Source organism: Hippocampus zosterae, chromosome 13 (assembly GCF_025434085.1).
Source record: "Hippocampus zosterae strain Florida chromosome 13, ASM2543408v3, whole genome shotgun sequence".
Lineage (NCBI taxonomy): Eukaryota > Metazoa > Chordata > Actinopteri > Syngnathiformes > Syngnathidae > Hippocampus > Hippocampus zosterae.
In genome coordinates this window covers 2,567,884-2,705,850 of record NC_067463.1, presented here as the reverse complement: position 1 = coordinate 2,705,850, position 137,967 = coordinate 2,567,884, and the positions used below count along the sequence as shown (strand labels likewise).

At 44.9% G+C, this 137,967-nt stretch overlaps 5 protein-coding genes and 1 long non-coding RNA gene across 14 annotated transcripts; 3 read left to right on the top strand and 3 right to left on the bottom strand.

Annotated features, from left to right (window-relative positions):
• Positions 1-21,533: 21,533 nt before the first annotated feature.
• On the bottom strand, positions 21,534-48,961 carry LOC127613019 (insulin-like growth factor-binding protein 4). Of its 2 annotated transcripts, XM_052083907.1 has the most exons (5): positions 48,474-48,961; positions 48,119-48,380; positions 39,554-39,717; positions 24,764-24,889; positions 21,534-22,344 (listed from the first exon to the last, which is right to left on the bottom strand). In XM_052083907.1, exons 1-5 carry the CDS (start codon positions 48,474-48,476, stop codon positions 22,207-22,209), a joined length of 693 nt encoding a protein of 230 aa, XP_051939867.1. In that variant the 5' UTR covers positions 48,477-48,961; the 3' UTR covers positions 21,534-22,206. The 2 variants fall into 2 exon arrangements, with proteins under 2 accessions (XP_051939867.1, XP_051939866.1); XM_052083906.1 differs by having other exon boundaries at positions 48,119-48,961.
• Positions 48,962-49,730: 769 nt separating this feature from the next.
• On the top strand, positions 49,731-83,838 carry LOC127612998 (zinc finger protein Aiolos-like). 6 transcript variants are annotated; one of them, XR_007966034.1, is made up of 10 exons: positions 50,387-50,522; positions 51,043-51,120; positions 51,354-51,443; positions 66,582-66,974; positions 76,357-76,524; positions 76,922-77,038; positions 78,523-78,633; positions 80,451-80,506; positions 80,736-80,919; positions 81,299-81,448. XR_007966034.1 is itself a non-coding variant. In XM_052083877.1 (9 exons), exons 3-9 carry the CDS (start codon positions 51,069-51,071, stop codon positions 81,955-81,957), a joined length of 1,590 nt encoding a protein of 529 aa, XP_051939837.1. In that variant the 5' UTR covers positions 49,731-49,806; positions 50,453-50,522; positions 51,043-51,068; the 3' UTR covers positions 81,958-83,838. The 6 variants fall into 6 exon arrangements, 4 of the variants coding, with proteins under 4 accessions (XP_051939837.1, XP_051939840.1, XP_051939839.1 ...); XR_007966035.1 differs by having other exon boundaries at positions 80,736-80,911; positions 81,299-81,441; XM_052083877.1 differs by lacking the exons at positions 80,451-80,506; positions 80,736-80,919 and adding an exon at positions 49,731-49,806 and having other exon boundaries at positions 50,453-50,522; positions 81,299-83,838.
• Positions 83,839-85,327: 1,489 nt separating this feature from the next.
• Positions 85,328-113,033, top strand: LOC127612979 (protein AF-17-like). Of its 3 annotated transcripts, none has more exons than XM_052083844.1 (20): positions 85,328-85,868; positions 86,915-86,994; positions 87,091-87,145; positions 87,272-87,381; positions 93,807-93,910; positions 94,602-94,695; positions 94,882-94,989; positions 97,311-97,400; positions 97,884-98,031; positions 98,135-98,938; positions 101,342-101,541; positions 101,820-101,928; positions 102,112-102,178; positions 102,335-102,483; positions 107,725-107,922; positions 108,453-108,529; positions 108,723-109,084; positions 109,227-109,305; positions 110,240-110,443; positions 110,527-113,033. In XM_052083844.1, the coding sequence occupies exons 1-20, from the start codon at positions 85,760-85,762 to the stop codon at positions 110,560-110,562; spliced, it is 3,183 nt and encodes a 1,060-aa protein (XP_051939804.1). In that variant the 5' UTR covers positions 85,328-85,759; the 3' UTR covers positions 110,563-113,033. The 3 variants fall into 3 exon arrangements, with proteins under 3 accessions (XP_051939804.1, XP_051939805.1, XP_051939803.1); XM_052083845.1 differs by having other exon boundaries at positions 85,330-85,967; XM_052083843.1 differs by lacking the exon at positions 85,328-85,868 and having other exon boundaries at positions 86,045-86,994.
• Positions 103,131-104,720, bottom strand: LOC127613028 (uncharacterized). Its single transcript, XR_007966042.1, has 3 exons — positions 103,973-104,720; positions 103,818-103,891; positions 103,131-103,737 (listed from the first exon to the last, which is right to left on the bottom strand). It is a non-coding gene; the product is annotated as an uncharacterized LOC127613028 (long non-coding RNA).
• A 734-nt stretch (positions 113,034-113,767) lies between the features above and the next one.
• Positions 113,768-120,322, top strand: LOC127613027 (CDGSH iron-sulfur domain-containing protein 3, mitochondrial-like). Its single transcript, XM_052083914.1, has 3 exons — positions 113,768-114,086; positions 114,784-114,900; positions 119,367-120,322. Exons 1-3 carry the CDS (start codon positions 113,982-113,984, stop codon positions 119,544-119,546), a joined length of 402 nt encoding a protein of 133 aa, XP_051939874.1. The 5' UTR covers positions 113,768-113,981; the 3' UTR covers positions 119,547-120,322.
• Positions 120,311-130,557, bottom strand: LOC127613012 (polycomb group RING finger protein 2-like). Its single transcript, XM_052083897.1, has 9 exons — positions 130,328-130,557; positions 129,568-129,695; positions 127,616-127,712; positions 127,492-127,547; positions 127,242-127,371; positions 126,170-126,209; positions 125,959-126,057; positions 124,706-124,786; positions 120,311-121,560 (listed from the first exon to the last, which is right to left on the bottom strand). The coding sequence occupies exons 2-9, from the start codon at positions 129,683-129,685 to the stop codon at positions 121,183-121,185; spliced, it is 999 nt and encodes a 332-aa protein (XP_051939857.1). The 5' UTR covers positions 129,686-129,695; positions 130,328-130,557; the 3' UTR covers positions 120,311-121,182.
• Between the last annotated feature and the right edge of the window lie 7,410 nt (positions 130,558-137,967).

The window sequence follows — 137,967 nt, the reverse complement described above, 5'->3', positions numbered from 1 at the left end:
GTGGCCTTAGTTATAGCCATTGCGCGGTCACGGTGAGTTGCAAGGGGACTCCCAAAATAAGAGGCGATTTTTTTTCTGATCCTGACCTGGTTTACCAAGAGTTTCTCCGGTGTCCGACGAGGAACTGGGCGGGGAAGCGGGAGGGAAACTTGTCGGTGATCTGGTGCCATCGGTTTAAGTGGGTCTGCATATTTGTGGTGCTGCCGTTGTATGGCTTCTTAGTGCGACATTCCTTGCAAATTACGGAGGTTTTATCAAGCTTTCCGTCTTTCTTTTCGAAGCCGTAGTATTTCGAAACATAAGATTTGAATGTTGCGGCTGCATTAAATATAGTAGTTTCCTTGCTGCTGCGTGCGCTAACTTCCATAATGTTTCGCTCGTTGTGTACTGGACTGTATGTGACGCACGGCTACCGTCCGTATTCAACACAAAACGCAAAGCAATGATGGTGCATTCATTGCGCCTAGGAAAGGGCAGATATGTGACGTTTAACATGAATAAAACGGCGATTGAATCGGATTTTACCGATACCCATCAATGCATCGTGATGAATCGCGATTTCACCGATACCCATCAATGCATCGTGATGAATCGCGATTTCACCCGTCAATCGCGTCGTACCCAGTGAATGAGCCGATGCACTCGGATCGCGGAGGTGCGCATCGATGTATCGATTAATATCGATTATTTTCCACACCCTTAGATTAAACCGGAGACTTATCAGTTGCACCCCCCAACACTGAAAACAAAACGAAAGTAAATTAGACACTCACACACCACACCACAAAGACACATACAGGCACAGTGAAATCGCGTTGATCACACAGTCAACTCGTGTGCGGTGACTTTAATGCTTAAACTATTTTTCGGTACCTGTTGGGTGACGATGTATGCCACTGGCATTATTGCTTAATGTTTGGTGCTATTTTGTGTGGAGGGATACAGTGTTATGGGGTGTATATAAATAAAGGGGGTGGAGCTTCCCTGCAGTTTGCTTCTGGCAGTGATGATGCATTGAGGCACGTTGGGTGTTCAGCGACTCAGTGGTAGAGACCACAGAAAAATACGAAACGTCTCCAGTCTTGTGCCTAGAACATAGTGTAGTCACCAGCAATGATGCCTACACATGAACAGCGAGAGACTTCCGCAGTAGCAGGTTCAACAGGTTATGGGCCCAGGTGGGTTCCAGGCACAGCGGCGCTCCATTGGAGAGGATTACCGCCGCGATTTGACGGAGATGAGGCCCCCTATCACATCTGGGAGGCAAGGTTCCTGGCATACTTGAAAACCATCGGGCTAAAAGATGCTATCCTCGGGTGTGACGTAGCTGCGGGATCCAGCGAACAGGCCGCAACAGAAACCGAGTGGAAAAACGAACTAGCATATGCTGAACTGTGCGGCTGCTTAGATGATAAAACATTGACACTCATCCTGTATGAAGCACCAGAAGATGGTAAGAAAAGTCTGGAAATATTGAGACGCCATTTTGAGTCCGAAGAAAAGCCGAGAATTGTCGGGCTGTACACAGAGCTAACCAATATACTAATGGCTAACGGCGAGGAGCTAACGGACTATCTAGCACGTGTCGAGAAGCTAGTGCCTGCATTACAAAGAGCTAAGGAGAGCCTAAGCGATGCACTATTGGTGGCTATGGTGTTGAAAGGACTCACGGATGAATACAACACATTTTCTGTGCATGTGACTCAAACGAGGGAAGTGTTAACCTTCGCTGAATTCAAGACTAGGCTGAGAAGTTTTGAATGCACCCTCCGCTACCGAAGCAGGCCCAGACCAGATGAAGTAATGACCGCCAAGCCATTCAAGCCGAAGCCCAAAGAAAAAGACAAAAAAATATGTCTTCAATGGAGAATGCTTTATTTGTAAAAAAAAAAAAAAAAAAAAAAAGTGGGGCATAAAGCAAGAGACTGCATGAGTAAGGATTAGAAACAACACAAGCGAAGGACAAATGCTGATAAGAACAACAAAGTGGCTGCAGTTATGGACGATGCGGAAAAGGTTTTTCGTGGCAGAGACCAAGCCAAATCTTCGAGGGAAGAAGAGGAAACGGTATTGCTCCGGGTGAGTTAATGGCGACCCAATGGAGCGCAGCAATATGGACTACTCGTGGACAGCGGTGCTTCTGCCCACATCATCACCGACAAGAACACATTCACCCGATTTGATGAGAGTTTCCGGCCTAAAGATCACATCATGCAGCTGGCTGATGGGAGACGGATCACCGGAAGTGTCGAGAAGAAGGCGGACGCACAAATCAAGCTGGCCGACAGCAGTGGACGAGTAGTGAGCGTCAAGATCACAAATGCACTCCTCATCCCGGGATACCCACAGAATATCCTGTCAGTGGAAGCAGCAACTTCGAAAGGAGCAAAGTTCAACTTTGGGAAAAATGACAACAAAATGATCCTTTCAGATGGGACAATATGCAAGATGAATGTAAAGGACCAAATGTACTATCTTGACATTGTCACAGAAAATTTTGCATGCAGTGAGGACTCCTGCAATGCATCTTTAAACATGAAAACATGGCATGAGATAATGGGCCATTGTCACTATGGTGATATTGCTAAGCTTGAAGCTATAGTAGAAGGTATGAAAATCAGTGACAAAACTAGACCGAACCAGCGTGAAACCTGTATTCAAGGGAAATTCACCCAGAATAGAAACAGGAAAAGTGATGCGAGAGCTAAAGAGCCATTAGGGCTGGTACATACAGACGGGTACAAATATGCTATCACTTTTACTGATGACTTTTCTGGAGCTGTTTTTGTATACTTTCTCAGGAACAAAAACATGGCAGTTGAAGCTACAAAGCAGTTCTTGGCAAACACAGCACCATTTGGTAAAGTAAAGCGAATGAGATCGGATAATGGGACATAGTTTGTTTCAAAAGAGTATCAATCTCTGCTTCGAGATAATGTGATAAAACATGAGAGATCAGCGCCCTACTCCCCACATCAAAATGGGACAACAGAGAGGCGCACATTGTTTGAGATGGTGAGGTGTATGCTGATCGAATCAGGCTTACCCAAAGGGCTATGGCCATATGCAGCCAGAACAGCAGCAGTTATACGGAACAGGTGTTACTGCGACAGAACAGGGGAGACTCCTTATTTCCTTTTCACAGGAAAACGGACAGATATGTCAAAAATGAAAACGTTTGGTTCAGAATGCATGGTCTATGAACAAAACCAAAAAAAAGCTAGATCCAAAGGGCAAAAAGGGGATCTTTGTTGGTTTTGACTGTCATTCACCTGCTTATTTAATCTATTTTCCAGAGAAAAACGAGGTTCAGAAACACAGACGGATCCACTTCATCACAAAGACCGTGACTGAGAGTTAGACGCAGAATGAGAAGACTCAACTGGAGGACCACTATGTAGAGTGGGTAACTATGCCTAAAGCAAGTCGGTCACAGACAGAATATGCAGAAAAAGATTTTGACACAGAACTAGAGCTTAAACCTGACTGCGACACGGACCCAAACAATGATACTGAGACTCCTCGTACTTCTGGTAGAGAAAGGAAGACACCAAAATATATTTAGAGGATCATCATCATCATCATATCTTGTCGCGCCAGTACTGGATTTAGAGGAGTATGAATGTGGAGTAGAAGACAATGAGATCACAATTAATTACTGCTATAGAGCAACGGTGGGATTGCCACAAACATTCTCCGAGGCAATGGCATCGCCAAAGTCAGATAAGTGGAGAAAGGCTATGATAGATGAGATGACTTCTTTTAAAGTGAACAACACTTTCACCCTTGTGCCATTACCGGAGGGTAGACAGACAGTGGGGAAGGTGGGTGTACGCTTTAAAGGAGGATGACAAAGGCAATGAAACGTATAAAGCGAGATATGTAGCCAAAGGGTACAGTCAGAGAGAAGGACTTGACTATTCTGAGACGTTTTCGCCGACCGCTAATCTGACATCACTGCAACTACTGATGCAGCTTGCAGCACAGTATGACTTGCTCTTAAACCAAATGGACGTGAAGGCAGCATACCTACATGCACCTATGACTGCGAACTATACATGGATCAACCTGAAGGTTTTTGTGTGAAACAAAAGGATGGTGTACAACTTGTGTGTAAGTTAAACAAATCCATATATGGCCTCAAACAGTCTGGGAGGAATTGGAACATGATGCTCCAGGAGTTTTTACTTGCGAACGAGTTTGTACAGAGTCAAGCAGACCCCTGTATCTACACCAAAATGTCTGACAAAGAAAAAGTAATTTTGTTAGTGTGGGTCGATGATATCATTGTGGCTGCCAGCAATGAGAGGTGTTTATGCGAAATCAAAGAGAAACTCGAGAGTAAGTTTAGGATGAAAGACCTCGGATGCCTCACTCATTTCATTGGGATTGATTTGAAGCAAAATGTGGGCTCAATCGCATTAAACCAATCCAGATATATTGAGAAAATATTGGAGAAGTTTGGCATGTCTGAATGCAAAGCAAGAGCCACTCCAAGTGAAATCAAATGTGACCTGGCTCCAGAAGAGGGGACAAAACCGATCAGATGAAATGCAGAGCAATGCTGGGCAGCCTCATATATATCATGACCTGCACTAGGCCTGATATAAGCTGGATTGTGAGTAGACTATCTCAGTATATGTCTGATCCAAGAGAAAAGCACTTGACTGCATTAAAACATGTGTACTGGTACTTAAAAGGAACTAAGAACCAGGTACTATGTTACAAAAAGAGTGACACACAATTAGAGTTGGTAGGTTACTCCGATGCCGACTGGGCAAATGATAGAGGATAGAAAGAGCACCACAGGCTATTGCTTTAGTCTGGCACAAGGGGGTGCTATTGTTTCATGGAAGTCAAAGAAACAACAGACAGTTGCACTTTCAACTTGTGAGGCTGAATATGTTGCACTGGCGGCAACTATTCAGGAAGCACTGTATCTTACACAAGTTTTGAAAGACTTCCATCCAGGATTTCAACAATCCACGAAGATATTCGAGGACAATCAGGGAATGATACGCCTTGCGAAGAACCCAGTGTATCACCAAAGAAGCAAGCATGTGGACATTAAATAACATTTCATCAGGTCCAATGTTTTGCTGAAAAGAATTGTTTTGATGTATTGTCCAACAGATATTATGGTAGCAGACGTGTTCACTAAATCTGCTACAAGGGAAAAAATTGAAAAGTTTAGATGTATGAGGCACCATCGAGTGGGGGTGACGATGTATGCCACTGGCATTATTGCTTAATGTTTGGTGCTATTTTGTGTGGAGGGATACCGTGTTATGGGGTGTATATAAATAAAGGGGGTGGAGCTTCCCTGCAGTTCACTTCTGGCAGTGACGATGCATTGAGGCACATTGGGTGTTCAGCGACTCAGTGGTAGCGACCACAGAAAAATATGAAACGTCTCCAGTCTTGTGCCTAGAACATAGTGTAGTCACCAGCAATGATGCCTACACATGAACAGCGAGAGACTTCCGCAGTAGCAGGTTCAACAGTACCGTTAAAATGACGCCACGGAAACGACAAGCTACTGGTAACGATTGTTACCGTGAAATCCTCAGACTTACCGTAGTTCTTTTGTTTAATTGTTTTGACTGAGAAATTTCCTTGCGTCCCAAAAACACACATTATTTGGAACTGTGCATCCTGTGGGAAAATTATGCGTCTCGGACGCGGGACGCGGAGGTAACGAGATGGCCGAATCTCGAACAGTAGCTCTGAGTACTACTATTTTTATCGCTACCACAAATACTACATTAATTAATACCTTCAACTTCACAATAATAATAAATAGTTAAATCAACCATGATTTTAAACTATGTATTATCAATATTCATTATTCCAAACATGAGAAAGCATTCAACAAACAGAACTGGAATCGAGCAAAAGGACTCCAAATCCCATGGGCCAAACCCGGAAGTGAAGTGCCGACAGCACTGACTCCAGCTGTAAGGCAAATTACTTGGTTCAAACAAACATTCTAGTGCCACCGCACAAACGTGACGACTGTGCAAACATAACTAAATAAAAGACACCGCTGTTACAGAAAGGCTTTACACGCTATTTAAATTGCCGATCGGAACGAACCATGATTGAAACAAACTGTGATGCCGCTCTTTACACATTGCACTGACTGTCGCCCGTCAGTGGCAGCCCCGACCCTCTTTAAAAGTCAGATTAAGTAATCAACATGTCCTTCCGTCGAGGGAATTTAATTGATTTCTTCATTGTTTTTGTGGTCCTCGGGCCCACTTTATATCTGTGAACGAGAAATGAAGGCCCAATTTCCTCGTTATGTCAGAGGACTAGCAACTAGCCAAGGCCAAGAACTTGACTCCAAGGACTTAACTCCGAGGCTAAGGCCGAGGACCAAGGACTGCCCTTCGGTCCTTGAGGCCAAAGACTGGCTCAAGGAACACATCTCTGACACACACGCCGGACGTATACACTGAACAATACGACACTGCTGGCTCCCTGAATGTTTTGCGTCGCTACTTCCTCATGCAACTGATGATCTGATATTAATTGACACGGAGAAAAAAAATAGGTACGAGGCAACACAGCAAAGGAAACCAACATTTGAAGATTCGATTAGACGGGTTAATTGTCAACAGAATACAGGACTACAAACAGAGTTTTTTTTTTTTTACTCTGCTGTAGGAGAAATGAAATTTCTCCCCTCGATGCTCTAGTGTTATTATAAGTGAAATGCTTTGCATTCTTGTTCGCATTTTTGGAGAACTGTCCCAGGTCTGTCGTTGTAATAGTGTGTTCCCATAATATAAACAACCAAAAGCTCTCTGGATTTAGCCTACTTGTGCAAAAACCTACAAGTTTTTGCTTTAGCTGTATCCTTGTTTTTAAATTGTAGCATTTTTGGATTCGGGTCACAGGCATAACATCTTTGTGATAAGCCTCAATGCATTTATTTATAATAATAATTTTTATTATTATTCTTTATTTATTCTGAATCCTGTCAAAACACAAGCACACTTGCGCATTGGATGTACGCACAACACTCAAAAAAACTGCTATGTTCATAATCATTTATTTTTTCAGGGTGTCCAATTAATAATAATATATAATAATAACATTTTATTTATAAACGCCTTTCAAGACACCCAAGGACACTTTACAATAACAAAAAACAAAACAATACGGGTTGAGCAACGGCAGCCAAAACGCGCCGGCGTTCACTCAACCCGGAAGTCAGAAAGAAACCACAAGGGAGGGAGAGGGGGAGAAAAAAAAAAACACGCTCGAACTACCCTAATTTTGAGGATAATTTGAGTTAGGCAAAAAACTCCTGCACAAGCTTATGACAGTTACAACAGGTCACAAGACATAAACAATGAAGACGGTGAAACAAGGGAATGTATGAGGGAGGGGGTGATGGTGGGGGACGAGCTTCCGTGCATATTTTCATCAGGGGAAGGTCGAGATAGCAGATGTTGTTTTGGTAGCAGGCTGCCCAAGAATTTAAGACAGCCTCGAGTCCGTGGCTTATGTCTCTTTAGTGGCGTCGATCAGCCAAATCCGTGATTTCAGTCAATATTTGAGCACGGATTCCAGTTTCTCCAAGTTCTTGACCATCTTGCAGAGACGCTCCAAAACCGCAACAGTTTGTGGTTGAGCACAGTCTGAGTCTGACTGTTGGACATCCGCGTAACTGAATTTGGCCAAAAATATTTAACAGAAAACAAAATCCATATGTTACGAGTGCCCACAGGCCAATAATCAAATCTTTAGCCAAATGTGCAAGTAAATCAAAGACTGTCATCGCCCCTTCCCTCACAACCACACTCGGGGTACAGGTGCAGCACAAACACGAAAGTTAGGGGTCACTAACGCGATGCCTGCAGGCACCAAGTAGCCCATGAGGACCAAACCAATAGCCCACCAGTGCTAGGATTTTGATTTACTCGTAGAAATTATGATTTAAAAATGCAAACACGGGCAGTATTGTGAGACATCTTTAAGATGATCAGAGCCTGAAAATTAAATCATTAATTATTAAAAATAACACATTCTAATATTCTCCTCTGTGAGCCATCACCTTACCGTGGTGGAGGGGTTTGTGTGTCCCAATGATCCTAGGAGCTAAGTTGCCTGGGGCTTAATGCCCCTGGCAGGGTCACCCATGGCAAACAGGTCCTGGGTGAGGGACCACCATGGCAAACAAGTCCTAGGTGAGGGACCAGACAAAGCACGGCTCACAAAACTCCTTATGATGAACAAAATAAATAGAACCCAGTTTCCCTTGCCCAGACGTGGGTCACCGGGGCGCCCCTCTGGAGCCAGGCCTGGGGGTGGGGCTCGTTGGCGAGCGCCTAGTGTGGCCGGGTCTGCACCCATGGGGCCCGGCCGGGCTCAGCCCGAAGAGGCAAGGTGGGTCCCCCTTCTCATGGGCTCACCACCCATGGGAGGGGCCAAAGGGGTCGGGTGCAATGTGAGCTGGGCGGCATCCAAAGGCGGGGACCCTGGTGGTCCAATCCTCGGCTGCAGAAGCTAGCTCTTGGGACATGGAATGTCACCTTTCTTGCAGGGAAGGAGCCCGAGCTGGTGTGCGAGGTAGAAAAGTTCTGACTGGATATAGTCGGAATCGCCTCCACCCACAGCCTGGTTTCTTGTACCAGAACTCTTGAGAACTGAGAACTAGACTCCACTCTGGAGTTGCCCACGAAGAGAGGCGCAGAGCAGGTTTGGGCATACTCATTGCTCCCCGGCTCAGTGCCTTTACATTGGGGTTCACACCGGTAGACGAGACGGTTGCCTCCCTCCGCCTCCGGGTGGAAGGACGGGTCCTGACTGTTGTTTGTGCCTACGTACCCAACAGCAGCTCAGCGTACCCACCCTTTTTGGAATCCTTGGAGGGTGTGCTAGAGAGTACTCCTGCTGGGGACTCCCTTGTTCTACTGAGGGACTTCAATGCTCACGTGGGCAACGACAGTGACACCTGGAGGGGCGTGATTGGGAGGAACGGCCTCCCCAGTCAGAACTCGAGTGGTGTTTTGTGATGGGACTTCTGTGCTCGTCACGGATTGTCCATAACAAACACCTTGTTCAAACATAAGGGTGTCCATATGTGCACTTGGCACCAGGACACCCATGGCCGCAGTTCGATGATTGACTTTGTGGATGTATCATCGGATTTGCGGCCGCATGTTTTGGACACTCGGGTGAAGAGAGGGGCGGAGCTGTCAACTGATCACCACCTGGTCGTGAGTAGGCTCCGATGGTGGGGGAAGATGCTGGTCCGTTGTTAGAGGAATCTATGAGCAAAATTGTATCATGTTTAAAGTTTCATTTATTTGGGCACATCGAAGCGTTTGGGTGCATATCCAGCACCCCCAAATGCCTGCACACAAAGGCGCCGGCCATCTGGCCGGAGGGCTGTTGAAGTCCACAATTCGCACGTCAATACAGGTGAGAGACCACAGGGGAGAAGGCGAAACTCGGTCACAAAAGGGGAATGAATAATTCGGGAACAGCGGTTGAGCAAAAAAAGCCGAGTTGAGAACACCCGTCGCACCGAGACGACATTGACCATCCGCAAAGTCTACAACATGCTAATTCGATGTAGACCAGACAGAAAAGGCGCCAATGTACTGATGGTTCAAGTTTGAAAAACAGGTAACCAATCACTACCTAGGGCCGGACCGGGGGTGCGGCATGCAAATATCGGGGGCAGTGTTTTTCTTGTATTTTGCATATGTTACAATAAAATGTCGAACACGCGGAGACGGGACTTTGAGTGTGATCGCGGAGCAACTAACCGTCGTTCGCTCTCAGAGGTCCGCTTCCGCCGATATTGAAGACAAATTTCCTGTGTGCCGAGTCGTTTCTTTAACTTTGTCCGAGAAAATCTCTGACATCTGTCCTGGCAGACCCAAACGTATTGTGATGGTTTTTTGGGAGCGTCTGGCGGCAACCCCGTACTTGCTGGTAGATACCAGCAGTAAGGGATGCCGTCAAGCTGAAGAAGGAGTCCTATCATTGCCCCATTGTGGGACGAATAAAGGATATCTTAATCTTAATCTGGCCTTTATGGCCTGTGGGACCCCAGAGGCAGCTGACAGGTATCGACTGGCCAAGTGGAATGCAGCTTCAGTGGTCGCTGAGGCAAAAACTCGGCCGTGGGAGGAGTTCGGTGAGGCCATGGAAGCCGACTTCCGGACAGCTTCGAGGCAATTCTGGTCCACCATCTGGTTTGACCGTGTCCCTCAGGGAGTTTATTGGGGGGTGCTTCGTGGGTATGGGGTACCGAACCCCCTGATACGGGCTGTTCGGTCACTATACCACCAATGTCAGAGTTTGGTTCACATTGCCGGCAGTAAGTCGGAATAGTTTCCAGTGAGGGTAGGACTCCGCCAATGTTGGCCTTTGTCGCCGATTCTGTTCTTAACCTTTATGGACAGAATTTCTAAGCGCAGCCGAAGCGTTGAGGCGGTCCGTTTTGGTGAAAATCAGCACCTCCAAATCTGAAACAATGGTCCTCAGTCAGAAAAGGGTGGACTGCCCCCTCTGGGTCGGGGAGGAGATCTTGCCCCAAGTGGAGGAGTTTAAGTATCTTGGGGTCTTGTTCACGAGTGAGGGCAGGAGGGAGCGAGGATCGACGGGCGGAACGGTGCAGCGTCTGCTGTGATGCAGACTTTGTATCGGTCTGTCGTGGTAAAGAAGGAGCTGCGCCAAGGGGCGAAGCTCTCAATTTACCGGTCGATCTACGTTCCAACCCTCATCTATGGTCACGAGCTTTGGGTCGTGAATGAAAGAACGACCGGACGAAATGAGCTTTCTCCGCAGGGTGTCCGGGCTCCCCCTTAGAGATAAGTTGAGGTGGCTCGGGCATCTGATTAGGATGCCTCCTGAACGCCTCCCTGGTGAGGTGTTCCGGGCATGTCCCACTGAGAGGATACTCCGAGGACGACCCAGGACACGCTGAAGAGACTGTCACCCAGCTGGCCTGGGAACGCCTCGGGATCCCCCGGGGAGAGCTGGAAGAAGTAGCTAGGGAGAGGGAAGTCTGGGTTTCCCTGCTAAAGCTACTGCCCCCGCGACCCGGCCCCAGATAAGCGGTCGAAGATGGATGGGTGGATGGACATTCTAATATTATTAAATGTAATTTGTACAAATGTTATTTCAGACGTGTATCAATTAAGTAGCCCTTCACACAATCAGGACACATGAAGTAGCTCTCACTCTCAAAAAGGTTGGTGACCCTTGACGTAAGTAGAGGTTGGATTGGAATACAATGGCTATTTAAAAACTTATTCATGTTTTCAAACTTTATGAAAGAAAATGACAAATACAGTCCTGGAGGGGCTTTAGCAAGGCTACACAGATTCCTGAAGGGGCTATCACACCCCCTAGCGCCGGTGCAACACTGTGTCTGTCAGTATTTGTTTATCCTCCATGTTGGCAGTTAATATGGGGATGAGCTAATATGCTCCATTCCATAAAAGTGGGAAATCTGACTTTTCCAAAGTCCGACCATGAAAAGTGCACTGGAACGCCACTTAAACATGGATTTACAGTCTACAGTATATCACTGGACTAATTCTGCATTCAAGGAAGGCGTGAAGGTGGACTTTTCTGACTTACAACACATAAAGTGCACTTGAACGGCCCTTTGAACTTGGAGGTCCGAGTTGCGAAGTCGGGGGGGGGGGGGACCCCAGGTACACTAACTGTCACTCGACAATGGCAACGCCATGAAGACACAGACCGTCAGGATGCCATGATCTCCCTGCATGTAGCCATTCAGTGAAATGTATGAAATGCTTGTTGTAAGAACTTGCTGAAGGTCAAAATGTATTTTGAGGAACAAAAAAAACAACGACTTCTTGCAATCAGCCATCTTTGTTGTTTACATTTGGCTTGGAATGCTTTGAGGTCGCAACTGGTACAATCTGAGTGGAATACTTTCAATTTCCAACCTTTCTGGAATGCAGCCGTTAGCTATGAACATAGGTAGATATGACACACACCTTTTCAGCTGTGTGCTTATGCAACTCTAAGCTAGTGGGGGGAGGGGGGAAAGAGTTAGCGCATTCTATTTCTATGGATGTCAAGAAAACGGAAAACAAGGATGCCACCATACTGTGCTGTTGATGGTGGCACACAAAGTTGTACAATCAGAACAAGAAAACTGAAAATAACCTATTTATTAATAATGGAACAAAACATTGTCTCGTGAATTTGTTTGAACTCTCGTAATCTGTTTTGTTAGTACATTTGGCATTGACAAAAAACTACTGGTAAATCTCATGAAATTAATTTCAGAAATGGACAAGTTAAGACTTAATTTCAAAGTCCATGCATTGCCTTTGACGGGAATGTGACCCCTGCCGACATGGCCATCGCATCTTTTAGCCTGCTACAGCACGCAGGCTAATATAAAATATCAAGTCTTCTCTTCATATCTGTGGAAAGGATGCCCAATCCAAACCCTCACCAAGATGTAAACATTGCATCGCCCTCCAAGGAGGCGGTGCAGGACGTCACAAGAAAACTAGAGAATTTTCCCATAAAGCAGTAAACAATCTTTAATCTTATCTAGATGTTTTTAAATAAATGAGTTAAATTTAACTGTGCGTTCTTGTGAGGGGCCATTCAAGGTCGCAAATATTCGCCAACAGTTTTAACGTTTTTTTTCGTCACAATTTGGAACATCTTCAAAATACAGGTGAATGCCTGTCATCTATTTGGCATAAGACTGCGACACTAAACGAACCCAGACAAGAACATCAACATTCGCGACCTTAGAAAATACAAATTGTTTGCAGCTCAGTGGGATAGGGGCTTAAGGGTGGAGGTTGAATGGCACCTTTAATCTGCTATGCTGATTTAACATGCACACATACCTACACACACACTCAGGGCTTTACAGGCACAGCTGTGGATGAGCCTGTGACATTTTAAATCAATCAGTGGATGACCCAAAAAGCTGTTCCCGTAATGCAAATAGAACCACAGTTCTTAAGCCTCCACAGCTCCCCAAAATGGACCCACTTACTGGAACTAAGCAGACGTGAAAGTTTGCTCTGGTGCTGGGCAATAGAGATATTTTTAGAAGTTGCTGAACTCTGGATATTATGATGTATCATTCCAGGGGTTTTCCTTAGTGGCTTGCTGTGAATATAATTAATCATCCCTCACAATGCATGACAGACAGCCCAATAACCCAGAGCAAGTACACAATGTATTCAGCATGAAGTAAAATTAATTGATTTATTCAAAGAAAAAAAAAAGGAGTAAACAACTGAAGGCACTTGTAAATATATCACATGCAGTTTGACGGCTCTCATCTGGTAGAATGTTTCAAAGCAGCAAAGAGGGTACACACATTACTTTTTTGTCAATATTTATATTTGATCTTTTTATGGAACAACAGTAAAGATATGACACTGTGACGATGTAATCAGTGTACAGCTTTTATCAGTGTAATTTTACTGTAGCCTCAAACATAATTCAACACACAGCAATAAATGTGCACCCCTGGCAACAAACGTGAGTAAACGCCAAAGAGAATTTGATTAACTTATGTCCAAAGTGTGAACATTTTTGTGTGGCCACGATTACCCCGTATCACCTCCACCTTTTGTGGGGTTGGAGTTCACCACAGCTTTACAGCTCCTTCATCACGACTTCACAGAGGTAGTGGATGTAAGATGCTTTTTATCTCCTCCACCTTCCATTTGAGGAGTCACCATGCCCTTAGTGGGGTTTCCGTTTGGAGAAATCTAAGGCCAATCCACCATCTTTACCCGTAGCTTCTGGAGAAACATTTTGCCAGCCCATCCCAGTTCACCTGAACTTGTTTTGTAAGGCAGCAGCACGGTGGGCGAATGGTTACCACATCGGCCTCACAGAGCAGAGGTGCAGGGTTTGATTGCAGCTCTGGCCTTCCTGTGCGGAGTTTGCATGTTCTCTTCTGCCTGCATGGGTTTTCTCCGGGTACTCCGATTTCCTCCCACATTCCAAAAACTTGCATGGTAGGATAATGAAACACTCTAAATTGTTCCAAGGTGTAAGTGTGAGCGCAGATGGTTGTTGTGCCATGCGATTGGCTGGCAACTAGTTCGCCTACTGCCTGAAGACAGTTGGGACAGGCTCCATAAGCGGTTTGTATAATGGCTGGATGTTTCGCAAGGCGTCATTTGTCTTTGAAGAGTGTTTCGGGTTGTTATTGTGTTGGAATACTACCCTGTGGCCCAGTTTGCTAAAGGAGGGTGTCATGCTTTGCTTCAGTATGTCACAGTCCATGATGGCATTTGTGGTTCCCTCAATAAACTATAGCTCCCCAGTGCTGCTAAAATGAATGCAGCGCCAGACCATGACACTCCCAGCACTATGCTCAACTGTAGACACGCCACCTAAACGACATTTGAACCAAACTAGTACTTCTTGGGGGCGGCCCGGTGGTCGACTGGTTAGTGTGTCCGCCTCACAGTGAAAGGTGCGGCCTTCCAGTGTGGAGTTTGTGTAGTAATAGGTGTTATGCTTTTACTTTGAAAGCCCTAACAGTATGGATGCCGAGGGAAATGTCATTAGCTTAGGAAGCCTAGGAAGACGTGTGTGTGACGACTGCGAGAGCCAAGTCTAGAATAAACTATTGCTTGCTTGAAACAGACTGCATCTTATTTACCCAAAATACGACATGGTGTCAGAAGTCGGACAGCGGTAATAAGAGCACAAAGAGCAACTTTTGGAGCTAGGAGGGAAAAAAAAAGACGTCAGAAGACGGCAACAACGAGGCCGCAGCAGCGCCGCGGCAGCGCCGCGGCAGCAACAAACTCTTCAGCTTCCGACGAATGCCAACTTTCCTCCGAGCGCTACATTCTCAATACAACCACCGGAAGCATTTGACTTCTCAAAGCCTCAAAATTGGGAACTGTGGATACGCAGGTTCGAGAGATTCAGACTGGCCAGCAACCTTTATCTTAGCACAGATGCTAACCAGGTGAACACGCTAATTTACTGCATGAGGGATGAAGCAGACGACGTCCTGCGTGGGCAAGATTTAACCGACGCACAGAGACAGCAGTACACCTCGGTAAAGAACTCGCTCGAAACGTACTTTGTACCCAGAAGGAACGTGATATATGAGAGAGCTAAATTCAATCAGAGAGTGCAGCAACCAGGCGAGGCTGTTGACGTATTCATTACTGCACTGTATACCCTGGCGGAAAACTGCAAATACGGAGCACTCCACGACAAGTTAATAAGGGACCGCATCGTGGTGTGGCTGAGAGACACCAGTTTATCTGAGAGGATGCAGCTATATGCAGATTTGACGCTGGAAAAAGCAGTCAACATGGCAAGACGGTCAGAAATAATAAAAAAGAAGCAAGACAACCTCAGAGGAGGAGGTATGAGACATTGATGCAGTAACAAAAGGAAGAAAACAAAAACCATTAATACACAAGACCCCTCAACACCCAAAGCACTCATCAGCAAAGCCACAGGCATCATCATCGGATGGTCAGGCATGCTATAGATGTGTAGAGTCACCCGGTCATGCCAAAGCACAATGCCCAGCAAGAGATGTCACATGTCACACATGTGGAAAGCGAGGCCATTACAGCAAAGTTTGTAAGTCTACCAAAACAGTACATGTTGTAGAGACAGACTGTAATGAGGACACTCCCTTATTCCTTGGCTCAGTAAATGCAGCATTAGACCCATGGTTTGCTGATTTGTTGACACAGGAGCTGAAGTCTGTTATTTCGGCCCATATCTACCATGCCATTACATAGGGCTCCTCTCAGTTAGTCGAAACCAACAGACCACTATTTGGCCCAGGTCGAATGCCCCTATCTGTGTTAAGCAGATACAGTGAGTCACTATGCAAGGGGAGCGAGTGATACAGGAAGAGATTTATGTTGTCAATGACTTAAATGTAGCCTTGTTAAGCAGACCAGCAAGCGTTAACCTTAAACTAGTCTACAGAGCAGACACCATAGACAAGTCTGAAATGGAAGACTCCTACCCAAAAGTGTGTCAGGGTTTAGGAATGATGCAGCAGGCATACACTATCAAGCTCAGGCCAGGCGCCATTCCCTACTCCCTGGCCACACCAAGACGAGTCCCTATCCCTTTACTTGGAAAAGTGAAAGAGGAGCTCAAGCGAATGGAAGACATTGGTGTCGTATCCAGAGTGGAAGAGCCAACGGACTGGTGTTCGGGCATGGTTCCTGTGTCCACAAAGAATGGCCCAGTACGCATCTGCGTCGACCTCACGCCTCAACGAAGCGGTCTGCAGAGAGAGATACATACTGCCGTCAGTGGAGCAGACTATCGGCTCCCTGGCAGGAGCAAAGGTCTTCAACAAATTGGATGCCAATAGAGGATTCTGGCAAATCCCATTGTCCCCTGAATCGTCATTGTACACCACATTCATAACTCCCTTTGGCTGCTTCCACTTTAACAGATTGCCCTTTGGCATTGCGTCAACCCCAGAACATTTTCAGCGACGCATGTCCATGATCATCGAGGGGCTGCAGGGAGTCGTATGCCACATGGATGATATCCTCATATGGGGTAGAGATCAACAAGACCACGACATCAGACTACACACAGTTCTCAACAAGCTCCAGGAAGCCGGGGTCACGCTTAACCAGGAGAAGTGTGAGCTGGGAAAAAGTGAAGTCAAGTTTCTGGGTCATATTCTGTCCGCAGACGGAGTGCAGCCAGACCCAAACAAGGTAAAGGCTGTCATGTCCATGAGAGAGCTGTCCAACACAGGAGAGGTTCGTAGCTTCCTGGGAATGCTGAATCAGCTGGGAAAGTACATTCCAGGCCTGGCGGAAAAAGACAAGCCGTTGAGAGACCTTCTCTCAAAGAAGAATCAGTGGGTCTGGGGATGTGCACAACAGAGAGCGTTTGATCAGCTGAAAAATGATCTCACATCACCACCAGTACTGACACTTTACGACCCCAACAAAGAGCTGAAGCTGTCGGCGGATGCCTCGTCATACGGACTCGAAGCAGTCCTTCTACAGAAGGAGGAAGTGCAGTGGAAACCAGTCGCGTACGCATCACGTGCAATGACCGAGACAGAACAGAGGTATGCCCAGGTGGAGAAGGAAGCGCTAGGAGTGACTTGGGGATGCGAGCGTTTCCGGGATTTGCTTATTGGGAGACATTTTGCCATAGAGACCGACCACAAGCCACTTGTCAGCCTGCTAGGTCACTAGGCACTTCCCGAGCTTCCTCCCAGAATCCAGTGATTCCGACTAAGACTCATGAGGTACAGTTACATTATCTCACACACCCCTGGCAAAAAACTGTTTACAGCCGACACACTCTCACGCTCACCTGTCTGCAAAAACTCAAGCCTGAAACCGGCAGACAATGACTTAATGGAAGAGACAAACATCTACGTGGATGAAATCATCGTTAGCATGCCAGCCAGCTCAACGTACATGGCACAACTGAGAGAACATCTGCGGGAAGACAGCGTTTGCTCAGAAGTCATGACATACTGTCAAAAAAAAATGGCCTGACAGCGGCAAGCTGACAGCTCCAGTGATAGAGCCTTGCTTACAGTACACGATGGACTACTGCTCAGAGGCTCCAGACTAGTTATTCCCACAGCAATACACAATTATGTCCTCGCCGTAATACATGAGGGACACCCGGGAGTGACCAAGTGCCGGGAGCAGGCCAGAGAGGCGGTATGGTGGCCAGAATTGAGCAGCCAACTAAACGAGCTGGTGAGAAATTGCAACACATGCATCAAAGAGCGTGCCAAACCTGTGGAGCCGTTGATAGCCGGTGAACTCCCACAGAGACTGTGGCAAAAAGTTCTGATCTATTCTCACTCAACCACGAGATCTACCTGCTAGTAGTGGACTATTATTCTAGGTTTGTAGAGATTGCCAAACTAACTCCCACTCTATCTCAGAATATTATTGTGCATCTCAAATCGATGTTTGCTAGGCACGGAGTGCCTGAAATCTTTGTTTCAGACAAAGCCCCTCAATACTCCAGTCGAGAGTTCAAGGACTTTGCTGCAGAACTATGTGTTCACCCACACTACTAGCAGCCGTGGGTTTGCTCGGAGTAACGGGCAGAGCGTCACGTGCAGACTGTGAAACAGCTGCTAAAGAAGGCTCAGGATCCGTATCTGGCTCTGTTGGCGTATAGAGCTACACCGATCGCAAACGGGTACAGTCCTGCGAAACTCCTCATGGGCAGAAGACTGCGCACCCCAATACCCCTACATCCTTCTCTTCTCGACCCAGAGCTTCTGGACGGCACTGTCGTTGCAGAAAAAGAAAGGGAGAAGAGAGGTAAAGACACTGCAAGTTTCAACGACAGACACCGTGTGAGAGATCTGAGTCAACTCACTCCAGGACAACCAGTGTGGATCACTGATGCAAACTCTCAAGGAACAGTGGTTTCCTCCCACTCAGCTCTCCACGACGTTCATACGTCGTGGAGAGCCCTTCAGGCACCCTCAGGAGGAATAGACACCATCTTGTTCCTTTTCCAGAGACTGTTCGACACACACCTCACACACCGACACCCAGCACTGCACCACAACCAAGTGAGCCTACAGTGGGTTCTCCAGAACGCCCCACATCACATCCAGCACCGCCCAAGGGACACACAACCATCCGTCACACACCTGTCCTTGCACACACACAGGGTCATACCACTCGGTGTGGCAAAGTGGTGCGAGAACCTCACAGACTGGACTTGTGAACTGTGGGGTGGGAAAAAAATGATTGTGAAATAAAAGGTGAAACGGAAGGATTGTTGAATATCCAAAGTTGTGGAAAAGTAGGTTTGTTGAATATCCAGAATTCTGTTAACAATATTTGCTTCCACAGATATGTCTGTTCAGTGTTCTAGAAAGGGAGATGTGGTAATAGCTGTTATGCTTTTACTTTGAAAGCCCTAACAGTATGGACGCCGGGGGAAATGTCGTTAGCTTAGGAAGCCTAGGAAGATGTGTGTGCGACAACTGCTCGAGCCAAGTCTAGAATAAACTATTGCTTGCTTGAAAACGACTGCATCTTATTTACCCACATTACGACAGTTTGCATGTTCCTCCCGTGCCTGCGTGGGTTTTCTCCGGATCCTCCGGTTTCCTCTCATATTCCAAAAACATGCATAGCAGGTTAATGGAACACACCAAAATTGTCCCTAGGTGTGATTGTGAGCGCAAATGGTTGTTTGCCTATGTGTGCACGGCGATTGGCTGGCAACCAGTTCAAGGTGTTGTCCCCTGCCTACTGTCCGAAGACAGCTGGGATAGGCTCCAGCACAACCTGCGACCTTTGTGAGGATAAACGGATCAGAAAATGATGGATGGATTGGTCTTAACAAAAACTAACAAAATAACTCAAACAAAAACTTTGAAAACATTTTTTTTTTGGCGAAAAAAACGCTTCTTACACAACAAAAAGTAACGGAAACTTCATCTTACATTTATAAAGCAAACTAAACCAAACTACAATTAGAGCCAAACTGTCCTTTGCAGAACAATTTGATACCATGTGTGATGTCTGGTCTGAGGACTGATCGGGTGATACTTGTACATCTATTTTCCAAAGACAACCTCTGGATATGATGCATGTAACTTCTTTGCTGGAGTGGAAGTATCCTATCCATTTTTTTGTGTTGTATTTATTCCAGAATGCCTAGCAACATGAGGTGATTTATAAATTTATTCATGCCCAATGAACATTAAAAAAAAAAAAAAAAAAAAGACTGGAAATTTGAAACCACTGAATCGTCTTGGCCACCGTTTTGCAGCTCCACCTCATAATGTTGGCAATCTTCTCATTGTCGAGGCGAGCAGTGCCTGCACTTTTTCACCATCCGAGCTACTTCTAAAATTACCAAATCCAAATTATCTACCCACTTTATTTTTTTATTTACGTGTTTGTTTAAAAATATAGTGTATTTAGAATTCTTTATATGTACAACATATATTTGTGTGTCAACTGATTTCCAAACTGAAATCTTGTTTCTGAGGATCCAAGTAATGACAACATCAGCAATGTGGTTTCTAAATGGGTTTAATCAATGCTTTACAATGTTTACATTTTTAATCAAATAAACAGTAACCGTGTAACTACCGGTAATAATTTCATCGGATGCAAAAAAAAACTGGAATGAATCAGATTGTTGATCACTTCAGTGTTTGAATATAGCTGTCCTGTTGTGGACAAGAAACTCAAGAGCTCTTCATCCTTGGACTGATTTTTATGCATGCAAACATGATGCCATTTTCTTCATCTTTTTTTTTTTTGTTAGGAAATGTGGTTACAGTTCAATACAGCAAAGTTAGAGATCAAGAGACATACAGTTTAAATACAGAGTTTATTTCGTTAGAATGCCTCAGAGAATACAGGCCAAGACAATCTGTTCGCGTTCTGAAACACAAGGCAATTGAATAGATAAATGTTTTTGACTCTCCAGCAGCTAACAAATAGTCGCCGTCGCCGTGCGGCTCCGCTTTCAATGTCAACATCATTCTTAGTAGTCTTTAGGAAACTGGACTTTTTTTGGTCTATCGTATTTTAAAGCTGCTGTGTCGATTCTCTCTGTCGAACCAACTTCTTTTTGTCAGTTTCTTGTGGTGAGTCCCCTGCTGATGCTTTCACAAGATTTATTTGAATGGCCAATGTTGGGGGTTTCTTTTTATAGTTGTACAGATCATGAGAGGAAAAAAGGATATAAAGATAAAATGTTCTACTTTGTGTGGATTTTCAGTTGTGGAGTTTCAGTTTACTTGTAGACTTAATTAGGGTTGAGACATAAAAGACAGAGGAAATAAAGCATCATTATTGTACATAAATTCCAGAAATGTATCAGACTGTTGTTTATGCTGTTTTGTACAGAAGGAGGGAATGCATTCACTATTTCTGTGAATGTAAATTTCACATTTTGGCACTTTTCCCCCACTTCTGGGTAAAGTTAAATTGAACTCCTGCGTTGTGCTCTCTTGTCATTTCCGTGATGTTGGCTTACAAATGGGCATGCATATGTGGAATAATTAAAAAAAAACCTTTCCTTTCAAAATGAATGACTATCTTCTTCCATCACTGCGCTGCTGGACAACATTTATTCTTGGACTTTAATCAAACTTGCCTTGGAGTGCTCTTGACCGTACTTTGAAAAATATTTCCACTCACAGATGATAAACTGATTTAATCATTGATGTAAGGATGATAATAATGATGATCATTTCTTGCCCAAAATTTTTTTCATACAACTATACTTACTCTGCTTATGTTTCTGTGCAGATTTTCCACAAACGGCCAATATCTCATAGGTGTAGCACATTAAATAATTGCCCGAAAGTCTTCTGAGTCCCAATCAATCATAGTCCAAAAAATATAGATTGTGTATGGGTTGGTGCAATCACTGCATGCCACCAGCCAAGTGTTATATCAAACAGTCTGAAGAAAGTATATGGATTAATAATATATCAAAGCACTTGCCAGCGTCATTTAGCATTTTAGCTGCAGCTCGTGAAATAAGATAATTTTATCAACATTTCCCAGATTTTATTTTTTCACTTCTTTCAGCCCAATATTCCATAACCTTGTGACCAGTGCGCTATAGACAAGTCGTTGGCAAAAAAGTGGGTAGAGTGCAGCGGTAAAACAGAGAAAACAATCTCTTCTGTGCTCTCACACATTGTAGCAAAAGTTTAGTGGTATGCTTTTTCAAAGTGTTCTTACTCTGCACATTTGCGTGGCTGTAAAAATTGAATCATTGGGTTGTTCAAGGAAGAAGAGCATGGCCTTTCTCATTTTGCACTAACTATCTTCTGCTGTTAACTGGATGAATGAGCTGGACATGTATAACATGGTTGCCTTCCGGATCTTAATCTCTTGAACACTTGAGAAAATGAAACATTTCCCGTGTGTGCTTTTTTGTTTTTTGTTTTTTTACTGCCACATGTTTTACCACATACAGTATCAATTGACGACATGTTGTACTTTCACATTGTCAAAACAATACATGACAAGCGCCCAGAAGACTCGCATACATCCAGAAACAAAGCTCAGACATCAAAGAACTCATTTCAATTTCAAACTCCTTTTGTTGCATGAGCTCATGTACCGTAGGTCTCAAATGAAGTGAGACTGTGGGGAATCTTCTTTCGTAGATCAGCTCTTAAGCACCAGTTGAACTAAGTTGCTCGGTAACTCTCATTGAATCCTTTGCTTTTCAATCCCTCAGAGTAGCAGTCGGTGACTGGTGGCAGTCCAGGTCCCCTCGCAACTCGAGCGGGCCCGGCAGTCTCACGCCAGTCTTGTGATCCACGCACCAGCACTTTCCTCGCAGACCGTCACGTGCTGGATGGCACTGTGGGCAGAAATTGGATTCAACCTTCTTAAACATTTCCTATGGCTGATATGATTAAATGTAATGTGAAATGTACAATAAGATTCCTGTTTGGTCTCCATTTAGTCACGTAAAAAATGCAACAGACTAAACTGCAGTTTTGTAAGTTCATTCCATAAACCAGGGGTGGGTAACTTAAATGCTAGAGGGGGCCACAATTTTTCATCAGTGTTCCTGGGGGGACCATAGGAGCATGTCCTTCTGATTGAGATACATGACAAAAATTCCATTTTAAAATATGGACAAAATATGTGCATAAGTGCAAAAATATATTTCATAATACAATCCTCAGTGCATGTAAAGATCCAGCCTTCAACAATAAATGTTTGAAAAAAAATCACAAAAATGTGATTGTTGTGGACAATCAACACGGAACAGCATCATTGTGCATTTTTTTCCACAAACATCAACTCAAAATTTTAAAGTACTATGTTTGTCCTGAATGTCATTTGAAATCTGGAAAAAAAAAAAAAAAAAAAAAAAAAAAAAAGATAACTTGCTTTGGAGTATAAGACCGGGTGCAAGTGCAACTAAGTCATGTCTGCCATCTAGTGGTAAATTGTAATATCACAACTTAAAACAATAACGCGGGACCACACAATGTACTATCTTGGAGAACGCAACTGATAAAAACCATTGCTCTGTCAAAAAGTAATACTTTGGGCCTGATAGAAGCAACAAGGAGCATTGGGTTTGTTTGTTTTTTTTGTTTTTTAACACTGGGTCTCCTTGCGCAATCGATCACTCAAAATAAATATGAAAAAAATGAAATTGCAAATAAGCATGAGACAAGTCTTTCAAAGTTAAACACTAATCGCAGGCTGACATGATGACCTGTTGATAAATGCCGTTTTTTGCTGGGACAACAATGTTTACTGATATAAATTCTTTAATTTCGATCACTTAATGATTAAAATGTCTTGATGAGTAACTGAATCTTAAAGAAATCGTTTCTACAGGACGTTACACCAAAGATAAAATATTTGAAAAAGATCTTGGACAGCATATTTAGCAGGCCATTATAAGGCTAATTAACAACACAGCAACTTTTCCCTCATGACATTGGTTTTACTTCCCAGTGTGTACATAGTTTCTAACTGTAAACAGATTTCTCTGAACTTCTGCAGACAGGGACACAATCTGCTATGTTCCAAAATAATTGGGATAGGAGATGATCCTACAAATGTAGAAACGGATAAGAGCCTATGTCAAATATTAGTTTAGCAACAGAAACAAAGCAGGACTGACAAAGTACAACTCAGGACGCTGGTAAACAAAGAACCAGGAAAATGCGGAACAAACCAAAATCGCTTGCAAAAGGTAAGGAATAAGAAAACATGAATTGCTGTCAAACTTAAAGGACAAGGAAATTCAACACGCGACAATAACCACAAGAACTTAATACATGAAAAAAATACTATAAACAAACGTGGCGAGAAGCTATGAGGCAAAATGTCAAGAACATCTGTAAAATTAAGCACTTGGAGGCAGAGTCATGAGCAAGGCTAATAATCCGACAGCTAGTTGTAGGTGAAGCATAACTTTTTAAAAGCAGTAGGTACTGAGGCTAGATTCGTATCAGGTGTGGCTTGTGAGGGAACGCCCACTCTCTAGCTAGAGACTGAGGAAACAAGAGAGGATCATGACACAATTAGTATATGGCAGTCTGGTGGGGACTTGTGCCTTCTCAGCTTTTCTTTGATTGCATACAAATCTCTAGTCACTCTCTCTCTCTCTCTCTCTCTCTCTCTCTCTCTCTCTCTCTCTCCCACTCTCTCATTGCCTGTATTGTTGCGCTTATAAGGATTGTGACAGAATCTTGGCAAAGCAGAAATACATCAAAGAAGCTATGTCCGAAAGCTATAAAGCAATCTTATCTCCAGTCTGTCTCTCTCTCTCTATCTTTCTCTCTCTCTCTCTCTCTCTCTCTCTCTCTCTCTCTCTCTCTCTCTCTCTCTCTCTCTCTCTCTCTCTCACCCCCTCCCTCCCTGCCTGTGCTGATAAGAATTGTTGCAGAATCTTGGCAAAGCAGAAATACTTAAAAGAAGCTATTTTCAAAAGCTACAAAGTTATAGCATGTTGCAATGATTCATGAGCCATTGAGTAGAATGCATTTCATATGCACGGTTCACCTCTTGATTTCTGAAAAGGAAAATAAATCATATTTCGCGTGAGCTAAAAAAATGAATGAATTCATGAAGACCATGGTGATCTCAAAGGAGTGTCGACTTGGACACATTTTTCTTGATTTTGTACTCATAAGGCAATATTTAATCTGCTGCAGGCATGTTTTTTATTCTGGCTCCGAAACTGCTGATGTAGTTCCAAAGGAACTACTTGATGTATAACAGCCAGGAATTGTGTGCTTCATGTCACAGACCTGTTTGGCGTGGAAATCTCCATTCTTGTCACAGTTTGGAATGGGAATTGTGAAGAGATCATCATGGGTGCGGGAATTGGATGCCAATCTGTCCAGTGCTCTCTGGAGCTCAGCACGACATGGAGCCTGAGGGGTGACACCATTGTCAGTGAACATTGAACTTGGCAATATGTACCAAACAATTGTGCTCATTCTCATCCATATGTATGGCTGTTGTTTCATAAAGTATGTCAGCGACAAGCCAATGGAAAAAAACATAATTATTCTGCATATTAAGCCAAAATGCAATGAAGTTCCCCATTAAAAAAAAACCCTGTCTTATTAAATTAATTGAAAAACTGCACACCAGCAGTCACACATTTATTCACTTCTAAGTTAGAAGTTGGTTAGAAGTTCCAACCAAATTGGAGTTTTACTAATTTCTTGTTGTTCTGTACTGTTTAAGTAGTCAATTCGTAAATAAACAAATCACCAATGTCTAAATTAATGTCATTTAATGTTTTTTGTTGTGTGTTAGTTGCTTTTTTTTGACAGCACCAACAGTCACTCTTGCACAATATTGATTATGCAAATAATGTTCTCAGCATGCATGGTAACATATTCATAATAATTGTATTCAACAGAGCCATACTTGAACCGAACTTGCCTCCCATGAGCAAATTTGTGCTCAAATATTTTCACACACAGTGACACAGGCATCAGATTTACACATCTGCACCTCATACACTATCCATCCATCTTCTACCGCTTATTTGAGGTCGGGTCGTGGGAGCAGCAGCTTTAGCAGGAAAGCCCAGACTTCCCTCTCCCCAGCCACTTCTTCTAGCTCTTCCCGGGGGATCCCAAGGCGTTCCCAGGCCACCTGCGTGACATAGTCTCTCCAGCGTGTCCTGTGTCGTCCTCGGAGGGAGAGCCCGGACACCCTGCGTGGAAAACTAATTTCGACCGCTTGTATCCGGGATCTCGTTCTTTCCGTCACGACCCATAGCTCGTGACCATATGAGGGTTGGAACGTAGATCGACCGGTAAATTGAGAGCTTCGCACTTTGGCTCAGCTCCTTCTTTACCACGACAGACCGATACAACGTCCGCATCACAGCAGACGCTGCACCGATCCGCCTGTCGATCTCTCGATCTCTCGCTCCCTCCTGCCCTCACTCGTGAACAAGACCCTAAGATACTTAAACTCCACTTGGGGCAAGATCTCCTCCCCGACCCGAAGGTGGTACTCCACCTTTTCCGACTGAGGACCATGGTTTCAGACTTCATACACTACTATTATAGATACATAAATAGATACATACATTTACGTTTGGACTTCAACCTTAATATTTGTAAGTTATTGTTGATTCTCCTGGGTATGACGTTAAACTGCATCCAACTTGTCCTCCAGGTTGGGGGTTGGGCGTGAGGTTAACAACCTCACCCTGTAAAACAAAACATGTTACAGAAACGACGAGAAGAAGCCATTCCGGTAAACCACGGCGAAGAAGAGACGGCACATCCTTGGATGTATCTATGACGGGGCCGGCTGAAATCCAGCAAGAAGCCCAACCCCTGATTACCCCAATCTTTGGAACCAAAACCAACACCAGAGTAGGCACCTGGAATGTGCGCACAATGTTCCAGTCTGGTCGCATGGACCAGGTGCTGAAGAATATGAGGGACATCTTAGGCGTTAGTGAAATGAGGTGGACGGGGCAAGGGCGCCTCATGGTTAATTGAGCAACTTTTCTGTACTCTGGGAAGCAAGACCACCATTCCCATGGAGTCGCCATCATCCTCTCCAGTAGTGCAGCAAAAGCATTGATTGGATGGAAGCCGGTGAATGAACGGATTATTACAGCAAGGCTCTACACCAGATGTGCCAAAGTAACCATCGTACAAGTCTATGCCCCAACCGAAGCTGCCTCAGCGGACGATAAAGACACCTTCTACAACCAGCCCCAGACTGTGCTTGAGGAGATTCCCAGACATGACATCAAAATGCTGATTGGAGACTTCAACGCAAAATGATAATAATGGATAATGGATAATGACAGAAGGGGCCTGAATGCCACAGTTGGACCACATGGGTCTGCGAGCTCCACGAACGACAACGGGGAGAGACTGTTGATGCTAACCAGTACCAACGGCCTCAGCATTGGCAACACCTTTTTTGAGCACAAGCGGACCCACAAAGTAACCTGGTTTTCACCTGGTGGCGGGCCCCGGAACAAACTGGACTACATCTGCATCAACACAAGGTGGTGCTCATCATTGCTCGACGTTCGCTCCTACAGAGGTGCAGATGTGGGTTCAGACCACTTCCTTGTGGTGAGTAAAACCAAGCTGAAGGTGAAGAAGGTGCATCCCAAGAGACCTTACGCGGTGGACAAGCTAAAGAATAAAAACATCTCAGAAAGCTTCTGTGAGGAGTTGAATAGGAAGCTCAAGGTATCACACCACCTTGCAAACATTGAGGAGCAGTGGAGTATGTTCTCTTGTGCCATTACTGAAACTGCAGAAGCAGTTATAGGCAGAAAGACGGATACCAACAAAGAGAGATGGATAACAGACAACATCTGGAAGTTGATTGGTGAAAGGAAAGTGGCTAAGATAAAAAGAGAACAAAAGAGGAGGCTCCGGAGCTGGAGGATGGAAGACGAGGAGTACAGACGCTTGGACAGGGCAGTGAAGAAGAGTTGCAGGAAGGATAAAAGACCGTGGCTAGAAGAGAAAGCAAGAGAGGCACAGGAAGCAGCAGAGAACAACGGCATGACGACCCTATACAAGATCGTGCGGAAGCTAACCAACTCCAGGAGCAGCTCTAGCGTGCCAATCAGGAGCAAGGATGGCAAGACACTCCTAAGCGACGAGGAGCAAGAAGCAAGATGGCTGGAACACTTCAGGGAGGTTCTCAACCAACCAATGCCTCCCGTGCTCTTCAATTTCGATCAAGAGACACCAGCTCCAGCTCTAAATATTACATCGAAAGAGATATCCGAGACTGAGGTTGCCAGAGCAATCAAGGGCCTTAAGAACAACAAGGCACCGGGACTCGATGATATAGCTGCCGAGCTGTTGAAATATGGCCAAGATGCTGTTGTGGAGAGCCTTACCCACCTGTTCAACCTGATTTGGCATGCTGAAGAGGTTCCTGCCGACTGGAGACGTGGGGTCATTGTCACGCTCCCTAAGAAGGGAAACCTCGCAGACTGCAATAACTGCCCGGGGCATTACACTGCTGTCAATCCCCAGCAAGGTATTCTGCAGTGTTCTGCTACATCGCCTTCAAGATGAAGTGGACAACATCTTGAGGGAACAGCAAGCCAGTTTCAGGAAGGGAAGGTCTTGCGCCAAAAGATCTTTACCCTTCGAAACATCATAGAGCAGTGCCAAGAACTTCAGATACCACTCATAATCAACTATATCGATTTCAAGAAAGCCTTCGACAGCATCCACCGGGAGTCACTGTGGCAGATTGTCCAGCTGTATGATGTACCCCTCAAGTACATCAACATCTTCAGGTCATTGTACCACAACTCAACCTGTTGTGTCAAAACCAAAAGTGGCACAACTGATGATTTTGACATTGTCACTGGTGTAAGACAGGGTTGCATTCTGTCACCCCTACTCTTCATCATCATAATTGACTTTGTGATGAGGAAGTCCATCACAGGAGCAAAAGTTGGTATCAAGTGGGGAGGGAGCAGACTAGCTGACCTGGAATTTGCAGATGATTTGGCTCTGTTAAGTCACACCCAGCCCGCACTCCAGGAGTTGACCAACAATCTGTATGAGCACGGAGTTAAGGTCGGTTTACGAATTAGCCAGGAAAAGACCACGGCCATGGCCGTCGGACAGCACCAACACCTTCACCCACTCACTCTACACCAACATGACATAGAGTACATTGACAGCTTCACATATCTTGGGAGTAACATCTCAAATACGGGTGGTGTGGAGAAAGACGTCAACAGTAGACTTGGTAAAGTTGCGGGAGTGTTTCAAACCTCCGAAACATCTGGTCATCGAAAGCCATCACTACGACCACCACCTCTATATGTCAGTGGTTATCTCAACAGCGATATACGCCTGTGAGACATGGATGAAGACAGCCAACATTACCAACAAGTTAGATGTCTTCCATCGGCGTTGCCTGAGATCCATCCTGAGGATCACATGGAGAGACCACATCACCAACGAGGAGGTGATGAAGAAGGCAGGAGTGGCTGAACTGTCAGACATTGTCTCTGAAAGGAGAAGGAAAATGATCGGCCACGTACTCCGACTGCCAAGAGAGAGACCGGCAAGTGTGGCCATGGACTGGATGCCAGAGGGAGGAAAGAGGAAGAGAGGTAGGCCAAAGAAGACGTGGAGACAGACTGCCAAAGAAGACCTCAGTGAGATGGGTGTCAGCTGGCATGGAGCAAGAAGGGTCGCCAGTGACCGGAACAAATGAAGGAAACTCGTCGCCCAATGTTCCAAATAGGAACGGGCGGAACTAACTAACTAACTAACTAACTAACTAACTAACTAACTAACTAACTAACTAACTAACTAACTAACTAACTAACTAACTAACTAACTAACTAACTAACTAACTAACTAACTAATTGTTGATTTTGGGAAAGTATTTTATGATGAGGTTTTGGTCAAACAAATATATTTCTGACCGATATTTTCAATACATTAACTATGCTGCATATCCTGTTCAAGGTCGGTGTGAGTTGGAACCTATCCTATCAAGAAAGGCGGACAACGCCATCGACTGACTAGTCGCCAGCAGATTCATACCATCACTGAGAGGGAATTTAACACACGCTGCTTGCATGGATGTCAGGTCAGTGACAATGTTTACGTTAATCCTGACGAGTTCCTTTTGAAATAGATTTTTCCCCCTTTCTCTGTTACGTATCAGTTATGTAAGGCATTTATCATTTGTTTGTTCCAAGCTTTTATGAATATGTACACGCTGTTCAGAAATTGTCACTGCCAGACGGAAAGCCTCGGATGTCCAAATTCAGTCAATATAATAATTTTTTTTTGCTCATTCTGTTTTTATTTTTTTCCATCCATCCATCCATCTTCTACCGCTTATCCGGGGCCGGGTCGCGGGGTCAACAGCTTTAGCAGGGAAGCCCAGACTTCCCTCTCCCTAGCTACTTCTTCCAGCTCTCCCCGGGGGATCCCGAGGCGTTCCCAGGCCAGCTGGGTGACATAGTCTCTCCAGCGTGTCCTGGGTCTTCCTCGGGGTCTCCTCCCGGTGGGACATGCCCGGAACACCTCACCAGGGAGGCGTTCAGGAGGCATCCGAATCAGATGCCCAAGCCACCTCATCTGGCTCCTCTCGATGTGGAGGAGAAGCGGCTCGACTCGGAGCCCCTCCCGGATGACCGAGCTTCTCACCTTATCTCTAAGGGAGAGCCCGGACACCCTGCGGAGAAAACTCATTTCGGCCGCTTGTATCCGGGATCTCGTTCTTTCGGTCACGACCCATAGCTCGTGACCATAGATGAGGGTTGGAACGTAGATCGACCGGTAAATTGAGAGCTTCGCACTTTGGCTCAGCTCCTTCTTCACCACGACAGACCGATACAACGTCCGCATCACAGCAGACGCTGCACCGATCCGCCTGTCGATCTCTCGCTCCCTCCTGCCCTCACTCGTGAACAAGACCCCAAGATACTTAAACTCCTCCACTTGGGGCAAGATCTCCCCCCCAACCCGGAGGGGGCCCTCCACCCTTTTCCGACTGAGGACCATGGTTTCAGATTTGGAGGTGCTGATTTTCATCCCAACCGCTTCACACTCGGCTGCGAAACGCTCCAGTGAGAGTTGGAGAGCCCTGTTTGAAAGAGCCAACAGTACCACATCATCTGCAAAACGGACCCCCTCAACGCTTCGGCTGCGCCTAGAGATTCTGTCCATAAAGGTTATGAACAGAATCGGTGACAAAGGGCCTTGGCGGAGTCCTACCCTCACTGGTAACGATTCCGACTTACTGCCGGCGATGCGAACCAAACTCTGATATTGGTGGTATAGTGACCGAACAGGGGGTATCAGGGGGTTCGGTACTCCATACCCACGAAGCACCCCCCACAGAACTCCCCGAGGGACACGGTCAAACGGCTTCTCCAAGTCCACAAAACACATGTAGACTGGTTGGGCGAATTCCCACATACCCTCGAGAACCCTGCTAAGGGTATAGAGCTGGTCCACTGTTCCACGGCCGGGACGAAAACCACACTGCTCCTCCTCAATCTGAGACTCGACTTCCTGACGGACCCTCCTCTCCAGCACCCCTGAATAGACCTTACCAGGGAGGCTGAGGAGTGTGATCCCTCTGTAGTTGGAACACACCCTCCGGTCCCCCTTTTTAAAAAGAGGAACTACCACCCCGGTCTGCCAATCCAGAGGCACTCTCCCCGTTGACCACGCGATGTTGCAGAGGCGTGTCAACCAGGACAGCCCCACAACATCCAGAACCTTGAGGAACTCCGGGCGGATCTCATCCACCCCTGGGGCCTTGCCACCGAGGAGCTTTTTAACCACATCGGTGACTTCAACCACAGAGATAGGAGAGCCCACCTCAGAGTCCCCAGGCTCTGCTTCCTCCAAGGAAGGCGTGTTGGTGGAGTTGAGGAGGTCTTCGAAGTACTCTGCCCACCGGTTCACAACGTCCCGGTCGAAGTCAGCAGCGCCCCATCCCCACTGTACACAGTGTTAGTGGTGCACTGCTTCCCCCTCCTGAGACGTCGGATGGTAGACCAGAATTTCCCCGAAGCTGTCCGGAAGTCGGCTTCCATGGCCTCACCGAACTCTTCCCATGCTCAGGTTTTTGCCTAGGCGACCACCAAAGCTGCGTTCCGCTTGGCCAGTCGATACTCTTCAGCTGTCTCTGGGGTCCCACAGGCCATAAAGGCTCGATAGGACTCTTCTTCAGCTTGACGGCATCCCTTACTGCTGGTGTCCACCAGCGAGTACGAGGGTTGCCGCCACGACAGGCACCAACCACCTTACGGCCACAACTCAGATTGGCCGCCTCAACAATAGAGGCACGGAACATGGTCCACTCGGACTCAATGTCCCCCGTCCCCCCCGGAACATGGGAAAAGCTCTGTCGGAGGTGGGAGTTGAAACTCCTTCTGACAGGGGATTCCGCCAGACGCTCCCAACAAACCCTCACAATACGTTTGGGTCTGCCAGGACGGACCGGCATCTTCCCCCACCATCGGAGCCTACTCACCACCAGGTGGTGATCAGTTGACAGCTCCGCCCCTCTCTTCACCCGAGTGTCCAGAACATGCAGCGGCAAATCCGATGACACGACCACAAGGTCGTTCATCGAACTACGGCCTAGGGTGTCCTGGTGCCAAGTGCACATGTGGACACCCTTATGTTTGAACAAGGTGTTCGTTATGGACAGTCCGTGACGAGCACAGAAGTCCAATAACAAAACACCACTCGAGTTCTGATCAGGGGGGCCGTTCCTCCCAATCACGCCCCTCCAGGTCTCACTGTCATTGCCTACATGAGCATTGAAGTCCCCCAGTAGAACAAGGGAGTCCCCAGTAGGAGTACTCTCCAGCACACCCTCCAAAGACTCCAAAAAGGGTGGGTATGCTGAGCTGCTGTTTGGTTCATATGCACAAACAACAGTCAAGACCCGTCCCCCCACCCGCAGGCGGAGGGATGCAACCCTCTCGTCCACCGGTGTGAACCCCAATGTACAGGCACTGAGCCGGGGGGCAATGAGCATGCCCACACCTGCTCTGCGCCTCTCACCGTGAGCAACTCCAGAGTGAAAGAGAGTCCAGCCCCTCTCGAGAGGACTGGTACCGGAACCTAGGCTGTGTGTGGAGGCAAGTCCGACTATATCCAGTCGGAACTTCTCTGCCTCACACACCAGTTCGGGCTCCTTCCCTGCCAGAGAGGTGACATTCCATGTCCCAAGAGCTAGCTTCTGCAGCCGAGGATCGGACCGCCAGGGTCCCCGCCTTTGGCTGCCGCCCAGCTCGCATTGCACCCGACCCCTTTGATCCCTCCCACGGGTGGTGCGACCATGAGAAGGGGGAACCACGTTGCCTCTTCGGGCTGAGCCCCATAGGTGTAGGCCCAGCCACCAGGCGCTCGCCAACGAGCCCCACCTCCAGGCCTGGCTCCAGAGGGGGGCCCCGGTGACCCGCGTCCGGGCAAGGGAAACTGAGTACCATCGATTTTATTTTTCATAAGGGGCTTTGTGAGCCGTGCTTTGTCTGGTCCCTCACCTAGGACCTGTTTGCCATGCGTGACCCTGCCAGGGGCTCCTAGCTCCTAGGATCATTGGGACACACAAACCCCTCCACCACGGTAAGGTGACGGCTCACGGAGAGGTTTTTTTATTTTTTATTTTTAAAAATTGTTTACCAATCTAAAATGTTGAAAACTGCTTGTTCTCTTTGAAGTGAGTCTCACCAAACATGCCATTTTTGGGGTTTTCCTGAAAAGCGGTTATTTTGGAGGAGTAACGATTCCACTCAATGCCAGTGAAAACGCATCGTGTCTTGAGTTTTTGTTTAAACGTAGAATATGCATTTTAGGGCTGGTTGTATGCTTGTTGGCGGCCCGGTAGCCCAGTGGTTAGCACGTCGGCTTCACAGTGCAGAGGTGCCGGGTTCGATTCCAGCTCCGGCCTCCCTGTGTGGAGTTTGCATGTTCTCCCCGGGCCTGCGTGGGTTTTCTCCGGGTGCTCCGGTTTCCTCCCACATTCCAAAAACATGCGTGGCAGGCTGATTGAACACTCTAAATTGTCCCTAGGTGTGAGTGTGAGTGCGAATGGTTGTTTGTTTCTGTGTGCCCTGCGATTGGCTGGCAACCGATTCAGGGTGCCCCCCGCCTACTGCCCGAAGACAGTTGGGATAGGCTCCAGCACCCTAGTGAGGATCAAGCGGCTCGGAAGATGAATGAATGTATGCTTGTTTGTTTGTTTTTTGTCATTAACAACTCCTAATTAATGTGGTTTAAAAAGTTTGGGACACATGTTCACGATGAAAAATAATTAATTTTATGACTCAAAATTATCTGTCATTCATTGAAAGACTTTTTGACACTTTTTTAAGCTAAGAATGCTGAAGTCATGTACAATTTATAACCTGATTCATGTACTTTGGATGAATGGAAGATATTTCATAAACCATCTGCTGGAGTTGCAGCCGCTTCTATGAGCTTTTCACAGCTTTTTACACTCGCCTGCTGCTATTCGTGGCATAGTGGGACCGGGCTGGCCTGCAAATGGTGAAAATCCATGTGGAATTGAAGCCCAATGATATGAATTGCATTTACAACCCCCCATCAAATTCTTCCGGAAATGATGATAAACATAAAATATATATTTTACATGGAAACATGGGGCTAAATGAGGAATGAAATCCTGGAGAAGAAAACATTTTAAACAAAAGCAATCACGAAAAATTCAATTTGGCGATTGACGAACCGCAAGTGTACACTGACTGTGCCACTTCAATTCACCGACAGAGCGTCACTCCCTTGCAAAAAAAAACGTAAATAAAAACAGAATGCAATGATTTGCTAATTTTCAACCTAGAGTAAGTTGTATACACCACAAAGACAAGATATTAAATGTTGAAACTGAATAACGTTTTGGGTTTTTTTCCTGCAAATATTTTCAAAATATGTTCCAAAAAAGCTCAAACAGGGGGAAAAAGACAAGTTAACTTGAGGAATGCTAAATAAAAAAACCAAAACAAAACAAAACAAGAAAAGGCCTGTATAGAACATTCTACACATGAACAGGAAATATGTGAGTAGAATGAGTGTGTATAAACGGAGCATCTCCGAAAGGCTCAGCCATTCACAAGTAAGGATAGGGAAAGGTTCAAAGGTTTTTGAACAACTGGAAGAGCAAATACTGTATTCTGACAGTTTAAGAACAATGTTTGTCAACGTACATAAGTGAAAATCTTCAGGATTTCATCATCTATGGTCCATAACATCACCAAAAGATTCAGAGAATGTCACGTTACGCACGAAGCAGGGAAAGGGAACTGCTTCGTAAGTAACGGAGAAAACGAAAGTAAGCGGATCCCCGAAATAGCAGACACTGACAAGGACTCTGTCAAAACAATAATATTTATTATAAACAAAAATCCCGCCTAATAAACAACAGGGCGGCTCGGTAGTCCAGTGGTTAGCACGTCGGCTTCACAGTGCACAGGCCTCCCTGTGTGGAGTTTGCATGTTCTCCCCGGGCCTGCGTGGGTTTTCTCCGGGTGCTCCGGTTTCCTCCCACATTCCAAAAATATGCATGGCAGGCTGATTGAACACTCTAAATTGTCCCTAGGTGTGAGTGTGAGTGCGAATGGTTGTTCGTCTCTGTGTGCCCTGCGATTGGCTGGCAACCGATTCAGGGTGTCCCCCGCCTACTACCCGGAGACAGCTGGGATAGGCTCCAGCACCCCCCGCGACCCTAGTGAGGATCAAGTTAGGAAGATGAATGAATAAACAACAGAAAACACTGGTCAAAACGAGCACCAGGAAATAAGGAACGCGACAACAGAAAGCACTGGTAAACACGAGCACCAGGAAATAAGGAAATGCGACAACAGAAAACACTTGCAAAACAATGGCAAGGAAAGTATGTTTAGAGTATTACTACGCGTACGTTAAGATAATGAGTCCCGTGGGACGACGATCTCATAACCAACCGCGAAATGGTAGCGAACAATAAGTTTTGGAATATAGGCAACAGCAGTGGCATGGCATGGCATGTAATACTCCGGCAATGGGTCAACCGCCGGAGCGCCTAGATATAGCAGGTGCAATCACTGGCAAATAGGCAGCAGGTGTGCAGCCGGCAGAAGTGAACGCGTGCCACCTGCTGCCGAATACGGAACATGACAGAGAATCTGTAAAACTCTCTGCACGTAAGTGGCAACGGTGCATGCCCATGACCTGTAATCCCTGAGATGGCACTGCATAATTTTTTTTTGTGTCATTATGTCAAGTTTATTGCCAGGCTGGGCTCAGGAACCCTTCAGAAAACCATTGCCAGTTAACAGTTTGGTGCTACATTTACAAAGGCAAGTTATAATTCTATCATGCAAAGCAAAGCCATATGTAAGATAAGATAAGATTTCATTTATTAGTCTCGCAATGGAGAAATTCCCAATTCACAGCAGCAAAATTATGAAAGGAAGAAGAACTACAACAAAATATAGGAGCTGCTGGAAAGGCAGCCACTCTCCCGGCGCCATCTTGAAGTCAAAATGAAAATATAACACAACACAACACAACACAACACAACACATAAGACACAGACAGTCGTGCAATCTTAATCACTTTTCCTGAATACACTTTGTTGTTTGAAGAAGTTATAGATGAAAGAGGAGAGGATCAAAGTGTCCTTTCACCAGTGGATCAGAGACGTCATGCTGAAAATGTGCACACGTCTGCTACAAGCTAGGTTTGAAAGCAAACAAGAAGCTGAAGCGTCCATTGACGAAAAGAGATTGGCTCACATCTCCTGTCCCACATAATTCACTTCAACTCCAAGCCGCGACTCCCAGCTCCACAGCTGCATCGGCGCTCTGCGCTGACGCTCCTTTCTTCGCATCGTCGGCTCCTCAAGCCTTGCATCCTTCCAGTCGCAGACCGTCCAACAGCACCACCGATCTCTCCGCTGAACAAAGCGGGGCTGTGTAAAATGCTGCTTATTACAAGTGCAAAAAAACACAAGCGCCCCTGAGCTGTCCAGCAATGACAGTCAAATGGCACCGACATTCCTCCCAATCAAAAACAGTGCTGGTATATCCATGCTGCTGAGAAGGCGCAACCATCAAGCACCGTGTCTCCTCCTTGATGAATGTCGTGGCCAAAAAATGCTGAACAATCCACATCCGGTCCACACGACGCAACAACAAACACAAAGTGACAAAAACAAAAAAAACAAAAAAAACAAAAAAAACAACAACAACAACAAAAGCAAGGTTCATGAGAGCACTTGACGGCTGCCTACTCAGGCACCATCTCGGACTTCACCATATATGGACATATATCAACAACATCCAGAAATTCTGCTGGCTTCCCTGGGCCTGAGCTCATCGAAGGTGGACCAATGCAAAGTGGAAAAGCGTTCTGTGGTCTGACGAGTCCACATTTCTAATTGTTTTTGGAAATTATGGACGTTGTGTCCTCTAGGCCAAAAAGGAAAACAACCATCCAGATTGTTACGGATGCAAAGTTCAAAAGCCAGCATCTGTGATGGTATGGGGCTATGTTAGTGCAATGTCATGGCTAATTACACATCTGCGAAGGCACCATTATTTCTTAAAAGGTGTACAGTATATAGGTTTTGGAGCAACATATGTTGACATCCAAGTAACGACTTTTTCAGGGACAATAGTGCTCATTTCAGCAAGATGATGCTGCACAACTTGTTACAACAGCACGGTAAAAGACTGGGTAAGAAGCGGTGTTGACACGGCACACATTTGCATCGGTGCTGCACCGATGTATTTTGTTGCCATATATCTTACACCGGTGTAAATTTCATGGAGCGTTTGCACGTATAAAGCTGCTTACTAATGAGACACGTGTTAACCCCGGTGCAGCCCCACTTACGTTCACACGGCAGTTTCTGCACCTGTGCAATACGAGAATAATAAGTAATAATAGTAATAAAATAAATAAATAAAACGTAAATAAAACATGCGCATGCGTAACGTGTACTTCCTTTTCCCCGCCTTGTTTGTGACATATCGAAAAACCATGGTGTATACTTCTCCAGAGAAATCAACGCTGTGGTCTATCAGACACCGTAAAAGGATGAGAGAGAGAAAGGTAAGTGCAAAATACCCAGGATGCAAGTTATGCAATACCCGTATGTAATCAACTCTTCTTACGCGTAGCGAGTCTACCCCTGTAGCGTTCACACGTCCTATTTTATATCGGTGCTGCCCTGCAAACTAGCATTTACTCCGGAGCAAATTTTTAAACCACCTCCCGAGCAGGGTTGAATTTGCTCCAGTTTAAGCTGTTTTCAGGGGCTACACCGGTATAACTTTGTACGTGTGAACGCTCTACCGGGGGCAGCACCAGTGCTACACCGGAGTAAAAGTTGCTGTGTGAACACCCCTTTCAATCCTGTCTCCCATTGAAAGTGTCAGACACATTATGAAGCGCAATATAGGAATACAGAGACTTCGGACTGTTGAGCAATTGAAGTTGTACATCAAGAGGAGAATGGGAAAGAATTCCACCTCCAAGCATCAACAATTCAAATGAAGAATCCTCAGTTCCCAAATGCTGAGTGTGTGAGTGTTGTTAATAGGAAATATGATGTAAAACATTGGTAAACATGCCCATATGCAAGCTTTTTTGGAACATCAAATTCAAAATGAGTCAATATTTGTGTGTCACAAAAACAATATACTGTATATTACCAGTTTTAACATTAAATATGGGCGGCCCGGTAGTCTAGTGGTTAGCACGTCGACTTCACAGTGCAGAGGTTCAATTCCAGCTCCAGCCTCCCTGTGTGGAGTTTGCATGTTCTCCCCGGGTCTGCGTGGGTTTTCTCCAGGGACTCCGGTTTCCTCCCACATTCAAAAAACATGCATGGCAGGCTGATTGTTCCCTCTAAATTGTTCCTAGGTGTGAGTGGGCGTGGATGGTTGTTCGTCTCTGTGTGCCCTGCGATTGGCTGGCAACCAATTCAGGTTGTCCCCTGCCTACTGCCCGAAGACAGCTGGGAAAGGCTCTAGCACCCCCCGCGACCCTAGAGAGGATAAAGCGGTTCGGAAGAAGAATGGATGGATGAACATTAAATATCTTGTCTTTGTAGTGTATTCAACTGACTATAGGAAGAAAGCAGTTTGCAAATCATTGTATTCCATTTTACACATTTTACACAACGTCCCACCTTCACTGGGAATAGGGTTGGGTGAGGAAATTCAAACTGGTAACTATTATTTAATGGCGGGTCGAGGTCTGGGATCATATATACCCGTAAATTCTATGCTTTTCTCTCTCCTAAATCACATATTGTACTACTTCTTTAGCAACCAGCAATGTCCTTTCTTGCTGTTCTCTGAGAAAATATAAAGCCTGATTGTGCGAGTGCAGGTGTTAGCATAACTTGAAAAATGTTTGTTCACATGACAACAGCTTTTGTCTCTCATGCACATGTTGTCGTATCAGCCTTTGTCAGAACTTGATGACGCTTCGATGAAGGCTCAAGTGACTGCCAGAGTCACAGCTGAAACTGTCAACATGGTAAAAGATTTTTTTCCTGACTGGAATAAGACCATTGTCTGAAAAAAGAAACCTTAAACCTATTTTAACTAATAGGACAAGATGAATGTCATACCGCAAAATGTTGGCCTATCATATGACTTCATTCTGATGCTTCCTTTCGTCAATACTAAGGTCTTCGATGCACATTCATGCGTACGATATGTTATTTAAAATCACTCTCTACCTGGGGCTAGAGGACAACATGAATTATTGTCTCTCTTTACACAAAATGCTATCAGCACACATTGTTAGACAGGTTCCATTCTTAACTAACATGGAAAGACACGTGTTACTGTCTGTTTCTTGTTGTCTTTCGTGACTTATCAAATCAATTTGACATGCCTCACCTATCAATATTGGTGTTTTCATTTCTGGGTGTAAAGGAGGAATTATTATGCAGCAGTACCTTTAGCAACATTCGACCTCTAATCTCATTCAGTACAGTTTGGGAATCCCTGCTCGAGAGATGAGTGTGTTACTCTTTGGATATAATAAAATGATGCTTTTGCTCACCAGCGCTGCCTTGGCTTCCTCCCTCGCCGTGTTGCTTCTCTGATTTGTGGATTTTGGTGGGTGTCGGGCCAGGGTCTTCTGTATACAGCGTTTGTCTTGTGGACTGCAACGGATATTGCTGTTGTTTGGGTGCTCCAGGATGATTTCATCCTGCCGTTCCATCACTAAAGGCAGCAATAAATCAGACAAATCAATCAATCAGACATACACTTTGTCAAAGTTACTTTCCTCCTGTTATAATACAGTACATGCGGTCCTATGCTCACTGCCTCCTGCTTCATAATAACTCCAGCCATGTCACGATTTATTAAGTAATTTATATGACAGCACCCCTATTGCGGCGTATACCACATTAACCTCTGTATGCCGAGTTCTGTGGCCCTTCAGGCAGCCAGCTGCTTCCTGAGGAAATGTCCCCTCCCTCTTCATCCTACATCCCTCCAGATGGAGGTTGTTAAAGCGTATTTGCACTAGCATTTGTCATACTGTAAGTGGACACTGCTGTGTGTGTGTGTGCGTGTGCGTGTGCGTGTGCGTGTGTGTGCGTGTGCGTGTGTGTGCGGGTGTGTGTGTGTGTGTGTGTGTGTGTGTGTGTGTGTGTGTGTGTGTGTGCGTGCGTGCGTGTGCACCTCACTGTGCACGCATCCACACTCATTTCACCTGTGGCTTGTGAGACTTGGCAGTGTTTTGTTCTTCCAGCTTATTACCTGTGGCGTTTTATAGACTGGCGCTGGAATCAAAGCAGGCTAAACTATAAAAGCTGTAGATTTGCGCTTTGCTTGTTATACAAGGTCCCCGCCTGCAGGCATCCAATTAAACACTGTTGGCAAAGAGAAAGACAGAGAGGGCAGTTCTGTTCTCTGCTAACCCGTTGTATAGTGATTTTGCTTTGGATTTTTTTCCTTTTTTTTTTTTAATTTATGCCATCTTTGTTTCGACACGCTGTGGAAATATTAGAAAAGTGCAGTGTTGCTTTTTGACTCTTGATGGCAAAAACAATGAATGTGTTTCTATTAACATGCCTGCAAAACATGGACAGAGTACATATGTACTTTTGCAAAATATGCGGTAATTTGCATTAATGCAAATGTTTCAGTCAGCTCGCCGTGGTCCTGTGGTGTAAAAGTTACGCGATTTTCTAAACTGTCTCTCTTGGCGAGTCTGAGGAATTGTGTCATTTCTGTATTTTTACCATCGCTGCTTTTAATCTTCGCTCATCAGCACTTCCTATCGCAAGCGCCAGCATTGTTTCAGTGGTTTCCTTCATCCAAAGTTGTGAATTCTTCTCTTTTTTTTCTGTTTGTATACTTGCGATTGCATGCACTCTTACTGCACAGAGCAGTGTGATTTGGGAGTCGGTCAAAAGCGAGATGTGTAGTTTGTTGCTTCAATTGCTTGTGCGATAGCAAAAACGTTTTTAATTAGGATATTGTTATCTTCTATTTTGTTGCTACTCTGGGGTGCATCATTGTGTTTTTTCCTCATTATGAATGAAATTGCATCATGATTGTGTTGTTATATTTGATACTTATTTGCCACAATTTTAATTTTAAAATACATATACTCTATATTTTCGCATTATGTTATACTACCGGTACATTCTTTCACGAGCTAAATGAGTATTACCGGTACTGTATTCTGATTAGAATAAACTAATTAGCATTTGTACCACATTTGAATGGACAATTAAATTAAATTTACTTCAACATACTTAGAAATGGCGACCAGTTTCATTTCTTGAGCAGATCCAAATCCAACCTTCAACGCAATCTGTTCGGCCCAAATAATTAACCCGCCCTTGGGTTTATTCAGATTCAGATTCAGAAAACGTAATTTATCCCAGTGGGGCAATTACAGTAAAGTAACTAAAATCAGTCTGCTCAAAAGTCAAGTCAAGTCAAGTCAACAGTATTTATAGAGCACTTTCAAACAGCCATCGCTGCATACAAAGTGCTGTACATGCTTTAACATACACAATAAACAGTTGTCACGTTTCGGTTTTGCGGTCTGGCCAGCAGGTGGCATGAGCGGTCTTCCTAGCGCACCTGCTGGCAATCGGTAATCTGTAGATGCACTATTTAAGGACTCCACCGTCCTACACCTGTTGTGGGAGTATTATTTATGGCATTGCTATCCTCACTGTTCGTTGACTTAGTGGCTTTTGACCTCGTCGTGATTTCGCGTATAGTTTTCGGTACCAAGTTTTGTGTAAGTACTGTTTTACTGGCTTTTTGTGCGTGTACAAGGTGTTACATTGTTTTTCGTTCATAGTTTGCGGGCTTTACTTTCCTTTCTTGCTCTTTTGTGCAAGCACCTTTTGTTATTCGTTTGGATTTACCTCCTGGTCCGCATTGTGGACCAGCGCTTTATGTTCTCGCCTTATTTTCGGTGCGATTAAGACATTAAATTGTCTTTACTTCGGAGACCTTGTTTCTGTCTACGTTTTTTGGATCCCCCCCAAACTCGGTTTATCCGAGTCCTTACCAACAGTAAGACGAATCGGTAATAAAGGCGGTAGAAAGCACCAAGCAGTAAAAACAAGAACAAATCTAAGTCATGCTGAGTCGAACGCCAAAGAATACAAGTGAGTTTTGAGGAGGGCTTTAAAGATGGGCAGCGAGGAGGCTTGCCGAATGTTCAGTGGGAGGTCATTCCAGAGAGAGGGACCAGCAACAGAAAAGGCTCGATCCCCTCTGAGCCTCAGTTTAGTTCTTGGTACTTCTAACAAAGACTGGTCCACAGAAGCAAGTGGGTTAGGAAAACAACCCAGCTGATTTTACTGTCTAGTCATAAAGAAGGACTTCGATTCCCCAATTAACCCAGAAATAAATGTTTCTCTTCTTATCACATTGAAATGTTCAGTTTCGGGGCTTTTTCAGGAACCCAATGACACCTAAGCTAATACCATCAAATTTAGACAAAGGGTTGTACTAAATCTAAGGTTGAACTCAAGTTGACCCAAGATGAGGTCAAATCAGTCAAAATCTTTTCAGCACGTTCACAATTTTTATCTTGTGGAGCAACACACAACCAGTAACAGAAGAGATTCCCTTAGTCCGATCCACTGATTGATTTGACATTTCTCATAAAAGTCCATCAAACTGTTCTACAAAAAAATACATTGCTCACTTAAAATAAGTGTACCATGAAGTGTTTGATTGATTGTTATACATCAAAAGACAAGGCAAGGTCAAGATGTGTTTTCTTTCAGCGCTGCAGCAGACACTTTCCTCACATCTGACCAAATGACTCTACTGTTATTTAAAACTAAATGACCCAGAATGGCCGCGGTAGCCTGGGTCAAAGGTCAGCCCTCTGAGAATGTTACTCATCAGCGCTCTTTGTGATGTCCACCTCAAATCCCTCAGAGCAAGTCAATAAAGCAACCAGACACCCTAAACGCAAGGCTCTGTAAAGGTGGACTGAAAGAAACATATTTCACTATTTCTTGGTGCAGGTTTGAAAACTCCACTGCTGAACCCAGAGCCAGCACAGAAATCAGAACAGTGACCCGCTACACGATCATTGAACAGGTTTAACATGATTCCAGCTTTAAGTAATCTTAACGTCACATTTTTACATTTGTTTTATAGCTCTGAATGTCTCGAATGGATAGATTTATGATTGGCACTAGAGCTGCCTTTGCCATGGTTGAAATATGGTGTGGTTTGCTTTGGATCACGAGGCTTTTTTTTTCACGGCACTTCTCTTTTTTCTGTTCCTTTCAGTGTGGTCCAACTTAATCTTGGTTTCATCTTCAAAGAACCTCATTCCAGAATTGTGAGTGTTATATGTTTGAAGCCCACTGCATTTATAGGAAAATGTTTCTTAATTTTGGTCTTCTCTGTCAACTTCAATTACTTTTGCAGGTTTTGAGGATTATGTAAAACGATAGCTGAAACTCCTCAATAGGATTTTTTCGTTAAACCCCAAATCAAAGGTGAAAGGCTTCACTTTAGTTGCACTGTCAAGTTTGTCAAAATACATTGTCGTGAAAGAAAATCTGGCGACATTTATGGAAATTACATTAGTTCTTAGACGGTCTACAGTCCACATAAAGAAACAACATGAATCAAGCAAAACCTAATTCTTAGGGGGAAAAAAAGACCAATATATGACTCATGGGAGGATAAAAATAATATACTAATTGCATGTTGGGGTCGCTGATGGTGTAGTGGTACTCACGCCGGACTTGTGTGCGAGTAACGTGAGAGCGGTTCCCACTCAGTGATCGCGTGAAGGGTTGTTTGTCTCTCTGTTCCCTGCAACTGACTGGTGACAAGTTCAGAGTGTAGTCTGCCTTCTGCCCAAAGTCAGCTGGGATAAGATCCAGCAAATCTCCTGTTCAGGATAAGCGGTGTTGAAAATGGACGGATGTGGCACGTACACAGATTATTCAGCACAAGCAACGATTCTTTTTGTTGTTGTTAAATATTTGGCAGAGAGTTCAAAAGCCATACAGACTTTCTTTAAGGAAACAGGAACGCCCTTTTCAGAGTCAACAGCAAATGTCGCCAAAACAGCAATCAATAATATAGCCGGATCCAAATCTAAAGGAATTGTAACAACAACACTCTTCAATAAAATCAATGTGTGGTGTAACATTACCCGCAAAGCAGGGAGTTCCCTTAATTTGCTCAAGCTAAAACCAAATAGGAAACCAAAAGAAATTTCCAAAAGGAAAAAAAAACTGTTGCTAGTGCTACATTGCCACATGCTGCTCTAACCACTCACCAGTGTTCCCGTCAATGCCAAAACAGATCCCTGGGTGTATTCTGTGTTTTTAAGTCAGAAATACACCAAGAGCTGGACAGGGATTTGTGTGTTAGACGGTTCATTTTATCCACAAGAAGCAATACCGTACATCTGAAGAGATTTAAAGGAGTCATATTGTATAGGATTCTTTTGAACTTCAAATGTCTTTTTGAGATTCTTCAAATAAAATAACTGAGCAAGGATCACAGAACTTGAAACTGAATGTAAAACGATGAATTCATCTTGGATCTCTGGCTGCGTTGTACCATTAGTTAAAAACAATTCAGTGGCCTTGACGTCCAATATTCTTTAAGAGATTTTGTAACGTCAATTAGCCAAATACAAATACAGAATAAAAAGTCTTCCAGATGGATCATCATCCAATAAACGTGTTCCCCCCTGGACCGTAGTTTAAAAAAAGATATATATCCTGCCCCGTCGTATCCCGGTGAAAACGATTTCCACTTTTGTACCGCTCCCATTTTGGAAAAAACAGCAGCTATAACTGCATTCGACTCATTGATTGAAAATTTTGTCGCCCCTTTTCTCCTCATGAACTCTCCAAGTTTTTAATTACTAGATGCTTCCTGCTCACATCTCATCCCAAGAAGTTTTTATCCTTTGCATTCCGGTGATTAAAGGTAAAGTTCACTCCCATCCCACGGGAATGCTGTGGGATTACCAAATAAATGTCACCATCAACTGTAGACAAATGTGAGTGTTTTCCTACGTTTAATCTCGTCTGATATTCACACTTTCCTCTGCGTTCTAAAAGAAATCTTATGATTCTTTGAGAAGAAAAGAAAATAATGTGAAGTTGTTGTTTTTTTTTTCAGAAATGGATGTTAATGGGTGGATAGATGGAAAAATGGATCTATGCTTCCAGCCAGGGGTCGCGGGCATGCTGGAGCCTCTCCCAGCCGTCTTCGGGTGGTAGGCGGGGGACACCCTCAACCGGTTGCCAACCAATCGCAGGGCACACAGAAATGAACAACCATTTGCTCTCACACTCACACCGTGGGACAATTTAGAGTGTTCAATCAGCCTGCTATGCATATTTTTGGGACATGGGAGGAAACCGGAATACCTGTAGCCGGAGAAAACCCATGCCGGCATGGGAAGAACATGCGAACTCCACACAGGAAGGCTGGAGCCTGGAATCGAACCCCAAACCTCTGCACTGTGACACAGACGTGCTATTTGGTGCAAGCTAATAATCACCAAGAGATTCACTGTCTTTCAGAAAGTCAGTGTTGGATTATTTGTGCATCTCTTGGCTGCAGCACGACGAAGGGTCCCGTGTGCAGGAAAGGACTGCAAGTAGCTGTTCATATTTACTCCTGCAGAATAGCCACAAATGTACTGCTGTACAAATGCACTGCAGCACCCCGAGTAAGCAAATACACAATACTAAGGTACGTCGGAGAGGCATTTATGAAATCCCCAATTAGTACCAAGTCAGTAGACATGTTGAACAACACAATTTCTAAAACATAAGATGGGTTAAGAGAAATGCAGGGCTGAACTTCACAGACCTTCGATTAATCTTTTTATCCCTTACATCCATATCCATGTATGTAATGTTTTTCAAAAAAGGAAGAATTTGTGTGTCGCACTGGTGAAGACTTAATCGGAATGTCGGCCCTGATGCCAACGCACACAAATTGACTTATTCTGAGTATTAGGGTAGGCAGGCTTTCAAAGAAGGGGGCGTTACCACAAAATCTGCCTTAACCTTGACAGATGATAGCAGAACTTGGAATTTGGCTTCACTGGAAACATGGTGGAAATAATACATTGATGGCTTACAATACAGGGTTGATCCTGGCTTGCTGTTGAGACCTGCTGCTCACAGGTCTCACAAATTCCTTCCAAGTGAATTCTCTTGGATTGAAAAAACCCTTTTGTCTTTTTATCCAGAGTGTTCATTGGTTACTGTGAGTCAGTAGAATTCACCTCCTTGTTTAATAACATAAATCTATTCTGACTCGAGTATCTATCCACCTCTCTCCCATGCTCATTTGTACTGGCTCCACACCGCGATGAAAATATCAATCATTCTTGTGCTGTGGATCTGAGTTGCTGCCCAGCAGAAAATTGATTTACCGTGCAGTGGGCACATCGCCTTCACTTTGTTTTGATCCCGAGGGTAATAAGAAGCGAACAGAACTAAGTGGTCAGATTTCAGCACATCAAAAGACTTTTGAACTCAGCAAGTGAACCCTTGGCCTTTTTAACAAGTTCAAACCTCCTCGTGGGTAATTTTCAGTTCAGTCGCTGTTGAAGAAACTCTGAATCTGGTCAGCGCTAGAAGAGCCCTCCTATTTATTTTTTTTTACTTCATGCTCCAAACAACTTTCCTCGTCTTTCTGATTCCATTTAGTCACGCTATGTGCTGGCCTAACCTATGCTGGCCCTGCACGGAGAGCAGAAGGCTCTCATTTCAGCTCTGGCAGAGTGAGTGCTGATGAGCTCATCCTCCTGCAGGAGCTGGACGTGGTGGGCGATGCATTCGAAGGCTTGTTAGGGAGTTGTGGGGTGGGGGGGGTGAGTGTGTGTGTGGGAGGGGCGGGGCAATGGAAACAGATGCTGCACTGGAGATGAGTGTCCTGGGAGTTTTCTAATGACGGATCCAAGTCTTTGTTGTTCTGGCTGGAGCCGAAAGCCCGTGCATTTACCAGTTTATTCAAGAAACACGGGACCAGTATGTGGCTAGATTGGATCAAATAAAAGAACCACCTCTGTGACACTTAATAACAATTGCCTCACACAGTCACAGAAATCAACAGCACTCTATTTGTTTGCAATAGAAGAAGACAAAAAAAAGTTGATAGTATTACATCAGTAGGGAGAAGTTAAAGTCCATTGTACTGGAACGGGATATGCAGATAAGGCATCCCAAATTGTTGGATTAAAAACAGACCTAAAAGTATCCAATAGGAAAACAGCAAAGACAAATATACGAAATCTGTCCCAGGGTGTGAGAACAAGACATCAGGGACAGATACAAATTCAGACCTTTTGCAGCAGTAGGATGAGAAATAAAAGAGCACCAAGTCAATTACTGATTGCAGAGAGCTCTATTAGCCCCAGACTAGCCACACTCCATTACAGTCTTTTGATACCACAGCTTTTATTTCCTCCTCGCAGTATACACACACACGCACACACACACACACACACACACACACACGCACGCACGCACGCGCGCGCACACGCACACACACGCATACACAGGCATCGACTCACACATTCCCACAACCACCACAATGATTTTTACTGCCTGCACAATCTCAGGATCTGAGACATTGACATGATTTAGTTAATGCACACACACACACATACATCAACATATACACACACGCATACACACACACAAAACACACACCTTTCAATATCACTTAAATAAATAAATATTTTGAAAACTCTAACTTGTAGGTCAAAAGGTCACACGGACCGCACGCTCAAGCAGCAGATGTCTCCAGCACGAGCTCGCCGCGCGTCCACGCCTACACCAGCTATCACCACAGCACTCTCCTTTGGATCCTCCTGCAGGGCCCCTTTCGCAGCAAGTGGTTGCAAGACAACAGGAGAACTGTGTGAATGCCCCCAACAGGCCGTGCAGAAGGAGCTGCTGTGTGGGCCATAGCTAAGATCAGTGTAAACAAGACGTCTCAAACCACTCCCAGGTAACCTCAATATCCAGCAGTGGGTCCACAAAGTGCCAGCCCAGGCACAGACATTCCTTGTCAGTGACTAACTTGAGATCATCGCTCTTGAAACGAAAAGATAACTTGTGAAGAAGCTCACCTGAGTTGTCCTCCACCTCCCTCTCATCGGTGCACATGCCCTGGCCGTGCATGAGCGAGTGTAGTGGTCGCTCGATACCCTGTGGCGGGTAGCAGCGCAGCCCAGTACCACATCGCGGCGAGTAGACACCACAGTGTGCCCCTTTCGGCAGGGCACACGTGGGGCAGCAGCCGCAGCCAGGCTCGCGCACCGTCTCGTCACAGTTTTCCGGCAGTTGACAGCTGGCTAGCCTCTCCTCGGAACACACTGGGCAGCGGATGGCCTGCTCGGACATGCACAGTGCCACTAGCATCAAAGTGGCAAAAGCCCACAGGCCCCAGTAGGATGGATCCACCGCCACACCTCCCTCACGCACCATGGCAGCCTGATGGCAGTCCTACGCACCAGACACTTTACGTTCCTGAGTGGTGTTCAGGTTGAGGTCACTTTTCGAATTCTCAACAGCAGATTGGAGCCCAACGAGGTCTTTGATATTTTCGGCTACGGACACAATGCCTCGTCTGTAATGCTTCTCTGTCCCAATGGTTCAGTGGAACAGCATTGAAATAGAAGCTTGCTCTTGATCTGCTCAGCTGGCGGGTGGAGTGATGATAATAACTAGGTTTTGTGATGTCAAAACGAATATCCACCAGCGTGCTCAGGTGAGCCCGTTCTTCAAGTTATCTCTCCAAAACCCTTCTTGCTACTTTCTGCCGAAACACCCAAAAATCAGGCTTACAAGTGTCCAGCGGTAAAATCATCAAAAGGCAATGTTTTGAATAACAACCGCAGTCTGTCGTCTTGCTGGCGTGCAGTGCAAAGAACTGGCGCCTGAGAATGGCTCAACTTGAGTGGCTCTCTTTGGACTTTATACTGGTCTATGGACACGCCTCTTTTTACATGTCAGAGAGAAGCTGAAAGGCTCAGCAGAGAAAAGCCAGGCTGAAGCTTTCTCTCTCTCTCTCTCTCTCTCTCTCTCTCTCTCTCTCTCTCTCTCTCTCTCTCTCTCTCTCTCTCTTTCTCTCTCTCTCTTTCTCTCTCTGTCTTCTCCTCACAAACACAATCTTACTCCCTCTCCCTTGTTCTTCTCTAAACCTTGACTGCACAAAGAAGGAAATGGCCGAATTCTGCCCCGCTTATTTGCAATTGCAACTCTCATTTCCTTAAAATGTTTTTCGACCGAGAACAAACATGTTGTATTAACCCCTAATTTACCTGCAAGACCATGACAACAGCAAACGTGTGTGTGCTCATGTTTGTTTCCTTTGCCATGCCCCTCATCACGTGTTCTGATGTGTGTTCCCTTGCAAAGTTCTGAAGGGAAATGGACAGTGTTACTCCTCCTAACACCACGCTGCTCCACTGGCCCCAGCCTTCAACCCTCAGCCCCCGCCACACCCAAGGCAGTGTAAGATATACTGAAACACAGACGAACCGGTTATTAAGTGGATTCTCTGATCTGGTTCTGCGCAATAATGTGTGTTTCTTGTTAGTCCTTCAACCTTCGCTTCAAGGTTTTGAACAAGATTTGGATAATTTGCGTCATAACGCCCGCCCCCCCTCTGTTCCGTTCCATTGGCTCTTTTTTACCATGGAAACCTTGCATGGGTTGTACTGCCTTTGTGTGTGTGTGTATGCATTTTTTTTCCTCAAGCGGGTGGCTGGTTGCCAAGGTGGCCAATGGGCACCCGCCAAGCCTTACAACTCAGGTGGGTGCTTCACTGTGTTTTGTTCAATCTGATGCGCCAGGCACTTCATGTACACTTGCTTAGTTCAACTAATAAATATTGCCTGCCACTTATTTTTCGAAATAATGCTTGTCTTGAGCCAAATGTGCTTTTCACCTTGAATATATCAGCCCCAAACCTGCCTGTGTGCTTTAGTTTTACATTGTTTTGTAGTTTTCATAATTGATTTCTAATTGATAATTTACCATAAAACGACTGTCTCTCAGTGGTAGTCAAATGTAAAATGTTTCCCCAATTGAATATCTTGATGTAGCTTCCATATTGTGGAGATTGGTGAAAGTTTATTTTAGCCATAAGATGGCGTACTTGATCCTTGAAATAAAAGGACCGCATGGTTAGATTTGATATCATTATCAGAGAAAGAATTATTTGATATCATGATCAGTATTATTTCATTCAGTCATAAACATCATGCTTCAATATAAAGCTTTAAATGTTCAGATTCAAGTTATAGAAAAAGTCATTTGGTCCTCGAAAGACTGGCAACTGGTGCATTTCGAATTTGCATCATCGTTGTTGCTCCACCTTGTTTGAAATTAGGTCTGTTCCTTTAAGTGATCTCTCCAAAACCCTTCTTGGTGACTTTGCTTGTATTCCTTATTCACAGAATCTGGTGTCACGTGAAATCTTGCAGAGTGAGCAGATCTTCAAGTGCAAAGCACAAAACGGGTAATCAGGTAAGTTTATTTTTGGATGAATTGGATTTATTAATGTGTTAAACAAAAAAAAAAGTAAAATTAAGATTTTTCATGATTATACAAATAAATTGTCACCATGCATCTGAGCCTTTGGTTTAGCAAAGTATTTTTGCCTGTACATTTATGGTGTCTCACAATGCAAAGTATTAGTGACAATTGTAAGGTTAGTGAATACAACGTTTTTCTTTTGATTTTGTATTTTTAATCATGGATGTAAATCAGGTTGAAATGAAATTTACAAGATAAATGTTAGTTTTCATAAGTAGGAGGGTGGAATAATTATTTATTTTTTGCAAATGTTGGTGTGTTGGAGTGGAAAGTTATTTTACACTTGTGCAAACATGGCAGGAAATACACGTGCAATGAACATCTCTCACATCAGGCTAAATGTAATGAAAGGGTCGAGTAATCAACCGTGAACTTGTGCAATTCTGGTTATGCTTAAAATAAACCTCTGTTCATGCTTTCTTACCACCTTTCTATCCCTTGTCTAACCAAGAGACTCCTTTTATACTGAACACCATCATGAACACACACAAGAATCCTGTATTTGTACCCACAATTGGAAATGGGATTGGTGAGTGTCTTGTTCCATCTCTATGGTACCGTTAGAATCCTGCTACGACACATGACATTTTAAATTTTTGTAATGAATTTACAAATGGGACAGAGGGTGATAACAGCTTGTCATTTGTAATTGCACAGCACCTATTTCTGAGGCAATTTGACGAATCACATCATGGGGATTATTATTTTGAACACAACAAAAATTACAGCAAAACTTCTTAAGATGCTTTACTTCTTTCCCAGACGATTTCATTGCTAATGCAAATGTGAAGCCACTGGAGGAGGAAGAAAGGGATATCTCATTTGCAGGGAATGGAATGCAGTGCACCAAAGGTGGGCTATATCATCTCATATGTTTTTTGTAGACAAACACTTTATACAATTAGGTGATGCCTGTATCTTCTTTGCTTCAATTAATTCACTTTGTTAGCATCTGCACTTGCACACATCATAACGCCACATCTAGTTTGGTTTGATCCATGATTTGCTCTGCTCTGGAGCACTGGTTCTCAATTGTTGCAACGCTGAGACCAGCCTCTTCCTATTATTACAAAGTTGTGACTCATTTCATAAAAGTTAAGAACACACCCTGCAATTGGCTGGCAACCAGTTCAGGGTTTAAAAGTCACCTGCTTCCCGAAGACAGCTGGGATAGGCTGCAGCACACCCGCGAAAGTCGTGAGGATTAAGCGGTTCAGATAATGGGTGGATGGATGAAAATTGCGTCTGAAAATACATGTACTGTATGTTACAGTTTTAATTGCAGTTTCAAATGAGTTTGACATATTGCTAGCTAAAGCTAAGCTGCACTGTATTTGTTTTTCAGAATAGCTAGTGACTCGTACGACAATTTCCTGATTGAGCCAATATTCTATGTTCTACGTAGGACCTTGGTCCACCTCAAAACTGTTCTAGGGCATCATCGCTTCATTTGTTTCCCTTGTTTTTTTTATTTTGTGTGTTTTTTTTTTTGTTAAGAGTACAAAATGGGAAGATTTTGTACAGTTCCTGGAAAATTCTACCCCTGGTCTGTAGTTGCTTTCACATAATTTTTTTTCGAGGCTGGGCTTTTTTTCAGAACCTTTTTCAACCTGGTTCTAGAACGCAGGCTAAAGAGGGCCATGACGTCACTGCCGTCTGATTGGCCAACAGATGTAGTGTTTCTTTAAGCGATGTGATAAGAAACACCATCTCAAACTCACTCCCATTTTCTGGTGATGAAACACTGCCAACCGCCACCACGTCAATAGCTTACAGTTATAAACAGTACACATATTGTGTTTTACAACAATACTTAACCATTTTTACCATTTCATATGCTCCTGTGGATAAAATAGTGAAGCTTGTGGTAAATATTCTTCCTAGCCGTGGATACCTCGCCGGGTCCATTCAAGTGAATGAAAGTGAGTGCTGTCATTTGCTCCATTTTGTCACGTTGTGCCCGAAGCGATAAAATGATCGCTTCGTGCACAACAAGATAATGAGGTGGATCCCCGAAATAGCAGACAGAGAAAAGATGGTCCGAGAACAAATGAGTTTTAATACAAACACAAAATACCCGTCCGGGAGCAACAAACCGAAAACGCTGGTCAAAATCAGGACCAGGAATAAAAGGAAGTAACAGAAAACGCTTGCGAGAAAATGGCAAGGAATATAGTTGGTAACAATTAGGAATTGACAATAGTGGATTAAACGACGCGCAATCACAGTCACAAGGCTACACGGCAACGAATAGATTTGGGCAATAATCGAGAGAGTTGGCACGGCGTTGAATACTCCGGCAGTATGTCAACTGTCCGAGCACAAAGATAAAGCCTGTGTAATCAGTCCTAGATGGGTGACAGGTGTGTCGGCGGTAGGCAGGAAAAGCCTGCCCCCTGCTGGCAAACACGGGACGTGACAGTACCCCCCCCCCTCAACGGACGCCTCCCGGCGGCCTACCCGGCTTGGTCGGATGAGCTGCGTGGAAGTCGCGCAGAAGGGACGGATCAAGGATCCAGGAGCGGGGCACCCATTGCCGATCCTCAGGCCCGTAGCCCTCCCAGTCGACCAGATACTGGAACCCCTTACCCCTGCGCCGAGAGTCCAGGATGGTACGAACCGTGTACACCGGGTCACCGTCGACGACCCGCGGAGGGGGGGGCGGAGTGGAAGGCGGAGCCAAGGGACTGGAAACCACTGGTTTGAGCAGGGAAACGTGGAACACGGGGTGAACCTTCATGGCGGGCGGCAGCCGGAGCCTGACCGTGACGGGGCTGACGATGGACTCGACCACGAACGGTCCAGTGAATCGGGGCCCCAGTTTCGCGGACGTGCCGGCCAGGCGGAGATCCCTCGTAGCCAGCCACACCTCCTGCCCCACCACGTAAGTAGGTGCCGGGCGCCGACGACGGTCTGCGATCTGCTGGTTCCGGGTCGCCGTGCGGGCCAATGCAGCTCGGGCCTCTTTCCATACGCGGTGGGCTCGCTTGAGGTGATGCTGCACAGACGGGACCTCCACCTGTCCTTCCTGGGACGGGAACAGCGGCGGTTGATACCCGTAGGCCGACATGAAGGGGGACCTACCAGTGGCTGAAGAGACGAGGGTGTTGTGTGCGTACTCCACCCACGGTAGATGGTCGACCCAGGAGGAGGGACTGCGCAGGCATACACAGCGGAGGGCCGCCCCCAGATCCTGGTTGGCACGCTCGGCTTGTCCGTTGGACTGGGGGTGATATCCCGAGGTCAGACTGACCGTGGCCCCGAGGGATCGGCAGAACCGCTTCCATACGCGGGACACGAACTGGGGCCCCCGGTCCGAGACGATGTCCATCGGGATCCCATGGAGACGGAAGACGTGTTGGACTAGGAGGTCGGCGGTCTCCAGTGCAGACGGCAACTTAGACAGCGGAACAAAATGAGCCGCCTTAGAGAACCGGTCCACGATGGTGAGGACGACCGACCGCCCCCGGGATGGAGGAAGGCCCGTGACGAAATCCAGGGCGATGTGTGACCAAGGTCGAGGAGGGATGGGCAATGGCTGGAGCAGTCCTGCCGGAGGCCTATGTGAGACCTTGCCGCAGGCGCAGGCGGAGCAGGCATTGATATAGTCCACCACATCCTTCCGAAGCTCCGGCCACCAGAACCGCTGGGTGACGAGATGCACAGTCCGGTTCACCCCAGGATGGCAGGCCACCTTGGACCCGTGCCCCCACTGCAACACCTCCGAGCGCAGAGGTGGGGGTACAAACAACTTCCCTGCGGGGCATCCAGCCGGGACCTGGACACCATCCAGGGCTTCCTGGACCTTCTGTTCGATCTCCCATCTCAACGCCCCCACGATGCACCGGGTCGGGAGGATGGTCTCTGGTGACCGGTCCCTCTCCACGGGGTCGTGGAGACGGGAAAGGGCATCGGGCTTGGTGTTCTTAGAGCCAGGAGAGTATGTGAGGATGAAATTAAACCGGGTTAAGAATAGTGCCCAACGGGCCTGACGGGGGTTGAGTCTTTTAGCAGAGCGGAGATATTCCAAGTTCTTGTGGTCGGTGTAGACCGTGAACGGTTCCTTAGTCCCCTCGAGCCAGTGGCGCCATTCCTGTAGGGCGACGATTACAGCTAGCAGTTCACGATTGCCCACGTCGTAGTTGGACTCTGCTGTACTGAGTCGACGAGAGAAAAAGGCGCAGGGGTGCAATTTCTGGTCGACCGGGGAACGCTGGGACAGAACAGCCCCGACCCCTGAATCCGAGGCGTCCACCTCTACAACGAACGGGAAGTCCGGGTTAGGATGGTGCAACACCGGGGGACTTGTGAATGCGGCCTTTAAGCTAGAAAATGCCGACTCAGCAGCCGAATCCCATTTGAATGGGATTTTTGTGGACGTCAGACGGGTCAACGGGAGTACCTTTTGGCTGTAGCCGCGAATAAAACGACGGTAGAAGTTAGCGAACCCCAAGAAGCGTTGCAACTCCTTCCGGTTAGTCGGTGTTGGCCAGTTCGTCACCGCCTCCGTCTTGGTGGGGTCTGCTCTCAGCTTGCCCTGCTCAATAATAAACCCCAGAAAGGAGATGACAGGTACATGGAATTCACACTTCTCTGCCTTGACGAAGAGCCTGTTCTCTAATAAACGCTGCAATACCAGTCTGACGTGTCGCTTGTGTTCATGAATTGATTGGGAAAAAATTAAAATATCGTCGAGATAGACGAAACAGAAAATGTTCAGCATGTCTCTCAACACGTCGTTGATGAGATTCTGAAAGACGGCGGGAGCATTTGTCAGCCCGAAGGGCATAACCAGATATTCAAAATGGCCGAGCGGGGTCTTAAAAGCAGTCTTCCACTCGTCACCTTTCCGGATGCGAACCAGGTGGTAGGCACTGCGTAAATCCAATTTTGAAAAGATCGTGGCTGACTGTAAAGGGGCGAAGGCGGAGTCTAGCAACGGTAGCGGATACTTATTTTTTACCGTGATGTCGTTCAGACCTCGATAGTCCACACACGGTCGCAGGGATTTGTCCTTCTTTTCAACAAAGAAAAACCCCGCACCTAACGGCGATCGCGATGGTCTAATTAGACCTGCAGCGAGCGAGCTGTTGATGTATTCCGTGAGTGCCTCGCGCTCGGGTTTAGACACCTGATACAGCCGTGAGGTTGGCAACGGAGCGCCCGCCTGCAGGTCTATGGCGCAATCGTAGGGTCGGTGCGGGGGCAAGGAGCGTGCGCGATCCTCGCTGAACACCTGTCGCAAGTCATGATAGCAGTCTGGCACTCCGTCAAGGCAGATAGTTTCGGGGATGTCGTCACCGGCACGTTCGTGCTGCCCTACGGCTGATCCTAGACAACGCTCATAACAGTTTCGGCTCCAACTCTCTATTGCCGGACGCTCCCAGGAAATTACGGGGTTGTGAGTCCTGAGCCAGGGCAAGCCGAGAATAACCGGAGCGTTACGACACTGCATTAAATAGAACCGTAAATGCTCAACATGGTTACCGGATAATTTTAGTTTTAGTGGTTCTGTTCTTTGCGTCACGACCCCCAGGAGGCGTCCATCGAGATCACAAACCCGCCTTTTATCGGCCAACTTCTCGACATAACAGCCCAGGTCAGCGGCGAAGTCGGTATCCATAAAACAACCATCAGCCCCCGAGTCTATCAGAGCCCTAACCCGCCGCGACCGGGACCCCTCACATATCTCGCCCTCGAGTTCCAGTCTCCCGGTGTGTCCCGGCCGGGAGTCAGTTCGCCAAGGCGTGGGGGACTCTGCGCGGGGTCGGGACTCACAGTTTTTGGAGGGCGAGGATGGGGAATGTTCCGGTCGGCTGGGAGCAGCATGAGGTCCCCGTTGACAGCTGTCAGACCGAGCCCGATCGTTGAATCGGCGCCGTCTCTGCTCCGGTCCAACGTTTTCGCCACCCAGCTGCATCGGCTCCTCCCCGCAGTACGTGGCACACCGGGACGGAGAACGATCACCTCCCCGCTCCCGGTTTCTCTCTCTCAGGCGGTTGTCCAGTCGCAGGGAGAGCTCGATTAACTCCTCCAGGTTGGAGCTGTGGTCGCGAGTCGCCAGCTCATCCTTGAGCTCGGTGTTTAATCCACGACGAAACAGTCCGCACAGCGCCCGGTCGCCGTAGCCACTCTGGGCGGCCAGAATCTGGAACTCGATGGAGTAGTCCGCAACCGATCGCCTCCCCTGGTGGAGTTCAAGTAGCCGGCCCTCAGCCTCTCTGCCCCGCACGGGATGGTGGAACACCCGGCGAAACGCCGCCACGAAGCCGTGGAATGAAGACCGGAGGCTCGGCTTCGCGTCGCTTGTCGCCATCGCCCATGACGCCGCCGGACCTGTCAACAGGCTCATAATATATGCCACCTTCGCGGCGTCAGTAGCATAGAGGGAGGGTTGCTGGTCGAAAACGAGCGAGCACTGGTGGAGGAAGTACCCACACTGCCCGTGCTCACCCCCGTAACGTGGGGGGTGTGGAAGCGAAGGCTCCCTCATCATTGTGGGAAATGATGCGGGTGCCTCAGGGGTGGCAGGACGAATCGCGGAGGGAGGTGCTCTCCGTTCCTCCACCCGTACAAGACGGGGTTCGAAATCATCGAACCTGTGAGCCAGCATGGCAACCGCGCGGCTGATTTCCGCAATGGCTTGGCCCTGCTGACTCAACTGTTGCTCTCGGCAGGGCAGAGCGGAAAAAATCTTTTCTAAGTCTGCGGGATCCATGGTGGCCGGAGTATTCTGTCACGTTGTGCCCGAAGCGATAAAATGATCGCTTCGTGCACAACAAGATAATGAGGTGGATCCCCGAAATAGCAGACAGAGAAAAGATGGTCCGAGAACAAATGAGTTTTAATACAAACACAAAATACCCGTCCGGGAGCAACAAACCGAAAACGCTGGTCAAAATCAGGACCAGGAATAAAAGGAAGTAACAGAAAACGCTTGCGAGAAAATGGCAAGGAATATAGTTGGTAACAATTAGGAATTGACAATAGTGGATTAAACGACGCGCAATCACAGTCACAAGGCTACACGGTAACGAATAGATTTGGGCAATAATCGAGAGAGTTGGCACGGCGTTGAATACTCCGGCAGTATGTCAACTGTCCGAGCACAAAGATAAAGCCTGTGTAATCAGTCCTAGATGGGTGACAGGTGTGTCGGCGGTAGGCAGGAAAAGCCTGCCCCCTGCTGGCAAACACGGGACGTGACACATTTGGGTCTGCCGGGTCAGACCGGCATCTTCCCTTGCTATTGGAGCCAACGCGCACCACATGATGGTGATTGCTGACAGCTCTGTTCCTCTATTCACCCGAGCATCAAGACATGTGGCTGTGAGTTCGATGACACGATCACAAAGTCAATCATCAAACTGCGGCCTGTAGGGTGTCCTATGTGGATGCCCTTATGACTGTACATGCTGTTTCTGAGCACCGAAGCCCAATAACAGAACATCGCTCAGCTGTTGGTAGGTGGGGTTCCTTCCCAATCAAGCCCTTCCAGGTGTCACTCTAATTCACATGAGCAATGAAGTCACCCGGCAGAATGAGAGATCGCCAAGTTGGAGTGATCTCCAGCACCTCCACTAACAACTCCAAAAAGGGTGCGTATTCTGAATAGATGTTCCGTGCATAGGATCCAACAACAGTCAGGATTCGTGCCCCAAAGCCAGAGGGATGCTCCCCTTTCATCCACCAGGGTAAACACCAGTGTACTGGCATGGAGCCAGGGGAAATATGAGCATACCACCACTGCATCTCACCGTGGGCAACTTCAGAATGTAATGGACTGCAACCTCTCTTGAAGATATCTTGTAGGAACTTCCCTGCCAAAGAGGTGACATTTCACCTCCCTAAAGCCAACTTATGTTGCCCGGGATAGGACCGCCAAGTCACTTCGGCAGCCACCCGGTTCTCAATGCACCCGCTTGGCCCCTCCCACAGGGAGTGACTCAATGGGACTCACGTTGCCTCTTTGGGTTGTGCCTGGCCGGGACCCATTGGTGGAGGCCCAGCCACCAGGCACTCGCTATCGAACACCACCACAAGGCCTGTCTCCAGAGGCGAGGCCCATTCGTCATGGTGTGTCTTCAAGCAGTTCTTCGTTTGGTCCCTCATCGAGGACCTTTTTTGCCATGTGTGACCCTGCCAGGGCCATAAAGACCCAAACAACTTAGATTCTAGGCTCATTAGCATCCACCACGATAAGGTGAAAGTTTAGAGAAGTATTCTGAATAAAATGTTTGTCATTCCTAAATGATAATGGTAAAGATAAAAGGCTACACTTGAGTGACATTATTATTATTATTATGTTGTTGTTGTCCCTCCTCCGTGAGCCATCACCTTACTGTGGTGGAGGGGTTTGTGTGTCCCAATGATCCTAGGAGCTAAGTTGTCTGGGGCTTTATGCCCCTGGTAGGGTCACCCATGGCAAACAGGTTCTAGGTGAGGGACCAGACAAAGCAGGGCTCAAAGACCCCTTATGATGATTGAAATTAATGGATCTAGGTTTCCCTTGCCCGGACGCAAGTCACCGGGGCCCTCTTCTGGAGCCAGGCCTGGAGGTGGGGTTCGTTGGCAAGCGCCTGGTGGCCGGGCCTGCACCTGTGAGGCCCGGGCGGGCTCAGCCCGAAGAGGCAACTTGGGTCCCCCTTCTCATGGGCTCACCACCCATGGGAGGGACCAAAGGGGTCGGGTGCAATGTGAGCTGGGCAGCACCCAAAAGCGGGGACCCTGGACTCCCTTGTTCTACTGGGGGACTTCAATGCTCACGTGGGCAATGACAGTGAGACCTGGAGGGGCGTGATTGGGAGGAACAGCCCCCCCGATCAGAACTCGAGTGGTGTTTTGTTATTGGACTTCTGGGCTCGTCACGGATTGTCCATAACCACACACCTTGTTCAAACATAAGGGTGTCCATATGTGCACTTGGCCACCATGATTGACTCTGTGGTTGTATCATCGGATTTGCGGCTGCATGTTTTGGACACTCTGGTGAAGAGAGGGGCGGAGCTGTCAACTGATCACCACCTGGTGGTGAGTAGGCTCCGATGGTGGGGGAAGATGCTGGTCCGTCCTGGCAGACCCAAACGTATTGTGAGGGTTTGTTGGGAGCGTCTGGTGGAATCCCCTGTCTGAAGTAGTTTCAACTCCCACTTCCGGCAGAGCTTTTGTCACGGGGGATGCAGGGGACATTGAGTCCGAATGGACCATGTTCTGTGCCTCTACTGCTGAAGCGGCCAATCTGAGTTGTGGACGTAAGGTGGTCGGTGCCTGTCGTGGCGGCAACCCCCATACTCGCTGGTGGACACCAGCATTAAGGGGATGCCGTCAAGCTGAAGAAGGAGTCCTATCGGCATTTATGGCCTGTGGGACCCCAGAGGTAGCTGACGAGTATCGACTGGCAAAGCGGAACGCAGCTTCGATGATCACGAGGCAAAAACCCGGGCATGGGAAGAGTTCGGTGAGGCCATGGAAGCCGACTTCCGGACAGCTTCGAGGAAATTCTGGTCCACCATTCGACGTCTCAGGAGGGGGAAGCAGTGCACTGTGTACAGTGGGGCTGGGGCGCTGCTGACTTCGACTCGGGACGTTGTGAACCGGTGGGCAGAGTACTTCGAAGACCTCCTCAACTCCACCAACACGTCTTCCTTGGAGGAAGCAGAGCCTGGGGACTCTGAGGTGGGCTCTCCTATCTCTGTGGCTGAAGTCACCGATGTGGTTAAAAAGCTCCTTGGTGGCAAGGCCCCAGGGGTGGATGAGATCCGCCCGGAGTTCCTCAAGGCTCTGGATGTTGTGGGGCTGTCCTAGTTGACACGCCTCTGCAACATCGTGTGGTCATTGGGGAGAGTGCCTTTGGATTGGCAGACCGGGGTGGTGGTCCCTCTTTTTAAAAAGGGGGACCAGAGGGTGTGTTCCAACTACAGAGGGATCACACTCCTCAGCCTCCCTGGTAAGGTCTATTCAGGGGTGCTAGAGAGGAAGGTCCGTCAGGAAGTCGAGCCTCAGATTGAGGAGGAGCAGTGTCGTTTTCGTCCCGGCCGTGGAACTGTGGACCAGCTCTAAACCCTTAGCAGGGTCCTTGAGGGTACGTGGAAACTCGCCCAACCAGTCTACATGTGTTTTGTGGACTTGGAGAAGGCGTTTGTGGGAGGTGCTTCGGGAGTATGGGGTACCGAGCCCCCTGATACGGGCTGTTCGGTCCCAATACTGCCGATGTCAGAGTTTGGTTCGCATTGCCGGCAGTAAGTCGGAATCGTTTCCAGTGAGGGTTAGACTCCGCCAAGGCTGCCTTTTGTCGCCGATTCTGTTCATCACCTTTATGGACAGAATTTCTCGGCGCAGCCGAAGCATTGAGGGGGTCCGTTTTGGTGGCCTCAGTATTGCATCTCTGCTTTTTGCAGATGATGTGGTACTGTTGGCTCCTTCAAGCAGGGCTCTCCAACTCTCACTGAAACGTTTCGCAGCTAAGTGTGAAGCGGTTGGGATGAAGATCAGCACCTCCATATCTGAAACCATGGTCCTCAGTCGGAAAAGGGTGGAGTGCCCTCTCTGGGTCGCGGAGGAGATCTTGCCCCAAGTGGAGGAGTTTAAATATCTTCAGAATCAGAATCATCTTTATTGGCAAAGTATGTAGAACACACAAGGAATTTGTCTCCGGCATAACACGCTGCACTAGTATCATTGTAAACAACAAAATCATTTAACCTTAAATGAACCATTTTAGAGAAACCAGTAGTTTTGTCGTACCATTTTGTGGTGCAAGAAGAGTGACTATGTCAGTGACTGTTTAAGGAGTTAATGGCTAGAAGGAAGAAGCTGTTTAAGTGTCTACTGGATTTGGTGCGCATGGATCTGTAGCGTCTGCCTGAGGGGAGTGGCTGAAAAAGGTGGTGGGCAGGGTGCGGGGGATCCAGGAGGATTTTCCGTGCCCTTGTCTTGATTCTTGCAGTGTGCAAGTCCTCAAGAGTGGGTAGGGCGGTGCCAACGATTTTTTCTGCCGTCCTAACTGTCCGTTGAAGTCGGATTTTGTCCTTTTTTGTGGCGGCCCCAAACCAAACCGTGATGGAAGAATACAGGATTGATTCGATGACTGCCGTGTAGAACTGTCGTAGCACCTCCTGTGGCAGGCCATGCTTCCTCAGCAGCCTCAGGAAGTACATCCGCTGCCGGGCCCTTTTTAGGATGGAGATGGTGTTGACTTCCCACTTCATGTCCTGGGAGACTGTGATTCCCAGGAACTTGAAGGTCTCGACGGTTGACACAGGGCAGTTGGATAGTGTGGGGGGCAACTGAGGAGAAGAATGTTTCCTGAAGTCCACGATCATCTCTACAGTCTTGAGCGTGTTCAGCCCGAGGTTGTGTCGGCCGCACCAGAGCTCCAGCTGCTCCACTTGTTGGCGGTACGCAGACTCGTCGCCGTCTTTGATGAGACCGATGACCGTGGTGTCGTCTGCAAACTTTATGATTTTGACAGCTGGATCTGTTGAGGTGCAATCGTTTGTGTATAGAGAGAAGAGCAGTGGCGAGAGGACACATCCCTGTGGGGCTCCAGTGCTGGTGGTGCGTATTGATAATGTTGTTGCTCCCTGTCTCAACTGTTGTGTCCGTCCCATCAGGAAGCTGAGGATCCACTGGCAGATCGTAGGGGACACACCGAGGTGGAGTAGTTTGGGGGTGAGGAGTTCCGGGATGATGGTGTTGAACGCAGAGCTGAAATCCACAAACAGAATCCTTGCGTAGGTCCCTGTGCTGTCGAGGTGCTTGAGGATGTAGTGCAGACCTATGTTGACTGCGTCTTCCACAGACCTGTTTGCCCGGCAGGCAAACTGGAGAGGGTGCAGCAGGGGTCCAGTGACGTTCTTTAGGTGGTTCAGCACAAGGCGTTCAAAGGACTTCATAACCACATGTGACGGGTCACGGCACCAATGTGACGGGGGTCACCACTATGATGGTCTCAAGCTCCACGTCGCTGCCGCCTCAAGAATACCAGACACTAGGATGTGGCTTTTCTTTTCTTTTTATTGTCTGCAACACAGTATGCCAAGATAGGTGAAGTCACGGGGCTTTTCAGTCGAGTAAATAACCTGTGACTTCCCTGGTAGCTCTACCTGAACTAAACATCATCCATAAGAAACTAAAAGCATAACAAACGAAATATACAACATAGGTGATCGTATATTAACTATTTACAAAGAAAAGGACAAAAAAACACATTCACTGGTATCTACATGACGCCACTGAACGCATCACACGCAGCAGAACGGCTGCACAATGCACAGTAATGGCGGCCGCGACGAACCGCGCGGGTACACGCCAGCCACATTAATAGTCAAATGAAAAACAACACGAAAAACTATGTAGAGTACAATGAAAAGGAAAGAAGCATTACCTGCAACACAGTATGCCAAGATAGGTGAAGTCACGGGGCTTTTCAGTCGAGTAAATAACTGCGCAACAAAGAAAACCCACCTGTTAACTCAATGGATAAAAACTTTCATTCGATAAAACTTAAATTAAATGACGACACAAAAAGCAATGTGGACTCGGAACAAATCCGGGAACTAATTAAATACACCGCGCCGTAGAAAAAGGGAGAACAAAGTGAAATATTGTAATTAAACTAGAATGAATCCGGACCGTCAATGAAACCCGACTTACCCTGTGACTTCCCTGGTAGCTCTACCTGAACTACGGCGGGAGGCTGGTGCCATACCGTGCGCTGTTGCGTCACTTCCGTCATAATTTAATAACCGCAATATATCACTCCGTTACACACAGACGTCAGGGCGACAGGCCTATAGTCGTTCAGTTCCGATGTTGCCGATTTCTTGGGAACTGGAATGATGGTAGACTGTTTGAAGCAGGTTGGGACCTCACACAGCTCCAGGGATCTGTTGAAGATTTGTGTGAAGACCGGAGCCAGCTGGTCAGCGCAGACTTTCAGGCAGGACGGGGACACTTTGTCGGGCCCCGGAGCTTTCTTGATCTTTTGCTGCTTGAAGAGCCGTCTCACGTCCTGTTCGTGGATCTGTAGTGGAGAAAAAGAGGGTGGGGGGGTAGGTAGAGTGGTTTCTGGTAGAGGTGGGTGTGTGTGGGAAATGGGGGTGTCCTTTTCAAATCGGCAGAAAAACATGTTTAGTTCATTAGCAAGACCCTTATTGTTCACTGTTTGGGGGGATGGCATTCTATAGTTAGTGATTGCTTTCAGGCCATTCCATACAGATGCAGAGTCGTTAGCAGAGAACTGGTTTTTCAGCCTCTCTGCATAGCTTCTCTTTGCGATGTTAATTTCCTTTGTCAATTGGTTTCGGGCATGTTTATACAGTGCCCGATCTCCACTTCTAAATGCGGCCTCTTTCTCTTTCCTGAGTTGCCTGAGTTTGGGAGTAAACCATGGCTTGTTATTGCTGAAGGAGCGGAAGGACTTCGTTGGTACACACATGTCCTCACAGAAACTGATGTATGATGTTACAGTGTCTGTGTATTCATCCAGTGTGCCCATTGAAGTTTCAAAGACGCCCCAATCAGTGCAGTCTAAGCATTCTTGTAGAGCTAGCTTTGCCTCATCTGTCCATTTTTTCACAGTCTTAACAACCGGTTTAACACATTTGAGTTTCTGTCTGTATGTAGGTATTAAGTGGATTAAATTGTGGTCAGAAAGACCCAATGCTGCACGGGCGACCGATCGGTATGCATTTTTGATTGTTGTATAGCAGTGGTCTAGAATGTTGCCTTCTCTGGTGAAACAGTCGATGTGCTGCTTATATCTGGGAAGTTCACGGTTAAGATGTGCTCTATTAAAATCGCCCAAAATGATCAGGGGTGACTCTGGGTATTTTAGTTCAAGTTTGTTTACTTGTTCGGCTAGCGTTTCTATCGCCGTGTTAGCTTGTGGCGCAATGTAAACACCGACTAGTAAAAAGGAGGTGAACTCACGTGGCGAGTAGAATGGCTTGCAGTTTAAAGACAGCGACTCCAGGTCCGAGCTGCAGTGTGCGTCGAGCTTCGTGACATCAGTGCACCATTCTTCGTTGATATAGAAGCAAATCCCACCACCTTTCGATTTCCCTGATAGCTCAGTGTCGCGGTCGGCTCGGAGAAGGCGGAAGCCGGGTAGATGTAGCGTGGGATCTGGATGGCGGTCACTGAGCCAGGTTTCAGTGAAGCAGAGTGCAGCAGAACGTGCAAATGTTTTGTTGGTCTTTGTGAGGAGAAGAAGTTCATCCATCTTGTTTGGCAGAGATCGTAGATTAGTAAGATGGATCGATGGGAGCGGGGTTCGAAATCCGCGCTGCCGGAGCTTGACGAGCACGCCGGCTCGCTTCCCCCTCCTCTGACAGCGTTTCCATGCTCCGTACAGCGCAGCCGCTCCGCTCGCGATTAGCTCCGAAAAACCTTGTGGATTTTCGTGTGCTGGTGAAAAAAGACCGAGGGTAGACTCCCCAATGCGCAGCAACTTTTCCCTCGTGTAAGTAAGCCGCTCAGGGTCGCCAAAAACAAACGAAAATGACAAAAACAGGGATAATACTAGGGAGCGTGTGACCGAGGCTGCCATACCTGTCGGCGCCTGATGACGTCTTGGGGTCTTGTTCACGAGTGAGGGCAGGAGGGAGCGAGAGATCGACAGGCGGATCGGTGCGGCGTCTGCTGTGATGCGTCTGCTGTGATGCGGACGTTGTATCGCTGAGCGAAAGGGCGAAGCTCTCAATTTACCGGTCGATCTACAGTATGTCCCAACCCTCATCTATGGTCATGAGCTATGGGTCGTGACCGAAAGAACGAGATACCGGATACAAGCGGCCAAAATGAGTTTTCTCCGCAGGGTGTCCGGGCTCTCCCTTAGAGATAAGGTGAGAAGCTCGGTCATCCGGGAGGGGCTCAGAGTAGAGCTGCTTCTCCTCCACATCGAGAGGAGCCAGATGAGGTGGCTCGGGCATCTAATTAGGATGCCTCGTGGACGCCTCCCCGGTGAGGTGTTCCGGGCATGTCCCACTGGCAGGAGACCCCGGGGACGACCCAGGACACGCTGGAGAGACGATGTCACCCAGCTGGCCTGGGAACGCTTCGGAATCCGCCAGGAAGAGTTAGAAGTAGTGCCTGGGGAGAGGGAAGTCTGGGCTTCCCTCCTAGAGCTGCTGCCCCCGCGACCCGACCCCAGATGAGCGGTGGGAAAAAAAAGGATGGTTGGATGGATGTTATTGTCCAAATGCTATTATAATTGTGCAAATGTTTGTATGTCTTCATTTTTTTTCAAATTTATCTGATGTTTCATTTGCCTGCTTCACTTGACTCTTACAAGATTCTCCAAAGCCCTGCTCTGCAGTACATCTGCATCGTACGTGTGGTTTAATGTGCTTCAAGCCAGTACACTAAATCAGGTCTCTGTATGTGCAAAGTTTCCATTGCACCTCTGAACATTTCCCACCGTGCGAGGGGACGCTTGTCAGCTCATTGTTTGTCGCTGCCGAGACCACGGTGTGGTTTTTGGATGGACCTGAAATCACTGGTGGTTGGTTGACACGCAAGTTCTTAAAGAGAGGTCATGCAAATGACGCCTGAGGACATGTCAGTGTTTCAGCATGTGGGCAGAACCTGCATAAAGAATGATTTAACAACATAAGGTTTATTTACTTGCTGGTTTCAGTGTTTCTTCAGGAAAAAAAGAACACCCACAAGGAATGGAATTCCCTGTAGAATTTTTCACCTATCCTGTTTCTAAGTTATGTGTATCCACGGAAGATGCCTTCCCCCAATCCTCAGCACACATCTCCTAACTTGTTGTGATCTGCCCAAGTTCTTCCTTTAGCCACGGAGACATGCTAGAATTTAAACTAAAAGTAACAACTACAAATGTACACATTCTGTAACCATTGATTGTGCATTTTGTAAATCTTTTTTGATCAAATCGTATCTTATAATCATAGAGAGTAAATATAACCTCAAAAATTATACATTGGGTATTCATTGTCCCTTCTTTGTTTTATCCTTACGTAGGTATGATTAAGGTCGAGGATGAAGAGACTGGTAACAATGAGGCATATCTCGACACTGAGAAAGCAAAAGATGTTTTGCCAAAGGAGGAAAAAGAGGGTGTTACTGAGGAAGGAATGGAGGAAGGAGATGATGGTGACAGGACAGAGGACGATGATGAAAATGATGAAGAAAGAGATTCTGCGGCTGAACCGGAGGACTTGTCGATGATGGATTATTCACTTTACGACAGTGCAGCTCTGCAGGATGCCTCAGCAGGGCCCGCTTCAGAGAGAACTTACATGGCAGGAGCCATGACTCCCCACATGCAGTCAATGGGGAAGCTTAACTGCGACATCTGCGGCTTGTCCTGCGTCAGCATCAACGTACTGCTGGTGCACAAACGCACCCACACGGGTAAGCACAGGAACCCGATCAACACCTCACATCATACATCAACCCTTGTGCAATCATCACTCTGTTGACACCTTCAGTAGATAGCGTTTTGTGCAAAGTGGGTCAAAAAGTTGGTTTGCACCCAACTTTTGTTTTAACGTGGGAAATATCTACTCTTCCACTACATCATAGAATACTGTAATTTCGACCATGAACGTGCTTTCAAGTCCTACATTAACAAACTCAGGATCATGGCTGATCTATCCTTTTTGCTAATAAATATTTACAATAAATAAATATGGATTTATTACAATAAACAAATACAGTTTCATGATGCTGGTTGACATATAAATTGCCCCTATTTAAGAATGAATGTTCTCAAAGTGATGTTAAATGAATTGTGAGTTGCCATCATAAAATTTTACATGAGAAGCATTTCAATGTCATAAAAGCAGAAAGAGAAACTGTCGTCTTCTTTGACCCTGAATAAAGTAAAACTTCTCAACCTTTGAGGGTGCCTGACAGGCAAATGTAGAGGAAGCAGGAAAGGGTGTGTTACAGCTGTGGTACCCGTCACCTAGCGGCGTTTTATAGGTCTTGCAAGGGGGTGAAAAATTAGATACAATTAACTTTCCTTTATTTGGTCAAATCAAATTAGCCTTCAAAACAAAATCCACATATAAGTCAAACAAAGACGAAAAGGTCTAGAGTGAAAGCAAAGCTTTAGTGTCGACCCTTGATACATAATATCAAACGATCAGACTATCATGATGTGGTACATGCATACGCACACATGTTGCATATATGTGTACATAGACACACATATACCCACCCATTTATTGTACTGTACATATACTGTACAAATGCACATATCTGCAATTATTACTCGTCATATATATTTTCATAGATGCGTACATATACCGACAGTTGTCCATACATAGACCAATAATGTGTCCATAATTTAGTAATGATTACATAATGACACAACCTTTTTATAACTATTGCTCTCCTTGCCTTCATTCATGCTTTTGAAAACTTGTAATTGTGTTACACAATTTCAATACACAATCAAGATTGACTTCTTCAACTGAGATACCCCTCTGTTTCGTATTTGCTCTGGCTTTTGTTTTTCGAAACATAGATGTTCAGTTCATAGTACCTAATTCTGTGTTGGAAGAGCCTCTGTACAAAATAAGCATGTTATTACAGTATGTGTTTTCAACATAAACTGAGCGGCGTTAAAGTCCGCCAGATCATAATATTTCCAAGTATGTAATTTATGAATAAATTATTGGTAGGCGCACGATAACTTTGTCTCCCATCTTCGTCCAGTGGTTAGCACGTGGACTTCACAGTGCAGAGTTCAATGCCAGCTCCGGCCTCCCTGTGTGGAGTTTGCATGTTCTCCCCGGGCCTGCGTGGGTTTTGTCAGTGTACTCCGGTTTCCTCCCACATGCCAGAAACATGAATGGCAGGCCGATTGAACTCTCTAAATTGTCCCTCGGTGTGAGTGTGATTGTGGGTGTGGATCAGGGGTGCCCAAACTTTTTGGACCGAAGATATACTTTTCGATCAACTAACCTCCCGGGAGCGTGTGCGCACACACACACACGCACACACACGCACACACACACACACACACACACACACCCACACACACGCACATGCACACGCATATGCACGCCATGATGAGAAACAGCCTGAAACTGAGGCATGCAATGCACTTTTGCAGCCTGTTAACGATCGTAGCTCACACGTACCGTTTTAAAGTGCTTCCCTGGGCCCTCCTAAATTCCTATTCTTTGCCCGTGCCCACGGTGAATTCTACACGAAGCAAACTCCGAATGAGAATAATGACGATAAAAGATAGAGCGCAATAGCTCTGATCACAAGCTGCAATTGCAGACTGCTGAGGGCTAACAACTTAAGAATAAGATATCCTTTATTTGTCCCACACTTCCGGGTGACGTAATCACGTGCCACCGTAAATTTAAGATTTACCTGCTTTATTTTATTTTTATTTTATTTTTTTATTTTTTGTGAAAATGATACTGATAGGATGATGAGAGTGCAGCGTACATTAACACAAAAAAATATGACTAACATGTCCAAAGACACACAAATGGTTGTTTTTTTCTCCTCGACACTCCTCGGATCTACTTGGGACCTGTCTTAGCTCTACCGGTAGATCAGGATCAACGTAATGGGCACCCCTGGTGTGGATGGTTGTTTGTCTCTGTGTGCCCTGCAATTGGCTGGCACACAGAGACAAACACAGAGATTGGGTGTCCCCCGCCTACTGCCCGAAGACAGCTGCGACCTCCAGGACCCCCCGCGACCCTAGTGAGGGTAAAGCGGTTCGGAATATGGATGGATGGAGATATATTTGTGTGTGTGTGTGTATATATATATATATATATATATATCATATAAATATGATCCCGATCCTGATCATGAAGGATCCCTCGAAGGGTGCAGCCCCATCCAACTATCGGCCAATAACCTGTCTCTCCACAACATGGAAGCTCATGTCAGGCATCATTGCGGCTGAGATAAGTGGACACATGGATCAATACATGAACGAAGCGCAGAAGGGCATTGGTAGAGATACCAGAGGAGCCAAACATCAGCTCCTGGTTGACAGAACAGTCGCACAAGACTGCAGGTCCCGACGTACCAACTTGTGCACAGCTTGGATTGATTACAAGAAAGCCTATGACTCGATGCCACATACATGGACCACTGAATGCTTGGAGTTGTATAAGGTGAACAGAACCCTAAGAGCCTTCGTTGCGAACTCGATGAGGATGTGGAAAACCACACTTGAAGCCAATGGCAAGCCACTTACCCAAGTGTCCATCAAATGTGGCATATACCAAGGTGATGCACTCTCCCCACTGCTGTTCTGCATAGGACTGAACCCCCTAAGCCAAGTAATCACCAAGACAGGCTATGGATACCGCCTCAGAAATGGAGCTACAATCAGTCACCTCCTCTACATGGATGACATAAAGCTGTATGCTAAGAGCGAAAGGGACATAGACTCCCTGATCCACACAACCAGGATCTACAGCAGCGACATCGGGATGTCATTCGGGCTTGAGAAATGTAGTCGGATGGTGACTAAGAGAGGAAAGGTAGTCCGCACTGAAGGGGTCTCACTCCCTGAAGGAACAATAGTAGACATTGAGGACAGCTACAAGTACCTTGGTATACCACAAGCCAATGGCAACCTCGAACTGGCAACAAGGAAAGCGGCTACGGCCAAATACCTCCAGCGAGTGAGGCAAGTCCTAAGAAGCCAGCTCAATGGCAAGAATAAGACCCGGGCAATAAACAGCTATGCCCTGCCAGTGATCAGATACCCTGCAGGAAAAATAAGGTGGCCAAAGGAAGAGATTCAGACCACGGACGTTAAGACCCGAAAGCTCCTAACCATGCATGGAGGGTTCCATCCCAGATCCAGCACCCTGAGACTGTACGCAAGCCGAAAGGAAGGAGGCCGGGGACTAGTGAGTGTGAGAGCCACTGTCCAGGATGAAACATCCAAGCTCCATGAATACATCAAGGAGAAGGCTCCAACGGATGACGTACTCAGAGAATGTCTCAGACAATGGGGAACAGAAGATGAGGCGCTGGAAGAGGGACCATCATGGGAGGACAAGCCCCTACACGGGATGTACCACCGGACCATAACTGAAGTGGCTGATCTCAAGAAGTCCTATCAGTGGCTAGAGAGGGCTGGCCTGAAGGACAGCACAGAGGCACTCATCCTGGGGGCTCAAGAGCAGGCCCTGATCATTTGAGGCATTTAGGCCCAGATATACCACACCAGACAAGACCCAAGGTGCAGGTTGTGCAAAGAGGCACCTGAGACGATCCAACACATAACTGCAGGGTGTAAGATGCTGGCAGGGAAAGCCTACATCATCCATGTCCAAAGTCCGGCCCGCGGGCCAAATCCGGGCCGCGGTCGAATTTCGTCCGGCCCTCGGCCCCTGTCATAAAATCAGTGCCGTCTGGCCCGCAGGTTGGGCGCAATGGAACACATGTTGCATTGACTGAGGTCTCGTAGACTGGTGAGTGATGTTTCATAGAGTACTGCTTCCCTCTAGTGGCTAAATGAGTAATAGCATTCACTAAATGAGTAATAGCATTTAGACACTAGAGGTCATCACTCACGAGTTAACAAGACATCACTCCGTGTTTATATTGACTGATAGGTCATATTTCAAATGATCCTTGCAGTTGTGGATGTGTGTATTGCTTGTTCATTTCCCTGTTGTTCGAGTCAAAGGTTTTGTGACTATTGAAAAGTCATGGTGATACATTTTATGTTTCAAATCGATCAATTTGCAGGAGACATCTGTTTAAGAAAAAGGAGACTTCTGTTTAAGAAAAAGTCAAGTGAATAAGCAGTTGCATGTGATATACCTGTTTCAAATGAACCAAAAGAAATTCTTAAGATTGTTGAAATTAAAATAAAAATGGAAATGTGAAACAGACTGGCTTACTAAAATTTGTTGAACAATATTGTTGTTCAATGTAAAGAATGTCAGCCAAGGTCGGCCCCCCGACATTTTACCACATAAAATCTGGCCCCCTTGGCAAAAAGTTTGGACACCCCTGGCCTACATGGAACGCCATAACCAGGTGGCTGGCATAGTCTACCGAAACATCTGTGCGGAGTATGGACTGGAAACCCCAAGGTGAAAATGGGAAACACCTCCGAAGGTGGTGGAGAATGACAGAGCGAAGATCCTGTGGGACTACCAGATCCAGACTGACAAGATGGTAATGGCGAACCAACCAGATATCGTGATCATAGATAAAGGGCAGAGGAAAGCCACTGTAGTGGATGTAGCGGTCCCAAGTGATGGAAACATCAGGAAGAAGGAACATGAGAAACTCGAGAAATACCAAGGGCTCAGAGAGGAGCTGGAGAGAGCCTGGAAGGTAAAGGTGACAGTCGTGCCTGTGGTGGTCGGAGCACTCGTGGCAGTGACCCCCAAACTAGATGAGTGGTTGCAACAGATCCCGGGAACAACATCGGACATCTCAGTCGAGAAATGTGCAGTGCTGGGAGTATATATATATATATATATATACTCCCAGCACTGCACATTTGACAGCTCTAATATATATATATATATATATATTAGAGCTGTCAAACGATTAAAATATTTAATCTAATTAAAAATGCAACTGTCATAATTAACTCAAATGGACTAAAAAATTAATCGTGATTACTCACACATTTTTATCGTTTCTGAATTTCCTTTGACATTTTTTGTCCTATTTTCCCCCATTTTAATGCTCTCATCAACTTGGAATCATGAATCAGTTTTCTATGTGCCAAATGCAAATATTTACTGAAATAACAATTTCAATTTTCAATTTTACATGAACATTTTTCACTTGGAGCAGTCTTTCACACATAATCACTCACACAATATTACTGTCCATCAACAACAGTGAAAAAAAATATTTTGTCACAACAGCTGCTTTAACAGCTTTTTTAATGAAATCAAAACAGAGCAATATAACATTATAAAGTGCACATCTAAGGTAAACTAGTACTCAGCCTATAGTGCATTTAAACCATGGTTGCATACTTCGTTTTTCTCAAGTTTGCTTTAAGATATCCTTTATTCGTCCCACACTGGGGAAATTTACTTTGAACACAGCAGTCTGTTTCTGTATGTTTGTTGGAGAATAACGAGACCCCGGACACAAGTGTTCGTTATGTGCCGCAGTATTCAAAACTGCCGGCCGTACAAACAAGCGCAAGCACTTCCCCCGTGCTGCTAGGGCAAACCATTCTGAAAGAGGGGGGTTTCACTCCCCTAACAAAGTCAGGCTATGTTGATTATGTTGGTACTTCTTGCGCGGAAGTCTCTACGGTTTTTGTGTCTACCTCATTTCGGATGACTACACTCCGATGACAACACTGGAGATGTTTTATTTTCGCTAGGTCGCTACCACTGCACCGTTGAACTTTCGTTGTCATGTCACCGCTGTGCCGCTATATTCGAAACTGCCGGCTTTACAAACAAGCATACACGCTTCCCACGTGCTGCAGGGTCAAATCATTCTGAAGGGGGGGGGGGTTCACTCCCCCTAACACAGTCAGGCTATGTTGATTGTGTTGGTCCTTCTTGCGCGGAAGTCTCTCTACGGTTTTGTGTAGACCTCATTTCGAATGACTACACTTGGTTCGATGACAACACTGGAGACATTTTACTTTCGCTAGGTCGCTTCCACTGTAGCGCACTGTCACTGTGAGACAAACACAGAGAAGCTCCACCCGCTCTATTTATATGGACACAGAACACTATAACCTTCCACACAAAATAGTTCCAAACAAGTAACAATCGCGTCAGTGGCATACATCATATACCTGTATGATACAGAGAGAGAGAGAAGAACAGATAACTTTGGTCTTGTCAGTGGAGCAATATGGCAACTTTTTAAAAGTAAACTTTCCATTCATAAACTCTTTAAGTATCCGTTTTCGGTGTCTCGCTGCCGTGGCTGGCAAAACGGACATACAATACAATACAATACAATACATGCTGATTTCTATAGCGCTTTCACAACAGCGGCAGCTGTAACAAAGCGCTTTACAAAACAGTTAACATAAAGTAAAATAATACGTGGACTTCTGCAGCACGCTTGTTGTTTTGTTTCTGGTGTATTTATAGAGCAACGTAACATCCGCGTGTGACGTGTGCCGCGTTAATGTTGCGAGAAAAATTTTAATCCCGTTAAAATTCATTTAAATTAATGCCAATAAAAACGCGCTAAACTGACAGGTCTAATATATATATTATTATATATATTATCTAATATATATACTTTCAAAGATGGTGGGCTATTGATAGGGTTTTTTTGCAAGTCATAACTTTTTGCACTCAACCACTTGTCCATACTACCTCCTCCACTGTCCCATGACCCCACTGTTCTCACCAACTACTACAACAGCAGTCTCTCCTTCTGTCTTAACCAACTCGCCCCATCAAAACCAAATCTGTCTCCTTCGCTCGCTCAGCCCCCTGGTACACCCCAGAACTCCGCAAACTTAAAACCCGAAAACGCCAGCTCGAAAGACTCTATAAAAAATCTGGTTTAACTGTTCATCTCCTCGCCTACACTGATCACCTTCAGTTATACAAGACCGCACTCAACTCCAGCCGTTCCACCTACTACTCCAACCTTATCCACACCGACTCCAACAACCAAAAGGCTATCTTCTCCAACATCAACAAACTCCTCAAACCCAGCGACAATATTTCAACCTCTTTCACCATTGTCAAATGCAATTCATTCCTATCCCACTTTCAATCCAAAATCGACATCCTCTACAATTCACTCACCACCTCACCTGTCCCCCCTCCCTTCCTACCAGCATCCATCACTCCAACTACTTCACCTCTCTCTGAATTCACACCTATCTCCATAGCCGAACTCACCAATGTCATTTCAACAATGAATTCCTCCACCTGCACACTGGATCCCATCCCATCTTCCTTCGTCAAGCACTGCTTTCCCACCATCTCCCACCTCGTCATGAACATTGTCAACTCCTCCCTCAACTTTGCCTATGTCCCCTCCTCACTCAAACTGGCTGCCGTAACCCCCATCATCAAAAAACCCGGACTCAACCCTGACATCATGAGCAACTTTTGACCCATCTCCAACCTCCCCTTTCTGTCCAAAGTCATAGAACGTGCCGTCACAACTCAAATTAAAACCTACCTAAACAACAACCAACTTTTTGAACAATTTCAATCTGGATTCCGCACACAACACAGCACTGAAACAGCCCTCCTTAAAATCACCAATGACCTCCTCCTCGCCTCTGACTCCGGCCTACTCTCCATCCTCATCCTTCTTGACCTTACAGCTGCCTTTGACACCATCAACCATTCCATCCTACTCTCTCGCCTACAATCCCTAAACATCACCGATAAAGTCCTTACCTGGCTACACTCATATCTCACAGACAAGAAACAATTCATACACATAAACAACTGCTCTTCCTACACTGCCCCACTGTCCCAAGGTGTCCCCCAGGGTTCTGTGCTTGGTCCTCTTCTCTTCATTCTCTATCTTTTACCCCTCGGCCAAATCATATGTCATCAAGGTCTCCAGTTCCACTGCTACGCTGATGATGTCCAATTGTACATATCCACCAAATCATTTATCCCAACAACCCACTCCATCCTGTCTAACTGTCTTTCAGATGTCAAATCCTGGTTGTAAGCAAACTTTCTCACTCTTAACTGTACTAAATCATAACTGCTTATAATCGGTCCTCTGTCCCTCACCCAAACAACCACCAACTTTACCCTCACTATAGATAACTTCACCCTGTCCCCCTCCTCTCACTGTCGCAACCTCCGTGTCCTTTTTGATAATAACCTCTCTTTCGATCAACACATCACCCAAACCACCAAAACTGCTTTCTTCCACCTCAAAAACATTTCTCGTCTCCGCCCATCACTTTCTTTCAACGCTGCTCAAACCCTCATCCACGCCTTCATCACCTCCCACCTTGACTACTGCAATAGCATTCTCTATGGTACAACCACCAAACTCCTCAATAAACTACAGTACATCCAGAATGCCACCGCCCGCCTACTCACCCACACCTGCACTCGTGATCACATCACCCCCACACCCACTCCACTGACTCCCCGTTCCCCAGCGTATTCAATTTAAACTGCTCCTACTCACCTATAAAGCCCATTCACAATCAGGCCCCCTCCTATCTTTCCGACCTTCTTTACCAATACACTCCTTCCCGCAATCTCCGCTCCTCAAACACAAACCTCCTCACCATCCCCGTGACCAAGCTCAAAACCTGGGGGGACCGAGCCTTCTCTGTCGCCACCCCCACCCTCTGGAACGCTCCAACACAACACATCCGTAACTGTACTGACCTCCAATCCTTCAAATCATCCCTAAAAACTCACCTGTTTCGCTATGCTTTTAATACCTTTTAATCTCTTTTACCCATTTTTCTTTTGTTCATCTAATTGTGCTTTTGTAAATTATGTATGCTTGTTTTAAATTTTAAATTTTTAAATTTTTATCCTGTGTTTTAGGCTCTTGTAAAGTGTCTTTGAGTGTGATGAAAAGTGCTTTCAAATAAAATGTATTATTATTATTATTATAAACAGTCATAAAAGGAAGACGTGAAGTGTTGCCATCTGGCCAGAAGAAGTTTGGTTAATGAAAAACATCAGAAGGCTTCACTTAAGTATGTTCCAAACAAATCACCTGTGTGTGGTATTCAACAGAGGTCCACAGTCGTTTAAATGTATGCAGTTAAAATTAAAAAAAAGAAATATACACACAAAAATTCCGGAAAATATTTAATGGCTTTCATCCCTCCCAGGTGAGAGACCATTCCACTGTGCTCAGTGTGGAGCTTCCTTTACTCAGAAAGGAAATCTGCTTCGCCACATCAAACTCCACTCTGGGGAGAAGCCTTTCAAATGTCCCATGTGCAGCTATGCTTGCCGCCGACGTGACGCCCTGAGCGGGCACCTGCGCACCCATTCTGGTACCAGCCAGCCACATACACACTCAGTTGAGAGACTGCTGTGCACTGACACTGTATGCACCTGTGTCTTGCCTTGTGTTAAAACTGCACGCATGATTTGTGCTGCGGATGCACAGCTTTTCCAGTAAAAACCCGCTTTGCATAATTACACACATCACACATGACTGTAAGTCATTCACCTCTGAAAACTATCACTTCCACTTCATGTGCTTCACCTTCTGGTATGTTGCGCATCATCAGCTTTCAGGAAATGTTTGGTTTCTGCAAATATACTCGCCATTGTTTAGTCATCCATTTTCTATACCGTTTGTATCCTGTTCCGGTTTGGGTTTGAGTGCTGTTTATGTTGGGAGGAAAAAAAAACCCTTATCCCTGAGTTTAAATGTCCTGCCCACAGTAGAGAAGCCCTTCAAGTGCAACCTCTGCAGTCGCAGTTACAAGCAGCGCAGCTCCCTCGAAGAGCACAGAGAGAGGTGCCATGTGTACGTTCACTCTAAAGCACCTGCTGAGAAAGGTGAGAAGCTATTGTGCATTTATAGTCCATCTCAATAGATATCCTCCTCCATCCAAAGGTACTTCACGTCACTGTAGACCAGAGGTCCCCAACCCCTGGGCCGCGGACCGGTACCTGTCCATGGGTCATTCGGTACCGGGCCGCACAGAGACAGTGCACATAACATACATTACTTCCGTTTTATTCATTTCGGAATCTGAAAGATTTTTTTATTTTTGAAAATTTACCGGATCGTCTCTTACATCCGTGTACAATATGTTACTCTTGACGCAGGTGAAGGCGTGCTTCTCAGTCACGTGATCGGTTACCTCAAAAATGAAACCCAGTAGCTAGCAAAATGAGTAAAAAACAAAGGTCTTTGGAAAGTTTCTTTGGGAAGGGGGAAAGGCCCAGCCAGGAGACAAAGGAGGAGCCTAAGACTTTCAAGAAAAAAAGGGTACATTTAATAGACAGTGACAGGAGTCCTACTTAAAATACAGATTGATCACAACGGGAGATTCCCACGCACCAAGCCCAATCTGCAGACAATGCGGCGATGGTGAGTCATATTTTTCATGCACGTTGTATTTGCGGTCTATCTTATTTTGAAAGCACGAGTAAACATTACCATAGCGACCAGAGTGTGTTGCGGCCACATAGGACGTTCTTTGTGTTGTGATTCGTGTTTATTATTATGTTTCGGAAAATACCAGACTTTTTATGCCGGTCATATCATATTATTTTGTTTTTATTGATCAGGCCTTTAAAGGCCGGTCCCTGAAAATATTGTCTGACATTAAACTGGTGCATGAGACAAAAAAGGTTGGGGACCCGTGCTGTAGACAACACACTCGCAGTGCCGCCAGCTGAGTCAAACAATAACTACACCTAGCATAAAGCTCTTATTGATTATGCTGTATATCTTGTTTTTACAGGCTGGTAAATGATTTCATTTTATAGCTGATAACCCTTCATTACAGCAAAATAGGTTATGTATTCTGTGGTGTGGTGACCTGCTGCTTAAGAGACCACTTCCCCTCCCTGCAGTCGCACAGGGGAGCTAGTTATGTAGGGCAAATGTTTCATGCAGCTCCCGCAAACCAACAAAATGCCTTTGCATTCTAATAGGAGCACACAGCACCATGCAGACAGTTTTGTGCCTACTGTGGTCACCAAATGTCGTACGTTTACGCCTGATAGTGTATTAGTGGTGAGGAAGTACATCCTCATCCTGCGTTGGTAAAGCTTGCATGCACCATGAAGTAAGGTCAAAATAACTTTTGATCTTACATCAATATCTTGTACTTCCTTTGCCTCAAGCTGCTGAGGTGTGATTCGCTCGATTTTTACATCCAAGGTAGGCAGGAAAGTGGATATTTGTACACAACGTTTCATTATTTTATTTCATTTTTATTTACAACTTTATATACAACTGTATTCATTTCCTGCTTTTAGTTCTTACTCTATTCTATCACTAAGCTTCTTGCTCTGATTCTGTGAGGCAGACGCGAGTCACCCATCAAGGATTCAGATGGGCACCGAGCGTGCTCTGCTACTTGACAGGCTCGCCACAAATGTAGCCAAACGCAAGAGTTCCATGCCGCAGAAGTTTACAGGTAAGTACCCTCTTCACAACTAACAAACAATACAATTTTTGCAGTGAGATGCTTTCCACACCGACTGACTTTAAAAAAATGGATATGACACATTTCCATTTAATGTCAGTTCATAGTAGCTAATTCTGTGTTGGAAGAGCCTCTGAACAAAATAAGCATGTTATTACAGTATTTGTTTTCAACATAAACTGAGCAGCGTTAAAGTCCGCCAGATCATAATATTTTCAAGTATGTGATTTATGAATAAATTATTGGTAGGCGCACGATAACTTTGTCTCCCATCTTCATCCAGTGGTTAGCACGTGGACTTCACAGTGCAGAGGTACCGGGTTCAATGCCAGCTCCGGCTTCCCTGTGTGGAGTTTGCATGTTCTCCCCGGGCCTGCGTGGGTTTTCTCAGTGTACTCTGGTTTCCTCCCACATTCCGGAAACATGCTTGGCAGGCCAATTGAACTCTCTAAATTTTCCCTCGGTGTGAGTGTGAGTGTGGGTGTGGATCAGGGGTGCCCAAACGTTTTGGACCGAAGATCTACTTTTCGATCAACTAACCTCCCGGGATCCCGGCACGCACACACACACAAACACACACACACACACACACACACACACACGCACACACGCACGCACGCACGCACGCACGCACACACACACACACACGTATGCACGCCATGATGAGAAACAGCCTGAAACTGAGGCATGCGATGGACTTTTGCAGCCTGTTAACGATCGTAGCTCACACGTACCGTTTTAAAGTGCTTCCCTGGGCCCTCCTAAATTCCTATTCTTTGCCCGTGCCCACGGTGAATTCTACACGAAGCAAACTCCGAATGAGAATAATGACGATAAAAGATAGAGCGCAACAGCTCTGATCGCAAGCTGCAATTACAGACTACTGAGCGCTAACAACTTAAGAATAATATATCCTTTATTTGTCCCACACTTCCGGTGACATAATCACGTGCCACCGTAAATTCAAGATTTACCTGCTTTATTTTATTTTTAATTTCTTTTTTTTCTTTTTTGTGAAAATGAGACTGATAGGATGATTAGAGTGCAGCGTACATTAACACAAAAAAAAATATTACTAACATGTACAAAGACACACAAATGGTTGTTTGTTTGCTTTTTCTCCTCGACACTCCTCGGATCTACTTGGGACCAGTCTTAGCTCTACCGGTAGATCAGGATCGACGTAATGGGCACCCCTGGTGTGGATGGTTGTTTGTCTCTGTGTGCCCTGCAATTGGCTGGCAACCGATTCAGGGTGTGCCCCGCCTACTGCCCGAAGACAGCTGCGACCTCCAGCACCCCCCGCGACCCTAGTGAGGATAATCACAACTAACAAACAATACAATTTTTGTAGTGAGATGCTTTCCACACCGACTGACGTTTAAAGAATGGATATGGCACATTTCCATTTAATGTCTACCTGCCAACCGGTTTCTTTAAATTAGTTTCAACACTTAACGCTACGCTATGAGGTTCTCTTTTTAAAATCTACTGTCATGTGATATTTGTGCTTTTATGTGTGCCTTTACGCTACACTCTTGGACATGGGTAATGAGCTACATCGAGTGGTCCAATCGTTAAATCAATCAAAAGTTGGACTGGACCACATTAATGAAATTCAATTTTAATTATGTTTCATTATTTATTTTATTATTGTATGATTTCCCCTTTCAGTTCCTAACAGCCACGTGCTTTGGCCATAAAATGTCGTTTTTAGTGAGCTGTTACAGCATTTAATTTTTTATTATTTTTTTGTCTGAGCTACTTGTTTGTTTGCCTGTCTGTTGCCGGCCTCCGTGTCTTGCCAGAAGCCCCACAGAGTTGTCTCAGCTTCCCTCAATTCTCAGCACCGACTGTGTCATAGGTGGGTACCGGTAACCATCTACAGATGAGTGTAAATCAGTGCAAAGGGAAAAAGTTAATGAATGTGTTGACTTACTAGCTTGGTATATTTCGATTTCATGGACCACATGAGTTATTCATGAAAATAAAATGATCACAGTTTCAGTAAATGGCTGACCTGGAAAGCTTGCATGTTTATACTCACACAACCCTTTTGGGTTGCTTGCTCTCCTTTGTTGCACGAAACACAGGATTGCACAATCGAGTTTAAAGCTGCCTGCATGCATGGGAGTTTTGGCCACAACACCTCCAAATGTCTTCATCGGGTTGACAAATGAAGTGCGATCTTTCAATATGACAACCACAGGGGGAAAAGCAAAGTAATGACTTCAACCGCAGGGAGAGAAAAAGGCGGGAGGCAAGAAACGTGAGCAGGTGCCTCTCTGTCTGTAGCACAGCTGCAATTGAGGCCCTTGTCTGAGTTGTCTGTTTCCTATCAGCTCTATATCCTCTCTCTGCCTCCAAGCACAACTGCTTCCTCTGGATTCTTAAATATTTTGACCTGCGAACCTTGTGTGCCCTCTTTTCTGTGTGAGGTCCTCTTTTGTTGAGCTGACGCTGGGTATCTTTCCGATCTGCTCAAACCTCATGTGGACCCTTGAGGATTTCCTATTTATTTATTTATTTTTCAGCCATGTCTGCTTGCAGTTCTGCTCTCAGCATGTACTTCTTTGGTCCAAGTATGGCATGATGTGAAACAAATGCCTCCCCCTCCCTGACTTGAACATGCTTTGTTTTTGTTGTGCTGATCTAGGTGATAATGGTGTCTGTCTGGACCTGAGCTTGAACAGGAACACAGTTCACCAACAGGACCCTCCTTTAGGCTCCCCGGGGCCTGGGGTGCACTGCCAGCAGCCATTAATACGTTCAGGCCATGACAGTGACCCGGCTCACTCCCAAAGGCCATACCCTGTTCTGTTAAACCGCAATAACATCAGTCCTGTTGGCCTCACCAACGGCCACAAGACAATCATGCCCCTGCCAGGTCTACCTCACCCCCCCCAGCAACCTCCTGTCATGGATGCGTTCAACCCTGATGGCTTCCAGGGATCTCCCATCATGTATAGCTTAGGCCACTTGCTGGGTGGTCTGAACCATCAGAACGGGATCCCACACTCTCAGCCCGTTCCCTTGTCACCCTTGGAAGCTTTGCAGGTGGTGCGGTCTGACGGAGAAGCTGGGGGGATGCCTGGGGCCTTGTACTCCTGCAGCCACTGCAAGGTGATATTTCTTGACTACGTTATGTTTACTATCCACATGGGCTGCCACGGCTTCCGCAACCCGCTTGAGTGCAATGTGTGTGGCCATTGCAGTCGAGACCGTTACGAGTTCTCGTCACACATAGTCCGCGGGGAGCACCGATTGGAAATGAAATACCTACCATCCCATTCGGGGCCCACATTACACACATAATTGGGTGACAAATGACGATGCAGATTTACTTTTCAATGTAGCTAGTGGAACTCTATGTTCATTTCTAGTTCCAACAGTTCACAACTATGTGGTGTGTTTTGAGTGTATATCATAAAGTAGGAGGTAGATTTCAGAAATGTATTAGTGTTAGGTTGGTGTTATACATTGTGCTGTATACCAGGCTATTGCTACTGTTCATTTTGAACATTCAAATGTTATCCAAAACAGCTAAATATATTCTGCTGATGTTTTTTTCTTTGCTAAGAGATTAGAATAAAAATCATTTTTGTCACATGAATGCCTCCTCCTTGTTGTATTCATCAGCCAACATTTGCCATGTACAAACTAAAGGAAAAAATATTGAAGGGCATGTCTCATTTTTGTATGCTGTGGTTAGAGAGACAAGCAGTTCACCTCAGATGATGTGTTTTGTTCACTCCTGAAACACATTCGCTGTGTAATATCAGTAGATTTCATTAACTTTGACATTAGTGAATGTGATTTTACTTATGAGTTTACTCTTTTTTCAGAATTTGTGTTTTCTTATGTTTAATGGAAGTAGTCCTACTTTCACGGCATCACTTTGAGGCATGTTGAGAGATGATTACTGGTATGTTGGTGATTTTGATGTTGCTAAATGTTATGTAAGTACTGACAGTTTCACCTCAATGCCTTAAAGAAGAGGGTGTTGGCTTCATCCAGCTGCCACCGCACTATCTATCCATCAGTGGCAGTTCCCTTTTCTCACTTTTGGTTTGAAGAGAAGTAACACTTGTGAGGGAAACCACAGTTTCATGTCCAAATGTGAGATTAGATATTATCTCATAAATTTTAACTCAATGCTTATCTTTTTCCGGTCATAACGGGTTGGTGACACAAGTTTTTACTTGAAAAATAAAGTAAATGATGAAATTAAAATGCATTTTATATATATGGAGAGAGAGGGGGGGGGGGGGGGAGATTATTTATAAGTTATGAACCGTCACCTGAACGTGATGGAGGGGGTTTGTGTGTCCCAATGATCCTAGGAGCTAAGTTATCTGTGTCACGTTTGCAAGGTGGTGGTGGACCCCAAAAAGCAGGCAGCAGGGAGGAGCAGGGTGAACTTGACAATTTGTATTTATAAAACACAGAACACTAAATCCTAAACAAACAAAGTCCAAAGTATCAGACAAAAACCATAAGTGAAGCTCAAAACTGGTGATGGGACGAGCGACACTTGTGCGTCAGCACAGTGCCGAGAGCTCAAGAGTGAAACCCCGTATTGGTGCATGTATTGCTTTAAGAAAGAATCACGTGACCAATACAGGAACTAAATCGTTTCAATGTGCTGCGCCAAAGTGTGTTTACAAGGACACAAACTGTATCAACATGTCGTGGGTTTGTTGGCTGGGATTTTACGAAATTATGGATCGTTCTCAGAAGTTTTCCCCAGTGTGGAATAATTTTGATCTTGGTAAATATATTTCCCCTTTGAGCATTGTTTACTGTTATATACTTTCTTTTTTTTACGGTGGCGCATTGCACCCACTTTATCAGTTTATCAAGTGAATGACCTGTTATACATATGATAGTCAGTTAAAGAGCCTTGCACTTGCTTTATTCATCTTATCTTATAATTGCGAGATCCTCCATAATTGAAGTCCAACGCTGCCAGTCTGAAGCAAACACACCCAGAAACCAAGACCCTTTACAATATTGTAAATGGAACCAGCAAACATATCCAGATCAACTTTCATTTAAAACTCTCTGCTCACTATCGTAATTTGAAATATGAGAAAGAGTATTTTCTGAGGCTGGAGAGCTGGTGTAAGAGGAGAAATCGCCTAGGAGCAAAGACACTCCAAAAACTTTTGTTACTCAATAAAAATTCATGAACTAGTCTTTTATTTCACACGATTCAACAAAAATGTTCGACACAAGTTAAAAATCTGAATTGCAACTCAAATTTGCTATATTTTACATACAAACTCAGTTTAGCATTTACACGAACAAGGAATTTCTTTACCTGCAATGATTTTATAACTACTGCAGGGGTCACTATTGGGTCACCAACACAGTGTCAATACAGTGCTGACGCAGTTTGTGAAGTGGGTCAATACACTCTTTCAGGTATCATCGTCCCATCACTACTCAAAACTATCAATAACAGAAACATGACCAAAAACGTGACCTAAACATGACAAACAAACATGACAGCAGCAAAGAGCAACAATGACCCAACCATGAGTAGTCGGCTGGGAGTCCTTTTAAAGCCACTAATTACCTAACGACCAACAGGTGTGCAGCTGCATGGAAAAGCCCCACAGCTCCAGCTGTTGGTCACAAACCGAAACATGACACTCTGGGGCTTTTATGCCCCTGGCAAGGTCGGCCCTGCGAACAGGTCCAAAGTGAGGGACATGACAAAGCATGGCTCAAATACCTCTAATGATGAGTAAAATTATTGATCCATATTTTCCCTTCCCTGGCCACGGGTCACCGAGGTCCCCTTGTGGAGCCAGGTCTGGAGGTGTGCCTCATTGCCAAGCGTCTGGTGGCCAGACCTGCACCCATGGGGAACAGCCTGAAAAGCCAACAAAGGGCCCTCCTCCCATGGGCTCAACACCTGTGGGAGCCCAAAGGGGCCAGGTGTCCTGTGAGTGGCGCAACGGCAAATGGCAGGGACCTTGGTGGGCCGATTCCCCGGCGACAGAAGCTACCTCGAGGGACATGGAATGTCACCTCTCTGGCACGGGAGGAGCACGAGCTCTGTAAGAGGTAGAGAGGTTCCGACGAGATACAGTATATTCTGGCTCACCTCCATGCACAATTTTGGCTCTGGTACCAGTCCTCTCAAGAGGGGTTAGATACTGTTATGGCGTTATTAAAACGTGGATTAGACAAATCAATACCTACTGAAGGCCCAGGTCCAAAACTCACCCACCACTGGCCTGGATGGACGGATGGATATTCCAGTCATATATTTCCCATTTTTTACAGAATGCTTTGAATTGGAAATTTCTCCATTGTGAGACTAATAAAGGCTTTCTTTCTTTTCTTATCTTAAAGTACAGACCCCAGTTAAGACAAAAAATAATTTGGATTAGCACTCACTTTTGAACAATAATCACATAATTGCTAGGTATTCACCATCTACATTTTTATGTCTGAATTAATTTTTATGATCAACATTAGTAATCACTGAAAATCAAAGATGACGGCGATGAGAGTCCCTATCTGGAAATGACTACAAAACGAAACTAATTTGGGATGGGATGGGAACCTTTTTCATCGACATCAACATGATTATTAGCTGGTTGTTCTTTGGAGATCCTGCGGATGGCGCCCTTGAAGCGTGATTCAGAAAGTACCCCATCCAGGGGTTTTAATGCCGCCGTCCACGTTTCGATGTTGTGATCAAAAATTAGCTTGTACAGTTAAAAGCGTCAGACAGTGATAATAAATTGTAGTAAAACTGCGGTTGTTGAGGGGGAAATGCGAAACATAGACGTGAGGGTAAAAATAATAACAACGTGCTACTGCTACTGCTACCTTTGACATTTCTCCCGACCCGGAGGATTCGATGTGAGCATGCGCACTGCATCGCCTCTATGGGGACTGGGAGGACATCACGGAAAAAACGTAGCAGCGGCACCACCACAAACCTTACGCCGAGATTGCGCCAGTACCGAGCACGACTAAGCGGCCCACGACCATGCCCAATGCGGCGCTAGAGAGCGGAACGACCCCTTAACAGGCCTAAAGCGAGGTCTGCGCCGCCGCCGGGAGGGGGAAATACATTTCTTCATATGGAAGCAGCATGCGGGAAATGGTTGGTGGTTGCTGCGTGTGTTCCGACGAGCGAGGCTGGGCTGAGAATCCGCTCGTTTACTGTGATGGACATGGCTGCAACGTCGCCGTACATCAAGGTAACGTTAGCCGCTGTTAGCGTGGAAGTAGCGGACAGCTGTGACGGCCGAGCCGGCGACAGGAGGCGGGCCGTTGATCGGTCGCTGGCTGGAGCCTACGTGCGTACTTGTGTGTGCGTGTTTGCGTGGGTGTGCGCGCGCGCGCGTGTGTTTGCGCGTGTTTGTCTGTGGGGCGGGGTGGGGGTGAGGGGGGGTGCTATTTGTTGTCTCCTTGCAGCACACAGGGCCAATCAAAGTGACAGTGAGCCTGCATGCAGCCTTGATGGCATACTGTGAGTGTGTGCGGGCGTGTGCATGACCCTTTCCGGCCCTGTCGTGCACGACAAATGAGACTGGGGAAGCAAATAGCAGGCCACTCTCCCGTGGCCTTGTGTCCACATTTCACTTCTTGGGCATTATGAAAACCTTTCTTCGAGGTAAAGATGATGTGCTGTTCAAGTGTAGTAAAGTGCTGCAAAAGCCAGGCTCAAGACTTCCTTTTTTGCCATACTTAGCCATATACAATTGAGAAATGTGTGCCTCACAGTTCAACGGTTTAGTTTTGAAATTATGGCTCTGGCTTTTCTGTGTGCATGTTGTCCTCATGGCTGCATGGTTTTCTGCAGATACTTTGGCTTGTTCCCACATCCCAGAAACATGGCTAATTGAAGACCAAATTGTAAAAGCTTGTGTTTGCCCATTATGTAGCCTTTGACTGCCTGATGATCAGTCCAGAGTTTTGCGCAAAGTCAGCTAAAAGACCCTAATTTAAAAAGAGATGGATGGATATTTAAATTCATAATGCATGTTACCATTTTTTACACTTCTGACAACTTGCTATTTAACTGGTTGAGGCAGATGATCACCCCATGTTTCAATCGAGGATGATCATGTTAAGTCATGTGGTTCTTTGGACAATTTGCCTGTACTTGTGAGGTTCTGTTGGCTCTCTTTAATGTCCGCTGACTGGTTTTACATCAGCTTATACAAGGAGTATCTTGAGATTACATTTATTGTGAATTGTTTGAATATTAATGAAATTAAATTCAATTACATTTGTGTCTCAGCATGCTATGGCATCGTCCAGGTACCCACTGGCCCGTGGTTCTGTCGTAAGTGTGAATCACAGGAGAGAGCAGCGAGAGTGGTGAGTCTATCAACGCACAACATGAGAAGTGTTTCACTTTTCATGCGGAGATCAAAATAACTAAACTAAACTGAGCTCCTTTGTGTCCTTCCATAGAGGTGTGAGTTATGCCCACATAAAGATGGCGCTCTCAAGAGGACAGACAGCGGAGGTAGATATGGGACTTGGTTAGAACTCCCCTCGTGTTGGTGTCGGTCCCTTTTTTGGCCCTATTAAATGCAAATTTTGATAAGAAAACAAACTTTTCATGCTCGCAATCTTCTGTCGTCACCATCAGGTTGGGCTCATGTTGTTTGTGCTCTCTACATACCTGAAGTGCAGTTCGCCAACGTCCTCACCATGGAACCCATCATGCTGCAGTTTGTTCCACATGAGCGATACATGAAGGTATTGAAACGTGTTAAGTCCTTAAAAAGAGGGTCCCAATTTTTAGTGCAGCATTCACAGCCTTTTGTTAGATATCTGCAATTTTTAGCCTGTTTGCAAGAATGCTGAACAAAATGTCTTGGTGAACAACCCAACTTCTCCACAAATGCTTGGGAGACAAGTGGATTTAATAAAGTATAGCTTGGTTCGCAATAGTGTGGTCGTCTCTCACCATGAAGGTTGCAAGTTTGATCCTAAACTCCCCGTAAAAAACACATTGCTCTTCCTAAATCCAAGATTGAGCTTCGTGACGGATCCCCCTCTCCAGAACCCCTCAAAGGGAGACTGAGGAGTGTGACCCTCCTGTAGCTGAAGCACCCCTAGGATAAGTGTAACCCTACAAATTAAGTAATTAACTCATTCGCTGCTAGCCCAGATAAAGTGGGTCTTTGATATACATAGCTAGCGATGGCAAAGAATGAGTTACCACCCCAGTTTGCCCGTCCTGGTCCCATACTCAACTGTATTTATAGAGCACTTTCGTGCGTTCAAACATGGCCACCAAACACTCACTGTCAGACCACACCGCGAGGCCTGACCCCATAGGTGTTGACTCATGTCTGGGTGTGGCTCAGAATGCAGGTTTGTTAACCAAAGGGCCTGTCCCATCCAGATTAGGGACAGACCGATTAATCGGGCACCTGCTGAAAAATACTCTTTCACATGGTTCAGATGACAATAGTGAGCAGAGAATTTGAAATGAAAGTTGATGCAGATGCGGATATGTTTTCTGGTTCAATTTCCAAGATTGTAAAGGGTCTTGGTGTGTTTGCTTCTGACAAGCAGCGTTGGACTTCAATGATAGAGGATCTCACAATTATAAGATAAAATGAACAAAGCCACTGTAAGGCTCTTTCACTGACTATCATATGTATAATAGGTCATTCACTTGATAAACTGATAAAGTGGGTGCAATGCGCCACCGTAAAAAAAACAAATGTATATAACAGTAAACAATGCTCAAAGGAGAAAAAGATTTACCAAGATCAAAATTATTCCACACTGGGGAAAACGTCTTAGAACGATAAATAATTTTGCAAAACTCCAGCCAACAAACCCTCGACATGTTGAGACAGTTTGTGTCCTTATAAACACACTTTGGCGCGGCACATTCAAACGATTCAGTTCCTGTATTGGTCACGTGATTCTTTCTTAAAACAGTACACACACCGATACGGGGTTTCACTCTTGAGCTCTCGGCACTGTGCTCACGCACCAGTTTCGCTCGTCCCATCACTACTTGCAACATCCCGGACGAGAGAGCGCATGGATTGTTGTCGGGTCTGCCAGGCGCCGTAGGCGGCGGTGGAAATGTAAACAAAAGCGGGTCTGTCAAGCTAATGGCTAATATGGCTAACCACTCAGACCTCTGCTGCCGAGCCTCTCTACCTCAGACGCCAGACACAGAACACACAAAACTGGTGATCTCAAACGATAGCTTGCAGGAAATCACTATGTTCGGAACTGTTGCATTTTATGAATCATGGAAACCCAGCTACGCTCTTAGAGTTCCCACGCTTAAGCGTGACTACATGAAACAAAGTGCAGCACAAAGTGAAGTTTCATGGGCAGCATATGATGTCCGGAAATGCGCAGATGATAGTCGGGGTAGGTTCTTCAGAAAATGGATGGTTGGATATCAAACGCTCTGGCACGGCACTGTGTAGTTACTGTCATAATAGTAATTAAAACATGTTTGGAATACAAGCTGCCACGGCGTGTTGAAATGTAGCTATGGTGAGTGCTAATTTGAATCATTAGTTTTTATTTTGGTCCTTTAAAATGTCTTCACAAGAAAAAGACTATGAGCACTGACGTGTTTAGAGTCTTGCTCGTTAGTTTAAAAATAGATGTGTGCATTGTTGAAATGTCACAACTAAGTAAATCATTTTGATTGATTTATTTTTGAAGCATTAATATATTATACATGTACAGTAAAACACTCCTGCGTGCAGTCCTGCCATAATGCTAACGTTTTAACGTTAGCATTATGGCATTTTAACCTAACGTTTTAAAATTAGGAATGTTAAATTTAATTGTTTTGGAAGTTCATTTCTATAGGTTGACAGCTCTGTGAATGTGATGCGGTTCAAAATTTTGGTTCAATTAACTTTAGTGTAGGTGGAACCAAGCCAAAAAGTTGGGCGCACCAGTGCAAAGGGTTAGTCACGAGCCCTGTATCCTTAAATAGAATTGATAAGGTCATCCTATGGACCTGTCATTCAAAACAAAGCAAATCTTATTTTTGACAAGCAATGCTTAATTAAGTGAGCAACGCAAGTTGTGCAAAGAATTCACCTGGATGCCACTGTTTTATACACAACCTAATGTTCCAGTTTGTTAAAATGTGTTAAATATGACATACATTCAACTACTGGTAACACTAACACACATATGACAAGTATTCATGTCCTTGTAAATTTATTAAACATCTGTACACACACAAACACACACAGTTAACTCTCGTGCAGCCCGGTCCTTCTTCCCCACGAATAGTGAAAATCTGTTGATAATTGACGCTCTGAAATGCATTGGGGCTGGGTGGACCTATTATATGTATTATATAGATTTTTACCTCTCCGTGAGCCGTCACCTTACCGTGGTAGAGGGGTTTGTGTGTCCCAATGATCCTAGGAGCTAAGTTGTCTGGGGCTTTATGCCCCTGGCAGGGTCACCCATGGCAAACAGGTCCTAGGTGAGGGACCAGACAAAGCACGGCTCACAAAGCCCCTTAATGACAAATAAAATCGATGGTATCCAGTTTCCCTTGCCCGGACGCGGGTCACCGGGGCCCCCCTCTGGAGCCAGGCCTGGAGGTGGGGCTCGTTGGCGAGCGCCTGGTGGCCGGGCCTACACCCATGGGGCCCGGCCGGGCTCAGCCCGAAGAGGCAACGTGGGTCCCCCTTCTCATGGTCTCACCACCCGTGGGAGGGGTCAAAGGGGTCGGGTGCAATGCGAGCTGGGCGGCAGCCAAAGGCGGGGACCCTGGCGGTCCGATCCTCGGCTGCAGAAGCTAGCTCTTGGGACATGGAATGTCACCTCTCTGGCAGGGAAGGAGCCCGAACTGGTGTGTGAGGCAGAGAAGTTCCGATTGGATATAGTCGGACTTGCCTCCACACACAGCCTAGGTTCTGGTACCAGTCCTCTCGAGAGGGGTTGGACTCTCTTTCACTCTGGAGTTGCTCACGGTGAGAGGCGCAGGGCAGGTGTGGGCATACTTATTGCCCCCCGGCTCAGTGCCTGTACATTGGGGTTCACACCGGTGGACGAGAGGGTTGCATCCCTCCGCCTGCGGGTGGGGGGACGGGTCCTGACTGTTGTTTGTGCATATGCACCAAACAGCAGCTCAGCATACCCACCCTTTTTGGAGTCCTTGGAGGGTGTGCTGGAGAGTACTCCTGCTGGGGACTCCCTTGTTCTACTGGGGGACTTCAATGCTCACGTGGGCAATGACAGTGAGACCTGGAGGGGCGTGATTGGGAGGAACGGCCCCCCCGATCAGAACTCGAGTGGTGTTTTGTTATTGGACTTCTGTGCTCGTCACGGACTGTCCATAACGAACACCTTGTTCAAACATAAGGGTGTCCACGTGTGCACTTGGCACCAGGACACCCTAGGCCGTAGTTCGATGATCGACCTTGTGGTCGTGTCATCGGATTTGCGGCCGCATATTCTGGACACTCGGGTGAAGAGAGGGGCGGAGCTGTCAACTGATCACCACCTGTTGGTGAGTAGGCTCCGATGGTGGGGGAAGATGCCGGTCCGTCCTGGCAGACCCAAACGTATTGTGAGGGTTTGTTGGGAGCGTCTGGCGGAATCCCCTGTCAGAAGGAGTTTCAACTCCCACCTCCGACAGAGCTTTTCCCATGTTCCGGGGGAGACGGGGGACATTGAGTCCGAGTGGACCATGTTCCGTGCCTCTATTGTTGAGGCGGCCAATCTGAGTTGTGGCCGTAAGGTGGTTGGTGCCTGTCGTGGCGGCAACCCTCGTACTCGCTGGTGGACACCAGCAGTAAGGGATGCCGTCAAGCTGAAGAAGGAGTCCTATCGAGCCTTTATGGCCTGTGGGACCCCAGAGGCAGCTGACGGGTACCGACTGGCCAAGCGGAACGCAGCTTCGGTGGTTGCCGAGGCAAAAACCCGAGCATGGGAAGAGTTCGGTGAGGCCATGGAAGCCGACTTCCGGACGGCTTCGAGGAAATTCTGGTCCACCATCCGACGTCTCAGGAGGGGGAAGCAGTGCACCAGGAACACTGTGTACAGTGGGGATGGGGCGCTGCTGGAACAGTGGACCAGCTCTACACCCTTAGCAGGGTTCTCGAGGGTATGTGGGAATTCGCCCAACCAGTCTACATGTGTTTTGTGGACTTGGAGAAGGCGTTTGACCGTGTCCCTCGGGGAGTTCTGTGGGGGGTGCTTCGTGGGTATGGAGTACCGAACCCATACCCACATTGGAGATAATATTTGCTGCATAGCTGGTATGGACAAAATAATATACCACATGGTAAAGGCCACAATCCCAAAATTAGATTGCTGTAATGTACAGAAAGAAGGAAGCTGTATTCACTATCACAGTTGAATGTGGGCAGATTCATTTCACCTAAACAGAGTAGGTTCTTGATTTAACTGATTTTGGATTTACCCGTATGAAATTTTCAGAATTTTGCGTGAATGGGATGTCCGAGCGCTATCTTAATTTCTAAAGTCAAGAATAAAATATTTGACTTCATTATTTGCAGATACGCAGGTCCTCCCACATTCCCCCCCAAAAAACCTGACAAAAATGAACCATCTGCAAGGCTGAATTATTACGATCACCACAAGTGCCGGCACTGGAGGACAATAGGTTGCTTGTGGCTAAATGTTCGTTTTGTAAATATTTGGGAGTTGATTTGCATAATATTTTTTCCACAACACACTTTGTCTCCTGCTGACCTTTTGCAACAAAACATTGAAGATGTATGTGATTATGATCAAATTGTCTTTACAATTTCAAGCGCTTGGCCCAGTTTGCAGGAGGAAAAAGGATCTGCATCATGATTATGCACACCTTGATATACATCTACATTTTTTTTAAAGGCCCCAGGGGAACTCCTGCTATCATAATCTTTAAAGTCTTCTTTTAGATTATTCTGACAATTAGTTATACTGCTGTGGTTTCTGTCTTTTGACACATTGAACTATTTCGGTGGTGGGTTTTTTGATCGCTGGTAAAGGAATTAAAAGCATAGTGCCCATCTCCATCCAAACTAGCTCATTCAAACATTGCACTCTTCAGAGAAATCAAAACAGATGCTGACACTGGCTCTGCTTTTGCATGTAAATCTGCACGAAGGAGTGTTGGAGGACCGGTTTCATATTACCGTGTCAGCTATAATAAATGGGTTTCTCCTGTCTGCGCCATTCAGCCATAGATTTGCATTCTGCATTCCTCAACAGCATTAGGATGGATGGTGAAAACTTGAGGAGCCACTCTTCCTTTTACATGGCTGCTGTGGCAAAGTCTCCAGCCTTCTTCCGTTTCAAAGTCGCTGTCCTTTGAGGGTAACTTAACCCTCTCCGCCCTCCCCCTTTACACAGCCTGTTCAAGGCGGGAATACTGAACCATTTTTTAAGCCTCCCCACTTTTGTACTAAACACAGGGACCAAATGAGGGGGGCCGAATGTTAAACCGACACTGGAAGTATTCAACCGCACTGAATCAACCGCGTAATGATGTGGTCATTTTTATGACAGTCTCACTGAATCTCTAATGCGTAAAAAGTGGGGTTGTGCTGGGTCGAGCAAGACTGAGAGACTGGGGGACAAAAGCTGCAACAGAGGCAGAGGCTAAAAGGTAAAGGGCCTGCCATTCCTTTGTTCTGCACCTGTTTCTCGGCCTCATTCACCCGACCAGTGTGCCCCACTCACTGCGGGCAAAACAGAGTGGGAAGTCCACACAGTAAACCCAGAAAGAACACATATCCTAAAGATACTTAGCATCACATTTCAGATTTCCATCACTCCTACCTCATATCTTAGCATTATTAGTCGTTGGGTACAGTACCAACAAAAAGGTTTTCACTAAAGGGGATTCACAATCAAATAGAAAAATAAATGTTTTATGTGTGAATGCCATGTGGATTTTTCACAGTTTCAAAGGCAATCATTTGATGGTTCACAGTCGCGCACAACAAACTGGGAAAGCTTTGCAAAGCCACATGTGCTCTATTGACAAGCATTTGGAGCTGGAAGAGGCCTTTCAGCTTCTGTTTGACCTCACCCTATTAGCACTGGTGCGATACATGCAAATATTCTGCACATAAAAAGTGTTCCTTCACTGTCGAATGCTTGAATGGATTGTAAAAGGTCTCATTGGTCGGCTCTCCGTATCATCCTTTGCCCAGACATGTTACATCTGTGAGGACCATGGCAGAGAGAGCAAGGCAGCATGCGGCGCGTGCATGGCCTGCAACAGACAGGGTTGCAGACAAGCTTTCCATGTCACCTGGTAGGTGGTCATGAGCATGCGTGTATGTGTGGCTCCAAAAATGTTTCATATTCATTTTCACGTTAATGCACACAGACACCTCATACGATGCCGCGTCACAACCAGTTTCTTCAAAACACTGTTACGCTTATGTTGCAGCAACTGGTTCGCAATAATGCTCCAATGATAAATGCTTTAGCTCACCTGTGTCAAACCTAAGGCCCGGGAGCCAGATCCGGCCCGTGACATCATTTAGTGTGGCCCACAAAGACAAATCATGTGTGTCAACAACAGTTGTTTCAGCTGCTTTAACTCGTTGGTCACAAAATCTAGCCAATGTTTTCCTGGAAAAGAAGGGTTGATTCAACACTCTTCTGATCAGAAGAATATCCCTGATACCCATTTTTCAAGCGATTTCACCGATTTTTTTTTAATTAATTTTTTATTTTTTGCAGCAGCAGCAATGAAGGGTGGATGTCTTTTTTTTAACTCATGTTATCATTCTTCCATTATGTCACAACTTCCCTGAAACGCTACAAAGCATCAGTATATTAACGACAACTTGTAAGATCCAGAATTACTATTAAGTCCGTCTATGTAGGTTCATCTCTTGTCAATGTATGTTCTGGGACAATGCGTGTATGTTCTGGTGTGGACTTAAACATAGCTGCCTGTCTCTTCACATTTGTGGCCTACTGGATAATGCCGTTAGCGCTCAGATGGCAGGCCTGCTGTGTGAGGAGGAGGGCCCTGAAGCTGACAATGTCAAATATTGTGGCTACTGCAAGCATCACTACAATAAAATGGTATGAGGTCTGGCCTTTATAACTACCTCCTTACTTTGTACACCAGTGCTATATAGCGTGTAATTCAAATACAAAAACTGTACAAGTATTGCAGTAGATAGTTTTGGTGAAATATATGAAAAGCAAATGTGACACGAATGGGTCGTGTCCAATGTCTTAAATTCCATAATGTTTACTTATTTACAGCAGAAGAAACGACGTTACAGTGAAAACGCAAACAGTGCCTTCAGTCATTCCCGGGGGCGCTCTTCCTCTCCGTCACAGGACAAACACCACCACCACCGACAGAGGAAGGTAAACACGTGACTAATGTATTAATTTGATATCCAAATTAAATTGGCCAGCTTTTGTTTACTATTGTTTCCTAACTGAGAAGTAGGGCTGCCAAGATGAGTCCACTGGCCCCCGATCGACGACATCAACCACCATATCCTTCGGCGGCTAATTTAATGGTCATTTATTTCTTTTGAGTCATCCGCAGTGTCAACAAAAGCACTGTGACTAGTGTCGTGGGTAACTGACTCCAAAAGATAGGGCATATATCTCCCAAAATATTTAATGCCTTTCATGGCCGCACGGCGGTAATAAACGAGCATCTAAAGGCCGCATGTGTCTGATGCCCGATTTCATTTCTGCCATGGGGACAGTCATGTCTGGAAGTTAGCATTAGCACACACAGGTGTGTTTGATGTAACATAAGTAATTAAAATAACAGATTTTTAAAACACACAAAGATAAAACACATATAACCTAATTCATTCCAATGCTGTATACTACGTGAGATTGGAAAAAAATTGTCCTAATCTTTAATGGATTATTTTTATTTTCGCTTCGGGCGTATACCTCATTTTGCCTTTGTGGATAAACATGATGCGTTTAAATTACACATGCTAACATTTAAAAATAACACTCGGAAACAATTAGAAATCAAATTCTGCTGAGTTAGATTTTTGTGCTGATTAAAACTGAAACTGGCGTGCTGATTCCAAAAATTGCAGTCAGTTGTTGTTATTGTTTTTTAATAGGACCTCAAGTGTTTTTTCCCCACAGCTTACCCTCTAGTAAAGCAAAATTACACTGATTGGCTGGAGTAAGACTCTATTAAGAAGAAGTGATTACCGTTGGACTCACTCACAGCTACGTGGCAACTTGTTTGTGCAGTCACAATTGAAAAAGTGCAGTGAGAGGTGTGTGCAGCTCCCAATAGGTCAGTACTATCAATATCTGCAAACAGAAAGTTAGCAAAGTAGGTATTAAGAGGATCTGTGCTGGCTTTTGTCTTTATCATGTAACCGTGGGCAACAGTCGTAATTTCTGCTTTGTGTTATTCTGAGGGGTTGACTTGTCAAAGCTTGTAAGTATTCAATCTATCCATTTTCCGAACCGCTTGATCCTCACTAGCGTCGCGGGGGGTGCTGGAGCCTATCCCAGCCGTCTTCGGGCAGTAGGCGGGGGACACCCTGAATCAGTTGCCAGCCAATCGCAGGGCACACAGAGACGAACAACCACCCACGCTCACACTCATACCTAGGGACAATTTAGAGCGTCCAATCAGCCTGCCATGCATGTTTTTTGGAATGTGGGAGGAAACCGGAGCACCCGGAGAAAAGTCTTATTCTCTTAAACTCTTATTCGGAACTGTGCATCCCGCGGGAAAATTATGCGTCTAGCACGCGGGACGCACAGGTAACAAGAAGTGCCTTTTCCTTTTTCCTCATCTGATTTCACTGTGTTCTCCATTTAAAAAAATGCTTGAATCTTGAGAACAGTAAAATACTGTAGCTTTACAAGCATTTTTTTGTATTCATAGATAGTATCCTCTTTCATCTCAAACTGCTTCAAACAACAAAGCGTGTGATGGAAAAGTGGTTAGAACTGCATGACTGTCCGTGTTTTATGTTATGTGTTGTTTATTATTTTACCTTATGTTAACTGTTTTGTTAAGCGCTTTGTTACAGCTGCCGCTGTTGTGAAAGCGCTATATAAATCAGCATGTATTGTATTGTATAGTATCTAAATATTCGGAGTGCAGCTATGCATACTCTATAGATTATTACTACTGTATTTTCTACACACTGTAAGGCGCTTTGGACAATCAGGCGCACCTTCAGTGAATGGCCTATTTTACTGTTTTTCATATACTGTATAGGGTGCACCACATTACAAGACGCATAGAATAGAAATTACAATAGTGACTATGGTTGCGCTATGTATCCACTAGATGGAGCTACGCTAAAGGAATACAATATAATACGGCTTTATTTATATTGCGCTTTCACAACCACTGCAGCTGTAACAAAACACTTTACAGAACATTTAAAATACTATGTAGAAGAAATCAGAAAATTGATCTATATGTAAGGTGCATCGGATTATAAGGCGCACTGTCGTCTTTTGAGAAAATGTAATGCTTCTAGGTGCGCCTTAGGGTGCGGAAAATACGGTCCTACTAAACAGTTGCAGCTGGAAATATTAAAGCCCCGTACCAGAATTGATATAAGCATGTCAGGAATGCTGGTATAAGCTGTAAAGATGAATCCAAGTTGAAGGTGCTGTATCTTAAAACTACTCCTTTCTGAGAAGTCTTGTCCGATTCCTGTTTTATGTTTTTTCAGAGTCACAAGGACAAGATTCGTCAGAAAGAGCGCCACAAGAAGGCCTCTGACAGCCTGGTCCCTTCAGTGATGTCCAACAGTGTAGACATGGTATGAAGAGCAGAGCGAAAGAAGAGTTGTTGGATACAGTTCAACATGGGTAGACCGATTATCGGCCCGGCTGATTATCAGAATGCCTTTTAAAAAAAAAATCTGATGGACGAGAAGACCTCAGTTTAAAACCGATGACTTATTGACGTTTCCAGTTAACTGCACAAGAAGTGCTGCTGACCCCTGAGATCTCTCAACAACTTTTTAAGACATACTGAGGACCCTGGGAGCTCCCGAGACTGTTAGAATTGTCAACCAAAAATGTGTGTTGTCTAAGATAATATGCTGAAAAAGATTTCAACAAAATTATTTATTTATTTGCAGCATTGTTTTCTTTTTTTCTGAAAATAAATATCGGCTCCAAATATCTGTAATCTGCCTCCTTGACTAATATTAATCAGTATTGGTCCCAAAAAAACATATTGGTCTGTCTCCAGAGTAAACTTTACATTTCAAATAATTTGTCTGTGTGTGTTGGGACAGCTCCCCTCCAGTCACCACAGTTCCAAAGACAATGAGGGGAAATCCAAGAAGCTGATTTCGCACAGCCATGGTCACCACAGTAAGAAAAGGGGAAGCACCGGCAAGAGTGGTTCCTCTAGTTCCTGTTCGTCAAGTCCGTTCAATCCAGGTATTACACCGACACATTAGCAGGCGCAAGAAAAAAAAACTTCTGGCGTCCGGAAGCTTGAAGAGGAGGATTTTGTTTGATGGGCTTTGTCTTGTTCATGAAGGTGCAATCCTGTCTTCAACTCAAGATTCCCATCAGTTCTCCTCATCATCCCGTCTGGAGCGCGACCACGAGCGTGGAGGCGGTGAACACGGCGGCGAGGATCGCAAAGAGCGTCACAGGAGGCCAGCCGTCCAGGGAGCCCAAGAGGACGGCGATAAGCCAGAACACAAAGATGAGGATGAGGAGGAAGACGAGGATCGCATTTATCATGAGCCGCCGGCGTTGACCCCTGCTGAAGGCCCTCTCGCAGGGTCGCAGGGTCACGATCGGTCAGATGGGAACTCGAGCCCTTTTGAGAACAAGGTCACAATTTCAACTTTTGGATCCATCATGCGCATTACCTCCACGTCAGTGCTGGGTAGTAGCAGTAAGATCCGCAAGATGTCCTCTTCAGGAGACTACAAACCTTCCAAGTCTCTGTGCAAGTTGTCTCAACTGAGCACACCACCGATCCCAGAAGAAGGAGAGCTGGAGGGCAAAATTACCCCGCCGTCTCTGTCCCAAGAGAGAAGGCACCGTGACAACAAAAAGAGCCGCCATGGTCCAGGCCGACCCCGTGGAAGCAAGAACCGAGAGAGGAAAGAGGACACGCATCATCATTATCATCATCACCACAACCACAACAGTGCACCTCCTCCTCCACTACCACCAGTCTTCACCTCCTCACTCTACCCGAGCCCAATGTCAGTTTCACACCTCGCCTTCCCCTCCTCACTGCCCACCACCACCACTTCCTCTTCTTCATTCTCATGCTCCTCAGCTAGCAGTTTTTCCACAAGCCGTGGCAACTCGATGCTTGGCTCGGGTGAGTGGGTGTGTGTGGTAGCTCTCAAGTTTCCGGTGTGTAGCGAAAAGTGCATGCACTTCAGCATATTTGTTTGCAACTTGACAGAAAATGCATGGCGAAAGCCGCAATAGCAATTTATCTCAAGAATAACAAAAACAAAAAACTATTCGGTCTGATCAGTGTTTGTTTGGTCTTTCAATGGTTTGTATTTGTTGTGTCTACATCAGGGATCCCCAACTAGTCGATTGCGATCGACTGGTAGCCCGCGGACTGGACCCAAGTCAATTTTGAGGGGTACAGGGGGTAATGGGAGGGGGCGAAAAAGATTTATATGTCTGTATATGTGTTATTCCTATTATATATTTTTGTGATAGTGTATACTGCACCCTAAGCATCCTTATCAGTTTCATTTTCACAAAAAAAGTATTCCAAAAATAAAAAACAGGTCACCTTGAACCTACGCTGGCACATGGCCTCTATAACCGGAAGTTTTAGCGGTCAGCAGTCTGCAATTACAGCTTGCGATCACATCTTTTGCGATATATCTTTTTTTATTATTGTCATTGTTGTTATTATTCTCATTCAGTTTGTTTCATCTGCAATTCAATGAGGGCACTGGCAAAGAATGGGAATCTGGAGTGCCAATAGAAGCATTTTAAAACGGTACACATGAGCTACGATCGTGATATTCACGCATTTAACACGCTGCAAAATGTGTCCCCTGCCTCTGCGTCCGGTCTCCACTAAGCTAGGCAGTGATTTCCTTTTCACAAACTCTTGTATCTACTTTTTCAGTTTCGTTCATAGCTGTTGCTCATCGTGGCGTGTGTGTGTGCATGCGTATGAGCGTCTATACGTGCACATGCAGTAACGGAACAATCGTGAAAGGTTGATTGGCTTGAAGAGTAGATCTTAGGTCAAAAAAGGTTGGGCACCCCTGTACTACATAGACTAGGTACTCTACATTAAAAAACAATTACTTAACTATACTGACTTAGGGTCCAGGGTGAGGCAAATAAGATAAACAATGTAAAATTACAAAAATATGCACACAATGTCCGCCACGCCCCCTCACCCCCACATAAAAAAGGGACACAAGGAGGCATCTTTACAATTATCTCCAAATCTGTGACTGTTATGTAATGTTGACAGTACATGAGAATTTCTTTCTGAGTCATAAAACCAGCTAATAGTGTTGATTTATACATTAGCATTAGCTGTACTGAACTGTCTATGAAGTGTTGCTCTTGCAGTGGTTACAAACATTTCATTTGCACGACATGAGCTGAAGCTATTGAGTTATAATTTCAGAGCATCATTATAAAATGCCTTTGTCAGCTAGTTTGTCCACAAATGCGCACTATTGGTGCAACATGGTCAGACATCTTCACTCTAGCTACACGTGCATACTTTCATGTTTGCTTGTCGAACAACACGCAGCGCTTTTTATGAATGTCTTCATCATCTGGCATTTGTTTTGTCGCAGAATGTCTCACTTGTTTGATCTTATTACAGACTATGATATAATAACACTGGTCAACAGCAAATTTGAATCGGAGAGGACTTTATGTGTCCCTAAATGTATTTTTGATGCTGATTTAAAAAACGTCTTGACTTTTTTGTTAGCATTTTTTAAAGATATTTTCATCCATCCATCTATCCATTCAACCATTTTCTATTCCGCTTATTATCACAAGGGTCGCGGGCATGGTGGAGTCTCTCCCAGCTGTCTTCGGGCAGTAGGCGGGAGACACCCTGAACCGGTTGCCAGGAAATTGCAGGGCGCACACAGATGACCCACCATCCACACTCACACTCACACCTAGGGACAATTTAGAGGAAACCAGTAACCTACGGGGGCATGTTTTTGGAATTTGGGAGGAAACCAGAGTACCCGGAGAAACCTCACGCAGGCACAGGGACATGCAAACTGCACACGGGAAGGCCGGGGCCTGGAATCGAACGCTTGCACCTCTGCACTGTGAGGCGGACGTGCTAACTAGTCGACCACTGTGTGGTCCAGATATTTTCATTTTTTTATTTTTAAGTTTGACCGATAAACTCTTTTGTAACATGTATTTCGCCCTGCGTTGTAATTCATAGCTATGACTTTTTTTTAAATTCCAATTGTTGCTAAACTTAACCCTTGATTAATAAATATTACTATGTTCCACATTATATTTTTGTTATGGTCCTATTATTATTATGAAAACATGATGTGCAGAGAAAAAAACCCCAACAGATTTGGCATCAGTGAAGAAAATACAAATCAGTGTCAAAATTATTTGTCCGTTAAAAAAAAACAATAAAAATGTGTTGACCGGTGTTGTATACTGTCAAATCTGGAAAATGAAATTTTGTTTATCTACAGACACATACAGCACATTAACAAAAAAAAATCCTTCTGTCTTTCTCACTCAGGTATTTATTCCAGCCTTAAGAACCCTCTGTCACTGGGTGGGGGCATCTGCAGCACCTCCGTCTCCCTGGGTGGAGGGGTGTGTAGCACCTCCTTGTCCCTGGCTGGGGGCATGTGTAGTAGCTCTCTCTCAACAGGACTCCTCCCTTCCCACGCTCTCTCAGGCTCTCTTGCATCAAGCAACGGTGTTTCAAACCCACAGGTACAGTATTTCCAGGACATTCATCCAGATATTACTCTTATTGTTATTATTGGATGCCATACAATGAGAATAATCGTATTACTTGGGGGAGCAATTAAAAATAGGGCGCGGGGGGCGGGCAGTAGAAGTGATTGAGTTTTCCAACCTCATTAAAAAACAGCACGTTTCTCTTAATATGTCACGCATTTATGAAACATATTTTACCCTTCATGTTTAACTTCATGGCTTTTGTATCTCCGCACTTATATTCTTATACTTTTTAAAATGAATTTCAACAGGTGCATCAGGGTTCGAGCGGCTCCTACAATGCAACACCAGCACAATCTTTCATCACTGGTCTCTCCACACTGCCACCACTACTGAGTCAAGCCCCAACCTCACTACCAGGTATGAGGTCGACGTAACGGCCTTCAAATGTCCTTTCGTTTCACAAATCAGATCTATTTTCTATTGCCATTCAATTGTTTGGATACCCTCGATAACGACACAAACGGAGAAAATGACAACCAGACTCAAAATTTATTAATATTACCAATACTATAAATGTTGACATCTTGTTCACTTTCATAGAGTCAGACCTTGATGACTGTCGCTTCCCATGTCAGGGACACTCGCCAAGGGAAAGTCTTTCCTCACAGTACGTCTTTTGTTTTTACCAAGCTTTTATCTCCTTGGAAATTGTATTCAAATAATAAGAGAAGGCATATGTGTTAGCTGGAAATCGGCAGCAGGTTAACGATCCCAAGTAACAAAGGAAACACTTTCACCCTCTTGCTGTCTCCATCACACACAGGTCTCCTATGAGCTCCCTCCCTCTTCTTTTTGACCAGAGAGATAGTTTAGGTGCAGGAGTTCAAGCATGTCCTGAGAACATCCCCGAGGCAAGCTCCCACATTGAACTGCTGTTGGAGAAACACAGCAACGGAGAGATCGGTGTCAACAGTGAGTGGAGTGACCTCATTCTTTGCCCCCTATTCAGAGAAGCATGACCGTGTGCCAGTGCAAAATACTTATTAGGAGAAAAAGGGTTTGTTTTTCAAAGGAGTTGATAACACCTCACCAATACATTTACAATCCTGATTTCACTTGAAATCCTCGGGCCAGTTATTCAAAAAATGTCATCTGAATCAAAAAAAGATCCAAACATGTAAGGTCCATTTTTGAAGATCCAGAATCCGGTAAACATTTGTTTATGGCAGTTTATCAAAAAAGCGTTGGACTGGATCACCCTGATACAGACACACTGTTTTCAACATTACCAAATCCCAATTACCGGTGCTTTAATGGTTTCACTTGTCTGGTTTGTTTGTTTGTTTGTTTATTTGGGCGGGGGGGGGGGCAAACCGGCAAAAATAACTAACATCAAATTCTATTTATTATTTCGTTTATGAACACTTATCAGAACCACAACAAATCACAAATTTACATAAACAAATACATTGTGGATATTTTTGAATATGTCTTAAGGAAAACACTAAATGTCCAAGAGTTAACAGAACAAATAATGTTTTTTCTTTGAAAATATGATGTTGGTCAGAGATGTGTTCCTCGAGCCGGTCCGTGGTCCTCGGCCTTGGAGTCAAGACCTTGGTCCTTGGCCTTGGGAGTCAAGTCCTTGGCCTTGGACTTGGATTGCCGGTTCTCGGACATAATGAGGGATTAGAGCCTTGAATCCCTTGTATAAGGACCGCAATAATCACGAAGGAATCTAATAAATTCCATTGAAGGAAACCTATATTGATGGACTAACTCCGGCGCTTTAAGAGGGGCGGGTCTGCCACTGACAGATAACAGTTAGCGCAACGTATATGTAGCCGGGTCTTTGGAAAGACTGGACTGGACACAAATTCTTTTTAGGTGGGCTTTATTCCCGACTGAACAATTAAAAATTGTTCAGCATTAAGATGAAAGACTGAGATGTTAACTGAATTTTAAAAGAGTTCGAAAAGGGATCTAAGAGATCAAAGAACATAATTTTTCAGATTACAGACAATTACGCCCCAATAGACAACAGCAGTGGCTTGCTTAATAGGGAAACAGAAATAAAAATACATTATTTCCAAGCCACAATAATTCTTAGTGCAGAACAAATAATCATTACAACCCAATGTTTTGAGATGCATCCACACTTACTCGATATGTTCCGGTGTGTTGGGTGTGTACAAAGCACGTGGACAAACACAAATGATCTCCCCTCTAAAGAACAGATAACACAGTTCATATAATTTCACAGTCAAAAAAACATATTTACATCTTAAAACATTGCGAACACTTACGCTGTACAGCTGTTCACACGACTCACTAGTGGTAGATTTCAAACTCCAAACCAAACCACTCCAGATATTGTGCTCTACAAATACCATTCAACTAATTACTCATCTGTCCAAAATTAACACCTAACATGCGTCATGGTAAACTAGTTACCAATTACCTGAATATCGCCAGGGTTACGAGGACGATCATGGGTGTATCAAGTTGGGACAAGCAGTGGGCACAGTTCAGCGACTACCCTCCTTTACGTGCATGTCACCCTTTCTGGTCTGATTCTCACACGCTGCATATGTTCCCGCGTGTATTGATCTAGTGTGGCTCTTAAAGTGACAATGCTACATTTGTTAAACAAGGAAGCCTTCACTACAAGCATCTAAGTAATGTTCACCTGGTTACATACTGTATAAAGAGCGGCATCACAGTTAGTTTCAATCACGGTTTGTTGCGTTCGCGATCGGCAGTTTAAATAGTGTGTAAAGCCTTTCTGTAACAGTGGTGTCTTTTATTTAGTTATTAGTTATTTTTGCACAGTCGTCACTTTTGTGCGGTCGCACTAGAATGTTTGTTTGAACCGAGTAATTTGCGTTACAGCTGGAGTCAATAATGTCGGCAGTTCACTTCCGGGTTTGGCCGTTGGGATTTGGAGTCCTTCTGCTTGATTCCAGTTATGTTTGCTGAATGCTTTCTAATGTTTGGAATAATGAATATTGATAATACATAGTTTAAAATCATGGTTGATTTAATTATTTATTATTATTATTGTGAAGTTGAAGGTATTAATTATTAATTCCGCCATCTCGTTGCCTCTGCGTCCCGCGTCCGAGACGCATAATTTTCCCACAGGACGCACAGTGTCAAACAATGTGCGTTTTTGGGACGCAAGGAAATTTCTCAGTCAAAACAAACAAACAAACAAACAAACTACGGCAAGCCTGAGGATTTCACAAACAATCGTTACAGGTAGCGTGTCGTTTCCGTGGCGTAATTTTCACGGTACCGAAAAATAGTTGAATTATAAAAGTCACCGCACTTGAATTGACTGTGTGATCCACGCGATTTCACTGCGCCTGTATGTGTGTTTGTGATGTGGTATGGTGTGTGAGTGTCTTTCTTCTATTTTACTTTTGTTTTGTTTTCGGTGTTGGGGGACACACAACAGATGACGTATGTGCGCATGCGGGTTGTTATTTTAGTCCGCAAACTGAGGAATCGCGCGGATGAAAGTTTGAGATGGCGGCAAAAAAACTCACCAATGTCTACTAATTACGATGTTTAAGAAATTGGAATGCTTGTCCGATTTTCCGTAAGAATCGCCCAAAGGGCGAATCACTGAACTCACCTGTGACGTATGCACAGAACGCGAGAGCGAAATAGGACGCGAGGCACGATTACGAGGCAAATTGGTCATTAGATTTGTAGGCTAATCGCTGTGAAAAATATTATGAAACAGTATTGGTTATTCTATAATTTACCGGTTATAGCATGGTAACTTCATGAATAAAACATTCGTCACAAGTTGTAGTAATGCTAATGTTAACTGTTGTTAGAACTCATGATGACGTGTATTAAATTCTTTCGTCAAATTGATCGTAGATTACACATGCAGCGTCTTGGGAAGAGGTGTCAAGCCGCATCAATACTTACCTGTATTAATGATTACCAGTCAATTAATCTTTGCAGTGTGAGATTGGAAAAAAATACTCTGATGATGCCACATGAGTACACCAGTATTTGATCCATTTATTTTTTGGAATAAACCGGGAGTACACAGTTGCTGATGTAATGTTCATTGTTAATGCAACGTTTTCAAACATTGGCCCTTGAAACATTATATTTTTTAGTTTCGGAATTCTTGATTATCAATATCAGTCAAAATAGAAAAATGGGTTCCCATGATGAACGTTTACGGAACCCAACATTTGTTATTGTGGTTTCCCATTGGGTAAGCCGACGGAACCGAAAAACGGTTACCATGAATTTCCGAAATCCTCAGGCCTGCTCCTGAATTATTAAAATTTTGGCAGCATTTGTTTATCATTGTATTTATATGTTGTTGTTTGTGTTATTAGCATATGCAATTGAATAAGTAGACCCTTTAAGAATCAAAATTTGGGAAAATCCATAATGGCACTCATACTTTTCTGATCAGCGAGTCCCTGGGACTCGCTGCCGGTAAACTGTAAAATTGTCACTGAGAAATTACCGCTTTTTCTGCAGTCAGTGATTGACTTCTATGCAAAGTCATTTCTCACTTGTGTTCTGTGCCATGTCATGCCTGTTGAGTGTGGATTTACTTCATATTAAGAAAGTACTGCACTAAAGCATTAATTCATAAATGTATACCATATGATTTTTTTTTCTCAGTATAAATAACACGAACCTGACTGTTCGACTCTTTGAGTAAAAACACTTCATTCAAGCTTTAGGGAGTGCAAAGGGTTATGATGGAGGGGTGTTGCAAATCATGAAGACCTGCCAAGTGGTATGATAGCATTGTTTTATACATGTCCTCGGCTTGGCCTCAGTTTCAAAATCAGTCCTTGGTCCTTGGCCTTGGCCTTGGCCTCGGAGGCAAGTCCTTGGCCTTGGCCTTGCCCCGGAAAATTTTCCAAGTCCTTGGCCTTGGCCTCGGAGTCAAGTCCTTGGCCTTGGCCTTGGCCTCGGGTTGCCGGTCCTTGGACACAACACTGGTGTAGGTGTCCCCACTGGGGTGCAATATTATGCAAATTTATGGAGTATACACTAGGGGAAACCACTGTTTTGATCAGAGTAAAAGACAACATTGTTTTGATCAGAGAAGAAGACAACAGCATCCTCAGACACTGAGACAGACCCAACACAGCAGACGCTATCAAGGACATGTGAATACTTTATTATTTACACATTTAATAGCACTCTGCTTAGTTTGTAAGGTGTAGGCAGGGATTACATTTAGATTTTATATGAATGTGTAAATGGTTTAAAAATTCTTTATGAATTTCATTTAATCTTAAAATGCATTACTATATTTTTCAATACCAATTACTTGTTCAAGTTTTGTGCCTTTGTACAATCAGTGGAGTCAGTTACAATGCCATCCATCCATCCATCCATCCATCCATCCATCCATCCATCCATCCATCCATCTTCTACCGCTTATCCGGGGCCGGGTCGCGGGGGCAACAGCTTTAGCAGGGAAGCCCAGACTTCCCTCTCCCTAGCTACTTCTTCCAGCTCTCCCCGGGGGATCCCGAGGCGTTCCCAGGCCAGCTGGGTGACATATTCTCTCCAGCGTGTCCTGGGTCTTCCTCGGGGTCTCCTCCCGGTCGGACATGCCCAGAACACCTCACCAGGGAGGCGTTCAGGAGGCATCCGAATAAGATTACAATGCATATATGTGAATGATAAAAGTAAATTGCACATTTGTCTAAGGAAATCTAAGGAGCTTCATGAAATGTTTTATAAAATATCTGTTTATTAAATTTCAACATTTTCGTAATGTTCTAACAAAGGAAAGACATTATTTTGGTTATTTATAGCAGAGTATGGTATAATTTTAGTGGTCCGGCCCACTTTACATCTACCGAGGCCGTATGTGGCCCACAATGTGAAATGAGTTTGACACCCCTGATCTATGGGTTTCCACATTGCAAGAGTCAGCAGTCCCATTCAAAGTTTCCGGTAAATTTCTTGGTAATTTGAAATACTGTATTGTTTATAAAGACGGGGGTTTTAAATTATTATTTTTTTCCTGATTCATCAATTAATCGACAAAATAATGTACAGATTAATCAATAAATAAAATAACCATTAGCTGCAACCCTATAATGGACCATGTCTACCGACTGAGTGACATCTGAGTCCAGTTAGTGTCAAATAATGTAGGAAGCACATGATTTCTCCATGATATGAATTGTTTTCTGTCTCTGCCAGTCGTAGACATGCTCCAGTCACTTCACTCGCTGCAGCAGGAGAACCAGCGGCTCCAGGACCAGATTCTCAGTCTGACAGCCAAAAGGGAGAGGCTGCAGTTGCTCAACACAGAGCTGGCCGTACCTTTCCCTCATGCTCATTCTTTGCACGGCTCTTTGCACACCGCTGCCCGGATGAACTTCCTGTCCTCAAGTCAAGGTCAGATTTGTAGATTTGTCATTTACTCTCTTTAACGTGACACATTATGTAGGTTCCCCATCTGCTCTTCATGTGTGCATCTCTTGCTTTGTTCTCCTCCCTCATTGGCTTACCTCTGTCTGCATCATGTGCATGGATCATTTTTAAACATGTGCACGATTCTCTCTCTCTCTCTCTCTCTCTCTCTCTCTCTCTCTCTCTCTCTCTAAATTGGTCTTGTGTGTCTCATGATTTGAGAGGTCCCGGTTTCAAATCTCAGCTCTCCTCTGCCCGAGTACTGTGGCTCCCTCCCATATTCTAGAAACATGCATGTTAAGCTAATTAAAGACCCAGCATAGTTCATCAGTGTGAATGACAGTCTGAATGGCTGACTGCCCTGCATCTGGCTGCTGACCAGCCCAGTGTGCCCTGCCTCTTGCTCAAAATAGGCTGGGATAGGCTCCAGCTCACCTTTGACGCTGATAAGGACAAACGCTATCAAAAATGAATGGGTGGATTAATGGCCTTTGACTCTGCCTCTCTTTTCTCAGACCCTCTAATGACCAATAAGAATCCCCTGTCGAAGAGCAGTTTCCATAATGACAATTCCTTTGTTACCTCCTCTGAGGTGAGAACCTGTTCTTTCTCCAAATTAATTAACAAATGCAGTCATTGTCCTTTCCGGCTTGGGTGTTCATGATGAAGGCAGCTGGTGGCGACTTTGCGCTGCTGCACTGTATACACATCAAGATAAAACAGCTCAAGCGAGCTCAGCGAGGAAAAGCTAAATTCACTTTTCGTTTCTGTTTCTATCTTCCCAGGATCTCCACTCTGGTAGTCCGTCCCGCAGTAGCTCTTCCCTCTCCTTCCAGAGTACTCCTCCTCCTCAACAAAGCCCCGCCTCCTTGAGTCAATCTATGATGAATGGCCGAGGTTCATGTGACAGTTTGGGACAAATCAGTCAGGCTGGCACCTCCACCCAGCCTGTGGCAGGGGGGCTACTCGCATCTCTTGCAGGAAGTCCTCAGCTGATGAATGGGGCGCTCAGCGCTTTAAACGGCGTGATACATTCTCCTGTCCAGAGTGCCGCTCAATCGACACTCCCTGCTCTGTGCCCCCAGCCGCCTCTACTCAACCACCAAACGATGGCACAGAGCTTTCAGCTTCCGAAGAGTACAAGCCCGTACGTAACCAAAACGTCTGATTATCCAAGCAAAGTTGTTGTCGTGCACATATCACCTCAGTAATCCAGATTTTACTATCTTTAGTTAGTAACGTCAAAGTATAACTAATCAACAGGTTTTGTTTTATTGTCCATCTTTCAGATCTTCTCTCCTGTCAGAGCAGCAGAAACAGATCATTCTGGAGCAGCAGCAGTTCCTCACGTCACAGAACTTCACTCCTGTAATGTCTTTTTTTTTTTAACTATTCATCCATCCATTATCCTAATCGCTTTATTCTCATGGGGGTTGTCGGTGTTCTGGAGCCTATCCCAGCTGTCATTAGGTGCTAGGCAGGGTACATCCTGAACCGATTGCCAGTCAATCGCAGGGCACACAGAGACGAACAACCATCCACACTCACACTCACACTTAGGGACAATTTTTAGTGTTCAATAAGCCTGTCCTGCATGTTTTTGGAATGTGGGAGGAAACCGAAAACTCGCGCACTTTGGTGAGCCTCATCGAGCACCTAATTGTCCATAACAAGTGTGATTCCTCCCAAACCTAATGGAAACCTATTTAATATCCAATAATTGATCCAGAGAATGAATATACTATTATCAAAAGGCAGCTGTCGTATTTTAGGCTGATCCAACATGTATACTCGGAACGTATGCTGTTGTAGACTGTTTGGTAAACATTATTGATTTAACTAACCAAGTCTGACAAGAAGTTGGACACATTTCCACTTCTGTATTATTCTTTGACTCTCAAACATGTAACGTGGCCATTCACCTTGTCCCGTCGTCCTTTCTAAGAGCCACATCATTTTACTATTGGGCCACATACTGCATGTTTCACATGCAAATCATTTTCTAAACTAGCAGAAGCACAGAAGTGGAAGACATCACAAAGTTGAGGGTGTGAGTCATTCATGCTTGTGTGTGTGGGCAGGAGTTTTAAGCAAAAGTAGAGGTTTTCGAGCAGCCAGCTTCTTGCTCAGAAGCTTTGATTCTCTGGGATGCAGAGAAATTGCCATTCAAAATAGGTGGTTTCATATTGGCTACTCAAGGAAGGTTGCTTGTCTGAATGATGTTGATGAGCCTGCAAGAATTGCCGTTGGGTCAGTTCTTAATGAACTCAAACTTTCCCCATGATGATCTGGCTGCCTTAAGGAACAGAGGGCAGTAGTTTGCCAGATGCTTCAGCAGCAGAGGGAGATGCAGCGCCTCACACTGGCAGGAGCCCTTTCATCCACGCCAAACTCCCCCATTTTGGCCCACTCTCCCAACCTGCTGTCCTCAGCGACTGCCTGCACCCTGCAGGGCAACCAGGGGGGAAACCTCTTTGGCCGACAAGAGAGCACCCTTCACAAGCCTGTGAGTCATCCTGCAAGTGTTTCCGTCACTGTTGCTTTTTTTTTCACGAGGTGTTAAAGTTTCTTACCTGTGTCGTTTTTCAGGCTACAGGAGAGAAGGGTGGAGACAAGAATGGATGAAATCCCCGCACCATCTCAAGTGAAGATATAGATCAGATAAAAGTCTCTGAGGAATAACTGAGGTCACCTCACGTGACACAAGGACGTCATTTCTACTCTGTCGTCATTAAATGAATGTACAACAGGATGGACTTGAAGGTGAGGACTTTGTGTAGGGAAGTTGATTTATCAGGCGTTCTTTAATGTTTTTTTTTTTTTTATACGGGCAGCTTTTCAGAGATCATTACTACGGTGGTCTAATCTTCAATTGCACTAATTTTGTTCACTAGACCAGTGGACAGTCCTGACAGGTGTGGTCTAGGGTTTTGGTTTGAAGCACTGACTCTTAATGAATCCTTTCCATAGATTTTTTTTTCCACTCAGACTTTTGCGAATTGATGACTTTAATTTCATCCACACGTAACCACCTCGCACATTTGTCTTCCTGTAAATGTTGTCTTCCGTTTGTGTTCACCGCACCCGCATTTCTTCCAGGCACTTGCTTTATTCTTACAGTAAATGGTCAATTTAATATTTTCTACCCCGCGAGTGACTTGCGGTAGCGATTTCTGACGGGACAAGCCAAACGTCACAACAACAATGACAACATGTGGTCAGTGGCATTCAATGCTAAGCTCGTTATTACCTCAAATTTTCTCCCATCATTTTCTGCGCTGATGTGTGGCTTCAATTTTGTGCTAACTCGTTTTACTACCTATACTGGATATAAATAGCCACCTGATATCTTCACATCAACAATGATGAAGTTATTTACTGATGTGTCAATATTCAAAATAGCAAATAGTTGCTCCCCACCGCTGTCTTTAAGTTGCATCTATTCAAAACCAGAGAAGTTTATATCTTTCTAGTTGCTGTCGAGATTAAGATGAAGAAACCAAAACATTTGGAAGTTGTTAGTGAGAATTTGTTTTTCCAGATTAAGAGTGCACTTTGCATCTTAGTTTTTTGAGCTATTTAGTCTTTTTTTTATGTGAATTGGCACTCCGTTTTTAATTTTTTTTTAAATATACGGTGTATATTTCAGTTCAACATATTCTTACTGTGCATACCTGCTAACTGGCTGTTTTTTTAGCAATACTGGATAGATAATGCCTTAACGATGCTAAACATAGAGCGAAAAGGTTGTGCCCAAAGTCTCAAACGCACTCCTTTTTTGGTCTTTTTTTAGGGATAAAAGGCACTCATTCTGAACTCATTTATACATTTTATAAGTAGCTGGTTTCAACAAATGAAATGTGTGAATAACCTGTCAGCGATAACTATGCTGTCATTTTTTTACTGTAATTTTTGTGTTCAGATACAATGTTCTTTAGTTGTTTGTGCTTCAGTGGATGTGAGAGAAAATGGGAATCTTACAATGAAGCCTGCACAGTGGTGTCCTAGCAAAGGACGTAAACAACAATATAATGAAAATGCTGTCAAAATAGTGTGTTCTTTGTGATGTTAACTGCTCGGAGGATGTTGGAATTAGACGCATTGGAGCCTTCTTGGCTAACAACGCTCCAGTTTGTGGCAGTGATGGAAAGCTTCTTTCCCTGTTACATTTTGCCATGTGGTGCTTCCATCCAGTAGCTCACAAATTCATGATTTACCATCATTGGAAGGGATTTTTTTTCTTCTATTTTTTTGTGTTCTCTTTTGTGTAGCAATATTGTCAGGGGTCTGGTTTTCTCACCTCTTCGATTTTGAATATCGTCTGCCCCATGTAACATCTTGAGTGCTAGTTAGTGTCGTCTGTAGATGTCAGAAAGCAACGTAAAACAACTCAATAGGAGGTGATCAAATACTGTAGCAATGACAGAATGGGAATGTTTATTATGTTCATTTAAAACAAAATACTATGAGCCAACATTTCCTTCTTAAAAGTGGGGCATCTACAATTTACCAAGTACAATATGTTCTGAGATGACAATGTCCAAGGAAGGGAGAGGTGCAAATGTTTTTCTTTTCTTTCCCATGTTGCACTGGGGTGCTTTAAGCCCAATTTGTTCCAATGATTTTTGTTTGATAATGAGTTGTACATTTTTTGTGTAAGACAAATGTTCTATAAAGCTTTGAAGGGGGGCTAACCAAAATAATCCATGTTATGAATGTCGTACTATGTATCTTCAGTGTAACAACATTTGAGCACCCTTCTCACAATGAGGTTTAATGGAGAGCAAGTGACTTGTTGGAATCAGAAATGCATAAGATGCAGCGGTTTCTCAAATATATTATGAAATGCAAAGTTACAACTATGCATGATTTTAAATGCGTAGTTCCCTTACAAATAAAAAAAATGTAATGAGCACCGAATGGCAAGCATATTGTCATTGTACAGTGTAATTGCCTGAAGGAAGTGATCAAAAAGGAATTTGACAATATTCAGATTAGTATCCCTGTAAAGTATTTTGATAATTTTGTGTGTAAAATTAAAACGATGGAAGAATTCGGTTTTCTTGTCAATAAATGTATTTTGCTGATGTGTTTTACATGTTCTCTTCAATGAGTTTTCTGTTGCAGGTGAAATATTGCGATGTATGCATTTGCTGACACAACATATTATCATAATCATGTGCTTATCACTTGAGCATGGTGTCGGTTTATATTATATATAAATTATACTTTTCCAATGACTGTGACTCCAAGGTGTTCTATCGTCGAGTGACGTCAAGTCCGGTAAACTCGGGGTCCTTTGTTTCCGACTCCCCCAACCCGGACCTCTCAGTGCAAAAGGGGTGTTCCAGTGCACTTTTCCTAGTCGGAAATGGGGAAAAATCCGATCTTCCATTATCCTCGAATGCACCAATAGCTTCCGCTTCCTGTTTCTGGCACCAGACCATCAACCGATCAAATGAGTGTATGTTTCACGACTGCAGTTGTTTCGTCGTGACTATTACCTTGTTGACCTGCCACTCAAACTGTATCGATGTCAAGTCCGGTAAACTCGGGGTCCTTTGTTTCCGACTCCTCCAACCCGGACCTCTCAGTGCAAAAGGGGTGTTCCAGTGCTCTTTTCCTAGTCGGAAATGGGGGAAAATCCGATCTTCCATTATCCTCGAATGCACCAATAGCTTCCGCTTCCTGTTTCTGGCACGAGACCATCAACCAATCAAATGAGTGTATGTTTCACGACTGCAGTTGTTTCGTCGCGCCTATTACCTTGTTGACCTGCCACTCAAACTGTATCGGCCTTCTGATTGGCTTGATGTTTGACGCTTGATTTATCAAGGTATTCTTACCAAAGCGCCGCAACCTTCCTTCCATCTAGATCAAGATGAAACAACTTATGTAAAGTTAGGGCACTACTGTATTTTTATGATATCGCTTTATTGAACGGCTCTGACAGAGAAGCAGCCATTGTCATTTACTGTTCTGGTAATGGTGTGTTGTGTTGAGTGGAGTGAGCGAGAGGATACGATTATTAACTCCAGCAGTGGATGAACATGACAATTGGAAAACTGAACAACCTGGTGGCCAAATTAGACCACAGATGTATTTCTTCAATTTTGAAACAAGCTCTGATGACGACTATGGTTTCAAAGGTAAACTGAACCCTTTACGGCAGTGATTACCAACCAGTGTGCATGGGCACATTTAGAGCTGTTGGAACTTATCAAATTTCACTTGATTGGTGAGAAAATTATTAATAACAAAGAATGTATATTGGACCCTCTATCCATGCCAGCAAGTAGTGACAGAAATAGCAAATAAACGATCTTCTGTTAGATGGCAAACATTTTTAAATTGACATAGTTATCCTCTTTTTGTGACAATTCTGTTTGGTGGTATGACGTGCAATTTTTCGAATTTAACGTGTGCCTTGGCTCAAAGGTTGGGAGTCACTACTTTACTGTGTGTACTAATTACGTTTTATTTACTGTTGTGCAAATACCGAATTGTACATGACGCATTCCTACTTCTGATGTGGTTTCGAGCTGCGTTAATTCCAGTTTTACTTCGAATCTTTAATGGTTGCGTGGTACTGTCGTCACCTTCGAAACAACAACTATAGTGTGTTTGGTTGGACTGACGAATGTGCGTAGTGAGTACAAAAGAACAATGCTGTAAATATTTAATTCGATGAAGTAGTCATGTTTTTCAGTCCAAAGACCAGTGGTATAGGCGACGCCTCACTTGTGACTTTGAAGGCAATCCGAATAGCAGGACCAATAATAGATGTATCCGTACAAAAGTTTTTTTAAATGTAATTAAAAGAAGTGTATGTGCAACTGTCATCAGGTCCATCTCTCCACAATTCCGCCTAAACCGGTCATCCCCTCCAAGAAGCCTTTCAAAGTGGATCTTGTTGGTGGAAAGCGTTACTCTTGGTGCACCTGTGGACACAGCAAGAAGCAGGTAAATGCTATATGTAACTAGAACGGGGATGGGCAACTACGGCCCGCGGGCCAGATCCGGCCCGTTGGGCTTTTTAATCCTGCCCGCCGAAGATTGGTTCAGAATACAGTACAAGGTTTGATGTGAATTCCCGCAATTTATTTCGTTTATACTTGAAATGACTGGCGTTCAACACCAAGCGGCGTCGTGACTTTATTTTGCAGTGCCTGTACCCCGAAAGAATGAGAGAGAGGGTATGGCAAGCCATTTGAGCATTTATTCCAAATCCCTGATATCAAACATGAGTGTCTTACACTAGTTCGATCTCTTTCAGCACTAGTTACAGAACGGTTGCATTATATGGTGCCCTATTAATTTTATTCAGTATAGTATACATATATAAAAGTGGAAAGATACTGTAGAGCTGTACCATTACTCTTGATCTCTGTGTACATAATAAATAAACATCACCTACAGATACATTGACTGGTAAGAATTGCTTGATTCCTTCTGTATACTATAGATATTACGCAAATGGCGGTAAATAATTGTGAAAGCTCAGAATCAGGTTTTAAAGGGTTAATTTTTTGCTGGGTGGAGCTCTTATCATGGACCCAATAGGAGGTGTTCACTTCTGGCACTGTCCTGCCTCCTGATTAGCATTTAGCGTAACTAGTGTGACCAGTGAGCCATTAGTGTTTCACATGTTGTACAAGTGAACATTTTGCCATCACTAGTTAACTAGTTAAATCAAACGACTACTTAACTAGGGTGGGGGGCTGTAGGGTGACATCCACTAGTTCCACTAGTGCGACATTTTGACTTCACTAGTTCGGCTAGTGAAGTCAAAATGTCACACTAGTGGAACTAGTGGATATTTGGGGCATCACTGGTGAGCAAGTAACATTTTTGGACTCACTAGTTGGATATCAAGGCTTTAACGGTCTTAAACTAGTGCACTATCAATGTTTTATCCTCCACTAGTTAACTAGTGGATATTTCAGCTCCCACTAGTTAACTAGTGCCGGAAATCATAGGCCACTAGTTAACATGTTAGAACAATCCATGTTTCACTAGCTAACATGTTAACACTTTTTAAACCTTACTAGTAAACTAGTAAGACTTTGAACCTCACTAGTTTGGTCTAGTTGGGCCACTAGGGCATAAAAAAGCTGACTAGCTGGGAAGTTCCCTCTGCTTGTGTGCTTCCAGGTGTCACTAGTTAGAATTTTGTCAGCACTAGTTGGACAAAAGTGGCACTAGTTGCCAAAGATGAGTGGCTAGTGAAGATTTCTGTGCAACTAGTTTGACAAAGTGTGTCACTAGTGTGTCTGAGTGTCGAACATGTGCTGAAAGATATCGAACTAGTGTAACACACTCATGTTTGATATCAGGGATTTGGAATAAATGCTCAAATGGCTTGCCATAAAGAGGGAGAGAGAGAGAGCACTCTAGAGAGTGAGCCATTTCCAATTCAGTAATCGCTCTACTTCTACTGGTTAGATCGCAAGCCATCTGCAGCAATGTCAAAGAAAAGTCGACAGTGAGTGCCGGGTGTTTAAGAAGGAAGGCCTAAAATTTTTTTTACCGAAGTCCGATCCAAGACTGTATGTCGTCTCATATGCCAAGAAACTGTTGCGGTTTTAAAAGAAACATCAGCCGTCACTTTTCTACTAAACATGCTAATTACGCAAGCAACCTTTCAGCACAAGAAGGTACAGCCACCGCTGACAGGTTGCCAGCAAGTTTGCAGGCTCAACAAAACACCTTTACTCGATCAACTTCCATCCAAGAAGCAAGCACGATGACAAGTTTTTTTACTGACATTCAAACTAGCAAGAACCAGCAAGCGGTCATACAGGGGCATAAATTACCTTGGAGAACGCTCACCAACGTTACCACAGATGGATCACCGAATCTAACAGGAAAAAATATTGGGATGCTGAAGAGAGTTCAGGACAGGGTGAAAGAGGACAACCTTGAGCAGGAGGTAATTTTCCTACACTGCATAATTCACCACGAAGCACTGTGTAAATCAGTGCTACAGCTTGACCACGTAGTGAAGCCAGTTGTGAAACTTGTCAATTTTATTCGAGCAAGGGGACTTCACCATCGTCAATGTATTCAATTCCTTGAAGAAGCTGACGCTGATTGCACGGACTTATTGTCCGATTCTAATATCCGCTGGTTAAGTTGGGGAAAGTATGTCGGCTTTGTGATTTTGCTTTTACTGTGGACATACTGACACATATGAACGAACTGAATATGAAGCTCCAAGGGAAAAAACAGTTTGTGCATGAAATACAAGCAAACGTCAAAGCCTTCAAAAGCAAGCTGATTTTATTTTCGAAGCAAATGTCAGCCGAGTCATTTGCTCATTTCCCCACACTGGCTACGTTAAAGGAGGCCCCACAACATGTGAAAAAATACAGTAAATCACTGGATGGACCTGCATGAGGAATTCTGCCGTCGCTTTTGTGATTTTGGAAAAATTGACAGGGCACTTCAGCTGGTGTCATGTCCCTTCTCACAAGACCCGGACAGTGCCACAGGAGTTGCAGTTGGAACTGATAGATCTCCAATGTGACATGATGTTAAAGGACAAGTTACACTTCCTGAAACTGGATGAGTTTTATGCTTCCTTAAGTGCAGCCAAATTTCCAAACATCCAGACTATGGCTCGGAGAATGCCAGTGTTGTTTGGCTCGACATGTGTGTGAACAGACTTGTAGTGTGATGAACACCAACAAAGGATGAGTGATGAACACCTCAGATCTGTTCTGAGAATTGCGACAACATGATTCCAACCAGACTGCTCCCATTAAAAAGTATGTCAATACTTTAATGCTTTTGTTCTGTTTATGTTTAATATGTTCTGATATGGGCGGCCCGGTAGTCCAGTAGTTAGCACGTCGGCTTCACAGTGCAGAGGTACCGGGTTTGATTCCAGCTCCGGCCTCCTTGTGTGGAGTTTGCATGTTCTGCCCGGGCCTGCGTGGGTTTTCTCCGGGTGCTCCGGTTTCCTCCCACATTCCAAAAACATGCGTGGCAGGCTGATTGAACACTCTAAATTGTCCCTAGGTGTGAGTGTCAGCGTGGATGGTTGTTCGTCTATGTGTGCCCTGCGATTGGCTGGCAACCGATTCAGGGTGTCCCCCGCCTACTGCCCGGAGACGGCTGGGATGGGCTCCAGCACCCCCCGCGACCCTAGTGAGGATCAAGCGGTACGGAAGATGAATGAATGAATGAATGTTCTGATATGTTAATAAATCTATCTTGTGCTGGCCCATCGATCAAATTTTAAAAGTCAATGTGGCCCCTGAGCCAAAAGGTTTGCCCACCCCTGAACTAGAATATATGTTCTCTGCGCTTTGTATTGTATAATTAAATTGGGTTACAATTAAACACGTGTACAATTAGGGCATACTTTTTCAATACCACTTATGTTGTTTATGGCTCATGGGGGAAGCCAAGGTAATAAAATGAAAACCTTTGCATAATATAATGCAGAGTTTTGTTTGCATTCGAGAGATATTGCTTTAATTTATTGTGTTGTAGTTGACATTGTGTACAGTGGTGCAAAAAAAGTATTTCGTCAGCCACCAAGTGTGCAAGTTCTCCCGCTTAAAATAATGCGAGAGGCCTGTAATTTTCTTCATAGGTATACCTCAACTATGGGAAATAAAATGCGGGAAAACATCCAGAAAATCACTGTCTCATTTTAAAATAATTTATTTGCACATTATGGTGGAAAATAAGTATTTTGTCAATAACAATAGTTTATATCAATATAATGTACCCTTTAGTGACTTCTATATGCATAATTCACCACCAACTACAAACGTGTGAATGCCAGGTTTTCATATGCTAGACTAGAGAGTTCACGATAATTTGGTAACGGGGTAGAAATAATTGCAGTCCCTTTAAGGACCGCCATGTTAGTCTGTTTGTTTCTATGGAAACTGACTTTCGTCTGGTCTCATTTTGCGCGGGACTTTTTTTTTGGGCATTGCTAATAAAAAACGACACACTCAGAGTGCGAACGTGAGAAATTGTCGCTTAGAGTTTCTACAATTTCCACAACCATTTGTTGGCAATGACCCAGATCAAAGTTTTCTTTTAAGATTTCACACACTGTTGCTAGTATTTTGGCCCATGCAGCTCTCCTTGAGAGCAGTGACATTTTGGGGCTGTCACTGGACTTTCAACTCCAACCAAAGATTTTCGATGGGGTTGAGATCTGGAGATGGTTTGAATTTTAGTGTGTGTGTGTGTCTAAAAAATTGGCTGTTAAGAAACTGCATTTTGTATTTGCTTGGGTTGTCTCTGTGTGTTATTAAAATTGGTTTGATTAGCTGAAGTCTTTGTGTGAGGATAAATATGCAAGTGAAGACAGAAATCAGGAAGGGGGCAAGTATTTTTTCACAGTACCTGTATGGGTTTGAAAGTGCATTGTACACATTGTGTATTTTCTGTGAATCTTTCAGCCTTTCTGCGATGGAACACACAAGACCAAAGCCCAGGGCCTGTCGCCACTACGCTTTGTCCCGGAGAAAGACACCACAGTTTGGCTGTGTGGCTGCAAATACACAAACAACCGTCCATACTGCGATGGCACGCACAAGCAGGACTTCATCATATCTGCCCCACTGCATGAACCAAGCTAATAGTTAAAACGCATCTTGCTATTAAAGTGCCTTTTTGGCCAAACTGAAATGTCCAATTTCACTGGACATTTAGAACAACGGTTATAAATGCATATTTACATTTATATAAATGTCAATGGTTTCCATTTAAATCTCCTACATTGGCAAACCTCTAGACCAAGTGGTTCTTAACCTTATTAGAGGTGCCGAACCCAACCAGTTCATATGCACATTAATCGAACCCTTCATTACTGAAAAATAAAAATTCATGTTCTTTCAATTTTGCCGGTGCGAGACTAGAGTTGCTCAACTTGGCATGACAAATCATGTAAATAGGATGCTGAGTCCCATCACGTTCCGTGATGCATGTGAATCCATGTGGTACATATTTGTACGACCAATTTTTTTTTTTGCTCAACATAGTTACCATGAAAACATTCTAAAAATAAATCATACAACATAACATGTGACTGTCGTGATAGTGACTAATGAACAACCTAAATTTCCCGCAGCACTGATTGTAATTTGATCCATCTGCAGCCAGCGATGGCCAAGTGGGTGTGTCATAACAAATTGACATGTTGAGTCCGGTGTGTCTGAACCTCCATGACAGAGGTTCCTGTTGAACCCCCGAGACCGATTCATCGAACCGCCGGGCTTCGATCGAACGCAGTTTAAGAACCACTGGTCAAGACAGTTTGTGAGTGTTAGTTAACAGTTAAGTGAATGGTTTCTTCGTCAAAGCTTATCTTTGGGATGTAGATAAATTAAGCATAATAAATATCTTAAAACTGCCAGCATTGAACTTTATTTCACAGTATGTTTCACAACTTCCTGACCTCAGGAAATGATTAATTAGACACCGTTCCAAATAACCTAGTAAACATTTTATTGACCTAAAACATGCACAAATCGCTGTTTTTATTTTTAAAGCATTGTTTTGTTGTTGGAACGGAAGCAAAAGGAATGTTGAATTTTATGAAACAAAATACATGGCCATGTATTCAAATCCCTTTCGAGTTCTTCTGGCATGGGACAAAATTACAGTCTGACACACACGCAGACACTCGCGCTCACAGGAGAGCAAGCGATTGCGGGAGTGCTTAAAAAGTGAAAGCTACTCATGGTGGCAAATACTTTGTGGCCAGACTCAAGGAAAGTGCATCAACAGTTTTTGTCATGAACATGTTACCTCACGGGTTCTTGCTTATACTGGACACTTATACAGCAGTTATTGAATGACAAGGCAAGAATTACTTCTTTTTTTTACCTTTATATCCAAATGGTGCAGCAATTTTCACTTCTATCTTCTTCAAGTTTTACAGAAGCCAAATGAATGTACAAATTGAACGGTGGAAATGAAACAACCACTGCATATACAATACAAAATGATTACAATGTCTTGTATAAAAGATACGTTTATACATATGTACGCACACATGTCCACACTTGATACATACTGTACAGTCCTTATGTGTGCTCTGTTCTAGTCTAATTCACACACCCACATGTATCTATTTGGCTGCACACTTTGAGTCTCATGGTGAAAGATGAAAACTCCCTCTTTATCCCAAAAGAAAGAAGGCTCCAGTTTGTATTTTCGCTCTTGAGAGGGGAGCAATCCAAATACTGTCCTCCCTTGTGTCATGCGCAGACATTAGGTTGTAGGAGGCATCCCGCTTTTTTCTCCTACCCTGGCCTCCTCTTTGCTGGCAGCAGAGTTTGTCCCGTTAACGGTCACCTTTCGAGTGGCTCCCTGTTTGGAGGAGAGAGCGTGTCGCTGAGTGTTGTTGGACACAGTGGTACCATTGGAGTTCTGGATGGCAGGAGAGAGGGTGTGAGGCGCGGGGCTGGATTGCGTGGAGGTTCGGGGTATCTGAGCCGACGTGGGACTGTGGACTTTGTCGCTTTGTGAATCGCTCTCTGAGGTCGGGCTGGTGTTGACGCCATCAGAGTGGCCCTGGACGGCAGACTGGGATGGCCATCTACGCTTCCTTGTGGGTTTGACCAGGTATTGCAGGGGAATGGGTCCAGTCTGCACACAAGTACACAACATATATTTGCGGCATTCACTTTGAACTAAGCGGTCCAATCTCAGATGTCAGAGGCTGAACAATGGTGCGCAGAGCACTGTTGCTGGAGGGGTGGGATGATCCATAGAATACTGTGGACGCAAATTTCTGCCTTTGGCTACACCGTATATTGTGCTGGATGCCTATCACTTGCTCGATTGACAATATAGAAAGGGTTTATTCCCATGGATGTCATGTATTCTTGGCCGGACAAAGGCCTCTTATTTATTCATCAACAGGGCCGCCACCCACTCTCCCACCACTTCGCCTGCCACCGTGTCAGAGCAGCTCAGCTCAAATTTATAGAGCGCTTTTCAACAACCATTGCTGCGTTGAAAGAGCCGTACATGGAGTAAAAATTAGTCATACAGTAACGGTCACTTAAAAATAAACAAAAACAGGAAACACCACAAAACACTAAATACAAATTATCATGCCGAGTCAAAAGCCATACAGTTAAAAGGGTTTTTTAAGTATTAAAAATGGGCAGAGAGGGGGCTTGCCTAACATTTAGGCATGGCTGCAAAGACAGGGACGAGCAATGGAAAAAGAAAATGCTCTCTCAGCAGGTTGGGCAAGACCATTGAAAAACAAATAAAGGCCTCCTTAAAAAAAAAAAACTAAAACATACAGGGAGGCAAGAATTGGAGATCATGTGCTCCTTACGAGCAACAGTCAGGAGGCGAGCAGCAACATTTTGAACCAACTGGATACACTTGAGATTGGACAGGCTGACTCCAAAATAAAGTGCATTATAGTAACCTGACCCAGTTGTAACAAAGGCAAGGATGACTGGTGTTGAGAAAGAAGAGACCATCTGCTTAAGGAAAAAAAAGATGGATTTAAGAGTCGCACCAGTTTGCCAGTTCAATATTAAATCAAACGTTTGAGACTGTTGGCTTGAGATAAGGTGCCACGGGAGCCCAAGTAAGCAGAGTGGGATGTTGGACTCCTTGGACCAAACAAAAGCACTTATCTTTTTGTTTCATTGAAATTCAATGCCATGCATGCCTTGATTTCCTCCAGACGGGAAAAAAGTGGGCTTAATGAGAATGCATCCTTTTTGCACAGCGGGACACAGATCAGACAATTATCCACATGGCCGTGGAAGGAAATACAATTTTCTTAGATTGAACCCAGGGGCAGAAGACACAATGAAAACAGCAGAGGCCCAGAATTGAACCTTGTGGGACACCATAGGACAGTGACGCAGCACGGGACTCAGAGCAACCAAGAATAACACAAAATGGTCTGTCAGCCAAATAGGATCCAAACCACTCAGGAGCATTACCACTAATCCCCACCCGGTGCTGCAAACGAGCCAACAATATGCTGCAGTCCACTGTATCAAATCCAACAAAACAAGACACACACATCCCAGGTGTCATTAGCCAAAAATATTTATTCATTCATTCATTTTCCAAACCGCTTTATCCTCACTAGGGTCGCGGGGGGTGCTGGAGCCTATCCCAGCCGTCTTAGGGCAGTAGGCGGGGGACACCCTGAACTGGTTGCCAGCCAATTGCAGGGCACACAGGAACGAACAACCATACGCACTCACACTCACACGAGGGACAATTAGGAGTGTTCAATCAGCCTGCCATGCATGTCTTTAGAATGTGGGAGGAAACCGGAGTACCCGGAGAAAACCCACGCAGGCTTGGGGAGAACATGCAAACTCCACACAGGAAAGCCGGAGCTGGAATTGGTGCCAACCACTCGACTACTGGGCCGCCTTCGCCAAGAACATGATATAAAAAATTCATAACAGTGCTGTTATGCATTCTCTTAAAACTTGACTTAAAACAAGACCTCCATGAAAGATTTCCACTGTGTGTGCACCACTTTTTCATTTAAAAGGTCCCACGACCCGGCCCTGGATAAGCGGTTTAAGATGGGTGGATGGGAGAACCTCCCTAAAGAAATGAGAGGAATAGAGTCATACGGGGAGCAGGATGGCTTAATCTGGTATCCTCCAAAATCTTCAAGAAGACAACTTCAAAGGATTTTAACGCCACCGAACGAGGGACCTGAATCACGACACCCATAATTGAAAATGGATAGAAAAATAAACACATTGTACCAACAAGTATAAGTCATTTAATTAGAATATAATTTGGGGGCAGATAAATAGTGGATTTACTCAACATTTTGCTTCTAATTTTACTGCCACACTGGTGGCCTTCATGTACATTACCACTCCTTCAATCATTGTACACAAGTGCAAGTGAACAGCTACAACATAATTTCACACTGCCAAATTCATTGTAAAATAACAAGCAAGCAATGCACACCTGTCCATGAAAGTGATTGTGAAAGTTATTTGGAGCCTTGAATGTAAGTTGGTTTGAAAAAATGGCTACAATTTCAGGACTGAAAAGTCAACCGAGAATTGTCAAAGTGTGCCATTTCACTTTTTTTTTTTTTTTGGCTGATGGTAAATTTGATTTGATTTACTGACGAAATGTCATAATATCCAGACCACCTTGTGTTCGACCTTTCCAAACCTTAATTTTAAATAGGCTTTTAGTTTTTCAATGCCAGTTGATGCACATATACAGTGCTGTGAAAAGTATTTGCCCTTCTGTCAAATGGGTTAACCTGTAACCTGGTAACATGACAGACCGTCCGCTGTAGTAACTGCTGTCCCTGAAAGGGTCATGTTCAATATCATCAAACAAATGTTAATTTCAGACAAAAGTCAACCAAATAAAATGCAGTTCGGTCATGATTGTATTTAGGAAGGGGAAAAAAATATTCAAAGCTCCCTGACCCTGCTTGGATAAAGTATTGATGTGAAAGACTCCTCGCCAGGTATTGAAAATGTTTGATTTCAGTTGTTGCTGCTGAGTGGCCCAAAAGTACTTTTTCACACAGGGCCAGGTAGGTTTTTTCCCCCCTGAAGAATTTAAAAACTGAATTTGATGTTCATTTGGGTTATCTCTGTCTGATATTTACAGTGGGTTGATGATGCTCTTCAACATTGAAGTTCAAAAACTATGCAAAAGAAGAAAAAGAAAAAAAATTGACAAGAGAGCAAATACTTTTTCACAGCAGAGTAACTCAGCTGATAAAATACAAATCAAGATGAAGACTCCCCTCACTCACCCGTCTCCACTCGTAGAAGTAGGCAATATCCATTAGCGTGTAGTAGTCTTTCAGAGGTTCGTCCCCATACAACACTTCCACCTATAAGCACACACGCAAGTTGTACAACTCACTACAATAAAGCAACTACGGCTACATTTTGAGGCACCTACTCCATTTCGCCTTGCTCTATGAAGTTTGACACTTACCATTTGTTAGAGGAAATACATTGTAGTTGTTGTTATGTAGATTTCAATTTTGATTGAAAAAAATGTTTGAATGAACAGCTCCATGAAAAAGTACTGAATTGGAAGAACGGTGCTCAAGAGCTTTGCAATTATATGTTCTATGCAGTTCGCTAGTCTAAACACGGGATTGTGAGCAATATTGCAATTGTGGCATTTATGGAATACGAGTTAAGCATCAAAGTCCGTCTGTTTTTAGCCATCTCGGGGAGGTGGCCGCTTTGCCACTTACTGTCAACTGAAAATGTCATGACAGTTGCTCGTAGCTCAGGTAACAACCAATCACGGCTCACCTGTTTTTTGAAGCTGAGTTGACAGCAAGTGGTCACCCCCTGAGATGGCTCAAATCGGGTTGATTTGGCTGCTTAACTCTACAAGCATAAGATTAATCCGAATGCTGTCTTTAGACTAATGGAGGCACGTCCAACATTTGGGGCTTGACTTTCCGCTTTAGGCTGGCCCATGCACATTTCCTATGAACTTGATAGTTCATAGGATGGAAGGGTTATAGACGATAGATGTCAAACTCTGGCTCTGCAGCAGTCTGATCATGACCCTGATCAGTTGTATCAGGTGTGTTACAGCGGGGAGAGATGGAGAACATGCAGGATAGTGGTCCTAAGTCATTTCTCAAATCATTGCAGCAAGCTGATATCAGCAGAGCTTACTGGACAACAGAGATGAGAAGAAACTTTGTGATCCACTTATCGCCACATCCATACAGCAAGGAAGCGCTTATGGGTTGTTTAGCAAGAGTGAAAATGATCCTGTCAGGACTTTTGCTTTAGTTGATCAGGCATTGCTTTAAATGTGCATGTACGCTAGAATTGACAATGACAAGCAGATTCCTGGTGTAGGCAGGCCACTATATGTTTTTCAAGGTCACTTAAAAAGGAGATTGCCCTCGAGTCAAGATCAGACCCGTTTTCAGAATTCAGCTTTTCATTTTTGATCAGTTTTATGCTGAGTGGTTGGCAAGGCACATTCGCAGCACGGGATGAAGTGATTGGATGTTATGTGTGTGATTACCTTGTAGTTGCTGGGTATATCCATTTTACTTCTGAGGAACTTTGCTAAGTGCATGACGGACATGGCTGCTGGGCACTGCAGGAAGCGTTTACCGTTGGACTGAGAACAAAGCACAAATCCAGAGTGAGGACTCCCCACCCCAAAAAAAACAACAACATGAAAACAGGATGTAGGCTCTGCTCTCTCTCCCTAAAGTGAAAGCAGGTTTTACCTTGTCTCCATCCATCTCTGCACGCTGCTTCTCATTAGTTCTGTAGGCAAATTCAGAAAATCAGAGCGTATCGGATCCATACTCATAATATAACTATAACGCATTAAGCACTGTAGAGTGGCTAACCAAGCCAACCAACCTCAACGATTTTTTTAAAAAACATTGTTTTGAACTGTTCGTCTATAATTGTGTCGCATGCTCTGGACAGTTTTGTCAGCCTAAAAAAAAAAAGATACCCAATTGTGGTGGTACATTTTAGTGAGAGGAAGATGTGATTGTTGCGCTAACCCAAACGATACCATGAAATGACATGACCGTCACAGCATATTGGCCCCGCCCACAAGTGGTGAGTCCGAGGGGCAGCACGAGAATAACTCTTTTTAGCCACTTTTCACGAGCCAGGAACATAACCATACTTTTCAATATGAAATTCACTCCGTCGCAGCCTACCGGCAATGTATCACACTTGGTAAACATTTGTCTTCTCATGTCTTTCATCTGGAAATATTGTTCCGTGGAGCGTGTGCTTTAAAGTTATGCGCTAGTCAGGTCATTCTAAGCCTTTTAAATTTTGCCTGTCAATTGCATTATTTTACTGATTTGGATGTACGGAATGTGGATACATTCAGTAGATGTCCTGTATTATGAGCTGTTCATATGCCTGTCCACCTTGACTTAAGGCAAGTGCAGGTCCCAAAAGAAAATCCCCCACAAAACCGATGCCACTACCATGTTTCACTGTCCACTTTCACATGGGCTTGCCAGTAAACTAAGATGCAACAGAAGAGATTGATTCAGTGGTGCCTTTCATACAGAAGTCACTTTCACTGAAGCGTGCGTCACTGCATATTTAGCTAACCAGTGCGTCTTGGCCTACTGAGGTACCGGTATTTATGTGTGGCAAACATCAATGTGTTGGCAACAATTGCTTTCAACACAAAAGTGCTTGGACAGTGAATCTCAGGTGTTAAATGTCACACTACCTTGCACAAGGGGCCGAATAAGTAATGAGAATGTATTTTGTCATTTTAAAATTGGATTTTTAAAGTACACACACAACAGATCCACTAACTTGTTCCTCTCGTAGAACTGTATTGACAAACTGATGATTTCATCTTCTGCAATGTTAAATGTCTCCACCACTTCCCCTGGTTCGAGAACACGATTCTCTGAGTAGAAATCTCGCCTCCGCTTCATTTCATCTGTGAAGACAGTGAAACACAACCAACTTGGGCAATGCCTTTTATAGCCATTTTCTGTTCAAGATCAAACAAAGTTTGTTTCAAAGGTGCTTTATTTCATGAAAATGTGGGAGGTCTTACCTTTGAACAATCCCGGAACAAGCTTATATACGATATCTTGCAGAGTTTTGTCCGCTCTAAATGGGGAATTAAATTTTTCTTATTCATAAACATCTTTCATAAATGATAGTCAATGTTTGCTTACCTGATGCTGAGCTGTGGACATGTCTTGTGAACCTGGACGTCGCACCGAGGGCAGAATTTGTTTGTCTCCAAAAAGGCAACGATGCATGTTTTACAAACTACACAGAGGGACACAACACAGGCCAACACTATTAACATATATATTACAGCTGTCAAAACGATTAAAATATTTAATCTAATTAAAAATGCAACTGTCATAATTAACTCAAATGAACAAAAAAATTAATCGTGATTACTCACACATTTATCGTTTCTGAATTTCCTTTTGCATTTTTGTCCTATTTTTTCCCCCATTTTAATGCTCTCATCAACATGGAATCAGTTTTCTATGTGCCAAATGCAAATATTTACTGAAATAATTTCGATTTTCAATTTTAAATGAACATTTTTCACTTGTTACTGTCCATCAATAACGGTGAAAATATTTTATCACACAACAGCCGTTTTAACAGCTTTTTTTATGAAATCAAAACAGAGCAATATAACATTATAAAGTGCACATCTAAGGTACACGAGTACTCGGCCTACAGTGTATTTAAACCATGGTTGCATACTTCATTTTCTCAAGTTTGCTTTCAACACAGCAGTCTGTTTCTGTATGTTTGTTGAAGAATAACGAGACACCGGACACTAGTGTTCATTATGTACCACTATATTCGAAACTGCCGAACTTACAAACAAGCATACGCACTTCCCCTGTGCTGCAGGGGCAAACCATTCTGAAAGGGGGTGGGGGGTTCACTACCCCGAACACAGTCAGGCTATGTTGATTGTGTTGGTCCTTCTTACGCTGAAGTCTTTCTACGGTTTTGTGTAGACCTCATTTCGAATGACTACACTTGGTTTGATGACAACACTGGAAACATTTTACTTTCGCTAGGTCACTACCACTGTAGCGCACTGTCACTGTGAGACGAACACAGAGAAGCTCCACCCGCTCTATTTATATGGACACAGAACACTATAACCTTCCACACAAAATAGTTCCAAACAAGTAACAATCGCATCAGTGGCATACATCGTATACCTGTATGATACAGAGAGAGAAGAACAGATAACTTTGGTCTTGTCAGTGGAGCAATATGGCAACTTTTTAAAAGTAAACTTTCCATTCATAAACTCTTTAAGTATCCGTTTTCGGTGTCTCGCGCTGCCATGGCTGGCAAAACGGACATGGGCGTGGACTTCTGCAGCGCGCTTGTTGTTTTGTGTCTGGTGTATTTGTAGAGCAACGTAACATCCGCTTGTGACGTGTGCCGCGTTAATCTCGCGAGAAAAATTTTAATCCCGATAAAATTCATTTAAATTAATGCCAATAAAAACGCGCTAAACTGACAGCTCTAATATATATTCTCGCATTCTCGTCCCATTCTTATACCTTATGGCAGCTTTGGCCGCTAAAATCAAGTCAGATTGCACTGTGCGTTTCTACAAACCTACACCAACGCAGGAGTTAAGCCATTTTTTCGCCCGAAAAACACGCCATAAACGGGAAACAATCAAATCAAAAGCAGTATAGCAGTAACCCAGTGTGCCTTTTTTTGTCGCTGCTCCAACTCGTTCATTAGGCCCCATTGGTAAAACTGCCAGTGTTCGAGTCTGTCAGCCGCCAGCTCCAGAGAAGGCTTTGTACACAAAATTTAAGTTGCAAATATTGGAATGGGAAGCGTTTGCAACAGAACTTGAGGCTTCAATTGGGGACAAACATGGTCAACATTTGTCTTTCAGCCAGACGGTGTATTTCTTTTGACAAATAGGAGTTTCGTTAGACCTTATTCTTGCAAGTGGATTGTTTTGTGTTGTGGAGCAGTTTGTACTCTGAGCATGCAGTATCATGAATAATTTCAAGATGCCCAAACTTGACTTGGTCATCTACGACGATACTCATCCTTCCATTATCCAAGCCGCTTATTCGTTAAGTGGAATAGACGTCAAATCAGGGATTGTACTTACATGAGTGAAGGCATTCTACAATGGTCGTAGCATCAACCAAATACCCAGCGCACAGTGGACAGGTGAAATGTGAATTCAGATCTGTGATTTTAATCCTATTGGGCTGCATTTTGTCCATCTGGGGAGATCTGAAAGAAGAAACAAATGCTAAATGGCTTCGTTTGCGTTGTATTCTTTAAAATCACAGGTAGGGAAGGTGGAGGCTATCAGGCTTCATGGAACTGTTCTCCGGCATATCGTCATTTGCGAGCCTCTCGCACAGACAATGTCAGCAGCTCGTCCTTGGACAGACAAGCTGCAACAAAGATAGCCGATCACCGCCAAAATAACTGCAAAATACATTGAAGCGACAGACGAAGCTTTGTCAGGGGTGAGCCGTGCAGCTAATGCAGCCCGAGTGGTGGTGAAAGGCAGCAGACTATTGAATGGCTCCTGTGTGGCCTCCTCTTAGGGCATCAGCGTCGCTGTTTGGCCAGAGCACCAACAAAGAGGGAACCCATTTGTGCCGAGTTCCGCCATTCGAGCAAGCGGCACGACAGAACACTTCGGGCAAAAAAGGCAACGGTGAGAGGGCGCAGAGCTTCAAAAAAAAAACACTGGTACACAAAGCAGCCATCTTACATTCACTGACAGGGCCAAGGTTGTATCGGGAGACGAACAAGAGAGGCTCAAAATGTGACACCGTGTAGAGGATTTCGCTGCAAGCAAACGCGCGGCGCGTCGCCACGTACAAAGTCTGCTGGCGGAGCTTCATTCGTACCTGAGTTGACATCGACGCTTCCTTCTCCTCCCAGCGAGGAGCCAGATATGGTCTTAGCACTTAGTTACAATTTGCAGCAGCACCAGAAAATGGCTTTTTTCCCCAGCCCCGTCAGAGGACTGCCCATTTTGTATCACGTGATATTATTTTGTCGCCCAGTTCACGGGGCACACGGGGTGTCCACTTCACCGCGAGCCTGTGTGGGCCGCTCTTCCACTGTTGACTGACTGACTGACTGAGTGTGGACACTCCTCTGCACTCCGAGCGCGTTTGATTGGCTTTCTAATGCTGCGTAGTTGACTTGTTATAATCATTTGCACACCAGTTTATTTATAATTCCGCATGCAGAACTAATAATGTACTGCTTACTTAAAATATGTTTCTCAAACAGAGAGAGAATTTAATTGCGGGCAGGCGTTGGTGCCCGTTTAAATGCATTATTTGACACTGACCTAAGTTACATCTCCAGTTTCATTTGGTAAAAAAATCATGAAGATAGAACAGACGTTAGTAGTTAGATAGAAAATACGTTCGTAGTTATATTGCATGATCAAACATTATTAGTTTGTACATTTTAAATGTCAGTTATGTAATCCATGGAGTCAAAATCTCAACCAATCAACCTATTCAGCAACATACTACTGTAATCGTTTCTGTATGTCTGTCTGTTTGTCTCTATCTATCTATCTAGACACAAAAAAACATGCACATGCTTTTTGGCCTGCCTTTGGTCGTTTTATCCTGTACAAGTGGACAGTGTGTTTTTTCACACCCCTCGCTTATTGCACTGGATGGTGCCTGTCTGAGCCTGTTGCTTTATTCATTCATTCATTCATCTTCCGAGCCGCTTGATCCTCACTAGGGTCGCGGGGGTGCTGGAGGCTATCCCAGCTGTCTTCGGGCAGTAGGCGGGGGACACCCTGAATCGGCTGCCAGCCAATCACAGGGCACACAGAAACGAACAACCATTCGCACTCACACTCACACTCACACTCACACCTAGGGAATTTAGAGTGTTCAATCAGCCTGCCACGCATGTTTTTGGAATGTGGGAGGAAACCGGAGCACCCGGAGAAAACCCACGCAGGCCCGGGGAGAACATGAAAATTCCACATAGGGAGGCCGGAGCTGGAATCGAACCCGGTACCTCTGCACTGTGAAGCCGACATGCTAACCACTGGACTACCGGGCCGCCTGTTGCTTTATCAATAGCATAATTATATGGAGCAACCCATCAAATTGGTGTTTATTTAATTTTGGAGTACCGATACACTCTTTCTTGGAAGTGACTGATGAGCACCGTGCCCCCCACTCAACAAATTGTTCCACCACCTCTGTTTCTATTTGCCTTTTATTTGTTGCATTAAGTGCTATTTTTCATGACACAATTGACACCTTTGAGTGGGTTGATGCTTTAACTTACACGATATGCTTCACAATGTAGAATGATGCAAATTGTCACTTCTTTTTTGAATGTGTTTTCAACAAATTTTGTCCCTATGTTTTAGGTCCCTTCATTCAGTTCATTGATGTGTGGTGAGGTTCATGGCTGGTGAGACACTGACAGTCAGTATTTCAATTTAAGTGGCAAATGGAATGCCATATACAGTGCACTCCGCTTAATAGAACACCGGTTAATAGAGTAATCCGCTTAATAGAGCAAAAGGCTCCGGAACGGATTTGCCTAATGCAATTTCCTATAAAGATACTCCGCTTAGTAGAACAGATCTCCGCTTAATAGAACAGGCCGTAAGCAATGAACATTGTAAACTAGTGGTTTTCGAAGTGTAGCTATCGCGATACTGTACCACTATCGCGAGAAAACGCGGTAGTTCTAGCCGTATACAGTAACAGGTAGCACGCGTCACTCCACACATAGACACACGCACGTCACAATGGCTTCAACTTCATTCAAGAGACGAGGGCTATCACCTGCGGATAAGAAGGACATACTCAGACGATACGATGCATTGCCGGATTCTCAGAAGGTATGCCCGCGGTTTCCAGGACTTCCCTCTTATCCAGCGCATTGAGAGGGAAGTCAACCGCAAAATTACGGACTCCTGTTTCCAGACAAAAGTAACAAAATTTTTCTCGTGATTTGAGATGTTTGACTGAAGTTGATTAAAGTTGTTGTTTTGTTGTTTGATTAAAGATATGGACGTCCACAGTCGAAATATCTCTTCTAACTCGTCAGCAGGGGGTTTTCTGCGTACATAACTTGGTCGTCGACGTGTCTGAAGGTGTACCTAATAAAGTGTCTCCGGTTAATAGAAACTCCGCTTAGTAGAACAGAAGCGCTTCGGCCCAATGGTGTTCTATTAAGCAGAGTGCACTGTATTTCCCATTCATAGCAGTGGCTGTTCTAGCTTTAGAAGCCTGATATTAAGAGCTGTTAAAATGTACAGTATATTATCATTCATTTCACAAATATTATATGTATAATATTTGCCAATAAGGAACATTACCTCCATCTATCCATCCATTTTCTAATCTGCTTATCGTCACAAGGGTTGCATGCATGCTGGAGTCAATCCCAGCTGTCTTCAGGCAGTAGGCGGGGTACACCCTGAACTGGTTGCCAGCCAATCACAGGGCACATATAGACAAACAATCACTCACAATCACAGTTGTTGCCAGAGCCCAGTCTTAAGGGATGCACAGGAAATGCATTGGGGTGTGGGAGCAATTATTATACCTTTAGTCGTTACATTCAATTAATTCACCACCAGATGACACTCAATTCTACACACTGTACCTTTAACATAAAATAGAAATACAGTACCGTACAACAGATCACATAGCATAAAAAGTTTACAATAAACAAGTGGTACAAACGTGTTCTTTTAAAGGTTAAGTGTGAAGTAAACTTGGACAACTTTTGTTGAGTCACACACAGCTAAAACTATTACTTTATAATAGAGCTGTCAAACGATTAAAATATTTAATCTAATTAAAAATGCAACTGTCATAATTAACTCAAATGGACTAAAAAATTTATCGTGATTACTCACACATTTTTTATCGTTTCTGAATTTCCTTTTACATTTTTTGTCCTATTTTCCCCCCATTTTAATGCTCTCTCAACATGGAATCATGAATCAGTTTTCTATGTGCCAAATGCAAATATTTACTGAAATAACTATTTCGATTTTCAATTGTACATGAACATTTTTCACTTGGAGCAGTTATCACGCATAATCTCTCACACAATATTACTGTCCATCAACAACAGTGAAAACAATATTTTGTCACACAACAAATGCTTTAACAGTTTTTTTTTTATAAAATCAAAACAGAGCAATATAACATTATAAAGTGCACATCTAAGGTAAACTAGTACTCAGCGTATAATAGATTTAAACCATGGTTGCATACTTCGTTTTTCTCAAGTTTACTTTGAACACAGCAGTCTGTTTCTGTATGTTTGTTGAAGAATAACGAGACACCGGACACCAGTGTTCATTATGTGCCGCTCCCTGTGTGGAGTTTGCATGTTCTCCCCGGGCCTGCGTGGGTTTTCTCCGGGTGTTCCGGTTTCCTCCCACATTCCAAAAATATGCATGACAGGCTGATTGAACACTCTAAATTGTCCCTAGGTGTGAGTGTGAGCGTGGATGGTTGTTTGTCTCTGTGTGCCCTGTGATTGGCTGGCAACCAATCCAGGGTGTCCCCTGCCTACTGCCCGGAGACAGCTGGGATAGGCTCCAGCACCCCCCGCGACCCTAGTGAGCATCAAGCGGTACGGAAGATGAATGAATGAATGAATGTATTCAAAACTGTAGTGATGTGTCGTTCGCGAACGAGCCGGCTCCTAGAGCCGGCTCTTTGAAGTGAACGAAGGGAGCCTGCTCCCACCTCATTGGGAGCCGGAAGGGAAGGGTTACACACACACGCGCGCACGCGCACGCACAAGCACACGAGCACACACGCACACGCACACACACGCGCGCACACACACGCGCACACACTTACACACGCGCGCGCTGCAGTTTAGAGAAGGGGCAGGGGTTAGAGAAGAGACACACAGCAGCAAACTGAGCAGCACGCGAACAAGACAGACGAGACGACGAGAGGGCTAGTTAGTGACAAAAAAACAACACGATGGAAAGTGGAAAGGTGAGAAAATGGATAGGAAACGCAGTGAAATATGGACTCATTTCAAGTTGAGTTCCCTCGGTGAATTGTACACGAAGCAAACTCTGAATGAGATTAATGACGATAAAAGATAGAGCGCAACAGTTCTGATCACAAGCTGCAATTGCAGACAGCTGAGAGCTAACAACTTCCAGTGACGTAATCGCGCGCCACTGTAAATTCAAGATTTACCTGCTTTATTTTATTTTTAAATATTTTTTGGGTGAAAATGAGACTGATAAGATGATTAGGGTGCAATGTACATTAACACAAAATATATATTATTAACATGTACAAAGACACACAAATGGTTGTTTGTTTGTTTTTTCTCCTCGACACTCCTCGGATCTACTTGGGACCTGTCTTAGATCTACCGGTAGATCAGGATCTACCTAATGGGCACCCCTGGTGTAGACTGTGCAAGGTTAAAATATCCCACAGATCAGGCTCCACAAATAACCTGCACAGGCACATCAGAAATGTCCACCCATCAGTACAATTTGAAGAGAAAAGACAAGCAAGGGAACCACCTATTAGGTACCTCTGCACTGTGAAGCCAACGTGCTAACCACTGGACTACCGGGCCACCCCACAGTGAAGATGCGGGAATGAATAAGAGTCGTGTCATAACCTGTAATAAAGCTTTAAAGTCAGAATTCTGAGATTAAAGTCAGAATTCTCACTTTAAAGTCAGATTTCTGAGATTAAAGTCAGAATTCTGAGATTAAAGTCAGAATTCTCACTTTTAAGACGCGACTCCCTTCTCATTCATTCCCGCAGCTTCGCCATACTTTAAACGGTGGACGTCTCTGGGACTGGATGGTAGTCGCGCCGTTTTTCTGCACCAGATTGGATGATCTGTTTGAGTCTCTGTTCCTGTTTGATTGACATCGAAATAAGCCAATCACCGACCATTTAGTGTAGGCATTCGTGTGAGCAATTTTTCAATTCGCATTCTGTTCTGAGTTGAGCTGGAGACTTCTCCCAATCAGTGTAAATTGAGGGGTTCGTAGGTTTTAGGTGGATTGCTCTACGTTTAGAATGGGCAAAAAGGAGAGGACGACTTTGTTTGAACACAGCGCTTTCTTTTTTTTTTTTTCCAACGGCTGCCTCCTAACTCTCGAACGAACACTCCCCCTTCCGGTAACGACCCACCTTCCTGCTTTTCTTCCCCAATCACATACAAGCAACATAAAAAATATTTCAGGCCGTATTAAACAGAGTATAATTAAGGTAACTGACATAAAAGAATATAATGCTTAAATATAAAATGATAATAATTAACAATTTAACAAAAGCTTACATCAGCTTAGCGACAATCTTTGTTGTAAATAACTAGCGAAAAAATTAATCTTTTATTTCTGGTGGGTTTTCTTGTAGTTTCTTGTGTTCGCAGACTGACTTATATCACTACAGTTTCCGTCCTCACCGAGCAGTGGTGGAGTTAGACAGGTCTATAAACTGCTAGCATTAGTGGCAGCGATTGGAGCTACATATGCAGGTGTTTAAAGCGGCTCAAGTCTTACACCCGCAACACCATCGGTCAAGGCTGTTTAAGCAGCCTAGCTCTGCTGGCCATAGAGAGGACACTAGTTAAGTCCCTGGAAAAGACGCCTTATTGGTATGACAGGGTCACAGATCATTTTCTTGTAAAGAGAATAGAATTCACATTTAAATAAATGGACATATTTTATGATGTTGGCCAAAATTGAGCTTCCCCTCCTTGATAGACCAGCATCCGCCACTGGTACACACATGGATTTGATCACTAATTTTTTGACATTTTAGGGGAAGCTGAGCTTTCCTTGCGCAATCACCTCTGCATTGTTTTTCTTTAAATGACATCACACGTCCGGGGTTTTTCTCTCGCCAGAATCTCACTTCGGGAAAATGATTATTTTGTTGAATTTACAAATTGCAAATCATTTTTATGCTTTATCCATCCATCCATCCATCCATCCATCCATCCATCTTCTACCGCTTATCCGGGGCCGGGTCGCGGGGGCAACAGCTTTAGCAGGGAAGCCCAGACTTCCCTCTCCCTAGCTACTTCTTGCAGCTCTCCCCGGGGGATCCCGAGGCGTTCCCAGGCCAGCTGGGTGACATAGTCTCTCCAGCGTGTCCTGGCTCTTCTTCGGGGTCTCCTCCCGGTGGGACCTCACCAGGGAGGCGTTAAGGAGGCATCAGAATCAGATGCCGAAGCCACCTCATCTGGCTCATCTCGATGTGGAGGAGAAGCGGCTCGACTCTGAGCCCCTCCCGGATGACCGAGCTTCTCACCTTATCTCTAAGGGAGAGCCTGCGGAGAAAACTCATTTCGGCAGCTTGTATCCGGGATCTCGTTCTTTCGGTCACGACCCATAGCTCGTGACCATAGATGAGGGTTGGAACGTAGATCGACTGGTAAATTGAGAGCTTCGCCCTTTGGCTCAGCTCCTTCTTCATCACGACAGACCGATACAACATCCGCATCACAGCAGACGCTGCACCAATCCGCCTGTCGATCTCTCGCTCCCTCCTGCCCTCACTCGTGAACAAGACCCTAAGATACTTAAACTCCTCCACTTGGGGCAAGATCTCCCCCGACACGGAGGGGGCACTCCACCCTTTTCCGACTGAGGACCATGGTTTCAGATTTGGAGGTGCTGATTTTCATCCCAACCGCTTCACACTCGGCTGCTAAACGCTTCAATGAGAGTTGGAGAGCCCTGTTTGAAGGAGCCAACAGCACCACATCGTCTGCAAAAAGCAGGGATGCAATTCTGAGGCCACCAAAACGGACCCCCTCAACGCTTCGGCTGCGCCTAGAAATTCTGTCCATAAAGGTTATGAACAGAATCGGCGACAAAGGGCAGCCTTGGCGGAGTCCTACCCTCACTGGAAACGATTCCGACTTACTGCCGGCAATGCGAACCAAACTCTGACATCGGTGGTATAGTGACCGAACAGCCTGTATCAGGGGGGGGGGGGGGAGGTACTCCATACCCACGAAGCACCCCCCACAGAACTCCCTGAGGGACACGGTCAAACGCCTTCTCCAAGTCCACAAAACACATGTAGACTGGTTGGCCGAATTCCCACCTACCCTCGAGGAGAGTTCAAAAAGCGAAACACGACGAGGTCTATAGCAATAGCAGTCAATGAGCAAGGAAGTAGCAAGGCAAAATGCAATTCTCCAGCAACAACTCCTTAAATGCAGAGTGTGACTAATCATAGATTGACAGCAGGTGTGCAAAGAAGTCCGCTAATGCCACCTGCTGGCCAGACTGACACAGAACCGTGACGTCCCTCAACGGACGCCTCCTGGCGGACCACCTGGCTTCGATGGGTGCGCAGCGTGGAAGGTGCGGAGAAGGGACGGATCCAAGATCCAGGAGCGGGGGACCCATTGCCGATCCTCCGGGCCGTAGCCCTCCCAGTCGACCAGGTACTGGAACCCCTTACCGCCGAGAGTCCAGGATTTCCCTCACCGTGTACACCGGGTCACCATCGACAATCCGCGG

Excerpts from the sequence above, each read along its gene's own strand:
- LOC127612998 (XM_052083877.1), top strand. The coding sequence starts at position 51,069 with ATGAACACACACAAGAATCCTGTATTTGTACCCACAATTGGAAATGGG. Across the intron at positions 51,121-51,353 it reads CACAATTGGAAATGGGATTG|ACGATTTCATTGCTAATGCA; the intron begins GTGAGTGTCTTG and ends CTTCTTTCCCAG. Across the intron at positions 76,525-76,921 it reads GCACCTGCGCACCCATTCTG|TAGAGAAGCCCTTCAAGTGC; the intron begins GTACCAGCCAGC and ends TCCTGCCCACAG.
- LOC127613012 (XM_052083897.1), bottom strand. The coding sequence starts at position 129,685 with ATGGACAAAATGCAGCCCAATAGGATTAAAATCACAGATCTGAATTCA. Across the intron at positions 127,548-127,615 it reads TGTCCACAGCTCAGCATCAG|AGCGGACAAAACTCTGCAAG; the intron begins GTAAGCAAACAT and ends TTCCCCATTTAG. Across the intron at positions 124,787-125,958 it reads ATATACCCAGCAACTACAAG|GTGGAAGTGTTGTATGGGGA; the intron begins GTAATCACACAC and ends GTGTGCTTATAG.
- LOC127613027 (XM_052083914.1), top strand. The coding sequence starts at position 113,982 with ATGAACATGACAATTGGAAAACTGAACAACCTGGTGGCCAAATTAGAC. Across the intron at positions 114,087-114,783 it reads TGACGACTATGGTTTCAAAG|GTCCATCTCTCCACAATTCC; the intron begins GTAAACTGAACC and ends AACTGTCATCAG. Across the intron at positions 114,901-119,366 it reads GTGGACACAGCAAGAAGCAG|CCTTTCTGCGATGGAACACA; the intron begins GTAAATGCTATA and ends TGAATCTTTCAG.
- LOC127612979 (XM_052083843.1), top strand. The coding sequence starts at position 86,803 with ATGTCCGCTGACTGGTTTTACATCAGCTTATACAAGGAGTATCTTGAG. Across the intron at positions 102,179-102,334 it reads AGGGAAAGTCTTTCCTCACA|GTCTCCTATGAGCTCCCTCC; the intron begins GTACGTCTTTTG and ends CATCACACACAG. Across the intron at positions 107,923-108,452 it reads CTTCCTGTCCTCAAGTCAAG|ACCCTCTAATGACCAATAAG; the intron begins GTCAGATTTGTA and ends CTCTTTTCTCAG.
- LOC127613019 (XM_052083906.1), bottom strand. The coding sequence starts at position 48,476 with ATGGTGCGTGAGGGAGGTGTGGCGGTGGATCCATCCTACTGGGGCCTG. Across the intron at positions 39,718-48,118 it reads GGAGGTGGAGGACAACTCAG|TGATGGAACGGCAGGATGAA; the intron begins GTGAGCTTCTTC and ends TGCTGCCTTTAG. Across the intron at positions 22,345-24,763 it reads GAGATTTCCACGCCAAACAG|TGCCATCCAGCACGTGACGG; the intron begins GTCTGTGACATG and ends TTCTGCCCACAG.